This window comes from Elephas maximus, chromosome 5, assembly GCF_024166365.1.
Source record: "Elephas maximus indicus isolate mEleMax1 chromosome 5, mEleMax1 primary haplotype, whole genome shotgun sequence".
NCBI lineage: Eukaryota > Metazoa > Chordata > Mammalia > Proboscidea > Elephantidae > Elephas > Elephas maximus.
Window position 1 is genome coordinate 91,814,167 of NC_064823.1, and position 122,023 is coordinate 91,936,189.

At 36.9% G+C, this 122,023-nt stretch overlaps 1 protein-coding gene across 1 annotated transcript; it reads left to right on the forward strand.

Moving 5' to 3' along the window:
- The first annotated feature begins 8,366 nt into the window (after positions 1-8,366).
- UBA6 (ubiquitin like modifier activating enzyme 6) lies at positions 8,367-110,028 on the forward strand. The gene is made up of 33 exons (XM_049886098.1): positions 8,367-8,492; positions 18,483-18,539; positions 39,661-39,755; positions 40,276-40,304; positions 45,081-45,175; positions 45,691-45,802; positions 49,386-49,466; positions 59,688-59,810; positions 61,575-61,698; positions 64,031-64,134; positions 65,759-65,821; positions 66,579-66,655; positions 67,114-67,180; positions 74,083-74,226; positions 76,490-76,557; positions 77,242-77,320; positions 79,073-79,153; positions 81,683-81,760; positions 83,312-83,493; positions 84,977-85,082; positions 86,808-86,897; positions 87,009-87,089; positions 88,919-89,047; positions 91,718-91,769; positions 91,865-91,928; positions 92,892-92,961; positions 94,775-94,846; positions 98,796-98,913; positions 100,267-100,460; positions 101,583-101,710; positions 102,630-102,717; positions 102,916-103,010; positions 109,015-110,028. Exons 1-33 carry the CDS (start codon positions 8,422-8,424, stop codon positions 109,148-109,150), a joined length of 3,153 nt encoding a protein of 1,050 aa, XP_049742055.1. The 5' UTR covers positions 8,367-8,421; the 3' UTR covers positions 109,151-110,028.
- The last annotated feature ends 11,995 nt before the right edge of the window (positions 110,029-122,023 follow it).

Here is a 122,023-nt window from a genome sequence, read left to right on the forward strand (position 1 = left end):
CCATTGTCTCTTTCCACAAATGTATTGATTTGATTTCTGTGTATTCCATCTGGCAAGGTCCACATGTATAATTTCTGTTTATGTTGTTGAAAAAAGGTATTTGCAATGAAGAAGTCATTGGTCTTGCAAAATTGTATCATGAAATGTAAGTCATTTCTATCAACAAACCCATATTTTCCAACTACCAATCCTTCTTGGTTTCTAACTTTCACATTCCAGTTGCCAGTAATTATCAATGTGTCCTGATTGCATTGAACTTCATCTTTGGACTTAGCAGTAGATACATAAATTTGAGTAACGGTTGTATTAATCGGTCTTCCTTGTAGGCATGTGGATATTATCCTGTCGCTGACAACACTGTACTTCAGGATAGATCTTGAAATGTTCTTTTTGATGACAAATTCAAGGCCATTTCTCTTTAATTTGTCATTTCTGGCATAGTAGACAATATGACTGTCCAATGCGAAATGGCCATTACCAATCCATTTCAGCTCACTAATGCTTAGGATATTGATCTTTATGCATTCCACTTCATTTTTTATATTTTCAATTTTCCTAGATTCATACTTTGTATGTTTCATGTTCTGATGTTTGCAGCTGTTTCTTCTCATTTTGAGTGATGCCACATCACCAAATCAAGGTCCCAAAAGCTTGTCTCCATCCAAATCATTAAGGTCGACTCTACCTTGAGGAGCCAACTCTTGCCCTGTCGTTTTTGAGTGCCTTCCAGTCTGAGGGGCTCATCTTCTGGCACTATATCACACAATGTTCTTCTGCTATTCACTGACCAATTTTTTTCAGAAGTAGACTGCCAGGTCCTTCTTCCTAGTCTGTCTTAGTCTGGAAGCTCCAGTGAAACATGTCCACCAAGTGTAACCCTGCTAGTATTTGAAATACCAGAGTCAAAGTTTCCAGTATCACAGCAACACGCAAGCCACCACAGTACAACAAACTGACTCCTGACTAGAAGATCAAGATCTAAGGTCTAAGCTAAGTACAGAGCTTCAGAAAATGGGTGTCTACACATATTTCACATCTATTTTAACTTTGTATATTCCAAAAAAACTGCATCCTGGGTCTATTTTTCAGTACATACCTAATGTAAACCCTTTTACACACAGCCTTGCTTCCTTTTGAGTCTATCAAAATATTACTTCCTTTTAATTTCTCCTAAATTCCACCCTTCCCAAATTCCTATGATAAATCTTTTCCTCTGGTGAGATACTCCATGGTTATTCTGAAGTTTGGACTCTCTCTTTGCCAAGAGCCAAGTAACCTGACTTTTTTGGAATACAGGTTTGTCCTGATGGACATAGGCTGACTGGAATATGAGACCACCCTCATAATAAAATTTCAAGAATGCTAATTTTACATAAATATGAGCAATAGACAAGTATCAAGATAAAATCCCACACAAAGTTATTATATAAAAAAAAATAGAATGAGGAGCAGAATAACATTACAGATGACAAAAGCATGCCTTAAGACACTCGCACAAAATAGAACAAAACTGTAACTTTTTTTTTTTCAAAACTAGCTAAAAGACATTAAGAAAACTGTATAAGATATAAAAGAACAACATAATTCTGAATCTTAAAACCTCAGAAATGAGGTGATAGAACTCAGAATTAGAACCGAATAAAATATGAACTAGACAGAACACAAATTTTCTGTTAAAGAACCTGAGGATCACAATTTTCTGTTGAAGAATCTGAGCCATACTCACCACCAGTTCTTATGCCAATGTCTCTGTCTTAGTTATCCAGCCCTCCATAACAGAAATACCACAAGTGGATGGCTTTAACAAACAGAAATTTATTTTCTCAGAGTGTAGTAGGTCACAAGTCCAAATTCAGGGCGTTGGCTCCAAGGGAAGGTGTTCTCTCCCTATTGGGTCTGGAGGAAGATCCTTGTCCTCAAGCTTCCCATAGTCAAGGAGCTTCTCAGGCAGAGGGACCCCGTGTCCAAGGCTGTGCCCTGCTCCTGGTGCTGCTTTCTTGGTGGTATGAGGTCCCCAACTCTCTGCTTGCTTCCCTTTCCTTTTATCTCTTGAGAGATAAAAGGTGGTGCAGGCCACACCCCAGGAAAACTCCCTTTACCTTGGATCAGAGAGGTGACCTGAGTAAGGGTGGTGTTACAATCCCACCCTAATCCTCTCAACATAAAATTATAATCGCAAAATGGAGGACAACCACACACTACTGGGAATCATGGCCTAACCAAGTTGATACACACATTTTGGGGGGAACATAATTCAATGCATGATATTCCACCCTTTGGCATGACAGTCTCTCTGGTTGTTTTGAATATCTGAATCTTGTTGTCTTATAATTCTTCAAGAAGAGCTCATAAAAACAATGTTCTCTGAGTTCTTACAGGTTGGTAACAGTTTATTTGTACTCTTTGTACAGGCGAATCAATTTGCTGAATCTAAAATCTTTGGTTCATCCTTTTCTTTTTTCTTGAATATCCTAAATATATTATTCCACTTTAAGCATACAACATCACTGTCAAAAAGTGTGGTGATAATCTAATTTTCTTTCCCATTTTGCAAATGTGACAAAACATGAAAATCTGTTCAATCTGGGTGTCAATTATATTGTTGTTATACTTTTCTGTATGTTTGAAATAATTTATACCATATTTCATCAAATATAAGATGCCCTCAATTTTCAGAGGCACTATTATTTTCTGTACTGATAAGAAAGGAAAAAAATCCTGATATCAGGAATGTTAAAATGTGTAGAAATGTGGGTTTTAGATGAAATACAGTGTGTTATAGATTGAATTGTGTCCCCCCCAAAATATATGTTGTAAATCCTAGCCCCATGCCTATGGTTATAATCCCATTTGGGAATGGATTTTCTTTGTTATGTTAAATGATACAGTATTAGTGTAGGGTATATTTTACAACAATCTCTTTTGAGATATAAAGAGCAAAATAAGCAAGCAAGCAAGCCAGCCAGCATACCACATGACTGCCAAGGAACCTAGGAATAAAAGCTAAAAGAGACAAGGACCTTCCACCAGAGCAGACAGAGAAAAAGCTCCCCCTAGAGCCAGCACCCTAATGGACTTCTAGCCTCCTAAACTGTGAGAAAATAAATGTCTGTTCATTAAAGCCACCCACTTATGGTATTTCTATTGCTGTATAACAAATTACCATACACTTAAAAAAAAATTATCCTTGAGTCAATTCCAACTCACAGCCGACCCTATAAAACAGAGTAGACCTGCCCCCTAGGGTTTCCAAGGGTACAGATCTTTATAGAAGCAGACTGCCACATCTTTCTCACATATAGCAGCTAGTAGGTTCAAACTGTCAACCTTTCAGTTAGCAGCTGAGCACTTTAATGACTGTGCCACCACGGCTCCTTCATCATAAACTTAGAAGCCTAAAACACAAATATATTAGCTCACAATTCCATAGATGAGAAGTCTGGACATGGCATAGCTAGGTTCTATGTCCAGGATCTCACAAGGCTGAAATCAAGTATCAACTGACTACATTCTGATCAGGAGCTTGTCGTTCTCTTCCAAGCTCATTAGGTTGACCAAACTTAGTTCCACTCAGTTGTACACTAAGGTCTCCATGTCCTTGTTGGCTGTCAGCTGGAGGCTGCTCTTAGTGCCTATAAGCTGTTGCAATTCCTCGTTACATGGTTTTCCCCATCCTCAGAGCCAGGAACAAAGACTCTCACACGAATCCTCTTCACACTGCAAATATTTTTCTCCAGGATGATCCAAATCCCTTTTAAAGGCTCACTGATTAGGTGAGGTCCCCCCAGCATAATCTGCCTGTAATAAATCCCTCAGGACCTTTCTTACCCTTCACAACAGCACCTTGATTAGTGATTTACTGAATAATTTAAAAAAGGTGTGTGTATACCAGGAGGCAGGAATCTTGGGGACCATTTTAGAATTCTGCTTACCACACTATTCTTTCATTGACTTTTTTGCTGTTCCTAGAATATATCAAAATCATTCCCACCTCAGATGCTTTACTCTTTACTCACTCACTCACTCACTTGAATATTTATTGAATACTTACTATACACCAGATATTGGGGATATAGTAGTGAAGGAAACAAAGGCTCTATCCTCCTGGAGTTTACATTTTAGTGGGAAGGAAAGCAATATACAAATAAATATGTACTGTTGTTGTTGTTAGCTGCCATCTGGTTAACCCCAAATCATGACGACCTTATGTAAAACAGAACAAAATGCTACCCGGTCCTTCTTCATCTTCACAATCGTCAACATATTCAAGTCCATCATTGTGGTTATTGTGCCAATCCATCTCACCAAGAGTCTCTCACACATTCATTGGCCCTCTACTTCACCAAACATGATAGTGATTGATTCTTCTTGATGACATGTTCAAAACAAGCAAGTGGGACAATGTTCTGTTGTGATCCACTTCTCATTGGCTAATTTTCAAAAGTAGATATCCAGGTCTTTCTTCCTATTCTTTCCTAGGCTGGAAGTATTGCTGAAACCTATCCACCATGGGTGTCCCTGCTGGTACTTGAAATACCAGTGGCATAGCTTCCAGCATCAGAGAAATACACAAGGCATCACAGTAAAACAAACCGATAGATTGATGGTGGAAATATATACTAAAAAAATCTATCATCTTATCATTATCTAATCATTGCTGTAATGTTTAATAGGCATTCAATAAATATTTAGGAAGGAAAGGAATGGAAGAGATTAGAAGGGGGAACAAAGCAATTGGCATTATCTGTAGGATTACATATATTAACTTTAGAATGAGAAAGATGAGACAAGCCTAGTTCTAGAGCAGAACCTTCAAAGAGTAGGACATAGACCAAGTTCATATAATGATTATGTAGTAAACATCCACAGCTGGGTTGAGACACACGGATGATGCCACAGGTGAGCAACATAAGTCTTCCAGATATTTGGAGATATGAAATTTTGAAGAAAAGAATGGAGGTGCAGCCTGCTATTGGTTCAGTGATAAGACATACAGATCAGTGGAATAGAATAGAGAGCCCAGAAATAAATCCATCCAGTTATGGACAACTAATTTTCGACAACAGGTTAAACTCCATTCAATGGGGAAGAAAGAGTCTCTTTAATAAATGGTGCTGGCAAAACTGAATATCCACTGCAAAAAAATGAAACAAGACCCATACCTCACACCACGCACAAAAACTAACTCAAAATAGATCAAAGACCTAAATGCTGATCCTAAAACTATAAAGTTCCTGGAAGAAAACTACAGGACCTGATTTTTTTTTTTTTAAATAACCTAAAAAATATAACTACAAATGCACGGACAGCAGAAGACAAATTAGATAATTGGGACCTCATAAAAATTAAACACTTATGCTCATCAAAAGATTTTATCAAAAGAGTAAAAAGACAACCTACAACTAGGAAATAATCTTCAGAAATGACATATCTGATAAGGGTCTAATCCCTAAAATGTATGGAAAATTTCAAGGACTCAATAACAAAAAGACAATTAAAAAATGGGCAAAGGATATGAGCAGACATTTCACCAAAAAGGACATCTGTCATGCATTGAATTTTGTCCCCCAAAAATATCTGTCAACTTGGCTAGGTCATGATTCCCAGTATTGTATGACTGTCCACCATTTGTCATCTGATGCGATTTCCCCGTGTTGTAAATCCTATCTCTATAATGTTGATGAGATGGGATTAGCAGCAGTTATGTAAACTCCATCTACAAAATTAATCTACAATTTAAGACAATCTTTTTTGACATATAAATGAGAGAAGTGAGTAGAGAGACAGGGAGACCTTATCCTACCAAGAAAGAAGCACCTGTAGCAGAGTGCTTCCTTTTGCCCAGGGTCCCTGCACCTGAGAAGCTCCTAGACCCAGGGGAAGATTGATGACAAGGACATTCCCCCAGAGCCGAGAGAGAGAAAAAGCCTTCCCCTGGAGCTGTACCCTGAATTTGGACTTCAAGCCTTCTAGACCATGAAAGAATAAACTTCTGTTTGTTAAAGTCATCCATTTGTGACATTTCTGTTATAGCAGCACTTGATGACTAAGACAACATTGAAGTGGCCAACAAACACATGAAAAGATGTGTGAGTTCATTAGCCATTAGAAATGCAAATCTTAACTAAAATGAGATACCATCTCACCCCACCGAAAATGGCCCTGATTTAAAAAAAAAGAAGCAAACAACAAATGTTGGCAGGGATGAAGGGAGATTAGAACCCTTATCCATTGCTAGTGGGACTGTAAAATGGTACATCCAGTATGGAAAACGGTATGGCGCTTCCTCAAAAAACTAGAAATAGAACCTTATGATCCAGCAATCCCACTCCTATAAAAAATACCCTAGAGCCTCTAATAAAAGTGACACAAACAGACATAGGCACATCTATGTTCATTACAGCATTATGCACAATAGCAAACAAATGGAAATAGCCTAAGGGCCCTTCAAGGATGAATAGATAAGGGTACATGAATACGATAGAATACTAAAAAAAAAAAATACTACACAACCGTAAAGAACAATGACGAGTCCACGAAACATACTACAACAAGGATGGATCTGCAGGACATAATGCAAAGTGAAATAAGTCAGTCACGTAAGAACAAATATTACACAATCCCATTTTTATAAAAATACAAATATATTATGGGGTGTTGCGCCTGCGCAGTCTCTTGCTCCCTGGGTTCGATTCCCCAGCTGGGTCTGCAGCCCCTCACTGCCCCTGGTAGAAGGTCACACTGAGGTCACAGGTGGATGTTCTGTGCATGTCCCTGGGCCTTTTCTCCAGCTGCTTCCGGAAGGCAACTTTAAAGAAGTTTGCAGGCTATTTTTAGATCTCCTGCCCCATTGTTCTGGGGAATGGCTCTGTTTCTGCACGTGGCCCATTCCTTGCTACTTTGCAGATTTGGGGGCCCCTCTGTTGTCTGTCTTACTAAGTCTCTAGGTTCCATACTCAACCCCCTATTACCTCCCTGATAGTAGTCTATTTCTCTTTTGTTTGCTTCTCCTCTAACCACACCAGTCCCTTCACTATTTCTCAGTCACCCTCCGATCTCACGGCCTTTACTCCCTGTCTTAGAACTACCAGAATGCAATTAAACAGAATGTTGACACAAGGCAAAAAATGTAACTAATGTCATCGAACAATTTGTGTAGAAATTGTTGAATGCAAACGAAATATGCTATGTAAACTTTCACCGGAAACACTATTTTTTAAAAAAGCAGAAGAATGGAGGGGCACAAAGGACAATACACAGACACAGATTCGCCTGTGCTCTGCACTACCATCTCTACACTAGAGGAAAAGATCCGAATTAAGTTTAAAAAAAGAATCACATTATTTAAAAACGCATTACCCAAAATCAAAGCATATGCCAATTTTTTTTAATCCTACAGACATTTCTTCAAATATACACTGTTACTTAGAACAAAAGAAAAATTCTAATGTTATTGTGTTCAGTTAATTCTCGTTTTCTAAGCAAGGTGAAATAGGGGAGTCAACGGAGATAATTAGATGTTAGGCCTTATACATGTGTTCTGGTATTTCACCTGAGTGTAAGTAGTTCTATGACCTTGACCTAGTCACATACGCTGGCGACAAGCTCCTTTGTCTCACCAGTAAAATGAGGGATCAAAAAGATAACCTAGCTCTAAAAATCACATCACTATGAAATTTGTGAGCGCTCTCACTAGATTTTCAGCTCTTTTTTTTTTAATTCACCAACGTGTGTTTGGTGTGGGCACTGTGCCTGACCCGTAGATGCCCCAAAACCACTTGTTATATGGTTAACTTTTAAAAACGGAATCCCAGACTGGAAATCTGGACGTTTCTACTAGTCTTCCGGTTTTTCATTTACAAAATGAAGGGATTGCCTCATCTTACTACAAAACTCTGAGAAATTTTCCTACGCAAGCTCATCATTTTGCTAGTATTACCCTGTGTTTGGCCATAGAGCCACAAGCGACGTGGAACTTGAGCATTTTTCTTCCACTTATGTCTGCAGGGGAAACCCTGGCGGTGTAGCGGGTAAGAGTTCGGCTGCTAACCAAAAGGTCGGCAGTTCGAACCCATCAGGAGCTCCTTGGAAACCCTATGGGGCAGTTCTACCCTGTCCTATACAGTCGCTATAAGTCGAAATCAACTCCACCGCAACGAGGTTGGCTTTTTTGGAGTCTGTCTGCTGCATTCCGGCCTCAACAGAGGACTTACTAAAGCCACCTGCAGCAAAACACGCCCTGTGGCCTCACCCGACGCGGAAACGAGGATTCCACCGAGATTGACGTGAAACGCGGCCAGTTCGGCGCTCCCCGGAACCGCCCCCTCCGGTGACGTCACCGTCCGCCCCCTGACCCTCGCGGTCCCGCCCCTTTCCCTACCTTCCCAGTAGCCGGCGGCGGCGTCTGAGTCTGAGGTGGCGATGGAGAATTTCGAGCCTGTACCCGTGCCTGAGGGGGAAACGGCGTCCTGCTCTTCCTGGGCGGCCAGCAGGTAAGAGGCTGGGTGTGGGCGTGAGGAAGCGAGGGGTATCAGGTAGAACCTAGCCTTCTCTTCTCCCCCTCAAGCGGACAGGGACGGCGCGAGAGGCCGCGGGGCCGAACGGAACGGGCCCTGGGAGGCGAGGGGAGCGTGCGGGGTGGGTGTGGCGCGTGGGCTCGGGCCCCTACAGCTGGTTTACCCGAGCAGAAAGTCCACTTCCCGCCTCTTTCGGCGCTTTCTCAGTTCCGGTCGGGGTCTGACCGTCTCCTTCCTCCCAGTCACCGGCCATGGGGGGCTCCGGCCGAGAGTTTTGGCCCCGGTCGCTGGGTGTGAGCTTCCCAACTCTGGGGCCAAGCACCTTTCCACCTCCTCCCCTGTTTAAATGAAAGCTAAGAGCTCTACTTGTGCGTGTTCCTGTTCTGAGATCTTCCTTTGAAAGCTGTTACCAGAGGGAATTTGGTAATAATAAATCAGTGGCAGTCTGGACACCCTGAAGCCTCTGTTGCACCTAGTAAAGAAAAAAAAAAAGGAAAAAAAAACATACGAGTTACCCATTCTTGTTTCCCAGTTGTTGAGGTTATCCTTCACTTCCTTCTGCCCCTACAAAATTGGAGGGGAGGGGATGTTCATGCTAGGATCTTCTTGGTTAGTAGTTGCTGTTCCATACAATACAAGCTGTAATTTTCATTCTGCTGGTAATGAATAAAGCGGTTAGTTATATCCTGCGCACTACGAGAAAATACTATATCAAAGGTAGAAGTAATGGTTATGTTTTTTTCAGCTAAAGTGGGACTACCTGTAAACCTGTTGCTTTTCCAAAAACCGAAACCAAACCTGTTGTTGTTGAGTGGGTTCCAATGCATGGTGACCGTATGTGTTACAGAGTAGAATTGAGGTTCACAGTGTTTTTGTGGCTGTAATCTCTAGGAAAGCAGATCCTCAGGCCTTTCTTCCAGGATGCTGCTGGTTGAACCATCAACTTTTGGGTTAGTAGCCAAGCACAAACCCTTGTGCCACCCAGAGACCTGTTGTTAGGTGCTGTCAAGTAAGTGGGTTCTGACTTACAGTGGGCCAGTGTGCAACAGGATGAATCACTGCCCAGTCCTGCACCATCCTGGCAATCCTTGCTATGTTTGAGCCGATTGTTGCAGCCACTGTGTCAGTCTATCTGATGAGGGTCTTCCTCTTTTTCCCCGATCCTCTGCCAAACATGACGTCCTCCAGGGACTCATCCCTCCTGGTAACATGTCCAAAGTACATGAAATGAAGTCTCATTCCCCTCGCCTCTAAGGAGCCTTCTGGCTGTACTTCTTCCAGGGACCTAGGGACACTTTTAGTACCATGGTATTGTCTGCTGTTGCCAACTCTGTTAAATTTACTTGAGGGTTATTATGTATTACAAACAACGTTCCCTTTAGTTATTTAGAACATTATTTATTGCCTAGTAGATCTTATTGGGAGTCCCAGGAGAGCGCTCAGTTACTAACCAAAAGGCTGGTGCTTCAAATCCACCCACAGGTGCCTTGGAAGAAAGGCCTGGTGACCTACTTCCAAAAGGTCACAGCCATTAAAAACCCTATGGAGTGCAGTTTTACTCTAGAACACATGGGGTTGCCATGAGTCTGAATCAATTTGGTGGTAACTCGTTGCTTAGTTATAGATCTTATTATGGAAATAATTCTTGGAGGACTTAAGTGAGGCAGAACTTTCTGAAAAGTATATGCCAGTCATACCATTCAGAGGCAGCACTTGTTAAATATGGAGCTCTTCTCATTTTTATTGAAGAGTTTTACCCACTAAAACTGCTGCCCTCCCCCCTCCCACCTCTTACAGGGAAGACAGCAAGTAAAAGTGTACTAGGGATAAGATAATAGGAAACTGCATAATAAGACATTTGTTTTATTTCCATATTTTGTTTCAGTGCCAAAACAAGGTATATGTGTGTCAGCTAAGTGATCTTTTAGAATACATCAGTTGTATGGTTTGCTTTTATAATGACAGTCAGGAGTTTTTGTAATAGTTATCCATTTAGTTCATTAGAAACTGATATCATTTGATGATACCAACCAGTGTTTGGTAAGGTAAATGATAACATTTTAATCATATGTGTTTGGCTTATGTGTGAATGCCAAGCCTAGAAAACTGGATACTAAAACTGAATTATGTGTCTGTCATATTTTTTTTTGTTGCCGTTGTTAGGTGCTGTCAAGTCAGTTCCGACTCATAGTAACCCTGTAGGACAATAGAACTGCCCCATAGGGTTTCCAAGGAGCAGCTGGTGTATTTGAACTGCCACACTTTTGGTTAGCAGCCATAGCTTTTAACCACTGTGCTGTCAGGGCTCCCGCATTGTTTTTAGAGTCCTGTAATTGATAATTAGAGTTTTCCAGAGCCCAGAATGGATTACACATTTGCCAAGATGATATTGATCTCAGTTCTCAGAGTGGCTCAGGTTCAAATGCCCCAGGTTGGTTCCCTCTGGTAGTGAATCACTTCTGTTCCCCAGTGTTGCCTACAAATATTGTTTTCCTTTAATGGTGTGGTGAAAAATTTGAAACACACTGCTGTAAATGATGTATCACTAAAATAAGTATGTTGTTATTTTGTGCTGTCAAGTCTATTTCTACTCATAGCGACCTTATATAGGATGGAGTAGAACTGCTGCATAGGATTTCCTAGGCTGAAATCTGTACAGGAGCAGATTGCCAGATCATTGCTCCCACTGAGTGGTTGGTAGGTTTGAATGCTGATCTTTCAGTTAGCAGCCAAATGCTTAATCATTGTGCCACCAGGGCTCCTTAAAATAAGTATACTTTGTCAAACCAGTATTTTTAAGTTGTAGCATTTCCTTTCCCACCCCCTTCCTTTTCTAAAATTCATTTATTTTACAGGTATTTCTTTAGTTCTTCCTTTATGCCTACTATGAGAGGCAGTAGGCGGTATAGCACAGTGGTCTAAAGCTGGACTGCCTGGGTTCAGATCCTACTCTGGCAAGTTATTTAAGTTAATGGCTCTCAACCTCAGTTTATTTTCCTCTGTTAAATGGAAATAGCAATAGTACCTATCTCGTTAGGTTGTTGTGAGTTTTAACCAAGTTGGTATATCTAAAACACTTAAAACAATGTGTGGCGTAGTGTTAGCTATTATTATTATTAAATGCCAGGTATTATTTTAGGTATTTGGAATTGTTGTCGTTAGGTGCCATCGAGTCAGTTCTGACTCATAGCAACCCTACGCACAACGGAATGAAATGCTGCCTGGTTCTGTGCCATCCTTAGAACCGTTGTTATGCTTGAGCTCATTGTTGCAGCCAGTGTGGCAATGTACCTCGTTGAGGATCTTCCTCGTTTCTGCTGACCCTGTCCTTGGCCAAGCATGATGTCCTTCTCCAGGGACTGATCCCTCCTGACAACATGTCCAAAGTATGTAAGATGCAGTCTCGCTATCCTTGCTTCTAAGGAGCATTCTGGTTGTACTTCTTCCAAGACAGATTTGTTCGTTCTTTTGACAGTCCATGGTATGTTCGATATTCTTCGCCAACACCACAATTCAAAGGTGTCAGTTCTTCTTCGGTCTTCCATATTCATTGTCCAGCTTTCACCTGCATATGATACAATTGAAAATACCATGGCTTGGGTCAGGTGCATCTTAGTCATCAAGGTGACATCTTTGCTTTTCAACATTTTAAAGAGGTCCTTTGCAGCAGATTTACCTAATGCAGTGTGTCGTTTGATTTCTTGACTGCTGCTTCCAAGGCTGATGATTGTGGATCCAGGTAAGATGAAATCTTTGATGTCAGTCTTTTCTCCATTCATCATGGTGTTGCTCATTGGTCTAGTTGTGAGGATTTTTGTTTTCTTTTTGTTGAGGTGCAATCCATAGCGAAGGCCGTGGTCTTTGATCTTCATTAGTAAGTGCTTCACGTCCTCTTCACTTTCATCAAGCAAGGTTGTGTCATCTGCATAATGCAGGTTGTTAATGAGTCTTCCTCCAATCCTGATGCCCCGTTCTTCTTCGTATAGTCCAGCTTCTCAGATTATTTGCTCAGCGTACAGATTGAGTAGGTATGGTGAAAGGCTACAACCCTGATGCACACCTTTCCTGACTTTAAATCAATCAGTATCCCCTTACTCTGTCCGAACAACTGCCTCTTGATCTATGTAAAGGTTCCTCATGAGCACAATTAAATGTTTTGGAATTCCCATTCTTCATGATGTTATCCATAATTTGTTGTAATCCACACAGTCAAATGCCTTTCCATAGTCAGTAAGACACAGGTAAACATCCTTCTGGTATTCTGTGCTCTGAGCCAGGATCCACCCGACATAAGCAATGATACCCCTGCTTCCATGTCCTCCTATGAAGCCAGCCGGAATTTCTGGCAGTTTCCTGTCGATATACTGCTGCAGCCGATTTTGAATGCCCTTCACCAGAATTTTGCTTGCATGTGATGTTAGAGATATTGTTCTATAATTTCCACATTCAGTTGGATCACCTTTCTTGGGAATAGGCATAAATATGGATCTCTTCCAGTCAGTTCGCCGGGAAGCTGTCTTCCATATTTCTTGGCATAGACGAGTGAGCACCTCCAGCGCTGCATCCATTTGTTGAAACATCTCAATTGATACTCCATCAGTTCCTGGAGCCTTGTTTTTCTCCAGTGCCTTCAGAACAGCTTGGACGTCTTCCTTCAGTACCGTCAGTTCCTGATCATATGCTACCTCTTGAAATGGTTGAACATCAACTAATTCTTTTTGGTATAATGGCTCTGTATTCCATCTTCTTTTGATGCTTCCTATGTCTTTTAATATTTTCCCCACAGAATCCTTCAGTACTGCAACTCAAGGCTTGAATTTTTTCTTCAGTTCTTTTAGCTTGAAAAACACTGAGCATGTTCTCCCCTTTTGGTTTTCTATCTCCAGCTCTTTGCACATATCATTATAATACTTTGTCTTCTCAAGCTGCCCTTTGAAATCCTCTGTTCAGTTCTTTGACTTCATCATTTCTTCCCTTTGCTTTAGCTGCTTGATGTTAGCAAGGAAGTTTCAGAGTCTCCTCTGACACCCATCTTTGTCTTTTCTTTCTTTCCTGTCTTTTCAGTGACATCTTGGTTTCTTCATCTGTGATGTTTTTGATGTCATTCCAAAACTTGTCTGGTCTTCGGTCACTAGTGTTCAGTGCGTCAAATCTATTCTTGAGGTGGTCTCTAAATTCAGGTGGGACTTGCTCTCGTGTACTTGCTCTGATTTTCTTCAGTTTCAGCTTGAACTTGGATATGAGCAATTGATGTTCTGTTCCACAATTGGCCCCTGGCCTTGTTCTTACTGATGATATTGAGCTTTTCCATCATCTCTTTCCATGGATGTAGTCAGTTTGATTCCTGTGTATACCATCTGGCGAGGTCCATGTATATAGTCGCCCTTTATATTGGTGAAAGAAGGTATTTGCAATGAAGAAGTAGTTGGTCTTGCAAAATTCTATCATTCAGTCTCTGGCGTTGTTTCTGTCACCAAGGCCATATTGTCCAACTTCCGATCCTCCTTTGTTTCCAACTTTCACATTCCAATTACGAGTAATTTTCAATGCATCCTGATTGCATGTTCGATCAATTTCAGACTGCAGCAGCTGATAAAAATCTGTTTCTTCACCTTTGGCCTTAGTGGTTGGTCCATAAATTTGAATAATAGTAGTGTTAACTGGTCTTCCTTGTAGGCATATGTATATTATCCTATCACTGACAGCCTTGTACTTCAGGATAGATCTTGAAATTTTCTTTTTGACGATGAATACAACACCATTCCTCTTCAAGTTGTCATTCCCAGCATAGTGGACTGTATGATTGTCTGATTCAAAATGACCAATACCAGTCCATTTCAGTCCAAATTCACTACTGTAACTGTAATACAGTAGTGAATTTGTAGTGAATCATACATTCTAAGGGAAGCAGCAGACAGTAGGCAAGTAGTCAAATCTATACTATTATTTCAGTTAATGATTTGCAGAAAATACAGCAGTTTAATGAGTTAGGGAGTAACCTAAGGAGAAGGGGAGCCATTTTATTAATAGGGTGATAGAAATGATCTCTATAATAAGTCAATACTTTTAACAGAGGCTTGAATTATAAGGAGTCACCTATGGATAGATGTGAAGGAAGAACATTCTGGGCAGAGGGAATGGCAAGAGTGAAAACTGAAGTGAGAGCAGGCTTGACTTTTTGAAGAATAGCAAGTAGACTAGTGAGGCTAAAGATAGTGAGCAAAGGGGAGAGTGGTCAGATTGAGACTGGAGAGATAAGCTGGCAGACAGAACACACATAGACCTTTTGAGAATGGTAAAGTGTTTGATCCATACACCTACAAGGAAGACCAGTTAATAATATGCCTATTATTCAAATTTACGCACCAACTGCTGATGCCAAAGATGAAGAAACTGAAGATTGTTACCAACTTATGCATTTGATAAATTAATCAAATGTGCAGTCGAGATGCATTGATAATTATTGGTGATTGGAATGTGACAGTTGGAAACAAAGAAGAAGTATTGGTAGTGTGAAAATATGGCCTTGGTGATAGAAACGACTTGGAAGGTTGCTTGGTAGTATTTTGCAAGACCGACTTGTTACTCATTGCAAAAACTTGTTATTCATTGCAAGTACCTTTTCTTGACAACATAAGTGGAAACTGTAAATGGATGTAATAACAGGAATCAAATTGGCTACATCTGTGGAGACAATGAACAAGCACAATATCATCAGTCAGAACAAGACCAGGGGCCGACAGTGGAACAGGCCATCAGTTACTCATATGCAAGTTCAAGTTGAAGAAAACTAAAAGAAGTCCATGAGAGCCAAAGTATAACCTTGAGTATATCCCACCTGATCTTAGAGACCATCTCAAGAATAGACTTGAAGCATTGAACACTCATGACTGAAGACCAGACAAGGTGTGGGATGACATCAAGGACATCATTCATTAAGAAAGCAAAAGGTTATTAAAAAGACAGGAAGGAAAGGAAAGACCAAAATGGATGTCGGACGAGACTTTGAAACTTAAACACTTGAATGTAGAGTAGCTAAAGTGGAAGGAAGAACTGATGAAGTAAAAGCTGAATAGAGATTTCAAAGAGTGGCTCAAGAAGGCAAAGTGTTAAAGTGAAATGTGCAGATCCCTGGGGTTAGAAAACCAAAAGGGAAGAACACAATCAGCATTTCTCAAGCTGAAAGAACTACAGAAAAAATTCAAGCCTTGAGTTGGAATATTGAAGGATTCTATGGGCAAGATATTGAATGATGCTGGAAGCATCAGAAGAAGATGGAAAGAATACACAGAATCACTGTACCAAGAAGAATTGTTTGATATTCAGCCATTTCAGGAGGTAGCATATGATCAAGAACCAGTGGTACTGAAAGAAGAAGTCCAGCTTGCTCTGAAGACCGGAGAAAAACAAGGAATTGATGGATGCAATGCTAGAAACACTTATCCATGCCAAGATATTTGAAAGACAGCTACCTGGCCTACCAACTGAAAGAGATCCCTATTCGTGCCCATTCTAAAGATAGGTGATCTAACGGAATACAAAAATAATTGAACATTATCATATGTCATACAAATAAAATTATGCTGAAGAAATTTTAAACAGTTGCAAAAGTACATCAATAGGGAACTGCTGAAAATTCAAGCTGAATTCAGAAGAGGACTGGAATGAGGGGTATCATTGCTAATGTCAGATGGATCTTGACCGAAAGCAGAAAATACCAGAAAGATGTTTACCTGTGTCTTATTGACTCTGCAAAGGCATTTGACTGTGTGGATCATAACGAATTATGGATAACATCGTGGAGGATGGGAATTCCGGAAGACGTAATTGTGCTCATGCAGTTTTTAGAACCTGTATATTGACCAAGAAACAGTCATCACAACAGAACAAGGGGATTACTGCATGGTTTAAAATCATGAAAGGTATATGTCAGGGTTGTATCCTTTCACCATATTTATTCAGTTTATATGCTGATCAAATAATCTGAGAAGCTGAACTATATGAATAAGAGTACAGCATTAGAATTGGAGGAAGACTCATTAACAACCTGCAGTACGCAGATGACTTAGCCTTGCTTACTGAAAGTGAAGAAGACTTGAAGCATTTACTGATGAAGATCTAAGACTACAGCCTTCACTATGGATTACATCTTAACATAAAACAAAAATCCTCACAGCTCGACCTATAGGCAACATTGTGAGAAATGGAGAAAATACTGAAGTTGTCAAGGATTTCATTTTACTTGGATCCACAGTCAATACCCATGAAATCAATAGTCAAGAAATGAAGCAATCTATTGCACTGGGTAAATCTGTTGCAAAAAGCCTCTAAAGTGTTAAACAGCAAAGATGGCACCTTGAAGACAAAGGTGCACCTGACCCAAGCTGTGGTATTTTGAATTGCATCATATGCATCTGAAAGCCAGGCGATGAATAAGGAAGGTCGAAGAAGAATTGATAGCTTCGAATTATGGTGTTGGCAAAGAATATTGAATATACCATAGACTTCCAGAAGAATGGACAAATCTGTCTTGGAAGTATAGCCAGAATCCTCCTTAAAAGCAAGGATGGTGAGACTTAGTCTCATGTACTTTAGACAAGTTATTAGAAGGAGTTAATCCCTGGAGAAAAACATCATGCTCGGTAAAGTAGAAGGTCTGGGAAAAAGAGGGAGACCCTCAACGAGATGGATTGGCACGGTGGCTGCAACATTGGGCTCAAACATAGTAACAATTGTGAGGATGGCATGGGACCAGGCAGTACTTCATTCTGTTGTACATGGGGTCACTATGAGTCAGAACTGATTCAACAGCACCTAACACAACAACAACAGAATTTTTGAATTTTATTCTAAGATTAAAGGAAATCCACTGAAGAGTAGTTCTTAGGAGGGCAGTGACTGTGTTTTAAAATGACATTTTAAAAGATGCAGGCTGTTGTTTTATCTAGAATAAACTGAAGGGGAAGGGCAATAGTGAAAATAAGTAGACAAGTTAGGAGGCCTTTGAAGTGGTTGAGGTGAAATATGATGGTTTAACCTGAGATTGTGCTTGTTTAAATAGTGAAAAGTGATCAGATTTGAGATACCTCTTGAGATGTCTTGAGAAATCAACTCAGCTGCACACAGCAAACAACGTTTGTAATGTTTGTGATACCAGTTAGGCATCAGAGTACAGATACTGTTTCGGCAGGTGTATAATATCTGAAAGTCAGAGGAGGAATGAAACAGGGAAAAATAAATTTAGTTATCAGCATAAGGATGGTATTAAATTCCCTGAGGCTGAATGAGATTATATCTAGGGAGACCATGTAGATAGAGAACAGAAGAAAGCTAAGACCTGGTTCATGAGGCACTCCCAACAAAATTACTAAAATATTGATCCATCAGAATGTATGCACCAATGATGAAACAACACCTGAGAATAAAACAGTTAACCTTGAATTCTCACCTTCCATGTAGGAGGTTCAATTCCTGGCCAAAATACCTCTTGCGCAGCCACCACCTGTCAATGGAGATTTGTGTGTTGCGTGATGCCAGATAGATTTCGGTGAAGCTTCCAGACTGAGACAGACTAGGAAGAAAGGCCTGGTGATCTTCCAAAAGTCAGCCAATGAAAATCCTAAGATTCATAAAGGTTGGAACCTCAACCAGTCATGGGATTCCACAGGACCAGGCAGTGTTTTGTTCCATTTTGCATGGGATCACAATGAGTTGGGGTGGACTGAATGGCAGCCTGCAACAATAAGGACTATAATCTTATTACGTGCAGTACAGGGCAAGCTATCAGTGAATGTACTTTGAACACTTTTTTAAAATCTAAGTAAAGTGATGGACAATAAAATATCTTTGGTTTGTAAAACTTTTAGTAATGTGATTCTGATCCCGTGTACAATCAAATGTTACGATATAGAATATGAATGTTTAATAACCATACCTGTTCTTATGAGTTTGTTTTTTTGTTTTCAGCACAAATTTACCCATCATGTCAACAGAATCTATGGAAATCGATGATGCATTATACAGGTAAGAGCTTCATGGAAACAGAAACGTATTTTCCCCATTCTTTGTTCTCAAGTAATGCAGTATTCTATTTGAAGATACCATTAGGCCTATGCAGAATTTTGCAAATATATCTAAGAGTGTCTTCTCAAATGAAAATTAAGGTTGTTGCTTTTTCGCCTTTTTTTTTTTACTTTACTGTGGTGTGAAAGCTTTAATATTTAAGTTTCAGTGTCTTTAGTTTTAAGTGATATGACTAGAAATGACTTGCTACCCGCTAAAAATGTAAGTTTTGGACATGAGTACGTAAGTTATGTTCTTGATTGTGTAGCAGTCTCATGGAAAACAATGCATATCACTTTATTTTGTTGTGTAGTAGTTTCAAGAGAATAAGATTACTTCGGGGTAAGCTCATTAACAGCTTTGTATGTTTGTAGTGTCTAGACAGTGGAGAAGTATTGTGTGATAAAGAGCTGTGATTTGAATGAAATTTGGTGGGACCTTTTTATTAACCATATATTTTTTTAAAAAGGTATTGAAATGAAAGTACTGTTTTTAGAATTAGGGAAAAATGAAAAGCACATACATTGCTATCACTTCTAAGAATTTTTTTTTAGTAATTGGAGTTGTTTGTATGGAAGATAGCAGAGTCCCAGTTTAAAAGTCAGATTTTCTCTCTGTATAATCATGAAAATAGATTTTACGTAGGTATAATTTGAAAGAATAGGCTCATTATGTATATTGAATTCCTCTTTATACTTTTTTATGTGGAATTCAGAATTAATGATGAGCACTTCCGTAGTAGCTAATATATACTACTGGGTATGTTGATTCCAAATCCTGATTTATGCTATACATTTAGAAAAAGAGATGGAAAACCAACACTTAATTTTGCTTATGTGAAAATCGTTTTACCGTATGGTTTCCTGATTATAAAATATACTTCAGAAGTATAAACTATTAATTTGTAATTATTATTAAAGTCATTTTGGTCATGTTCTTCATGGAATAAGAAATGGCCTCTCCTTGGAAGAACAGGGCATTGGCTACTTTTATGCATTATTTAGTTATAACCCTTGTGAAAAAAAAATTTGATGGCCTCTCAGCCCTATAATGCTGATTTAATAAACATAATTTTTAGTATACCCAGTCAGAGACTAAATTTTCCATTTACACTGCTATGTACATTGGCTGCAATTTGCTTGACTGAAAGTTTCAGAATATAGCAGGTCAGCTCTTACGATTAGAAGTGAGCCATTTTCTTTTACCTGGTAGAGAATATCTTTTGGTGTAGGTGATTGCTCTTTGAATGCATGACTGCTTGCATTTTTGTTTGTTTACCAGTGTACTTATTTAAATTTCAATCTTTCCTAAGAATTTATCATAGAGTAGGAATCAATAAAAAATAATAAAGGACAAAGTCAACAGTTAGTGTGAGTAGCAGTAGTGAATGCTAAAACAATTGTTGTTAGTTGCCGTTGAGTCAGTTCCAACTCCTGGCAACCACATGCATGCAGAATAGAACTGCTCCAGTAGGGTTTTCAAGGCTGTAACCTTTTAGGAGCAGATCTTCAGACCTGTCTTCCAAGGTGCACTGGGTGGGTTCAAACTGCCAACCTTTCAGCCGGTAGACTACTTATAAATTTTTTTAGTAGAAATGCAAAGAAATATGTTCATTACAAAAGTCAAAATTAAATTTTCGCCAAAAAGAACAGCTTTCCTAGATTTTAAAAATTTATTTATTATAAGTTACTGAATCTAAAGATTTACGAGTTTTGTTTTTAATTTTAAGTAAATGTCTACTGCTTAGTGTGCACTTATGTTAGATTCAGAGCAGTGATTTATCTTAGGGACAAAGCATAAAGTGAGGGCACATAACCCCTGATCGGCTTAGAGAAGAGTTTAGTTAGGGAAGTAGATTACAGAATAAACTGAATGAAGGTGGGGTAGGATGAAGATAGATTTCAGAAGTTCTGTTTTCTCTCCATTCTCTTTGACACAGCCATAGACTTCACCATTTTGTCTCTTGCTACAAGTCCAGATGCATTAGTATGGCTTAAAGAGTCATATAGAACATGGCCCCAACTTACTTTTTCCTGTGACTACACTGAGCATAGGAGACGAGTCTTACTTTATCAAGCATAGCTCATACTTTTACATTTCAGTTGCCACTTCATAGAGTGCCCTTTTGTGCTTTAAAAGCACCTTCTACTTATTCTTTAAAACTCACTCAAATGTCTATTCTGTTATATTTTACCTGAGTTATTTTAATCTTTTCCAAAACACCTCATTTTTGTTGCTATTAAAGCACTCTTCACATTGTCCCGTAGTGTTTGTTTACATGTTTATAAACTATCAGACAACGAGCTTCTCAAAGTCAAGGACCATGGCACAGTGTCTAACCCTTACAAGATTCTCATTAAATGATTATTGAGTGACTAGAACAAGACAGGCGGTTCAGATTGACTTGTCGGTAACCCAGGACTAGATACACAAAGGTGAAAGATGGGTTGGTGGTTCAGTAGCTAGACAAGAACCAAAACTACAAGAATCAAAGGATATGACAGAAAAGACTGAAAAAAAGTATGCTTTTTTTAAAGTACTAACAGTAGATACTGATACTAAGAAGGTACCTATGCATTTCATACTTAGACAAAAACCAAATCAGGGCAAGGTATAACATTCCCGTCTGCTGGATTCTGACATGAGGGAGCTATAGTAAGACAATCTTTTATATCTGTAAAATTCTGAGAGCTAGGATAGGAAAACAGAAAAGTGTCTCTCTTCTCTGGAATGAAGGCATTTTGAGCCAGTAAGTATTACTTTAACAGACCAGATATACGAAATTTATTTTTACCAAAACGTTAAAGAAGTGTAACTTTTCCGCATCTTATATGTTGAGATTTGTAAGGTCCATAAATGTTGTGTGTTTCTTCCTAGATACTTAATTGAAATTTAGTTAATATCTACTTTTTTTTAGGTGCAGAGGTTTTTCCCAGACACGAATAACTTGAGTGTCAGACTATAATTACTTGTAAACAATTAGGCATTTCTTCAAAACTATGCCAAACCAAAACCATATCAATTGTTGTTGAGTCGATTCCGACTTAGAGCAGCCCTAAAGGACAGAGTAGAACTGCCCCATAGGATTTCCAAGGCTTTAGGAAAGCAGATGGCCACATCTTTCTCCTGAGGAGCAGCTGGCATGTTCGAACCGCCAACTTTTCAGCGAGCAGCCAAGTGCTTAACCACTGCACTGCCAAAACTGTAATGCTTTAAAATCTACAAATTTTTACTACTAATAATAAGCTTTTAATATTTGTATATATGCATGAGCAGGAGATATTTTAGAGCAATGTCAATACCCAGTTGAACAAAGTGCCTTTCTGAATAAATTTCTTTTTTATCTTATTGCTCACCCTTAAGCTTCATCATAGTTATTAGTCAACTGAATATGAACTTTTTCACACAATCTTAAATAGTTTTGTTTTTTTTTTTTTAACTGCCTCCTATGGCATTCTGAGCCAGGTCTCTCTTTACTGGTTATGTCTTTACAGCCTGCAAATTGTTGGGTGAGTTAGCCTCAGGCCTACTCTACAGATCTGGCCATTTTTTTTCTTTACCTCTGAAACTGTGCCTGAGCCTGCTATACCTGAAATTTATCTGAAAAAATATAATGGGCCCCGATTTAGGGCTCTAGCCGTGGTTTTCTAACTCTACTTTTACCAAATCACCCTCCCTTGGAGGTAATTAGGGCTAATTTAGCTAATAGTAAAATGGTGCTCTGGTGTCTCTTTTTCTGTTACTTCTCACATATAGCTACCTGCATAGAGATCACTGGATCATTGTATGAAAGAGGGGTAAATATCAAAGCAGAATCGGGGCATGCCTGGGTCTACAGGTGTAATACCATCATAATGGTAGCAAAACCTGTGTTTATTCCAGTGGTTGTCAACTCTGGCTGCATGTTAGCTTTTTAAAAATACCGATGCCTGTTTCCTATGTGTTTGTTTCCTATGGCTGCTATGACATGTTACCACAAATTTGCTGACTTAAAACAACACACAGAGTTATTCTCTTTCAGTTCTAGAGGCCAGAAGCCCAAAATTAGTTCCACTGGGTTGAACTCAAGGTCGACCAGAGTCTTTCTAGGGGGAAATCCGTTCCCATGCCTTTTTTATCTTCTAGTGGTTAAAGCACTCGGCTGCTAACTGAGGGGTTGGCGGTTCGAACCTACCACCTGCTCCCTGTGAGAAAGATGTGGCAGTCCGCTTTCATAAAGATTATAGCCTTGGAAACCCTGTGAGGCAGTTCTGTCCTATACGGTCACTGTAAGTTGGAGTGGACTCAATGGCAGTGGGTTTGGTTTTGGTTTTTAGAGCAGCATTCCTTACAGTTCTTGGTATGTGGCCTTTTCCTCCGTCTTTAAAGCCTGCAGAGTAACATCTTGCTTCAGTCCTCACATTGCCATCTTCTCTGTAGTTGGATTTCCCTCTGCTCTCCTCTTAAAAGAACACTTGTGATTACATTAAGAGCCCACCTGGATAATCCAGGATAATCTCCCCATCTCAAAATCCTCAATCACGTTGGCAAAAATCCCTTTTGCAATATAAGATGACATTTACAGGATCCAGGGGTTAAGACTTGACTATCTTTGGGGGCCTTTATTTAGCCTGCAACACCTGAGTACCATCCCTTAGAGTTTTAATGGTCTGGGTCATGATCATTGGGTTTGGTTGCAGTTGACTAGACTAATAAATGTACTCACTCTTTCTTTTTTGAGCTTCTAAGATACTTCCCTGCTCCAACTGCAGTTCCTGTGATAGAGATGATATTTCCTCTATGGCCTCTGCTTTTAACTGCAGCCATCAACCCCTAGGTTTCTGGCTGATCTCCACCTTTGGTAGTTCACTTTATCTCTCCAACAAGCCAGAAAGTTATTTCAAAATATTTCAGAAATAACTCCAGAATGGCTTTTCTCAACTTGCCCACTTGTAATTCATGGAAACACTCAGACATCCAAGCTCTACAGCTCTTTTCCTTTATTTCTGTTCTGCTGTCTGTTGTGGATTGAATTATGTCCCCAGTGGTTCCCAATATTGTGTGATTGTCCACCATTTTGTCATCTGATGTGATCTTCCTGTGTGTGGTAAATCCTACCTCTGTGATGTTAATGAGGTGGTGTTAGTGGCAGTTATGTTAATGAGGTAGGACTCAATCCACAAGATTAAGTTTGTTTTAAGACCAACTATCTTGAGGTATAAAAAAGAAAAGCCAGCAGAGAGACAGGGGGACCTCATACCACAAAGAAAGAAACACCACTGGGAGCTAGCATGTCCTTTTGACCTGGGGTCCCTGCACTGAGAAGCTCCTAGGCCAGGGGAAGATTGATAACAAGGACTTCCTCTGGAGCTGATGCCCTGAATTTGGGCTTCTAGCCTTCTAGACTGTGAGAGAATAAACTTCTATTTGTTAAAGCCATCCACTTGTGGTATTTCTGTTATAGCAGCACTAGATGACTAAGACACCATCTCAGGTTGATTTAGCTACAGCTTCTCATTCTGGTCCTTATGCTACTCCCCTTTGAAACTCTCTCATTTGTCTTGAAGTGAGGAGGAAGTAATCCACTTCCACCCATTTTTGTCTTTTAGGGGAGGGAACTCCACATCACTCTCAACAACTTACTCCAGGAAATCCTCTTTCTGCATTTTTACTTATTACCCTTTTTACAGGCTAGAACAGTTTCACAGTTACCACCTGTCATGGTCATCTAGTGCTGCCATAAAGTGGATGGCTTTAACAAAGAGGAATTTATTTTTTCACAGTCAAGTAGTTACAAGTCCAAATTCAGGGTGTCAGCTTCAGGCGAAGGCTTTCTCTATCGGCTCTGGAGGAAGGCCCTTGACCTCAGTCTTCCCATGGTCAAGGAGTTTCTCAGGTGCAGGGACGCGCTCCGCTCCCGGTGCTGCTTTCTTGGTGGTATGAAATCCCCAATTCTCTGCTTGCTTCCCTTTCCTTTATCTCTTGAGAGGTAAAAGGTGGTGCAGGCCACATCCCAGGGAAACTCCCTTTACCTTGGATCCGGGAACTGACCTGAGTGAGGGTGGTGTTACAATCCCACCCCAATCCTCTCAACATAAAATTACAATCACAAAATGGAGGACAACCATACAATACTGGGAATCATGGCCTAACCAAGTTGATACACACATTTTTGGGGGGGTGTAATTCAATCCATGATACCACCAAAACCAAACCCACTGCCCTCAAGTCAATTCCAACTCATAGTGACTCTATAGGACAGAGTAGAACCGCCCCATAGAGTTTCCAAGGAGCGCCTGGTGGATTTGAACTGCCAGCCCTTTGGTTAGCAGCCGTAGCACTTAACCACTATGCCTTATGACCTTCTAATTGCCAAATTTGATTGTTGCTTTTCTTATTGTGGCCTTTTATCAATGTGTAACTGAATTGACTCTTCCCTTCTTGAAATTCTTCTGACTCCTGGAGTACCAATGTGTTTGGATTTGCCTATGCTCCTATGATTTTCCTTCTCAGACTTTTTCTTGGGCTCCTTTTGCTTTACCAGCACAATATATGCCAGGTTCTTTAGGATTTTTCTTTTAGTTCATATCCATTCTCATTTTAGCTATCTTTGTACACTAGTGATGTTTAGTTTCTTTCCAAGCTCCAGACCTACATTTTTATATGTTTAGGGGTAACTTAGATGTAAAACATGTAGATGTTCACCAATTATCTACTACTTAGAAAAACATTTTTTTGTATGTTAAAATGAACATGGTCTTTGGAGACAAACACATATAGTCACATTCACTATTGGTATTTATGTGAACTGAAACTTGTTATTTAAACTTTATGCTTGTTTGTTTTCTCATGTATAAATGGGAATAATAGTGTTTTTTATATTTTCAGAAAAATGTCTTATTCTTAAAAATGTTATGTAAAAACTGTTACCATAAAATACTTTTCAGCATAAAGTAGTGCTCAGTAATGTTGTTAGTTGCTTTTAAGTGAATTCCAACTCAGGATGACCCTATGTGTGCAGAGAACTGCTCCATAGAGTTTTCAAGGATGTGACCTTTTGTAAGCGTATCTCCAGGGCTGTCTTCCAAGGCGTCTCTGGGTGGGTTCATACCACCAACCTTTCAGCTAGTAGTCAAGTGCTTAATCTTTTGCACCATCCAGGGACTCCTACAGATACTGTTGAATCCCTTTCCCTTCTTCCCTCCTCCCATATTTTAAGCTAATTGTTACCACACCCATTCAGTAACCTAAGCTAGAAACTTTGATGTCATCTGAGATTTCTTCCTGTTTCTAGTTCTCCAAAATGAGTTAAACCTTTGAATCTTTTCAGTTCTTCTGTCTAAACATCTCTTAATTTCAACTCTTTTGTTCTCTTCCCTGCTGCATTTAGCACTATTGCACTATTATAATATTCTGTTACCTCATTTCTTTAAAGCTACTCTTATCTCTACATTTGTTCGTTAAACAAATATTTAATGAAAATAAAAAACCCATTGCCGTTGAGTTGATTCCGACTCACAGCGACCCTATAGGACAGAGTAAAACTGCTCTATAGGGTTTCCGGGGAGCAGCTGGTAGATTCAAACTGCCATCCTTTTGGTTAGCAGTTAAGTTCCTAATCACTGTGCCAGTGGGGCTCCTTAATGAGAATAATGTGTACAAATTATAAATGAAAAGAATAGTACCTGACATATAGTAAGAGCTCAGTAGTTTGTTAAATAAATAGTTATTATTTACCATGAGTCGTGGCCATGTCTTTCTAACTCCTAATGCCATGTCACTCGTTACCATTTTACCCTCTAACATCCTATTCTTTAGCCTTGTCAAACCTTATGTATATATATAGTCAGAACCTGGGATTTGATTTTACCCTATATACAAGCTAAAAGTTAGCCTGTTACTGCTTCATGGATACTGACAGAAGACATGAAATTCCTGGGTCAGAGACAAAGGACTTTATTACTCATGCATTGGCATGTATGTTGGTTCCACTAGCCCGTAAGTCCTATGGGAATAATAAGACTACAATGAAAATTCATATACAAGTCTTAGGGTACACATAAGCTTTCATTTTCTCTTGAATAAATATGTAGAAATGGAACACCTGAGTCATTATAGGTGCATTTTGTATTTTTTAAGAAACTGTCAAAATGTTTTTCAAAGTGGTTCTACAATGTTACGTTCCCACCAGTAGTAAGTGAGAGTTTAAGTTGCCCCCACGTGTTCACCAGCATCTAGTATAAAAACAACCAAACCAAACTCGTTGCCATCGAGTCAACTACGACTCATAGCGACCCTATAGGACAGAGTAGAACTGCCCCATATGGTTTCCAAGGAGCGCCTGGTGGATTCGAACTGCCAACTTTTGGTTAACAGCCATGACTCTTAACCACTATGCTACTGGGGTTTCCACACCTAGTGTAGTGAGTCTTTAATTTTAGGCATTCAGTGGGTGTATATGAGTCAGAATCAACTTGACAGCATTGGGTTTGGTTTTGATTTTTTTGGTGGGTGTGTAGTGATATTTCATTATGCTTATAATTTGGGTTTTCCTATGGTTAATGACCTTGAGTATCTTTTTGTAAGCCTCTTTCCCATCCATGTATCTCCTTTGGTGAAACGTCTCTATAAATCTTTTCCTCCCCTTTCCCCCGCCGCCCCCGCCTTTTTTGGTAAAGTTGTGTCACTAGTTTTAAGAGTTCTTACCTAGATTTAAGTCCTTTGTTGAATATATGGTTGCAGATATTTTCTTCTAGTTTGTGGCCTGTCTTTTAATTTTTATAACAGGTTTTTTGTTTGTTTTTTTTTTTTTTGCAGAACAAACCTTTTAATTCTGATGTGCAATTTTTTATATAATTCATGCTTTTTGTGTCCTATTTTAAATATGTTTATGCTTCTCAGAGATGCTAAGATTTTTCTCCAATGTTATCTTTTTGAAGTTTTATAGTATTAGCTTGTGAATTTAGGTCTGTGATCCATTTCAAGTTAATTTTTATATATGGTGTGATTAAGGGTCAAAGGTTTTTTTTGTTTTTTTTTTTTTTTTGGCATGTATCTCTCCTATCGTTCCAGCATCATTTGTTGAAGATTATCCATTCTGCATTGAATTGCTTGGGTACCTTTGGCAAAATTCAATTGACTGTATATCTGTGGCTTAATTTCTAGAGTCTTCTATCTCATTGATTTTTATGTCTGTCTTTATGCCAGTACTCCATGCTCGGTTTGCTTTCCACGGTTTCAGTTACTCAAGGTCATCTGTGATCCAAAAATGTTTAATATGTAGCATGATGAAATCTCACGCCTTCCTGCTCCATCCACCTGGGGACCACATTCACATAACTTTTATTACAGTATATTATTATAATTGTTCTATTTTATTAATGTTAATGTCTTATTGGGCCTAATTTATAAATTAAAATTTATCATAGGTATGTATGTGTAGGTCAAAACATACAATACCTGAAACTAAAGACAGTTTTACTTCCTTCTTTCCAGTCTAGATGACTTTTGTTTCTTTTTTCTCTTGCCTTATTCCACTTCTTAGAATGTCCAGTACAGTGCTGAATGGAAATGGCAAGGGTAGACAGCTTCACCTTCTTCCTGATGTTTGATAGAAAGCGTTCATTCTTTCACCATGGAATATGGTGTTAGCTGTGGGTTTTTCACAGATGCCCTTTATTGGGTTGAAGAAGTTCCCTTCTCTTACTAATTTGCTTAGAATTTTTTTTTTTTAAGTCATGAATGGATGTTGGGTTTTGTCAGATACTTTTTCTGCATCTGTTGAGGTGATCATAATTTTTTTTTAAGTTTCTTCATACAGTGAATTACAAGTGATTGGTTTTAAATTATTATACCAGTCTTACAGATTGCATTTCTAGGATAAATTCCATCTGGTCATTATGTATTTTTATGTATATATGTCAAAATTTTGTCGATTTTTTAATCTATGTATGTGAGGAATATTTGGCCTATGAATGTTTTGTCTAGTTTTGGTTCAGGATAATGCTGACCTCATAAAATGATCTGGGATGTAGTTCTTCAAACTCTACAAAAGTTTTATAGAATTGATATTATTGCTTCCTTAAAATTTTGATAGAATTCACCAGTGAAGCTATCTGTTCTTTGAGTTTTTTTGGTTTGTTTTTCTGGGGGGGGGAGGGGGTGGGCATTTGTAACTACAAATTCAGCATTTTAAATAGATAAAGGGCTATTCACATTATGTTTCCTCTTGAGTGAGCCTTGATATTTTGTGTCTTTCAACAATTATATCCATTTATTAGACACATTGAAAACTAATGACCAAAGACCAGACCAGTTGTGGAGTAACATCATGGACTTCATACATGAAGAAAGCGAAAGGTCATTGAAAAGAAAGAAAAGACCAAAATGGGTGTCAGAAGAGACTGTGAAACTTGCCCTTCAACGCAGAGTAGCTGAAGTGAGTAGAAGAAATGATGAAGTAAAAGACCTGAACAGAAGATTTCAAAGGACAGCTCAAGAAGACAAAGTAAAGTATTATAATGAAATGTGCAGAGACCTGGAGTTAGAAAACCAAAAGGGAAGAACGCAGTCAGCATTTCTCAAGCTGAAAGAACTGAAGAAGAAATTCAAGCCTCGCATTACGATTTTGAAGAGTTCTATTGGAAACCCTGGTGGCCTAGTGGTTAAGTGCTACAGTTGCTAACCAAAGGGTCAGCAGTTCGAAACCACCAGGTGCTCCTTGGAAACTCTGTGGGTCAGTTCTACTCTGTCCTATAGGGTTGCTATGAGTCGGAATTGACTCAACGGCACTGGGTTTGGTTTTTATGAGCAGAATATTGAATGATGCAGGAAGCATCAGAAGATGGAACGAATACACAGATTTACTGTACTAAAAAGAATTGGTCAATGTTCAGCCATTTCAAGAGGTAGCATATGATCGAGAACCAATAGTATTGAAGAAAGAAATCCAAGCTGCACTGGAGGCATTGGCAAAACAACAAGGGTCTAGGAACTGACGGGATACCAATTGAGATGTTTCAACAAATAGATGCAGTGCTGGAGATGCTCACTCGTCTGTGCCCAAGAAATTTGGAAGGCAGCTACCTGACCAGCCGACGGGAAGAGATCTATATTTGTGCCCATTCCAAAGAAAGGTGATCCAACAGAATGTGGAAATTATTAAACAATATCATTAATATCACATGCCAGGAAAATTTTCCTGAAGATAATTCGAAAACAGTTGCAGCAGTGCCCTGACGGCGAACTGCCAGAAATTCAAGCTGCTTTCAGAAGAGTACATGGAACAAAAGATATAATTGCTGATGTGAGATGGATTTTGGCTGAAAGGAGAGAAAACCAGGAAGACGTTTACCTGTATGGATCATAACGAATTATGAATAACATTGCAAAGAATAGGAATTCCAAAACAATTGTGCACATGCAGAAGCTGTACATAGACCAAGAGACAGTCTTGCGAACAGAACAAGGATATACTGCGTGGTATAAAATCAGGAAAGGTGTGTGTCAGGGTTGTATTCTTTCACCATACTTATTCAGTTTGTATGCTGAGCAAATAATCCAGAAGCTGGACTATATGAAGAAGGATGAGACATCAGGATTGGAGGAAGACTCATTAACAACCCATGATACACAGAGGACGCACCTTTCTTGCTGAAAGTGAAGAGGGCTTGAAGCACTTACTGTTGAAGATCAAACACTACATCCTTCAGTATGGATTACACCTCAACGTAAGGAAACAAAAATCCTCACAATTGGACCAATAAGCAACCAAATGAAGAAAAGATTCACGTTTTCAAGGATTTCATTTTCCTTGGATCCACAATCAACGCCCTTGGAAGCAGCAGTCAAGAAAGCAAATGATGCATTGCATCTGGCACATCTGCCGCGAAAGACCTCTTTAAAGTGTTGAAAAGCAAAGATGTCACCTTAAGGATTAAGGCACTTGTCATGGATTGAATTGTGTCCCCCAAAAAATACGTATCAACTTGGTTAGGCCATGATTCCTGGTATTCTGTGGTTGTCCTCCGTGTTGTGATTGTAATTTTATGTTAAAGAGGATTAGGGTGGGATTGTAATACCACCCTTACCCAGGTCACCTCCCTGATCCAAGGTAAAGGGAGTTTCCCTGGGGTGTGGCCTGTACCACCTTTTATCTCTCAAAAGATAAAAGGAAAAGGAAGCAAGCAGAGAGTTGTGGACCTCATACCACCAAGAAAGCAGCACTGGGAACAGAACAAGTCCTTCAGACCTGGGGTCCCTGTGCCTGAGGAGCTCCTTGACCAGGGGAAGATTGAGGACAAGGACTTTGCTCCAGAGCCGACAGAGAGAGAAAGCCTTCCCCTGGAGCTGACACTCTGAATTTGGGCTTGTAACCTACTAGACTGTGAGAGAATAAATTTCTCTTTATTAAAGGCATCCACTCGTGGTATTTCTGTTTCAGCAGTACTAGATAACTAAGACAGCACGCCTGACCCAAGCTGTGGTATTTTCAGCCACCTCATATGCATGTGGAAACTGGACAATGGATAAGGAAGACCGAAGAAGAACTGATGCCTTTGAATTATGGTGTTCATGAAGAATATTGACTATACCATGGACTACCAGAAGAACAACAATCTGACTTGGAAGTATAGCCAAAATGCTCTTTGGAAGTACGGATGGTGAGACTTTGTCTCACATACTTTGATCACGTTACATGAGGTAGAAGATCAGCGAAAAAGGGGAAGACCATCAACAAGGTGGACTGACACAGTGACTGCAACAATGGGATCAACCTCAGCAATGTGAAGATGGCACAGGACAGGGCAATATTTCATTTGTTGTATATGGTGTCACTGTGACTCCCAACAGCAACATCCATTTATCTTAGTTGTTGAATTAAATAGCATAAAGCTGTTGGTAAGATTATTTGAATATCCTTTGTCTGTTGAATCTGAAGTGATGACCACTTTCTCATTCTTGATATTGGTAATTTTTTTCTTCTCTTTTTCTTGATCAGTCTGACTAGAGATTTATCAACTTTGTCTTCAAAAGAACCAGCTTTCAGTTTCATTGTTTTTCTATACTGTTTTTTTGTTTTGTATTTCATTGATTTCTGTTCTTTTTGTTTTGTTCTGTTTCCTTTTGAGACAGATAGGCTTAACTGTGCAGCTGAACAAAAGAGGTGTTAAAAGATTACCATTTAGAAGTTGGGTAAACAGGACCCCCCCCCCCCCCCGTCAACATGAGAGAATATTGAAACAACCCATGAATTACTACCTCCTTCTTAGTGTTTTTATAGTCCCCTACTCCTTTACAGGCTCCTGGCTGCACAGAAGAACAAAGTGTGATCACTGTTTAACCTTCCTTAGCCCTTAAGATGGTGGTGTAGTGCCGAAGATCAAGTGTGCTTATGCTATATCCCATAATAAGTGATGCCAAGGGCTGCAGAGAGGACTCCATCTTGAATATCAGCGGGTTCCATCTTAGATTTCAGATGCGTGCACAACCTAATTAACATACACCACCATTCTGGGAAGTACCCACCCCTTGAAAGAAGCCCACTAAATATTCATTACTCTTTTGTCTCCATCAAACCCATGTAAGCCCTACTTGGAGAGGCTTAGATTCAGATTCCTGCTGACTCCTTTTTCTTGACTTAAGCAAAATAAAGCTTGCTGAAGATAAAGTTTGTCTTTCACGTGTATTCTTACTCGGGAAAAGATAAGGACCCTTTGTGTCAGATTAGCAATTGGTAACACTTTGAGTTTAATTTGTGTTTCTTTTTCTAATTTTTAAGGTGAAAATTCAAACTATTGATATTTGAGAACTTTCTTCTTAACTAATACATCCATTTCATGTTAAGGATTTCCCCCTAAACACTGCTTTATATGCATCCCACAGATACGCTAGATTCTGGTTTTCATCCTGTACCATAGATTTTATAGTTTTTGTTTTGATTTTTTTGACCCATTGTTACCAGTTGCCAATCTGACACATAGCATCCTTGTAAGGGTCTTTGTCTTTTCCCTAATGAGAATACACAGAAAAGACAAACTTTATCTTCAGTAAGCTTTATTTTGCTTGATTCAAACAAAAGGAGTCAGGAGGATCTAAGTTCTCTAAAAGACTGGAAGAGGGAAGCAAGGCTAGGGCTTATATGGGTTTGGTGGAGACAACAGAGTACTGAATATTTAGTGGGCTTCTTTCAAGGGGCTGGTACTTCTCAGAATGGTGGTGTATGCTAATTAGGTTGCCTGTGTGCATCTGGGATCTAAGATGGAACCCCCTGATATTCAAGATGGGGTCCTCTCGAAGCCCTTGGTATCACTTATTATGCGATATAGTGCAAGCACCCTTGATCTCCTGCACTACATCGCCATCTTCTGAGGGCTAAGGAAGGTTAAACAGCAGTCACACTTTGTTCTGCACATGTGGAACCTGTAAAGGAGTAGAGGACTAGAAAAACACTAAGAAGGAGATAGTAATTCAAGGGTTGTTTCAATCTTATCTCTTGTTGATAGGGTGGGTTCCTGTGTATCCAGCTTCTAGATGGTAATCTTTTAACAGCTCTTTTGTTCAGCCACAGGCACAGTTAACCCTATCTGTCTCACCATGGGTTATTTAGAAATGTGTTACTCAGGTTCCAAATACTGAGGGACTTTGTAGATGTCTTTCAGTTTCGGGCTTCTAATTTCATTCCATCGTGGTCAGTGAACCTGCTTTGTATGACTCGCATTTTTTTTTCTTTTAAATTTATTTATTGATACTGGTTTTATGGCGCAGAATATGGTCTATTGTTCCATGTTCTGTGTGCATGTAAAAAGAATGTGCATTCTTCTGTTTTTATTGGACTGTTCTGTCATTGTCATTTAGGTCAAATTGATTGATAGTGTTCAGGTGTTCTGTAGCTTTACTGATCTTCTCTACTCTTTGTACCAGTTATTCAAAGAGAGGTGTTTGTTATTAGTACATAAACATTTAAAATTATGTTTTCTTAATGTACTTGACCCTTTTATCATTATGAAATAGCCCTGTTTATTCTGATATTATTTTCTCTGAAATCTATTTGTCTAATAAAGCCACACTGCTTAGCTTGGATTAGTGGTAGTATGGTATATCTTTTTCCATCCTTTTACTTTAACCTATTTATGTATTATGTTTAAAAGTAGATTCCTTGGAGATAGCATATAGTTGGACTGTCTTAATTGGGGTATCTGGACTATTTACATTTAATGTGAAACATTGATACTATCTTACTAATTGTTTTCTCATGTGTTCTTTGTTACTTTTTTCTTTTTTTGAAAAATCGAGCCTTTTTTATTTTTACATTTTACTCCATTGTTGGCATATCACTAGCTCTCTTTCCTCTCTCTTTTTTTTTAATGAACACTTTAGGATCTGTAATATATATCTTTATCACAGTATATGGAGTCCCTTATGCCTTGCTGTATAAAAACCTTACAATGGTGTACTTCTGTTTCTCCTCTCCCAAGATTTGTCTTCCATTTACTTCTGTGCATGTTATAAACTCACAATGTAGTGTTACTATTTTTGTTTTAAACAGTCATTTATATTTTAAAGAGATTTGTAACATCAGATATAAGGTCTTTATACTTACCCATGTATTTATCGTTTCCAGTATCCTCCATTCCTTTGTGTAGATTCATATTTCCATGTGGTATCATTTTTCTTCTGTTTGTATGACTTGCTTTAATATTTCTCGTAGTGAAAGTCTGCTGGCAGTAAATTTTTTCTGCTTTTGTATGTCTAAAAAAAGTGTTTATTTCACCTTTTTTGAAACATTTTTTGTACCAGGTATAGAATTCTAGGTTGCAGGTTTTTTGTTTGGTTTTTTTGCGTGCAGTATTTGAAAGGTATTCCTCCATTGCCCTCAGACTTGCATTGCTTCTTGGGAGAAAGTCAACTGTCATTCTTATCTTTGTTCCTCTATACTTAATGTGCCCTGTTTTCTGTTGTTGCTTTGAATATTTTCTCTTCATCCCTGGTTTTAAACAATTGCAATATGCCATGGTGTAGTTTTCTTCATATTTCTTGGCTTTGTCCACATCTTGGTTCTGTGAATTTATAGTATTTCTGGAAAAATTTTGACCATTAATTCCCCTCTTTTCCCTCCCCACCCCCCTGCTTTTCATTTCCTTCAGGACGGCCAATGTTGCATATATGTTTGGGCACTTGAAGTTGTCCCACAGCTGTTAATTTTTTTTTTTTCCAGTTTATTTGTGTTTCATTTTGTAAAGTTTCTATTGCTGTGTCTTCAAGTTCAGTTCTGCAGCCTCTAATCTGCTGTTTGATTCTATCCAGTGTAATTTTCATCTTGGATTTTGTGGCTTTAACCTCTAGATATGCTACTTAGATATTTTTTATATCTTCCATGTCTCTCCTTAATATGTTTATGCTTTCTTCTACCTTCTTGAATGTATGGATTATATTTATAATAACTGTTTTAATGTCTTGGTGGACTAATTCTTTTATCTATGTCTTTTCTGAGCCTGCATCTATTCGTTGATATTTTTATTCATTATGGGTTGTGTTTTACTGTTTTTGCATACCTAGTAATTTTTAAATGCATGCCAGACATTGTGAATTTTATCTGTTTCGGATGCTGAGTAACTTTGTATTCCTTTCAATATTCCTGAGCTTTGTTCAGGGACACAGTTACTTGCAAGTATTTTGATTGATTTAAGGCTTGCTTTTAAGCTTTGTTAGGCAGGGCCAGGGGAGACTTTAGTGTGGGGTAATTTTTCCCCACTACTGATATATAATACCTTTCTGGGTATTCTCTCTGATGCCCTGTGTATTTAAGAAGTTTTCCACTGCTGGGGAGGAACACAAACTATTTTATTTTAGCCCCTATGTAAACAACAGGGGTTTTTCCGTCTACCTTTTTCAGGTGGTTCTTTACCCAGCTTCAGGTTGCCTCCTCATATGCATGTTCTAATCTGTACTTGCCACTCAAGGAAGGCCCTCTACAGATCTCTCTATGTAGCTGTCTGGTATTGTGCAAATTCTCGCTTCCTTTAATTCACACCTCTGCCTCATGAACTCAAGGAGACTGCCAGATTCAGGCTCTGTCTGTGTCCCCCCATCTGCACTGTAGCCGGAAGCTCTCCAGGTAGTAGCTCAGGCAGTCAATTATAGGGCTCACCTCATTTGTTTTCCTTCTTTCACAGACTACTTTCCTGAGTATCTCTTGTCCAGTGCCTGAAATTGGTTCTTTCATTTATTTTTTCTAATTTTTTAGTTGTTTAAGGTAGGAGGGTAAATCTGGTTCGTGTTACTTCATCACTGCCAGAAGTGGAAGTCTTATACGTATATTATGTATCTCTTATGTGCCTTTCTTTTTCCCAGGCCTAGAATAATTTTTCTTGACTGATTAATTTTCAGACTCCGTTTACTTCTTCAGAATTCAACTTGGATGGACCTCACTTACAAGCTTCCATGACCTCCAGTGAAAGAGATAATTACTTTCTCTTCCCTATCCCATGTTCCCATAGTTTTGGTATTTGTGTGTATTATACTAAATAATAGTACAGAATTATTTATCTTTCTTAGTAACACTTCACAAACTTTCTAAGTATTTTATGTTTTATTTAATTTTATCTTCAAAATACCCCTATGAGGTTGTTGCTACTATTATGATCTCTACACAGTGAACCCCAAGCCAGGTACCTGGCTTGAAAATAGGTACTTAGTAAATATATGAATGCATGATGAAGATAATTGAAGTTAATACAGAAGAAAGTGATTAGGGTCTTGAGGGGGACTCAAAATGATGTAATGTTTGGAATTGTTTAAGGAACTGGAGAAGGAGAACTCTGGAACCAGAATACCATCTTCAAATGTTTAGAGGGATTAGATGAGTTCCTTATGGCTCCAAGGAGGTAAAATTCGGACTAGTGGGTAAAACCTATAGGGAGATATTAAACCTTTATAAAAGGGAGAATTTTTAATAGATAGAGCTCTCTAAAACTAGAGTGGACTGCCTTGGTAATTTCTTTTTGCTGAATACATTCTCTAATATACTGCTTCTCCACTTGATAGTCAGCTGTAATGTAACAGTGCTGAACTTGAAGTTATACTCTCAGCTCTTTATTGTTTACTAACAATATGACCTTCACAGGATTTAAGCGTCACTCAATTCAAAGTGTCTGATACATTGCATGGCACAAAGTAGGCACTTCATTAGCACTTTTCCCCTTGGTGGCCAAACATTAGAAAAGTGATTTAGATGACTGCTGAGAATCTGTCTGAGATTATATGATTCTCTGGAAAACCTTGGTTCATATTTCTTAATTTTTTTGTTTCCTTGTATTTTCTTCTTGCTATTTGTAACCATGTTTATGTCATAGTTATTTATTATTTGCTTAAATAATCTTGAAAATAATTCATTAGAAGGACAAGACTGAGATGAAAAACTTACTTTTAACATAGGTCTCATGGCTGTGAATAGAGAAAAATGAATTCACGTCACCTGCTTGAATAGCATAAAAATGTTTTTTTGTGTACCAGTCTGATCCTTTCATTAATTCAGCAAATTGTTATTATATGCTTATGATGTGCCAGGCTCTGTTAGTCACTTGAGATACAGTGGTAAATAAGGCAAAGGCCCTGCCTCAAGGAATCTATAATCTAGAAAAGGTAGACAAATAGTGAAAATATGCTGTGGTAAGTTTTACAGTAGATTGAATGTAGAGTATCATGGATGTACATAAAAATTGATACAGCACTATCTTGAGAAAGGATGGGGATGAGTAGAAGCATCATGGGGTAAAGTGCCATATAAGCTGAGACCTGAAGGATGAGTAGGAGTTATTGAGGCGTAAAAGGTAGGAGAGAGGAATACTTCAGACTAAGGTCTAAAGGCCAAAGAGCATACCACATTTGGGCAGTTGAAAACATTTAGTCTTTTAGTATACTTGGAGCATAGAGTTTGATAGAGGAGTAGCAAAAGATGAGACTGGAGAGGTAAGCAGGGGCTAGATTATGAACCCTCTTATGACTCATACTAAGGAGTTTAGACTTTATATTAAATATAAAGAAAAATGGGAAACCACTGAGGTTTTTAAAGTAACAGTAATAATTTGACCAGATTTTTACTTCAGAAAGAAGCACGAATGATGACTGTCATTCTTAGTAGGAAGTTAAATAGGTAATATATAAAGCTGAAAAATCAAGAAATAGAAGTATAGACTTTGTTATTTAGACATAAAGGGGAAAATATTAGAAGAAATAGAAAAGAATTGAGAGTGGTTGTCCTTGGGTAGCGGAAATCAGGATACAGAAGAGTTAGGGCAGGGGACTAATTTTTTCTCTTTATAAACCTTGTAGAATGTTTTAACTTTCTTTATCTACATGCAGTGTAGCGTAGTTGTTCAGAATATGGGGGCTAAGGCCAGGCTGCCTGGATGAAATCTTGCCTCTACTGCATATAAGTTACTTAATTTCTCTGTGCATGAGTTTCCCTGTCTTTAAAAATAGGAATAATAGTACTAATAGAACTTCTGAAGGTTTCGTGAGCATTGAATTAATACATGTACAGTGCTTAAGACAGTGTGTGATACATAATAAACAGAAAAAGTGTTATTATATTATTATTACAAACCAGGAACTGTTAGGTACTGGAAATACAAGGGAAAATAGACACATTTATAGTCATGGGGGAGTTTTCTGTGATCAAGAGAATAAGCAAAGAATCAGAGAAGATTTAATCAAAATGATTATTAAAATTAGTCTAGTGGACATATGAAGAACATTGTACACAACAACTGTAGAGTACACATTCTTTTCAGGAACACATGGAACATTTGTAAAATTGACTAAAGAAATTCACAAATCATACAGATCGTGATGTGTGTTCACAAGTCATTTAAGCCAGAAATCAATACAAAAGATAACTAAAATATCCCCTATATAATTAGAAATGTAAAAAATTTACTTCAGATTTAACCCAATATTAAAGAATTAATTGTAATTGAAATTAGACAGTAATAATGAAAGTGCTACATATCAAAACTTGGAATGCTGTAAAGGAACAGTTAAAGTTTTACTTCTGTATTTTAGAAAAGAAATACAGTAAAACTATATAACTCACTGATCCATAACATGCCATAATAGATTTTCAGAAAATATTTGATGAATAAATCAATTTTTTTACTTTTCTGAAACAGAAGTATGAAGTACTAATTTAAAAAGAAAAGTCTAGGTTTTATTTTGTAGGGAATAAGGAAGGAAATAAAAATAGGTTATGTTTATATAGTTTCTTTTGACTAGATGAAAAACCCCCTTCTAGACTTTCATATTGAATATGAAAAGCTAAAGTAGAAATTAAACAAATTTTTATGTGTTAAACAAGTGTGTGTGCATGTGCACGTGAGAGAAGAGAGAGAATTCCAAGAGGAAATACTTTCAACCCAAGGGTTCTGGAATATATGTTATTTATGCTGAATTTATCTTTCAAATGATTTTCATAAGAATCCATTGGAATGTTCATTATCTTTAAGGACTGGTATAACATCAACTTTTCCACTATTCTTTCAGATAACTTTTAAAATTGCTTTTAAAAATTGGTTTTTTTTTTGGAATTCCATTCTAATACTGCCTTGTGGTATTAAAATGAATAACTTAACAGGATCTTGTATGTACTTTATCAACTTTTACATTTAAAACAACATTCAAAACTGCGTCTAAGCCATCTGAATTCTGAGAGAACGAATCATTTCCTTAAGAAATTCTGTTTATACTGAAAGTTTTCAAGTAGAGATGACAAATTCAGATGCTTATAGGGACCACTGAGGAATAAGTGAGAGGAGCAGGATGGGAGCTGTGCTAAACTTTTGAGTGCTTACTCTGCCTTATTTAAACAGAGCAGCTCTTACTCAGCTCTGGCTGGTCCATAAGAGAACATGGGCCATGGTACCAAATCTTCAAGTTTTGCAAAATATGTCATATGTTTGGCAATTAATTCTGAACACTATGTGAGTTATCTAAAATGAGTCTGTGAGCAGGATCCATCCCAAGCTATTAGTTTGCAAACAACTTTAATGGGATATATAATTTTAATGAAATCTTTTTTTTTTCCTTCATTGCGTTTTACATACAGTCGACAGAGGTATGTTCTTGGAGACACAGCAATGCAGAAGATGGCCAAGTCTCATGTTTTCTTAAGTGGTATGGGTGGTCTTGGTTTGGAAATTGGTAAGTATTTTTATATATAATTTGATGTAATACTTTTGAGGAACAAAGTAATTTATAGAATTTAACTTATTCCTCTTGTGTTTCCCATAAAAGGAAATTAGATCCAGAAGTTTGATTACATTCAATTTTGATTCTTTTGGCAAGACAATATCATGATACTGTTATGGGAAATCAATAATGCTTACTGCTTCTCTTTTTGTGATGTTAATAGCCATTAATGATCATTGCCTATATGCATTAACTCGTTGTGGTAACACTCATACATATATTCATAGAAACAAGCCTGGATGAATGCATTGAATTTTCAACAGTGATTATCTCAAGATGGCGTGATTGTGGAAATTTTTGTTTTTCTTTTTGTTTATCTTCGTTATTTTCTAACTTCTTACAAGGAACTTGTGTTTCTTCAATAGTAAAGAAGTTAAAATTATCCTTTCAAAGATTTGGCCAGATCTCCACGAAGACATATCTCATATACATCCCTAATATTAAGCTATTCATTTTTCTTTTTCCTTTATAGCAAAGAATATAGTTCTTGCTGGGATTAAGGTAAGGGAGTAAATATCCTTGGTAAGAACCATTTGTTATGAACTTTAAAAATTTTTGCTCATTAACAGTAATATTGTTTACTCTGTGGCTTAATTATTGTTTCTTCATTTAGTATCAAAATTGTTTTAATGCTCTGCTTTCCTCCTGTTAGAAATTTTTTATTTTGAAAAATTTCAAAAATGTACGAAAATAGAAAGATTAGTTTAACGAAGTTCCATGTACTCATCACGTAGCAGCAGTTATCAACCCATGATCAAATTTATTTCATATAATCTCCTTCCCGTTCTCTGTGTCCCTCACCATATTATTTTGATGTAAATTATAGGCATCATACCATATTCTTAAATATTTTAGTATGTATCTGTAAAACATACGGGTGCCTTTTAAAAACATAACCACGAATGACGAAGAGAAACCAGATAACTGGGAGCTCCTAAAAATCAAACACCTATGTTCAGCTAAAGACTTCACCAAAAGAGTAAAAAGACCACCTACAGACTGGGAAAGAATTTTCAGCTATGACATCTCCGACCAGCGCCTGATCTCTAAAATCTATATGATTCTGTCAAAACTCAACCACAAAAAGACAAACAACCCAATCAAGAAGTGAGCAAAGGATATGAACACACACTTCACTAAAGAAGATATTCAGGCAGCCAACAGATACATGAGAAAATGCTCCCGATCATTAGCCATTAGATAAATGCAAATTAAAACTACGATGAGATTCCATCTCACTCCAACAAGGCTGGCATTAATCCAAAAAACACAAAATAATAAATGTTGGAGAGGCTGTGGAGAGATTGGAACTCTTATACACTGCTGGTGGGAATGTCAAATGGTACAACCGCTTTGGAAATCTATCTGGCGTTATCTTAAAAAGTTAGAAATAGAACTACCATACAACCCAGAAATCCCACTCCTCGGAATGTACTCTAGAGAAATAAGAGCCTTCACACAAACAGATATATGCACACCCATGTTTATGGCAGCTCTGTTTACAATAGCAAAAAGCTGGAAGCAACCAAGGTGTCCATCAGCGGATGAATGGTTAAATAAATTGTGGTATATTCACACAATGGAATACTACGCATGGATAAAGAACAGTGAAGAATCTGTGAAACATTTCGTAACATGGAGGAACCTGGAAGGCATTATGCTGAGCGAAATTAGAGGCAAAAGGACAAATATTGTATAAGACCACTATTATCAGATCTTGAGAAATAGTATAAACTGAGAAGCACACATACTTTTGTGGTTATGGGTGGGGAGGGAGAGAGGGTGGGAGAGGGTTTTTTATTGATTACTTAGTAGATAAGAACTGCTTTAGGTGAAGGGAAGGACAATACTCAAAACATGGAAGGTCAGCTCAACTGGACTGGACCAAAAGCAAAGAAGTTTCCAGGATAAACTGAATGCTTCAAAGGTCAGCAGAGCAAGGGCAGGGGTTTGGGGACCATGGTTTGAGGGGACTTCTAAGTCAATTGGCAAAATAATTCTATTATGAAAACATTCTGCATCCCACTTTGAAATGTGGCATCTGGGGTCTTAAATGCTCACAAGCAGCCATCTAAGGTGCATCAATTGGTCTCAACCCACCTGAATCAAAGGAAAATGAAGAATACCAAGGTCACACGATAACTAAGAGCCCAAGAGACAGAAAGGGCCACATGAACCAGAGACCTACATCATCCTGAGACCAGAAGAACTAGTTGGTGCCCGGCCACAACCGATGACTGCCCTGACAGGGAGCACAACAGAGAACCCCTGAGGGAGCAGGAGATCAGTGGGATGCAGACCCCAAATTCTCACAGAAAGACCATACTTAATGGTCTGACTGAGACTCGAGGAATCCCAGTAGTCATGGTCCCCAAACCTTCTGTTGGCCCAGGACAGGAACCATTCCCGAAGACAACTCATCAGACATGGAAGGGACTGGACAGTGGGTAGGAGAGAGATACTGATGAAGAGTGAGCTACTTTTATCAGGTAGGCACTTGAGACTGTGTTGGCATCTCCTGTCTGGAGGGGGGTGGGAGGATAGAGAGAGTTGGAAGCTGGCAAAATTGTCACGAAAGGAGAGACTAGAAGGGCTGACTCATTAGGGGGAGAGCAAGTGGGAGTATGGAGTAAGGTGTATATAAACTTATATGTGACAGTTTGACTTGATTTGTAAACGTTCACTTGAAGCTCAATAAAAGTTAATTAAAAAAAAAACAACCACGATACAACTTTTCACACCTAAAAATGTAACAGCTCCTTAATATCATAAAATATCATATTGGCTCTCTATTGCTGCAAAAGTTAGTGGCTTGAACAGCATTTATCACCTGTCTCACAGTTTCTTTGGATCAGGAATTACACGCAAATTAGCTGGGTCCTCTGTTTTACGGTCTCACAAAGCTGCAGTCAAGCAGAGATAATGCTTCCCGAGCTTGCTTATGTGTTAGTTGATAGGGTTCAGTTCTTCATGGGTTGTTGGGCTGAGGATCTGTGTTACTCACTGGCTGTTTTCTAGAGGTCACCCTCATTTCCTTGTCACATGGCTTCTCCATAGACAGTTCCCACACAGAAGTTTACTTCATCAGATTAAGCTAGCAGGATGAGTCATAATCTTTTTGTAACCTAATCTCAAAAGTAACATCCCATCACGTTTGCTGTATTCCGTTCATTTTAAGCAAGTCACTTTGTCCAGCCCACTCTCAAGGGGAGGGAATTACATAAAGGCCTGAATACCAGAAAGTGGGAAAATACCTAGTAAGAGTTCAAATTTTCCTGATTGTCTTATGAAATATTTTTTAAAGTTTGCTCTAATCAGGATCCAAGTAAAGTTTATACACCCTCCCCTGAATTATTGACATGGTTATGTTTCAAAGAGTAGGTTGTTATGGGAAATCAGTGTTACATGAAAATGGAGGATGACCACATCAGATCACAAAATGGAGGGTGACTATATCATTACATAACTTCCAAACCACTGAGAATCATGGCCCAGCCAAGTTGACAGATAACCTTAGCCATCAAAGCAAAGCCATTGTTACTCTTGCCACGCACCTAGGCATTCATTACTGCCAGACATACATTGTTAATGCTCAAAATAGTCAGATAGCAGATTTTTTACTGTTGTTGTAAATATGAAATGTCTGATAATGAGATAGTCGATAAGTGAGGAGGTGTATATTGAACTTGCTTTCTTTTAATCTATAGGTTTCTCTTCCCTGATTTTTTTTTTTTCCTTGAAATTTATTTGTTAAAGAAACCAGATCATTTGTCACATGTACCTCCGCCCCTGTGGTTCCTGTAAACTTTGTTGTGTGCTGGGTAGTTAAGTTCAGAGAATCACATTTGGATTTGATTGTTTTAACAAGGCCATTTTATAGATGATGTGTTTGTTCTCCCATCCTGAGACAGTGAAATTCTGTTGTCCCTCTTTTTGTGATTATTATTAACTATTTTTTTTATTATTATTATTAATGATCATTGCTTAGATTTGTTATTTCATTGAGGACAGCAGTGATATTCTGTCATTCCTTCTTCATTTATTAACTGGAATAATTTTAGAAAAAAAACTTTGTACTCATCACTTATTTGGTTTTGCTAAAGTGTAGTTTGCACATGTTTGAAAGGCAGGATAAATATTTGTCTTTTTCTCCTTTACCAGTTTTCAAAATAAGTAGTTTCCTGTCATCCTCCAACAGTGACCAGTGAGCATGCATGCATATATGTTTGTGTGTGTATAATTATAAACTCAGGTTTAAATACATTTAGTACATTTGATCTGTTGTAGTTGCTATTCTCATTGATGCTCAGATCATTTCATCTTTGACTGGTGGGATTCTATTCAACCATTTGATAAAACCACTGTAGTCTTTGATTCACTATTTGTGAATCTTTTTGATGAACAGAGCTAGAACATTCATCATGAGTGAACACTGAAATTTCTGAGTTTCAAGTTTAGGATTGTAAGGTACTACTAAAATTTGTGATTCACATTTAGGATTATAATAATGGTGGACATTTTGATTGTTTTCAGTCTTTTACTAGTACAAGTAGTACTGCAGTGAATACCCTTGTCCATAACATCTTTTGTATTTTTCCCAGTGTCTTCAGGATGGAGCCCTAGAAATGGTGTTGCTGTGTCAAAGTACAAATACACATGTCATTTTGCTATAAGTTGCCAAATTCTTTTCTTTTGGTGCTGGGCCTTTTCGTATATTCCCACCAGTAATGTGTAGCAGGGCTTGAATTACCTCACCCTCACCAGTAGTATATATTGTCAAACTTTGGGATTTTCGCCAGTCTGACAAGTGAGAAAAAAGGTATTTTAGGTCTATCATGGGTGAGGTTGAACACCTTTACATATTTTCAAGGGCCATATGCATTTCTTTTCTTTATAATTCATGTTCACATTATCTTTGCCTTTTTCTTTGAGGTTTACAGCATGTGATACAAATTTAAAGTATTTTCTTCCAATTAGTGAGTTTTGTCCTTCAAACGTAGAGTATTTTGAAATGTGTATTAGAGTTTTGTTGGTTTTTATAATATACAGTTTTCCTAAATTTAAACTCTCTTAAAGCTTGAAGTAGTTTTTCTACATATTCTTTCAGATTTTTCAGATACATGTAGCCATATTATCTGCATCCTTTCTGATTCTATGCCTTTAATTAATTTCTGTTGCCTAATTACAGAGGATAATAACTTCAATATAATGTATTGGAGGTAGTGAGCATCCTTGTCTTATTTCTGACTTTAACAGATACTTTCCTCTTTTTTGAAGGCACTTACAATTCATGATACAGGAAATTGCCACCCGTGGGATCTAGGAACCAACTTCTTTCTGTGTGAAGATGATGTTGTTAATAAGAGAAACAGGTGAAGATGAGACAGTTTGGTGAATTATAAGATTTTCTTTTTTTACTCTCACACTTGTAGAATATTTTCTGTATTCAGAACATCAGTCATAGTTGTTTAATTCATCATTCATTCTCCATAAATTCTCAGTAGTATAGATAAATATTGGCATATACTTATTTAATCATCTGTCTCTGTTGAATTTTTGATACACTTTGTTATCTAGGAATGAATTTCTTTAATATGGTGAACAAAGGTCTTTGAATCATTAAAAGACTTAAGGAACTTGAAGCTGGGAACTGTAAGGGTATACTTTGAGATTGTGTGGCTTACTATGGAATATTACAGTGTGCTACATCACAAGATTGTAGTTATCTATAAAAATAAATAAGTTTTGGCTTCTTCCTTCTTCTACAGTTTATTGAATTAAATTTCCACTGAAATTTTGTACCATGTCATGTTCGTCTGATGCCATTAAAGTTTGAAGGATTATATAAAACAAAAGAATAGTAAGGGTCGTTTATTTTATTTTTTAGAGCTGAAGCTGTACTTCAACATATTGCAGAACTAAATCCATATGTTCATGTCACATCATCTTCTCTTCCTTTAAATGAAACCACAGATCTCTCTTTCTTAGAGGAATACCAGGTTGGTACTCCATTTTATATTTAACGTTATTAACAGATTCCCAGATAAATCATTAAGTGTTAATATGGTATAACTAACTTAACCTGGTATGTTGAGGATCAGAATAAAAAATTTTAAGTTACAAGACTTCCATTATGATAATACCTTTCAACTGTTGCATTTTTAAAAAAGGTCTAAGAACTACTAAAAAAGTAATTATATCAGTCAGCTATTTTCATAGCATTATGCATAACAAATTACCCAAAACTTAGTGATTTATAGCAACATTCACTTACTTATTCCTCATGCATCTGCAGGTCCATTGGAGTTCATCTGTTTTAGGATGTACTGTCACCTTGGCTTGAACCCCAGGCTGTGTGTTCTGCTCCCTAGGTCTCTCTTTGGGGACCAGAAAGCTACCTAGGACATGTTCCCATGACAGTAGCAGAAAAGCAAAAGGACAAGTCCAATCACCCACGCACATTTTAAGCCTCTGTTTAAACCTCTCTCCATGTTACTTCTACTAATAATCCATTGACCAAAGCCTGTCACTTGGTCAAGCCCAGAGTCAAGGAGCAGGAACGTATATTCTGCTCTTTGTAAGGCCAGGGGCAAAGGGTGATGTATAATACAATTACTGGGAAGTAAAAAATTTGTATCAATTCAATCTACTGTAGGTAACAGTTTCTTAAATAACAAAAGCAAAACAATTCTTAGTACTTTGGGTGTTCTGGAAGTGACTTAGTTAACCCTGATTTTCCCTGGTATTAAATTATATTGTTACCCATTTAAAAATCAATAGAAATTTCCATTCTGGGCTGGAGAACTTAAAATCTGTCCTCTATAAAGCACCTAGAAACGCTTAACAGATCTCCTTTTAAAGGACTACTTAAGCTCAAAATAATGTAAAAGAAATGCTCATTGGCCAAAAATGAAGATATCTAAAAGATGACCAGTGATCAGTCTTAGGGACAGGAGTTGCCTGTCCCAGTAACTAAGGTTCTTGGGAATTAATGGTCATACAGAAACAGGAGTTAAAGACTTGGGTCTGGATGAGGTAGAAAAATGGAATTGAGATCTTTTCTTTCCGTATAAAGCTGAACCTCAGAGAGGTACATCGTCAGTGAAAAGGTAGACTTGAAAAATCTCTGCCCATCAAAACGAGAAGCTTGTCTGTTTTCTCTTGGGCTCTGGGTAAAAAATTAGGATCTTCTCTGGGAATTCTTGACCATAGTCCTGTCCTCCCACAGGTTTGGAGATCAACTCTAATTTTTAGTGGTCTAGAAATTCCCAAGCTGAGAAAATAAAAAGTAGTACTAAGCTGGTGACACCCTATAGTGCCTGACAGAAACAAAACTAACTGATTGAGTATACTCTCAGCTGGCCACAGTGTATTCATATATGTGTAAAGCCCCTTTGAAGATGAGTTCATATTCCAAAATAACAAGACAGGAAAAAGCAATTCAGTATAATCAAGAGTTAGTGAACATAACAAACAATAGAATTAAACCTCTAAGAATTTTAAATAGTAGAGATTGGATGATGTTGTTGTTGTTAGGTGCCACTGAGTCAGTTCTGACTCATAGTTACCCTAGGTATAACAGAACAAAACATTGCCTGATTCTGCGCCACCCTCACAATTGCTACTATGCCTGATCCCATTGTTGCAGCCACTATGTCAGTCCATCTCGTTGCGGGTCTTTCTCTTTTTCACTGACCCTCTACTTTACCAAGCATGATGTCCTTTTTCAAAGATTGATCTCTCCTGATAACATATCCAAAGTAAGCAAGATGAAGGCTTGCAATCCTCACTTCTAAGGAGCATTCTAGCTTCTTCCAAGACAGATGTGTTCACTTTTCTGGCAGTCCATGGTATATTCAGTATTCTTTGCCAGCACCATAATTCAAATGCATCAATTCTTTTTCAGTTTTCCTTATCCATTGTCCAGCTTTCACATGCATATGAGGTGATTGAAAATACCATGGCTTGGGTCAGGTACACCTTAGTCCTCGCAGTGACATCTTCACTTTTTAAACACTTTAAAGAGGTCTTTTGCACCACATTTGCCCAATACATCATTTGATTTCTTGACTGCTGCTGCCATGGACATTGATTGTGGATCCAAGTAAGATGAAATCCATGACAACTTAAGTATTTTCTCAGTTTATCATGATGTTGCTTATTGGTCCAGCTGTGGGGATTTTTGTTTACTTTATGTTGAGGTGTTATCCATACTGAAGGCAGTAGTCTTTGATTGTCATCAGTAAGAGCTTCAGGTTCTGTTCACTTTCAGCAAGCAGGGTTGCGGCATCTGCATATTTCACTTTGTTAATGAGTCTTCCTCTAATCCTGATGCTGTGTAGAACTTATATGTGTTCCAACTAACTGAATCTTAAAAGAAAGGATTAAATATACAATAGGAAAGTAAGACACTATTGGAAAAGACCAGGCAGATGTGGTAAACAATCAAATAGAACTTTTAGAAATGAAAATTATAGTCTTAAAAGTTAAAACTCAGTGGATGGATACAACTGGAATAAGAATTAATGAACTGAAAGTTGGATCTGTGGAAATTACTGAGACTACAGAGAAATGAGAAGATATGAAAAAAAAGTTTATAAAATTGGGTTTCCGGGAGAGCATTAGGAAAAGACAGATTATGGCTGAAAAATTCCCAGCGTTGATGAAACACAAATACTCAGATTCTGTACGTGTTGGGTCTAGAATTTGATTTTACTCTTTTTACAAACTACTGAATTCATAAGGCTGTTACCGTTTCATGGATACTGGCAGATAACAGAGACAAGGACTGTATTATTCAGCACAGTAAGAAGTATGAGAATCATATTTGCATCATTTCCTTTGGCTCCACAAGTACAATGCAGAAGGGCTCAGATGGATGCCTTCATGTGTAGTGGGCTGTGTTAGTGGAAAGGAACACACTAAATTGGGGAATTCACAAGCCCTCTCTTTGTCGCAGAGGGAGATATGTGCCATGCAAATACGACCCTGAGAAATGACACAAGTAAAGAGTAATCAGAGCTTTGAACTCACGTTATACCCAGTTTCTCAGGTAGGAGCACAAGAGACCCATGAAGGAGTGTCTCCACACAAGAACCACAGTATTCTGAGCTAGATAAATAAAACTAAATCCACATCTGGACACATCGTAATGAAACTAAGTTAAATTAGTTTATGGAAACCAGCAGCAGAGGAAAGCTCTGGAGTGAGTCTTTTGCTACTTGATAAATGAATGACCTTAAGGAAGTTTGACCTCTGTGAACCTAAGCTACTTATGATAAAATCTGATTAATAACACTGTCTCTACTTATCTTCATAAAAAATAAAGCATTGGAAATCATAATTTACTGTCTTTTCTTAAGTAACAGAACTTAGTGGTTTCACTAATGACATTGTTAAGCAAAAGTTTACTATATTCTGAATTTATTGAATCTCAGAAGTAAAAAAAAGGTAAACTAATGTATCTTTTAAAAAATAATTACTACTCCTTTAAAATTAGCGTGAAAATAATCTGGGGGCTAAGTTAGTTGGAAATTTTATATTACCTAAGTAAGTCTGGGTTTCTTACATTCTTCTCAACAGTGTATAGTATTGACTGAGATCAGACTTCCATTGCAGAAGAGGATTAACGACTTTTGCCGTTCTCGGTGCCCTCCAATTAAGGTAAAAGTATCATTTAATAATGACGTGTAGTTAAGCAAAGGAACAAGGACAGTTTCACTGTCCGAATCTGAGTTCTTCAGTGGATTGCATAAGAAGCTCTTTCTACATGAAGACAAATCATTTTAATTTTGGTATCATATTTATTTCCTGTTTTTTAAAAAGGGATCTCAATTTGGTTTATCGGCAAATTAAGAACACTAAGGAAGAATTAGGAATGAAAAGAATGATAAACACTAAATTTATCATCTAACTTTAAACCTGGCGTGATGGTGATTTTCAAGAGGTTCATTGGTTTATTTAACAAATATTCGTGAGCATCTACTATGTAGCAGACACTAAGAATGCATTAGTGAACAGAACAGATATTCCCATCCCCATGAAAATTACCTTCTCATAACAAAGATGTACAGTAAATAAGCAAATAAATACATGATATTTTCAAATAGTTTCAAGTCATATGAAGGGAAAAAGGACTGATTAAAAATAGAGCATTGTGTCTGGATGATGTTGGAAGGGGAGCCAGCACTCGCTGTCTTAGATTGGAAGGCCAGGGAAGTCCTGAAATCCATGACATTTGAATAGAGCTCTGAATAATGAGAAAGAGCCAATCATGTAAACATCTATGGAAGAGCATTTAAAGCAGAACAGCAAGTGTAAAAATGAGCTTGGTAATGACCTACATATACAGTATAACTCCTGTTAAAATTCCAGCCACCCTTTTTGCCGAAATGTAAAAGCTGATCTTCAAATTCGTATGAAACAGCCAAATCAATCTTGGGAAGAAAAGAACAAAGTAGGAAGACTCATGCTTCCTGATTTCAAAATGTATTACAAAGCTACAGTAATCTAAACAGTGCAGTGCTGGTATAAGGATAGATATATACACCAGTGGAATAGATTGGACATCCAGAAATAAGCCCTTATATCTACCTCCACTTGATTCTCAGTAAGGGTATCAGCTACATTCAGTGGGGAAAGAATAGTCCCTTTGCCGAGACAGAGTCCGAGGTTGCCAAGGAAGACACATAGGCATTGGATGGAATAATGCTTTACTCACATAGAGAAGAGACAGAGCAAGGTCAGCTTCAGTAGTGTGTGCTGGTCCCCCGTGGCCAGTGTCTTACTGCCTGCAGCTAACATAGCATTGCTGCAGTCGAGAGACTCCATTCTCTCCCCACTGAGAGTAGTGCGGTTGTCCAGGTACCATATTATGCACATGCATAAATAGAACAGGAAGGAGTTCCCGTGATAAGGAAGAAGAAACTAGGACAGAGGGAGGCACATTTCCTAGCCTCCAGTATCATGGAATATTCCAGGCCCAAGGCTCCTGATTAGGTGGTCAGATGGAGGTCATAGGGGCCATGGCAGACTGTGCCCCATCCTCCCAACAGTCTACCCCTCAGTTCTCACTAGGATGCCAGATGAAAAAGAAGCAAAGTGGTCACAAGTCCTGGTATGCCCATTGTTCATTCCAGATGTTGAGCATCATGTCCCTGGCAATGGTGCACAACTCTGACAGATGGTATATCTGCACACCATTTCCTTCATATCTTTGGGCAGTATTTAATGAGGGTCCCTAGTAGGACTCTTCCCAGCAGGGTGATCAGGCCTGCTTGGAAGAGAGATCACAAGCAGCTATCCTAGTGATTGCTTCTCCCAAGCCAACTGAATAGGTCAGAGGGTTTTGTTCTCCCAATCTTGTGGAGAATTTGAACTGCCTTTTTTTTTTAATGTCATCTGTGCTATTCATAACATGTCCTGTTCGATTTATGTAAAAACAGCCTTTTTCTCCCGGCATGGCACATGCATCCCCAGATTGTGCAATCAGAATGTCCAGCATTCTGTAGTACTGGAGGACAATAGCCACTGTCCAGTTGTTTGGCATAGCCCACCATGTTGACAGATCAGTTGGAATGAAATGGAGAGATGCATTGTCATCTCAGTTCAGATGCTGACACAGCCAACAGTTGGTCTGGTTGGTAACTCTAGCAAAATACTGTATCATTGGGGTCCATGGGTGAGGGGCTTGTCCATTGCTGTAAGGTAGCCTGGAGGGAGAAAGAGATAACATTATCAATCCCTTTGCATGTGCATACACAAAGGCTGTGCTCTAAATCTCAGTCAATCGTGAGACTGCTAGAAGGACCTCATCCACCCCTGCCATTCGCTCTATGGGTCAGCTTGCCCACCACCATTGCCCTGATTGCCACTGGCTGCAGACCTCACAGCTTCCTCCACTTACGCCGTTGTAGTTTTCCCTGTGGGCTGGGCCTCTCTAGGCCTCCCACCACCAGTTTTGCTGCTGCTGCTCTTAGTCTTCAGTGTTATCAGCTCAGTGTTAAAGCCCTTTCACTCAGGTCTAGGGGTTTTCAGCACAGGGACCCCAGGTCTAAAGGATACGCTCCTCTCTAGGCTTTTATCCATCATGAGACCTTCCCCCCGCCCCCCAAAAAAAACCACCTGTGAGATTGGCCACTTATATAGGAAGACTCTTTGTCGATTTCAAATCAGGACTTTCCTAGCAGGGTTGCCCACTGACCAATCACTGAGGAGATCACAAGCCAGCCAATCATTTTGGCAGATTACAACCTGACAAGTCATTTTAGGAGAACTGCAGACCCAGAGCCAAAAAGCCCACATAAGAGAAATCCATTTTACCACAACCCTCTTTCCCTTACCTTCTGTGGTGGGAATGTTCTGCTCTCTGACTTAAGTCGATGGTTCCTAGGTATAGTCACCCAGGCTGTCTGTCCAAGTCCCAAAGCAACAGCTTCCATGGGAATCCATTGCTCCTGTTGCTTGACCCAGACGTTTCAGCCCCAGTCATTCAACCCGGAAACAAGTCATATCCTGAACAAATATTACATAGCCTCTGATGTCACCCACCTATACCAAAGGATTAAGGGTCCAGGTGCATCCAGAGCAACCCTTAGCATTCTGTCACCTCCTCCCCCTTTCCCATGGGGTGTGACAGGAAAGAGGAAGGATCCTAAGGGTAGCATCACCTCCAAGTTTCAATCAGGAGGCCCCATTGCTGGTACCACTACAGCCAGACCATAAATCACCCTTAGGGAATGTTTTCCAGTGAGGAAAAAGAAAAAGAACAGTTGAGTATACTGAGTTTGGGATTTCTCAGGCATAGCCTCATGAGGCAACTACCTAGTCCTCCACCCTCCAAGCTCAGTATTGCCCAGCATACATTGCAGTACCATGTTTCCCTTTTGTTGGATTGAGGTGTTTCATGTCCAGATGGCCTTTGTGAGGCAGGGGTACCATCCAGTGAGTTATCCTTTTTGTTAGCCTTTGCATTATTGTTGCTTGAGTTGTTCATTTCAACATTTTATTGCCCTATTTGCCTGAGACTAATAGGGGGCATGGAAGGTCCATCTTATGCCACAGGAGTGTGTCCATTGCTGGGTTGCCTGTGCTGTAAATGAAGTACTTTGGTCTGATTGGAGTCTTCTTCAATATTCATATGTATGGCAGAAATGTTTTTCCAAGGCTGCAGTGGTGTCTCAACATCCACATGATGCACAGAGGTTGCTGTTCCACAGCCGGAGTATGTGCTTACAGTAGTGACCCAAATTCCATTGCCATCAAGTCATTTCCGACTCAGTGACCCTGTAGGACACAGTAGAGCTTCCCCATAGGATTTCCAAGGCTGAAATCTTTACTTCTGGAAGTAGACTGCCACGTCTCTCTCCCATGGAGTGGTTAGTAGATTCAAACTACCGATTTTCCAATTAGCAGCCAAGCGTTTAACCACTGCACCACCAGAGCTCCTTCTCACAGTGGTGAAGCTCCACCAAATACATGACTAGGAACTAGAGTCCAGTGTGGTCGGTCTGCCATACTCATGCAGGTCCAGTTTCTCGGCTGATGTGACCCAGTCCTCCATGTTAACACATCTGGGCTTGCTGACAGTCACTAGACTGTATGGTGTCTCTAGCTTCCATCTCTTCTAGAGCAAGTCCTTGTGAATTGGCCCATTCTTGCATCTGGGTTGGGCTTCCATGTTTTGTCTGGGGATAGACCCAACAGGCAGTCGTGGCAGCTTGCTGAGCACAAGCTTAGTCAGCATGGAAATTGTATTCATATTCTGTTTCAAATGGTCCTTTGCCATGGATGTCAACATGAGTGACGAAAATGTCTCACAAGCTCCTACCACAGACCTTGCCCTCACAGGGGATCCCTTGATAGTTCAGTCATTAGTCTATCAGTCACTAGACCATATGGCCAGATCGTTTGCAACAGCCCATGAGTCAGTAAAGATGTAAGAGGAAGTTGTTGTTGGAGTGACCTACACAGCAGTCATCACTATGCCCATTGGCATAGTTCAGCTCATTGGGCAGAATGTCCCTGTCCAGTCTCAATCAAAAGGTGCCCATCCTCAGGACAGATGGTTGCAGCAGCCCAATGGACTCTGTGAGCTTTGAGTTCTTGCAAATCTTTCTGTAAACCAATCTGTGCCATCAGCTGGAACCTCTTAGAATCGGGGCCCCCGCTTAGGCACTTTGTCCTCTGCAGGTCATCAGCCCCCTATGATGAGGTGGTTACTTGTTCATGGACCCAGCTGACTCCCTGGTGTCCCAGCTGGACTCAGCTCTGAATGTACATTTCCATTTGATAACGGAGCTCTGTTGAGTTTGTGCTATTTTATTAGCACAATTACTGAGTATCCACCTGAGGATGGTCAGCTCTGGTCTTAAAGTCACATATGGCACTTAAGTGGTCAAACACTCAGTTTCCATTAAGGCCCAATAGCAGAGTGAAAGCTTTCATTTGAAGTCAGTATACCTAGTTGCTGCTTCAGATGGTATGACTGTCCAAAACCCAAAAGGCTGACACACCCCAGTGACAGTCACTTGTTGCTACAGAGTTCAGTGCCATGGTGTATTACATGGCCTCCACAGCCTGCTGTTGATAGGGGCCCCACTCAGAGATGGCCTTGACTAAAACCAAAATGATGATTCCAACTCATGGCTGCAATCTTTATGGAAGCGGATCACCAGGCCTTTCCCCTGTGACACCACTGAATGGGTTTAGACTCCCAGCATTTATGTTATAGTCCAGCACAAACTGTTTGCATCCACTCAGGGACCACAGTCAAAACAATGTCCACATGTAGCATATGTTGTCTCCAGTAATCAAACAGGACCACCAATTGTTGTACCTCTTTTTTACCACTGAGAGTTACAAATGATACCAATTTTCGTTTGACCTCAGGGGTAATACTTCTCTGACTACTGGCCCAGACAACTCCCTGAAATTACATTTGTCAAGCAGATTCCTACAGAATATACCTGGCTAGCAGACATTCATATTGGTAATTAAGTCTAATATATGTAATAAGTTTGAGAAATAAACTTTTGATTTTATGAAGGCAAAGTAGAATTGTTATTACAGAGGAGGAAGAATGACAGAAAATAATATAGTCCCCTGAGATGAGACTCAAAAGGGACCCCACAGATAACTAAGTCCAAATTCCTTATATGATAGATGAGGAAGCTGAGGTTCAAAGAGCTGCTATAGCTTGTTAGAATATGTCTTGACTAGATGCCAAATTTGAATTTTTTTTTTTAGTTTTTATTGTGCTCTAAGTGAAAGTTTACAAATCAAGTCAGCCTCTCATACAAAAATTTATATACACCTTGCTGTATACCCCTAATTGCTCTCCCCCTGATGTGACAGCACACTCCTTCCCTCCACTCTCTCTTCATGTCCATTCCACCAGCTTCTGACCCCTTCTGCCCTATTATCTCCCCTCCAGATAGGAGATGCCAACATGGTCTCATGTGTCTACTTGATCCAAAAAGGTCATTCTTCGCCAGCATCATTTTCTGTCCCATTGTCCAGTCCAATCTCTGTCTGAAGAGTTGGTTTCGGGAATGGTTCCTGTCTTGGGCTAACAGAAGGTCTGGGGACCATAAACCACTGGGATCCTTCTGGTCTCAGTCAGACCATTAAGTCTGGTCTTTTTACGAGAATTTGGGGTCTGCATCCCACTGCTCTCCTTTTGCCTCAGGGGTTCTCTGTTGTGTTCCCTGTGTGGGCAGTCATTGGTGGTAGGTGGCAGCATCTGGTTCCTCTGGTCTCAAGCTGATGGAGTCTCTGGCTTATGTGGCCCTTTCTGTTTCTTGGGCCCACATTTCTGTTGTGTCTTTGGTGTTTTTCATTCTCCTTTGCTCCAGGTGGATTAAGACCAGTTGATGCATCTTAGATGGCCACTTGCTAGCTTTTAAGACCCCAGACAGCACTCACTGAAGTGGGATGCAGAACTTTTTCTTAATATGCTTTGTTATGCTGGTTGACGTAGATGTCCCCGGAATCCATGGTCCCCAGACGCCCGCCCCTGCTACTCTGTCCTTCAGAGTGTTTGGTTGTATCCTAGAAACTTACTAGCTTTTGGTTTAGTCGAGTTGTGCTGACTTCCCCTGTATTGTATGTTGTCCTTCCCTTCACCTAAAATAATTCTTGTCTAGTATCTATTTAGTAAATGCTCCTCTCTTCCCTCCCCACACTCCTAACCATCGAAGAATGTTTTCTTCTGTGTTTAAACCTTTTCTTGAGTTCTTGTAATAGTGGTCTCGTACGGTATCTGTCCTTTTGCAGCAAATTTCACTCAGCATAATACCTTCCAGGTTCCTCCATGTTATGAGATGTTTCACAGATTTATCATTGTTCTTTATCATCGTGTAATATTCATCATGTGAATATACCATAATTTGTTCATCCATTCATCCGTTGCCATCAACCTTGATTGTTTCCATCTTTTTGCTATTGTAAACACTGCTGCAGTGAACATGGGTGTGCAGATATCTATTTGTGTGAAGGCTCATTTCTCTAGGTTGTATTCCAAGGAGTGGGATTGCTAGTTCATATGGTAGTTCTATTTCTAGTTTTTTAAGGAAGTGACAAATCGGTTTCCAAAGTGATTGTACCATTTTGCATTCCCACCAGCAGTGTTTTTAAGTGTTCCAGTCTCTCCACAACCTCTCCAACATTTATTATTTTGTGTTTTCTGGATTAATGGCAGCCTTTTTGGGGTGAGATGGTATCTCATGGTAGTTTTGATTTGCATTTCTCTAATGGCTAATGATTGTGAGCATTTCCTCATGTATCTGTTAGTCGCCTAAATGTCTTGGTTTGGTTTTTTTATAAAAAGATTGACAACTCATGGATGGATAGATTTGAGTTGTGAAGGAAAGAGTGCTCAAGAGTGACTCCTAGATATTTGTTCAGTGTAATTATGTGACTGGTGGTGACATTGATTGAGATGGGAGGCCTGGGAGAGGTTTAGACAGGAGTAATTAAATTCTTCTCCTGCAATTGTGTATATTTTACTAACTGCACATCCTGCTATTTGTTCCATTGAGATAAGACACTAAGCCAAAACATACTGTATAATATAGGCATGCCAAAAATTTTTGGATTGTGGTATTTATACAGAATGTTTACATTCTGTAAAACATTTGTGCTGTGGCTTGCAATTTAAACAGGTGAATAAGACAGAATAGTCAGTAAATTTATAATGGACAACAGAAGTTTAGAAATAGTGGTAGAAACAAAAGATGAAAGTCTAGCTTTTGGAGGCCTTCTTTAGAGACTTAAGTAAATATAAAAGAAAAAAGCTAGGTAAAGTACTTTTAATTAAAGAGTAAGATTTGCCAGAGATAATTAAAAGAATATGTCATAAATTAAAATATTAATTTACATCATTGTTGCATATATCAGTACACTATAGACTTGTCTTTTAATATGGAAAGAGAGAAATTGTTCCTGGAGTTAGCAGCTTTTAAACTTTAAAAAAAAAAAAAAACTTCTGAAATCCTGCTCAGTTTTTTTTCTGATAAAAAATGTCAAACGTACCTGTTTTGATCAGTAAAGACAATACGTGATAAAGTGGGAGGTAGTCTTCTGTTACCCATCCCCACTACTTTGTATAATGTTGTTGTTAAGTGCCATCATTTCCAACTCGTAGTGACCCTATGTACGGCAGAACGAAACTCAGCCCAGTCCTATGCCATCCTCGTAATTGTTGCAATGCTTGAATCCATCGTTGCAGCCACTGAGTCAGTCCATCTCGTTGGGGGTCTTCCTCTCTTCCACTGACCCTCTAGCAAGCATGATGTCCTTCTCCAGGGACTGGTCCCTTCTAATAGCATGTCCAGAGTACATGAGATGAAGTTTCGCCATCCTCAGTTCTAAGGAAGATTCTGTCTTCCAAGACAGATTTGTTCATTCTCTTGGCAGTCCATGGTATATTCAGTATTCTTCACCAGGACCATAAATCAAAGGCATCAAATCTTTGGTTTCCTTAGTCATTGCCCAGCTTTCGCATACAAATGAGGCGATTGAAAATACCATGGCTTGGGTCAGGTGCACGTTAGTCCTCAAAGTGACGTCATTGCTTTTTAACACTTGAAATAGGTCTTTTGCAGCAGATTTGTCCAGTGCAGCAGATGGTATAAATTATTGTAATGGGATATATTCCTATACCCAAATACAATAGACTTTAATTTTTGATAGAAACTAGATACCACTTTATCCAGAATTATATCCGTTACACAATAAAAGTTTCTCTTTGTTATCTAATAGCTCTGAAATAACTTTCATCACAAAAACAGCTTCTTTTCCAATTCTTAGAATGGAGACAGTGAATGTGTTTAATAATTACTTCTAGTAAAACATCTATGATTGTGTTTCAGAATCTAGGTTTTGCCTTTTATGGCTTTGATTTGCACTGTTGGTTCTTCAGCCGTTTGTTGTTTTTACTTAACTCAGCTTTTGACTGTGTTCTGTTTTCCATTTACTACACTGGTTTTGGTGAATGAACACCTCATCCTTCTTTACTAAAATAGCAAGTAAGGATTAACTGCTAGACCATTAAACCAAGATACCTATTTCTTATGTATTCTACTTGATTTTTAATGGTGAGGCAGGAGTTTTTGTTATTAAAAATCATAGAATGGTTAGCAGGTGCAGGAGGGAGGGGGAGAGGGAGGGTTACACAGCCAATTATTGTAGTTGCTGTCAGTTAGTTGTACACCTGTAAAAAGTTGAAATGGCAAAAGTTGTATGAAAGATATATTTATAACAATGACAAAAAAAAGGAGTAGTTGCTGAGGCTGCTTATGTACAATCAAAAACGTTATGGGATTTGGTTCCTTGGTTTGGAGATTTAGAGTCATGGTTTCATGGGATATCCCAGTTAATTGGCCTAACGTGTTTAGTGCTTTTTTTGTACTTCCTTGCTCATTGTGTAGTGCCTCCTGGAATCTTAAAAGCTTGCAAGCAGCCATCCAAGGCACAACAGTTGAGGAACAGAGGAATTGAGAAAATACGAGCAACAGAGGAAGGAAAGTCAGGAATACGAGGAGGGTATGAAATGTGTGGCTAATCGCCAACATGAACAAATCCCTTCTTGGCCATGAGACCAGAAGAGCTGGATGGTGCCCAGCTACCATTACTGAACATTTTGGTCAAAGAGTCTATAGGAGAATCCTGAGCAAAAAGGGGAAAATGCAGAGCAGAATTTCAAATTCTCATGTACTCCAGCCTTTGTAGGGCCATGGAGGATGGATGAATCACTCAAACTGTTACCCTGCAATAATCATTAACAAACTTTAAACCAAAAATATCACCTGAAGTCTTCTTAAAACCAAACAGTAGTTTAGCTTAACTAGTAAAAAATGTCTGCTTTGAGCATTAAGCTCTTTTAAGAGCTATCTATATGGGATCAAAGTGACAACAAAAACTTAAAATATTAGATAGGAACCTTAGGGGGAAATGAGTTTATGTTAATGACAGAGGAACAACTCAGAAAAGGAGAGTGAAAAAGAATGTAATCAGTGTCAATGAATTGCACATGTAGAAGTGGTTGAAATGATGTATATGCTTTGCTATGTATATTCTCAATGAGAACAATTTTTTAAAAAATCATAGAATGTATAGTTATGATATGCTGATGTTGCTTATTCCTGAAGATCTAATTTTGTTACACTGGATATCCAGTCACCAAGTACCAAAATCCTTGATTCCCTAAACCAGTCATAGACAAATAATTTATCTTATTTGAGATGACTGTATATCCCAAAAGATACAACTAATTACAAAAGAAATTGTCCCAAAAGGGCCTAATATATTTGAGTTTTTGTTTTTTTTCCCCCCTTTATGTAAATAAATAAGCTTGAACTTTTTTATTTTGTGGTTATTTCACAGTTCATCAGTGCAGATGTACATGGAATTTGGTCACGGTTATTTTGTGATTTTGGTGATGAATTTGAAGTTTTAGATACAACAGGAGAAGAACCAAAAGAAATTTTTATTTCAAGCATAACGCAAGTATGGTGGTGTTGATGAACATGATTTTATAAAAACATTATTTTTATAAAAGTATTGTTTTTTTAAAAATTGATGTGACTGCTATTTTCTTGAAGATGGTTTTAGCGAAATATTTTAATATAGATGCAATATTTTTTTTTGCAGTGTTTTAACATAATTGATAAAGGAATATTTTGTTATATTTCCTGGTTACATTGTATTAAAACTAAATTGAAGTTAGAATATTAATCATTAAGAGTATCTTGGATTCCCTCTAACATTTAATACTTGACAGATAAACACGTGCATTTTGCATAGATTTTAATTTTTTTCTACTTCATGTTCCTGTGGAGCATGATTTGTGGCTCAGAGTTTACTGAACTGTTTACCATGTCAGAACATGGATGCATTAAGCATGTCAAAGGTCACCTGGCCCAACCCTCTAACTCCAGGAAGAGATACCTAAATCATCTTAGACAAGAGCTTTTTAAATGTGTTATATTTCTAAAATTATTTGGAAGGGGAAAAGAGTTTAAGAGTTAACCTTCAAATCAGAAAAGTCTGAATTTTCTAACCAGATTCTTCTTGATACCATTTTATTCTCTAAAGGAATTAGAAAATGCACGTGATCCCTTTTTTACTGCCCTCTTTTTAACTTATATGATTTGTTTGTACTCTTTGTAATCACATTACATTAAAGCCCAAAAGAAACCAGATAAACTTTGACTTATTAGTATTTGTGCTTCTTTATTTATGCCTTTTTTTTTTTTTTAACCCAGTATGCCTTTCTTATCCCCTTTTAAGGAAAATTCATTGAAAAATCATTCTGTGTGTTCTTCTCACAGAATGGTTTATTATTCCACATAAGTTATTCTTTTAGGTATATTAATGGCTAGTCAACCCTTTATCTTCTCTGGTTGTTTTTAGTTTGTTCCCAAAAAATCACACTTTTAGAATAAGCTCCAAGAAATACGGGTTCTTGTATTACATTGATATTTTCCTTTATTGACTAGTACAGGATATAAGGAGGTTATCCATGATGAATTAGAATATATTATTAATGTTCCCATTTATCAGTAAATTATTTCTCCTTATTAAAAGTCTTATGACTTTATGAATTCTTATTTCTTGAGATACTAGCAAACCCACTTTGTTATTTTTAATCTATGTATTTGTGATATTATTTTTATTCATATTAAGCAGCAAAATAATATTTAGAACCTACAAAATTGCAAGAGGGAGGAAGAATGTTAATTTCTTTAGATTTTATGTAGATTAAATTATTATCACTTTACTATGATGGTAATTTATCCTACAGTATGTAGGATTTTATGTAATTAGGAAATTCCTCTTCTTTGACCCATCCTGTCTATTCTCTTTGGCAATATAAGCCAGTTCCTTTCTTTTTAGCCTGATAAGCTAGGCTATGAAGTGTTTCTTTATAGCATTGGGCAAGGTGTAAGCTGTCAGTTTCCTTGCTTTGTATCTCCATCATTTGTCCTTATATTTCTTTGATCTTCTAACTTAGAAATATTTTTAATTTCTATGTGCAGTCCCTAAACAGTCCACCCCAAATATAGAAATTATGATGTTTATGTTGATAATTTAAAACAAGTTGGTTATATTTTGTGACAGTGCCTTAAAGGCTTCCTTTTATTAAGGACAAAAATGATTTGGAATTGTGGTTGTTTTGGAAATTTTATGGTAACATATGGTCCTTTTTGTGTGAGATAGGAATTTGTAGTATATAGGAATACACAAATAGATTGCTTTTTTTATTTTTAGGCTAATCCTGGCATTGTCACTTGCCTTGAAAATCGTCCTCACAAATTTGAGACAGGACAATTTGTCACATTTCGAGAAATTAATGGAATGGCAGGGTTAAATGGATCTATACAGCAAATAACTGGTAAGTTGATATATTTCCTTAATTCCTTTATACTTATTCATTATTTATCACATTTATAATTCAGGCACTATACTCAAAGTTTGGAGCACAACATCAGCTTCGACAGACACAATCTATAGCTGTTTGCTTCAAAACTCTCAGTGAGGAGATGTTACCATTAAACAGGAATGATATCAGAGAAGTTCAGAGCATTCTTGGAACTCCAATCCTAGCAAGAAAACCTACCCAGTTTTGAGACAGCACTGGGGACGGGGTGTCTTTTTTTGCTTTTGGACCAGAATCTGCCACAGTTTTACCAAGTAAGGATTTTCACTCAAAGTAGACAAAATAACGGTACACAGTAACCCCAAACCTGTAGGATAGCAAATTAATATATATATTTTTTCTCTTAGTTGAAGCCTGTCCAACTCAGTAACATCATTTCTGCATGCAGCATAAAGTTACTATTGTACATTTTGAAAGGATTGGTCCAGTTGTGTTTTCTCTAATTTCAGTTCCTCTTCTACATTTACAGTATTAGCAACATCATTATGTGGCTTTTCTAGAATGTCTTAATTTAATGCATTTGACTCCTCTTTTTGATCTTCAGTTGTCTTAACCTGTCCACCTGTCTGTGCCGTCGGTATGTGGACAGGGTGTCTTAGTTAAAACCTGACACCAAAATTAAAATTGTATTGGCTTAGGAAGGTGGAGAAAAAGAGTATTCCAGGCAGAAACAAACAGTAACAGATATTTAAAACATAGGTTCAGATCATTGATATTAGAAAATTCGTATCTGTTTTTGCAAAACCTGACTCAATTAATCGTTTAGGATTATACTTGTTAAAATGCAACTATGAATTTTGGTGATGGATCAGAATTTTGGGGCTACTTGTAAAAGGAGGCACCACTGGATACTAAAGAATGAGGATGAAGAAAACCCACATTTGGTACCAAAATATTCTTTGGGGGAAGAAGGAGAATATTTAAATAAAAGAGCTGTTTATGAAGGTTTTATTAATTGGTATTTATTGCTCAAAGGTAGTTTTGTTACTTAAAAAACTATTTTTAAGCAGCAAAAATATATACACTTATTGTAAATATATATGTACTTACGTTTAAATGCGATTAAAAATGAGTCCTAGTTCAGGCCTACTCCCCTCTCCAGTGGTAATAGCAATAAAGTTCAGTGTGTATTCTGCTGACCTTTCCCTCTGCTTAATACATAAGGCTTAGACTGGGGGTGGGGAATGGGGCCTTAATGAGTTTTTTGTTTTTCCAATTAATTTTTTGAATCACTTAAATGGTTCAAAAACCAGAACAAGTAAAAATTTACATTGAGAAGTTTTCTGCCTATCCTTGACTTGCACCTCCTGAGTTCTTACCCATCTACCACAGGTCACCACTATTTTTACTTTCTTCTGTATCCTTCCAGGGTTTTTTGGTATGCTTTTTTACACAGAAGGTAGCAAGTATATTATACTCAGTGCTGCCTTTTGCCTTTTCATTTATGAAGTATCTTGATCTTTTCACAACAGTAATTGAAGAGCACCTTTTTTTCCCTAATTTTAGATTTTCTTTTACATCTGCATAATATTTCATTGTATAGCTGAAAAAATGTAACACAGTATAATATACTTTGTAAAAATTTTTGTATGGATTTTTTAGTCTTGTCTTTTATGGCTTCTGAATTTTGAGCCATAGTTAGAAAAGCCTCCCTCACTCCAGGGTTCTAAGGGAGTTATTCCCCCATCCTTTTATCTAGAAATTTTCTGAACTTTTTTCACATTTAAAACTTTGATCCATTTGGAATATTTTTCCAGATATCTCCCCCCCCCAAAGATTTATTGGATAATGTAGCTTTTTCTCACTGGTGTGAGGTGCAACCTTTATTGTACGTTAACTTCCCTTATGCACTTGTGTTTATTTTTTAATTCTCTAGTCCATTTGCCTATCTATTCATAAGTCAGTACCATACTATATTAATTATTGAAGATTTATAGTATATTTTAATATCTAATAATGAGCGTCTCTCATTGCTCCCTCCTTCCCCAAATTTTCTTTACTATTTTTGTTTAAGTTTGCAGGACCAGGCAACATTTTGTTCTTTTATACATAGGTCGCTAGGAGTCAGAGCCAGTTTGATGGCAGCTAACAACAAAGTTCATATTAGAAAAAATTGTCTGTCTAGCTGTCCACATTTGGCTTTCCCCTCATAAAAACTATTTATATTGGAATCTTCTGAATCTTCTTACTCTTCTATATTCGGGACAGTTAACTTCTTTATGATGATGAATTTTCAAATTTAAATACTTGCATCACTATATAATTGTTCCTCTTTTTTTTTTTTTAGTGGTATCACCATTTTCTTTTAGTGTTGGTGATACTACAGAACTGGAACCATATTTACATGGAGGCATAGCTGTCCAAGTTAAGACTCCTAAAATATTTTACTTTGTAAGTATTTTTTTTTTTTTTCTGCTGTAAAAAACTATTTCTTTACAGGAGAAGAATGGCAGAAGAGAAAAAAATAATAAATACAGTTAACCAAGCAAGTAATTGATTTAAAGGCTGAACAGAATTTTTTTTTTTTTAATTTGCACTCACTTTGAGGAAAATCGAAGTACCTAGGTGGTGCAAATGGTTAAATGCACTTACTACTAACCAAGAAGTTAGTGGTTTGAGTCTACTCAGAGGTGCCTTGGAAGAAAGGCCTGGTGATTTACTTTAGAAAAATTAACCATTGAAACCCAATGGAGCACAGTTCTACTCTGATACACATAGGGTTGCCATGAGCCGGAGTCAACTCAGAGGCAGCTGATTTGGTTTTGGTTGAAGAAAATGAGATGAGTTTAAGGAAATAAATTGATACTGACAAAAAAACTTTCAAATCTTCTGTTGCTAGGGCACCATGTGCATATAATTGAGGTATATGAGAATACCTCACAGGAACTGCACCTTCCTGAATCGTTAAAGAATTGATGATACTTCTTATAATGTACTCTAAAACGGAACATGAAAACTGACGTATTTTAGTAAGATTTAGCAAGGATGTAGACAGTGTTTTTTTTTTTTTTTTTTAATTTTATTCAGGTATTTAAATTGAATAAAATCTTCTGAGTGATTATAAAGTTATGGAGTAACCAGTATATACCTGTCAAGTTTTACTTCTTTGAAGTAAAAGAAATATTACTTTTATCATATTTGTTAATCCAGAGTTTAAATTTAGTTTTTAATTTCAGAAACAGTATGCATGTTAATGTGTAAAATAATTCTATAAATTTCTGGCATCAAAAGGAAAATGTAAATAGCCAAATAGAATGTAAAGGCTACTAGTTTGAGGGAACTAAGTGGTCTGCTGCTGCTTTAATCCTTAGATCACTTCTCAATATAAGCTGTTTGTCTAGCATATCTGTTTTTTTCTTCCAAATTCTCAAGGTTTTAACTTGCTTGCCTTTTCTTTTCCAGAACCATAAACAGATAAAATACTCCACAAGGCTTTCTCCAAGCTAGTCACATCTGCCTCTGCGTGCTTTCTCTTGCCATCATCTCCAATTTCTTAGTTGAATAGTTTATGCCTCAAATAAATTTCAGATAGGATGTGGGTTTTGCTTTTGGGATTTTGGGGTTTTTTGTTTGTTCATGTTATTTGCCTTTGTCTCACACAGAAATAAATAACTTTGAGTATTTATTCAAAGCTTGTCAAGCATAACAAGTCCTATTAACTTGAGATCAGGAAAATATAACTTTTAGATTAGAAACAGATTTTTTTTCAAATATATAAATATTTTCACCAATTCTTCCCAAATTGACTATGTGGAACAAGTTGTCTTACGGTGTTTAGCATAAATGTGTGTGTGTGAGAGATAACAAGACGAGAGAATGACGGCTATTTTGAATGACGGCTATTTTGAATGACGGCTATTTCATATTTCAGTTAAAGCATACTGGCCTGGCCCCTATTTATTTCACACCTTTCGAGATGATCTGTTGCTTTTTAGTGCTCTGACATACAACAGCGTATCTTGTCAGACTGCATAATCATCTGCTTACTCTGAAGTTATAATTTTTTTTCTATTAGGAATCACTGGAGAGGCAGATAAAACATGCAAAGTGCCTTATTGCGGATTTTAGCAAACCTGAGGTAAATAAACACTTCGCAGCGCTGAAAGAGACAGCACAGTTGGGGAATGGGGATTGGTGATTGTCAAATTAAGATGGAGTAACCATGTATATGCCTTTCTGTAAGGTTTACTTAATGAATATTGTACCCACATATCTCAAGTTATCACCTGAGAATTAAAAGTGGAAATTTGTATCATGAAAACATGTTAGAAAATGGAAAAAGGTTTTATTTTTTAATGATTTGGCAGCATTGATAGTTAAAAGGTAATTACAATAATTTGTGCAAAGAATTGTTAAAGGTTTTTCTGGACCGTGTAGTGTATATACCTATTTCTTCCCTTCCCCCAACCAAAAAAAGCTTTGGAAACATATATTCTGTTTTTTCTAAATCACTGGATACGATTTTATAGTAGTAAATGTATTTGTGATAAGGAAAGCAATTAACAATTTGTAAATTGATAAGCAAAAAGAATTAGATGATCTTGTACAAGTTTTTGTTGCTGTTATTTAGCTGATATTACTTGTAAGTTTCATATGATGTGACCTGGTAAAAACTAATCAGACTACCTGGGGTTCAAACTTAAATAATACCTTTATGACAAATACTTCTCTAAGCCTCAGTTTCCTCAGCTGTTAAATACAGATAATAATAATACTAAACTAGTACATATGTTGTAAGGATTAAATTAAATAATATTTTTAAAGCATTCAGCACAGAACCTGGCACAGAATAAGTACTCCGTCAAAGTTGGCTAATTTTTTAATGTTCTAAATAGGCACCATTACAGATTCACACAGCCATGCTTGCCCTGGACCAGTTTCGGGAGAACTACAGTCGCAAGCCAAATATTGGGTAAAGTTAGTTGTTTAAAAATAAGTTTTTTCTTTATTATAAAAGCATTATCTTAGACATTTACCTTTGTTGTTGAAGGATTTGAGTTTTTTTTTTTTTAAGCTGTAGCTATTTGAAACCAAAAAATTTGAAAATGATTGAATTATTAACCCACTGTGTGTTTTTTCCATCTGGCCTCTTAATATTAAATCATAAGTACTGTTGCAAAAGTTTTTGCCTTGTATATTTAAAACCAACTCTTACTTAACATGCTATCCTTAGGTGAGCTAATCATAGCATGATTTTGAAGCAATATATTTAGTTCATAAGCCAGTCACATTTAAGTCCATGAAGCACTTTGTGCTGTTGGCATAATTCCACATCCTTTTTCATATTTCTTAAATTGTAGTTTTAACTATGATCAACTCTTTATGGCAATTGAGAAAATAGACATCTGGATGCTTTGTGTTGAATCCTAGATGCCGACAAGATTCAGAAGAACTGTTGAAACTAGCAACATCTATAAGCAAAACCTTGGAAGAGAAGGTGACTATTCAAAATTATGGCCATCAGAATTTGTGTTCCTAACACATAAATGTCTTATCCTTCAAATCTTGTCTTTGTTAACTTACTAACCCAATGACACTAGGCAAGTTACTTGACTTAGGTATTTTTTAGTTTATAAATCTATAAAATGTGCTATAAACAATAGTATCTACCTCAGGGTTGTGTTGAACATTAAATGATTTAATTTTGTAAAGTACTTACAACTATACATGACATACAGTAAATGTTTGCTGCTTCTGTTATGTTATTTGTATTGGTATTATTCTTTATCATTCTGTTCCAATTTACTTGATTTATTAACCCACTAAAACTTGCTATGTAAAGTCTGCCACTTTCCTATAACTCAGCCATTTCATACATGTATATATTCACATCCCTTCATTGTATTTCATAGATGAGATATGGACTTCAACATGTTACCTAGAAAAATTTTTTTTTCACATTGTGATGCCAATTCCTGCCAGTCAGCAGTTTCATTTTAGCAGCTATCAAGGTAGCAGTGTTTGTGTGTTGTTAGGCGCCATCGAGCCAGTTCCAACTCATAGCAACCCTATGCACCACAGAACAAAACACTGCCTGGTCCTGTGCCGTCCTTACAGTCATTGTTACGCTTGAGCTCATTGTTGCAGCCACTGTGTCAGTCCACCTTGTCGAGGGTCTTCCTCTTTTCCACTGACCCTGTACTTTGCCAAGCATGATGTCCTTCTACAGGAACTGATCCCTCCTAACAACATGTCCAAAGTATTTAAGACGCAGTCTTGCCATCCTTCTAAGGAACTTGCTGGTTGCACTTCTTCCAAGACAGATTTGTTCGTTCTTTTGGCAGTCCATAGTATATTCAATATTCTTCACCAATACCATAATTTAAAGGCATCAATTCAAAGGTGTCAGTTCTTCGGCCTTCCTTATTCATTGTCCAGCTTTTACGTGCATATGATGCGATTGAAAATACCATGGCTCTGGTCAGACGTGCCTTAGTCTTCAAGGTGACATCTTTGCTTTTCAACACTTTAAAGAGGTCCTTTGCAGCAGATTTACCCACTGCAGTGCCTCGTTTGATTTCTTGACTGCTGCTTCTGTGGCTGTTGATTATGGATCGAAGTAAAATGAAATCCTTGACAACTTGAGTCTTTTCTCCGTTTATCATGATGTTGCTTATTCGTCCAGTTGTGAGAACTTTTGTGTTCTTCATGTTGAGGTGCAATCCATACTGAAGGCAGTGGTCTTTGATCTTCATTAGTAAGTGCCTCTAGTCCTCTTTACTTTTAACAAACAAGGTTGTGGCATCTGCATAATGCAGGTTGTTAGTGAGCCTTCCTCCAATCCTGATGTCCCATTCTTCCTATAGTCCAGCTTCTTGGATTATTTGTTTAGCATACAGATTGAATAGGTATGGTGAAAGATTACAACCCTGACGCACAGTTTTCCTGACTTTAAACCATTCAATCCCCTTGTTCTGTCAGAACAACTGCCTCTTGATCTATGTAAAGGTTCCTCATGAGCACAATTAAGTGTTCTGGAATTCCCGTTCTTTGCAACGTTATCCATAATTTGTTATGATCCACACAGTCAAATGCCTTAGCATAGTCAGTAAAACACAGGTAAACATCGTTCTGGTGTTCTCTGCTTTCAGCCAGCATCTATTCGACATCAGCAATGATATGCCTGGTTCCACATCCTCTTCTGAAACTAGCCTGAATTTCTGGCAGTTCCCTGTTGATATACCGCCGCAGCTGTTTTTGAATGATCTTTAGCAAAATTTTGCTTGCGTATGACATGAATGATATCGTTCTATAATTTCCTCATTCTGTTGGATCACCTTTCTTGGGAATAGGCATAAATATGGATCTCTTCCAGTCAGTTGCCCAGGAAACTGTCTTCCATATTTCTTGGCATAGACGAGTGAGCACCTCCAGCACTGCATCCGTTTGTGTGATTATTTGAAAATATTACTGTTTTTTTGTTCTTAGACTATATAAAAAAAAGAATGGAAGTTCTAACATTAATGATAACAAGCTGTGCTCTTATACTTTATGTAATTAAAACAAAGAAGGTAATAATAAATTTGTACTGAAAGCAGTGAACCACTAGTCATAAAAGAAGGACCTTTGCGTATTTAGTGGTTAGGGAAAATAAAAATAATGTATGAAAAGCTAGAAATAGGTTAATTGAAAATTATGGTTAAAATAATTTAATTAGATATTTACCAGGTTTATTGAGGTGTATTTCACATAAATTTTACCCTTTTTAGGTATAGTTAGGTATACAAAATTTTGTACACAATGAAGTATACAGTCATGTATCCACTATTACAACCAAAATATACATTATTTCCGTAATGCCAAAGAATTCCTTCATTCCTCTTTGTAATCCTGTCCGACCCCAAACCTCCATTAAATCCTGGCAACCACTGTAGTTTTGCTTTTCCTAGAATGTTATTTAACGGGAGTCATATGGTATGTAGCCTTTAGAGTCTGGCTTCTTTCATTAAGCATAATGAATTTGAGTTTTATACATATTATTGTGTGTTCATTCCTTTCTATTGCTGAGTAGTATTCCATTGTATAGGTGTTCCACAGTTTGTCCCTGCATGAGTTAACATATGGTTTGTTTCCTGTTTTGGCCATTATGAATAAAGCTGCTACAAACATTTTCGTACATATTTTGGTGTGAACATGTTTTTATTTCTCTTGAGTGTACACCTAGGAATGTAATTCACAGTCATATGGTAGATGTATGTTTAATTTTGTAAGAAACTGCTAAACTCTTGCAAAATATCTGCTATTTTCCATTTCCACCAAAAATACTTGTTTCAGTTGCTTCACATTCTCACCAGCACTTGTATTATATTTGTTTGACTTTAGCCATTTTAATGTGTGTGTATGGAACATATATGTAGTGTTTTTTTTTTTTTTTTAATGTAATCTAGATAAAAATAAAAAAAGAATTTTTTTTTTTTTTATCACATACGTTTTACAAATATTCTCCTCCAGTCTGTGGTTATCTTTTTCTTTTATTACAGTGTCTCTTGATGAACGGGTTTTTAATTTTGATGTTCACCTTACCAATTTTTCTTTTTGTGGTTTGCATTTTTTGTCCTATCTAAGAAATCTTTCCTTAACCCAAGGCCACAAAGCTTTTCTGTGTTTTCTTCCAAAAGTCTTGAGGTTTTGTCATTTCAGTGCATTGTGAGTTCTATTGGTATAACATGCAAAGTATCATTCAAGGTTAATTTTTTTGTATGTGAATATCAGTAATTCTAGCCCATTTGCCGAAAAGACTTATCCTTTCTTTAATCAGTTGTCTTAGCATTTTTGTCAACAATTTATTGGCCATACATGTGTAGGTCTATTTCTGAACTGTTATCCTCCATTGTATCCTTTTGCCAGTCCCATGCTGTCTTGATTACCGTAGCTTTATATAGTAAGTCTTGAAATAAAGTTCTACCAAACCAAACCCCTTGCTGTTGGGTCAGTTCCAACTCATAGCAACCCTATAGGACAAAGTAAAACTACCCCATAGAGTTTCCAAGGCTGTAATCTTTACAAAAGCACGCTGCCACATCTTTGTCTCACAGAGCACCTGGTGGGCTCCAGCTGCCAACCTTTTGGTTAGCAGCTGAGTGCTTAACCACTCTACAACTAGAGCTCCTTGAAATCAGGTTGGGTATCTAAGAATTTTCTCAAAGAGCTCAGAATTATGGCATTACCTGAGTTTTTATATGTTAGAATTTTTTTCTGTAGCTTTCTTAAATGAAAGACAGTTAAATTGGATATAAAATTCTAGGTTCTCACTTTATTCATTGATATCTTGCTGTTGAGAAATATGATGCTAGCCTAATTTTCTTACTCTTAATAAGTTATCGTATCTTTTTGCCTTGAGGCTCTGTATATTTTTTTCTTATCTGTAAAGCCTGATAGTTTTATCAGGTTATACTTGGGTTGATCAATACGTCAATTTTGCCAGGTACACAGTGAGCCCGTTCTAATAATGTATTCAGATTTTATTTAATGTTATTTATATCTTACCTTTTTGAGGGGGAGTGGAGTAGATGGTTTGTGTTGTCAAGTTTTTTAATTTCTGATTCAAGGTGGAGTCCCCCCCCCGCCCACATATCTCCAAGTGCTTGTTAAGCCAAAAACCAACCCATTAGCCTTCAAATCAATTCCAACACATAGTGACCCTATGGGATAGAGTAGATTTGCCCCATAGGGTTTTCAAGGAGTGGCTGGGGGATTTGAACTGCTGACCTTTTGGTTAGCAGCCAAGCTCTTAACCACTCTGTTAACAGCTCAAAGTGCTTGTTAAGGATAGATATGTAATTCACTCGGTGGTATTTCCACTGTCCTGTGGTTAGTTTTGGGGGAAGATTTTCATTAGCTGAAATGTTTTGATTCTAATCTCAGTTTTACATGGTAGGTGCTTTTTATGCTTATTTTGTGGACAGGATTTGGGTTTTCGGTGCTTTTTTTAGATTTCTAGTTCCAAAACACCCTCTTCGCTCAGGATACTTAGGAGGAGTTACTTTAATGGATGACTTTTTCTGGTGAAGAGGTGTTGTTATATCTTGTGAATCTCTTTCATTTTTACTAAATCCTTAAATTTCCTCTCGTACGTCCATCTTTAGCCTTCTCTAGCAAAGGATGTCTTCCCCTCTCTGTTTACATCATTCTCTCCCAAAGAAATCCCTTTAGCTATTGCCAGTGTTGAGATCTGCCAGATTTCAGACCTTTGTTCTGTATGTTTATACCTAGTGTGGGACTTTTTTTTTTTCCCCAGGAATGATTTTGACTGCTTTGTCACCTTTAGGACTTTCCGCTCTTTTTCTATGCAGTCTCTTCAGACTGTTCCTGCTCTTTGTGCAGGCTTGTGGCAGTGTAAAATCCAGGGATAGCTTTATCGCAGTTTGGTATTTATATCTCTACGTACAGGTATTTTGAAGTTCATAATCTCTGTTTTCTAGTAATGTTGAAGTCCTGTGTTGGTTTATTTCTCTTGTAGGTATGTATGGGTTCTTTTGTTTTCATTTTTGGAGATTGTGTAGGAACATTCAGATTTAGACAGCTATAATTATCCTAGAGCATCCAAAAATTTTCCAGATTTGTGGTGTGTGTTTACAGAAAAATTATAGAATTCCTGGGAGATAGTATAACCTAATGGTACGAATAAAGCTGTGTAGTTGGACTTTTTGGCTTTATATCTTGGTTTTACCACTTACTAGCTGTAAAATCTTAAGAAATATGTTTAATGTTTCAACATTTCGGTTCTCTCGTTTGTAGAAATTATATTTAGTAGAATTGAGGATTATATGAGAACTTAATATACAGCTCGGTACAGTAGGCGATCAGTCAAATTAACTGCTTATATTATCGTTCTTGTTGCTGTTTTTAATATCACCACCACCAATATCTCAGTATTCAAAATGGCTCAAATTAAATCTAAATCCCAGTCCATCTGAGTCGAGGTTAATGCTAAATAGGAAGAAGGGAGGGCAAGTAGTTGAAATATAGAACGTTGAAATGGAGTGAGTGGAATAGTGAGCAGATATTTATCTTTAATTGTATCACATATCTCTTGAAAATATAATAGAAGCCCTCTCCCCTCCTAAATGCACAAGACTATTATTTTACATAGAATTTTAGAAGATTAATTGAAGATTAAGGTTAAGATTAAAGTTACTGATGTTAAAAGAATAGAAACAGAACCAGCGCTCATGAAGAGATCTTTGTCACAAAAATTGTGCTAAAATAATAGTTCCAAATCACTTCTCCAACATTTTCTTAAAAATACTAATGAAGTTTATTTTGAGAAACATCAGAACCTTTTTCTGTTTTTAAATATACTAATTAGGAACTTTGTGATAATGGGCTCTTAGATTTAATATGTTGCAACATTAGTCCCATACTATCTTAATTTTTTGTAAACACCTTTTAACTTATCTTTTAACAATATATTGCTTCATTATTCACCCCAGTTTTAGTTTTTATTACCACTTACAGCGCTGAAAGCTTCTTATGGATTTTTTTTTTTTTAATTCTTGTTTTATCTAGTTTCAGTGAAAACTACTCATTATTTTCATTCAGAAAAAATTTTTTAATTGTTTATTTGTAAATACTGACTTCCTTTACAACACCCTTCTTTAACAAAAATATTAAATGATAAATACTCCAGTTAATTCTAAATGATGCAGTAATGTAACATGTAGAGTCAAAAGCAAAAATGGCCAGGCAGATACTGGTAAAGGGGAACACTGCTTAAGGTAACATGCAAATGCAGCTTTTACCAGAGGTTGAGATATTAAAAGCTATGTAGTAGGGAATTGAGTTACACCTTTACCTCACTTATCAACTGTCTCGTTATCCAACATTTCACATTTACAACAACTGTAAAAAAAAATCTACCATCAACTATTGTGCACATTAACAATGTACATCTGGCAGTGACAAACGCCAAGGTGCAAAGCAAGAGTAATGCTGGCTTTGACAGTTAAGGTTATGTGTCAAATTGGCTGGGCCATAATTTTCAGTGGTTTGGCAGTTGTGTAATGATATAGTCATCTCCCATTTTCGCATAATGACCTGGTCTTTGGAACTTAACCATGTCAATAAGTGAGGAGAGGGTGTGCTTTTTTAGAAGTTAAGATGATGATTCTCACATTAAGTCATTGAAATTTTAAGTACTATTTGAATACTGGAAACCCTGGTGCCATAGTGGTTAAGGTCAAAACCAAAAGGTCAGCAGTTCGAATTCAGCAGGCACTCCTTGGAAACTCTGTGGGGCAGTTCTACTCTGTCCTATAGGGTCGCTATGAGTCAGAATCGATGGCAGCAGGTTTATTTGAATACTATTAGCATTATCATCTTTTATGGCTTGTATTTCAGCCTGAAGTAAATGTCGACATTGTGAACTGGCTCTCTTGGACTGCTCAAGGCTTTTTACCCCCACTTGCTGCAGCAGTAGGAGGTGTTGCCAGCCAAGAAGTATTGAAAGCTGTAACAGGAAAGTTTTCTCCTTTGTGCCAGTGGGTTAGTTCTGTATTTTTATATTTCTGTATATTTAAGGTCGAATTCCCCAATGATACAATTAATGTGTGTTGCGTATTGTTATGTATTTTTAATACATACTAAAGGCAATCTTAGCATATATTTCGGGAGCATGAGAGAGATGAGAGTAATATGCCAGCAAAAGTTAATTCTGTAATTGAAACTAACAAGATCGTATGTTGGAACTATTGGAATATTACCCAGAGTTGCATTCTAAGGGGTATTTCCTGCAATAGTGAGAGTAAGGGAATGAATTTTCCATTCTTAAATCTTTCGATTGGTCTCCAGTACTTTTAGCTTAGGTTTTTTTTCTCCCAGCATTCTTGTACTGGTTTCCTGGAATATTTTGACATCGTAAATCTTCCCTTTCTAGTTATAAATGTCTGAAAAACATAGGAATTGTGCCTGTTGGAGAGAAACTGCAGGGTCTAAGGGTACAGTCCCCAAGACTGCCTTCACTTTTGAAACCAGCTGTAAGGAGGGTGGTCCCATAAGCACTCTCAGGTTCAATAATTCCCTGGAAGGACTCAGAACTCACTACAAGCTATACTCACAATCACAATTTATTATAGGGAAGGATGCAAATTAGATCCAGCCAAAGGCAGACACACGTAGGGCAGAGTCTAGAAGAGCTCCAAATTTGAAGCTTCTGTTCTCAGGATATCCCCTTCTCTCAATTGATGTGCGGCCCAGGAAATTTAATGAAGCTTTGGTGTCCAGAGTTTGTATTGGAACTTCATTACTTAAGCATGATTGGTTGAACTCAGTCTGCAGGACTGCCCCTCTCCCCACAGAGATCGGGCTGATTTCACTCCAGAGGGCCCACCATGAGCCACATCATTAGCATAAACTATCAGATGTGGTCCCAAAAGCCCACCATGAGTAACAAAGACACTCCTGTCACTTGGGAAATTCCAAGGGTTTAGAGGCTGCCTCCTCAGGAGCCAGGACAAAGGCCAGACCTCTCTTTGGATGAGGCCAAATTTTTTACAACGCAAAAACTGTATATAGGGTAAAACATCACAAGGTGATATAAAAACTATCCGTTCTGTTACCAGAAGGAATATTAGGCAGAGAGTATCAATGGACACTCTCTTCCTGCCCTTTCTTTTTTTGAAACATGTCAAACATTTTGAATATTACATTCATCATTTTTTTGTGTTTAAAAAGGTATCCACATAATGCTATTTTGCTGCTGAATTATTTGATGTAGCAGAGTACAGATTCAGTCTTGTTTAGCTGCAGCTGTTCATGAGAAATATGTTAGCTATGTTATTAATATAGGTTCTATGTTGTCATAATTAAATAAGTTCAAGTTTAGCCAAATAAATCGCTTAAATGAAAATGAGAGTAAGACTAAGTTCTTTTTTTTAATTAACGTGTTGGTTGGTGTATAAACAAATGCTGGAATTGTAGCTTCCTAAATCATTTGTTCTATAGTATATATAATTATATGTGGTACATGATATATCCAAACTGGAAAATAAATACAGACGAGATACCTTTTCTCAAAAAGTAGTCAGATTACTTATTTTAGCTAAGATTGAATGGGGCTTCCAAAGCTTTTATGTTGTTACAGAAAATGGATTTGAAGCTAATATTTCCTGTTGTTTGTTAAGATTAGAATATACAGTAGCCCCTGCTTATTCGTGGGGAATATGTTCACACCCCCGCCCTCAGCATGGTTGCCTGAAACCATGAATAGTGCAAAAGCCTAAATATGCTATGTTTTGTCCTATACATAAGGTACCTATGATAAAGTTTAATTTATAAATTAAGCACAGTAAAAGATTTAACATAATAACTAATAGTAAAATAGAATAGTTATAACAATATAGTGTAATAAGAGTTATGTGAATGACAGAGGGAGATGACACCAAATTTCATCGCGCTAGGTACTCATTTAATGTTTTTAGATTGCAATTGACTGAAGGTAACTGATACCACAAAAAACGAAACTGCAGAAAGTGAAACCACGGATAAGGAGGGACTACTTAGGATGGCTAAGAGGTGTTAATCAAATTGTATCTTTTAACAGCTCTTCTAAGTTTTGCCATTTTAATCAGAATATAACAATTTAAATTGTATAAAAAGTAATTATATTTTATAATCTTAGTTTTGCTCTGAATTAGCATTTTTATCTTTTTTAAAATTATTATTAAATAATGGCAAAAGAGGAAGCTTCCTTTTCTAGTAATTTAACTTTTATAAATAATGAATTGTGTTTTTTATCTTCTACTTTAAGTTATATATCGAAGCAGCAGATATTGTCGAATCACTAGGCAAACCTGAACGTGAAGAATTTCTCCCACGGTAATACCGATGTTTCTGTTGTTTTTTCCTAGTTGTATGTTTGTAAAAGACCACTAGATTAAAAGAGTTTTTGTCTAAACATATTTTTGTTTGAGATGTCCTTTTTCTGAAGTCGTTTCTTTCCATAGTCATTTCTTCTCTACTTTAAGAGGTTACTTTGTGTTGTGACACCACCATATCTTTTAACCGGTTTATGAACAATAAAGTTTTAAGTTATATATCATGACAATAGTTCAGCATTCAAACTTCCATAGTGATATTAGGTGGAAAAACTGCTATCTTCATTTTTATTTATATTAGCCATTAAATCTGTAGTCATTCTCCCCAAAATACACATAACCCAAGTTCTGCCTTCAATTTAAATGGGTTAACAACTCCAAAGCCCATCTGCAGACTTCTCTAAGAACCTTTATTAAAAATTCCTGCCCTAGAGAATTATTTGTTCTATATAAACTGAAGTCCCCTTCACTTAAGTCATTTGGACTTAGAATAACAAGTCAGAAAAGGAGAAACTAATTTCTTCATGGGGCTTTTTCTCTTTCAAATATGAGAGCTTATATGATAAGGGGAAACTTAAAAAGTATTCTATTTTGAAGTACGTGGTTAAATTGATATTAACGATCATGAAACTAATCTTAATAATACTGTTTATGCCTTTCTGTTTTCTTCGTATGTGTTATTCAGAGGAGATAGATATGATGCCTTACGAGCCTGCATTGGAGACTCTTTATGTAAGAAGCTACAAAATTTGAATATCTTTTTAGTAAGTATAAATAATGATGGGACTAAGTGTTATATTTGTACTGCTATTGTGTATCATCAAGTTAATTTATTAAAGCAGATTTGGGTCTAACCAAGTTCAATTTCTAACAGAATAAACATCCATTAAATGTTTCAAGCAGGAGTTGGCAGACTATAGCCCTTGGGCCAATTCCATCCTGCTGCCTGATTTGGTAAATAAACTTTTATTTAAATACAGCCAAGCCCGTTCATTTATGTGTTATCTGTGTCTTCTTTCATGCTACCGTAGTGGCATCGAGGAGTTGTGACAGAGACCTAAATAGCCTGCAAATTTGAAAGTACTGTCTGTCCCTGTACAGAAAAAGTTTGCTGATCCCTAGTCTAAAGAAATAGTCAATATAAAATTAAAATAAGAATGAGTAGTTTGGAACATTAAATGATTTTCCAGATATACCTAAATAATTGACTGGGCTTTTTTTTTCATCAGTAAATAAAGAGAGATATATATATGTGTGTAAAAAATTCCATCTTAAGTGTCTTGGTGCATTGCATTGGAAGGGAAGCTCTAACTTTTCCTGCCATTTATGTTTTTTTCTGATCATAATTGGTTCCAAATTACTGCTGATTTTTAGTAATAATCTTTTAAATAATCTTTTGAAAATTAGCGGCCATTGATGAACTTTTAAGTGCTGTCTTAGTCAGGGATTTTTTGAGAAACAACCACTGAGATATACAGAGAGATTTATTTAGAGGAATTGGCTCATGTGATTATGGGGGCTGACAAGTCCAAAATCTGTAGGTCAGATGTGTCCCAGAGGTGATACGTGATAGGAAATTTTGACGTATTTGTGTCCCAGAGGTGATAGGGAAGAGAAGGATTCTGGCAAGATGTGTGTTTATAGTCTGGAGGCAAAATACTCCCTAGGGAAAAAACTTTTTTGCTCTTAAGGCCTTCGAGTGATTGGATGGCACCCACTCATATTATGGAAGATAATCTACAGTATGCAATGCCAACTGAATTAATCACGTAACTACTTCATAGGAGCCTCAGTGGTTCAGTGGCTCAGTGGTTAAGAGCTCGGCTGCTAACCAAAAGGTCAGCAGTTCAAATCCACCAGCCACTCCTTGGAAACCCTGTGGGGTAGTTCTGCTCTGTCCTGTAGGGTCGCTATGAGTCGAAATCAACAGCAACAGTTTTGGTTTGGTTTGATAACTGTTTCATAACAACATCTAGACTAGTGTTTGACCAAACAAGTGGGGGCACCATGGCCAGCCAAGTTGACACATAAAATAAGCAATCCCAAGTACACATGGAATTTACTATTATCAGTTTTTATTTAAAACTGATAATAGGAAAGTCTTAGAATAGTTCTATCAATCGAATTTTGAGAAATGCCTAAAACCAAGGAATCTTTTTCATTAAAATGTTGCAATAATGTTTGGTGCTCTTTGTTTCTATCTTATATTAAAAATGAGCTCAATGTTTGGCTCTTGTTTAGAATTTAAAAATACCTTCTGTTTAAAGAAATTATATATATTAGCCTTTTCCTTATTTGGTGTATTTTTTTTTTTAACTGATACTTATAATGGCATCATAAATCTCTTTATGCCAAATATGTTAAAGTAAAATGAGTCACAACTGTTGAAGTCATTTAAAAATGTTAGGTGTTAACATAACTTGGCTTTTGAAGAAAATTAAGATGAAATTGCTATTTACTAAATAGATGTTCTTGGTTTTTTTTAATCTGTTTAATTTCATTTTTCTTTTCCATAGGTAGGATGCGGAGCCATAGGCTGTGAAATGCTAAAAAATTTTGCTTTGCTTGGTGTTGGCACAGGCAAAGAGAAGGGAATGGTAAGAAAGAAATCCTTCAGAGTTCAAAGTTTATATTTCTGTTGCTGCCCATTTTGAACTGTATTTGCACAAATCTAAAGTATTGATTTTTGAGGCTAGAGCATTAAACTAGAAATTGGAAGATCCTGATAATACTATGACCACTTCTCAAAAGTGGAAATTGTTGCAAATTAAAGTCTCTGCTCCTCAGTTTCCTTCTGTAATACTGTTAAACCAGTATCTGCACTACCTACCTCATAATGTTTTTATGAAGGTAAATATACAAGGGCTTTGTTGTTTATTTTTCTTGTTGTTTCTGTTAGACACTTCTTATTAATTGGTAAATTTTGAAGAAGAGAGAAGCTAACATTAGAAGGGTGCAGAGTACTCAGATACAGTTTCAGTTGCCAATTATCCAAGAAAGTTGAAATGATATAAACTTTTGTATACAATTTAAATCCTTAAGACTCTATAAATGTGAGTTAATTGCAAAACCATGTTACTTATTTAAATAAAAATATATTTCACTGGTGTTCTTTTTCCTTTACAGTAAAAACTAGCTTCCCTGACTGGTGATTTCATTGCTTTATTATTAACAAAGTGACTAATTTAATGGCTGAAATTTACATAATAGCTCACATTTCATAGTTTATTGAATATTGACTTTATTCTACTTGAAAAGTGTAGTGATTACTACCATAGTTATAAACTAATGCCCTACATTTATATTATCCGTGGTCAGTATTTTCTAAATGTATTCCATAAACTACTACTAATTCTGATGGTTTTAAAAGGTATTTCTAAAAAATTGAATCCTCTTTGGACCTTAGACTTTCTGGGGCTGTGGAGGCTGGATGAACCCCTGAAACTATTGCCCTGAAAAAACCAGAGGATCCTTAAACCAGAAATACCCCCTGTAGTCATCTTAAAACCATATAGTAGTTTAGCTTAACAGTAAAAAATGTCTGCCTTGAGCATTATGCCATTTTAAGAACTATCCATAAGGAATAAAAGTGACAACAGCAGCTCGAAAGATTAGATAAGAACCTTAAGGGGCAGTGAGTTTATGTTAATGGAGGAAGAAGAACTCAGAAAAGGAAGGTGAGAATGGTTGCACAACTTCAAGAATGTAATTATTGTCACTGAAATGTACATGTAGAAACTGTTGAATTGGTGTGTATTTTGCTGTGTATATTCTCAACAACAATTTTTAAAAAAAAAAATCATTTGGTTATATAAGCTCGAGAATCGCCTGAATACTTTGACACCTTAGACATTCATAGTGCATATCTGCATATAAAGGTCAGGAAAAGAACTGTAACTCACTGACTTCAGGTAGCAAAACAAGGTAAGTTAATGGGGATAGGCCTCTATTCTACTGCAAACACATAGGCATGCTATACAAATTTTCAGGAAAAAAAAAAAGTGTTACTGTAGGTAGCCGTCCTGGAAAGAAAGAAAGAAAGAAATCCCCAAGTGCCAGGAGCTAAGAGAGAAATTAAATCCTGCGCTTAAAGCTGTGGTAACTCACATGTGTTTCTCTTGAATATCTGTCCAAAAATCTTCAATAGAAAGGGAAAGCCCACTCATGACAAATTGAAAGCATGCACCACACTGTTGTATAGGATCCAAAATTACATGGTACAAAAATCCCAAACAGGGGAATGACTACAGGCTCAGGACCATTGACAGGGGAATGACTACAGGCTCAGGACCATTGAGGCTTCTAGATCCCTGATAAAGCAGATGTGAAACTGCATTATGGTGATACTTACACACCCATAGGAATGGAACTATGCAGATAAATCACGATCCATTCAAAACAGTTCACAGTGAAAAATTACAATCTACTAGAAAGAAGGAACCACCACAAATCAGCAGAGACAAATAGAAGAATAGACCCTCTAAGAACTATAGATAATGAGAAGTGCTACAGATAATGGAGAAGTCAAATAATAAAACAACTTTAAAGTTAAAAATGGTTAATGACATTGAATACCCAAAAAACCCCAAACCCATTGCTGTCCAGTCGACTCCAATTCAGAGTGACCCTATAGGACAGAGTAGAACTGCCCCATAGGGTTTCCAAAGAGCGCATGATGTTGAAAGAGGAATAGAAAACATAGAAGGAGGGAAGAAAAAAGGACTGAAATTTTTGTATAATCAGAGGACCTTAAAACTTAGATATAATGGAAGTGAGAATTAACAAATAGAAGATAAACGTATGTACGTAAAATGTAGAATCCTTCAGTGTGGCTTGTCTAGGTTAAAAATATTTCTAAACTGGTTACCAATACTACTTTTACTTTTATTTGATTGTAATTAATGCTTAGCTTATTTAACATATTAATATAGTAGTATCGCAGAGTAGCACTCATTTGTTATCAGAACCATTGTTTGTGCCTTGAATTTTTAATATAATAAGATTTCTGGGGGTTGGTTCTTAACTACAGGTTGTACATAAGTCAGACTTAGGGGGACTGCCTGCACTAAGAAAAGCAAAATAGATCACAAACTTACCTGTTACATATTTTTCCTTCTTGATACTAGGTTACAGTTACAGATCCTGACTTGATAGAAAAATCCAACTTGAATAGACAGTTCCTATTTCGTCCCCATCACATACAGGTATGTTGCTGTTCTGTTTAAAATTTAAATCATGTGTTGTACTATGTGAAAAAGAAGAGAATTTCTTTCTTTATAAATAGAAAATGGTACTTGGACAAGCATAATATGTTCTTTATTAATAGAACCTCTTAAATTATCAAATAATGGGCATGATAAAAGGAAAAAAATATATAATTACTATTTACTGTAAAAATTGGTTTTCCCACTAATTTTGGATATTCAAAGTCTGAATTTTGAAGCACAGGCAGTATTTTTATTTTCACTTTGTAATCAGTAAGGTATGTTTACATATTTAGTTTTAAAAGCTAAGGATATGGAAGTTTGAATAGATCACAAGTTTGGTACTTTGTTTTTTCTTTAGTCATTGCTTTAAAAAAGGTAAAATTTAGCTCTTAGAATTCTTACACTCTTGATCTTACTTGACTATTCAGTCCTTTTTTATTGTAAAATCATTCTTATTCTCATTTTCTTCCTTGCCCACAGAGATAAAAATATTTAAGTCAGAAAGGAAAGCAGTTGAGTCTGTCAGTCGTTTGATTTTGCTTTGGAAATGGTTTTTCCCTTTACTGTTCAGCAGCTCATTAGCTATCATAGTAAACAAAGCTTAGTAATGTCGTGAACAGAGAAGTAACTAAAGCAGGTGGCATAAGATGTTAATGTAATTGCCTCACCTGTCTAAATATAAAAAACTAATTAGCAGGGTTTCTTATGAGGTAAAATACATGTCACAAAATCTATTTGCTTAACTTTGTACACTTATAGAGGAACTATAAAGGTCTATTTATTCTTATTTTCCTGAGTTCCAACAAAGTTTTGGATTCATACACTTAGAGCACTGAGAAGGGAAACATATTAGACTAACAATGTAGAAGAAACAAATATTAAAACTAGATGCAAGAATTCAAACAGAATAATCTATGCATATTTATTGTCAAAGCCAGTAGTCATAGATGAACATTGATAATACCTGAAACTGATTCCAGTTAGTTTAGTAATGATCAGTAAATTTCAGGAAAAGAAAGAATGAATTATATTTGGGGAACCTTTTTTTTTTATAAGGCTAAAACGTGATAACGTTTGAAAATATTTTCATCCACAAATAGCAACAATTAAAGATTTCAGTACTCAAAGTAGTAAACTGCCGTATCTATAAGAAGTCATTTTCGAGTTTCTGGACTTCTAGTATTTCACTATATGAGTTCTGATTTTTTTCTGGGCATTTACACAGTTCAAACATCATTATTTGGAAAAAATATACTTTTAATCAGACTTTTAACTAATATTTTTATAATTCTAAAATACTCAGCTGTGAAATATAGGTTGTTTAGATTTTTGTTAACGATGTATAAATTATTCAGACTAAGAAGGTGCATTATTAAATATAGTGTACCTACAATGAATATAATTTCCACAAACCAAAACTGAAAATGCTCTCATTACTTTTTTCAGATGTATATATTCCAGAATAAGAGTGTGCAGGTTCATTCATAGCCTGTCTTTTTTCTTTAACATTCATTCCTTCCATTTCTTAGAGAATTTGTTTTTGTTTAGAAACCTAAAAGCTATACTGCTGCTGGTGCAACCTTGAAAATAAATCCTCAATTAAAGATAGATGCACACCTGAATAAAGTATGTCCAGCCACTGAGACCATTTACAATGATGAGTTCTATACTAAACAAGATATAATTATTACAGCATTAGATAACGTGGAAGCCAGAAGATACGTAGACAGGTATGTTTTTGAAATTGTGGTTCATAAAAAATTATCTTTCATTTTCATTTGTTTCCAATACCTACTTATTAAAAATTTACTGAAATTTCTGATTATATTTTATGTTACTATTGTATTACTCCTCAAAAAACTCTTTTGATAATTTCCCATTACGCTTAAGATAAAATCCAGAATCTGTAACATAGCTAAAAAAAATTTAGAGTGCCCACCCTGGCCACAAATCTACGTACTACTCTTAACCTAGTTTAGTGTTTTCCCCTCATTCTCCCAGTTCCAACCTAAATGCCTTTCTTCAGACTTTAATCCCCAAATCTAAATTAATTACTCTTAGGATAATCTTTAACAACTCTCTACTTTTCCTTTCATAGCACTTGTCTTTATTGACATATATTTTACTTTAATGTTTGTCTCCTCACGAGACGATTTATGCAAGGGCCATTTATCTTCCCATTACTGTATACTCAGTCCCCCCAACTGATGCTAAATGAGTATAAGAATGAATGGCTGTAATATCTACTCCTGATATAACCTTTCTTAGGTCTTTATATGACTCCTTAACATTAGGGCACTAGAACAGCTATATCAATAAAGGAAAATTTACCAGTTAAGAAGTACAGTGGAAAATTTGGAATTGAATGTTTGGCAGAAGAGGGAAAAAAAAGGAAAGAAAACTTAAAGAAATTTAAGTGTGTAAAATATAAGTATTGTGAGTATTGAGAAAAAGGGTTAATATTGTTTAGGCTAAAGGGAACATTGAGAAAAATTGTAGTCAGAAAATAAAAACTAGAAAGCAAGAGATGAAAGAGTAATACAGTTAAGAGTTAAGGTGGAGAAAAAGTTAACAAACCCCTGAATTTTTTGTTGTTGTTGCTGCTGTTGTTTTTGTAGCAGTAGTAATAGTAGTGGAGCCCTGGTGGCACAGTGGTTAAGAGCTGAACTGCTAATCAAAAGGTCAGCAGTTTGAATCCACCAGCCCCTCCATGGAAATGCTGGGCAGTTCTCTGTGCTATAGCATCGCTATGAGTCGGAATCGACTCCATAGCAACGTTTTTTTGTTTGTTTGTTTTTCCTTTAGTAATAGTAGTAGTAATAATGGAGCCCTGGTGGCACAGTGGTTAAGATCTATGCCTGCTAACCAAAGTCAGCAGTTTGAATCTACCAACCGCTCTTTGGAAACCATAGGGGGCAGTTCTACTCTGTCTTGTGGCATTGCTATGAGTTGGAATTGACTCCATGGGAACAGGTTTGGTTTTTTGGTTAGTGGCAATACTAGTGAGAGACCAAAATTTTAGTAGGTTGAACAACAGAATTTATGGGTGGTGGGGGAAGCTAACGAATGTGCTATTTGTTACTAACATATCTGTTTCCTGAAGTAGTACCATCAAGAAGTTTCTGCGAAATGGTCAATATAAAGTGACAGGAAGTTCTCTACTTCCTTTTGTTATTGCTCACTTCTTTGTTACCTGTTTTTCTTTTCAAATAGCCGTTGTTTAGCAAATCTGCGACCTCTATTAGACTCTGGAACAATGGGCACTAAGGGACACACGGAAGTTATTGTACCTCATTTGACTGAATCCTATAACAGTCATGTAAGTAAATAGTGTTTGGAAATAAATGTCTCCTTCTTTTTCTTTACATCTTGTATTTCATTTGTGTTTTTCAATCAACAAATTTTATTTAGCTTTCCTAATCCTTCCTTTTTAGTGTGTCAGTGATACCCATACATAAGTGCACAAGCATCTTTGAAAATATAGGTGAAGTTATTATTTTCTTTGAGTTAACAAAATTTGTTTCTGGTGTTTCAGGAGTGTTTTGCTTCCATTTACTGTATATTCCTTAGAGCTGCTTGGTTTAGTTTTCCAACAACCTTTCAGTTTAAAGAGGTAGCGTGATACGATTGCTTCTTAAGACTATTAGATTAAGAATAGAAGCGTCAGCAAAAACAGAGTTTATATTAATTTACTGATCTGATTTTATTGCGTTAGATATGAGCTGACATACAAAAAATAAAGAAAGTCAGTCTAGTCATCATACACTGATGTCTAATGTTTTTTATTTAAATTAGTAATTTTCACCCCAAGCATGCATGTCAGAAATACCTGTGAGACACTGTAAAAGTACAGGCACTGTTGACCACCCAAAAATCTTGTACTGAAGAATTGGTGTTTTCCAGAAGTGTGACCAGAATGTCTATTTACATGTATTTTATATAAGTAGGTGTAGCTTTTTTTTTCAAACCCCAGGTGATTTTAGATACTGCCAAAGTTGAAAACCAATGATCTAGGTGTTAGGATTTTTCAAAAAATCAAATCAAGTTGCAAAATTGGAAAAGAACACCTTTTAGAAGCATTAGCATCCATTTATTTAATGGATATGTTTGATCTAGTAAAAATTTTAAATTTTTATAAAATTGATTTTCTTATTTATTCTAATGTAATCAGAAGTTATGTATCTAATGAAAACATTGTAATAAACTAAATTGACAAGTTTTGTTTGAAGGCGATTAAAGAAGAAAATCATATCTAATATGAGGTGTCATATTAGATTTTCAAAGTAGGAAATGTTATAAAATTCTAAATGCTGCCTTGATATTCATTCTACATCTTTCTTAAACCTCCTATTTCCTGACTTCATACTCATAAAAACTAGAATTTAATGCTTTTCTGACTTCCCTCTTTTGTCTTTTAAAATATTTAGTGCAATTTAATAGAAAAAGAAACTAAAACATAAATCTCTAAGTAATAAAGAGACAAAATGGATCATTTTAGAGACTAGGCAAAAAGTACACTACAGTAGAATATAGGTTTCTTCAGTAGTAGTTCTTCCAAGTGAGACAGCATAGGCATTTGCCATTTATTTAATAACACACGTTTTGCAAGAACCTGTAGCAAACATTGAGGACATATGATCCTTGCTCCCCAGTTTTTCTCTCCACATTGTATGGGGGGGATTCTTGAATTATTTTTCAAAGTAGAAAGTATTGTGAATTTTAAATGTTCCCTTGATTCTGGGGGAAAAAAATAAAAATTAGATATATAATGACTGCCAAATGAGTGTACAGTAATAAATTAAAATAGAGTGATCCTTATTGTTACGTTGCCATTAAACAGTTTAGGCGTCAAAGGAATTAACTTTTTCTCTTCTTTTTTATTGGCTAGGAAAAAGAAAATGCACAAATCCATGTCTGGATTTTATTTTTTAAGAGCCTTAAAACACTCAAAAGTAAACAACAAAAAAAAAGGAAAATAGAGCAATAATAAATTTTCATTTTCATTGCTTCTCTCAACTGTCTTTTATCATGTTTCCTAAATTAGCGGGATCCCCCAGAAGAGGAAATACCATTTTGTACTCTAAAGTCCTTTCCAGCTGCTATCGAACATACTATACAGTGGGCAAGAGATAAGGTGAAGGTTTTTTATTTTCAAGAATTTTTTTTTTTTTAAAGTAGGAAAGAAAATATTTCTAGCTTTTAAGCAGATTATTTTTAACTCCTCTCTCCCACCTCTCTCTTACAGTTTGAAAGTTCCTTTTCCCACAAGCCTTCGTTGTTCAACAAATTTTGGCAAACCTATCATTCTGCGGAAGAAGTCTTACAGGTAAACATCAGTACGTTTTAATACAGGCTAACACTTGGTGTCAGTGTAATCTTCTTTTCAAGTTGCCTGTTGTTGTGTTGTTGTTAGCTGTCATCAAATCAGCCCCGACTCAAGTGTTACAAAATAAAACTTCTTCATAGGGTTTTCTTGGCTTAATCTTTACAGAAACAGTTCTCCAGGTCTTTCTTCTGCTGAGCCACTGGATGGAATTTGAACTGTCAACCTTTAGGTTACCAGCCGATCACAAATCACTTGCACTACCCAGGCTTCTATTTTAAGTTTCCTACAAATGGTTTATTTTACCTCCTTAAGGAGATAGTATAACAATATTGTACATAATAAATGAAACGATTGATACGTCAGGCTGCTGGGGCTGCTTATGTACAACCAAAAACCTCATAGGATTTGGTTCCTTGGTTTGGAAGTTTAAGAGTCATGGTTTTGTGGTATATCCCAGTTAATTGGCCTAATAATGAGTTTAGTGCTTCTGTTCTACATCCGAGTTTGTTGCATAGTGCCTGGAGTCTTAAAAGCTTGCAAGCAGCTATCCAGGATACAACAATTAGTCACTATTCATCGGGAACAACAGAGGAAGTAGGACAGTAAGGAATAGGAGGATATAGAATGTGTGGCTGATTGCCTCCGTGAACAGCTGCTTCTTTGCCATGAAACCAGAAGAACTAGATGGTGCCTGGCTGCCATTACTGAACATTTTGATCAAAGATTCCGTAGAAGAATCCTGATCAAAAGGAGGAATATGCAGAATGGAATTTCAGATTCTCATAGACTCCAGACTTTGTGGATCCGTGGAGCCTGGAGGAACCCCTGAAACTGTTGCTCTCAGATAATCTTTAAAATTTAAAACAAAAATATCCCCTGAAGTCTTAAAACCAAACAATAGATTAGCTTAACTAGGAAAAAATGCCCGCCTTAAGCATTATGCTCTTTTAAGAACTATCTGTATGGGATCAAAGTGGCAACAACAGCTCGAAAGATTAGATAGGAATCTTAGGGGGCAGTGAGTTTATGTTAATGAGGGAGCAACAACTCAGAAAAGAAGGGTGAAAATGGTTCTGCAACCCAAAGAATGAAATCAGTGTCACTGAATTGTACATGTAGAGACAGCTGAATTGATGTATGTTTTGTTGTGTATTTTCTCAACAACAAAATTATTTTTTTTTAAAAAAGAAATGATACATTAAAAACCTTGACATTAGCAGGTCATAAGTGACTTCTTTTTCTTAATTGGCTTGAGCTGTATGAAATTGCCAGTATTTGACCATGTGTGATCCACAAAACAGCAGTTAATATGTTTAAACCTAATGAGAACATGATAATGATAGGAGAGCTACAAATTTTAAAAAATGCCTTGTTAAGCTCTTTGGGAAAAAAAAAGGAAGAGTTCGAGTGAAAATTTCATGAGTGGACCATCTCTCACTCCTTACTCTCAAAATGAGGTTACATCAAAAGATGTTTCCTTACTTTTCTTTAATCCTGAGTCTTTAAGGCACCTTTTTAGTATAAAATATTATTTATAGTACTTGTTATAGTAAGTACATATATAGAACTAATAACTTATAGCTAGGAAGACATAGGATAACTTGTGAGATACAGAACTTCAGAATTAAAATTTCATGTGCTGTCTTCCACTCACTCCCTCTCCTCTGAAAAGAAGGGGAGAGGAAAGTGGTAGAGAAAAGGTACGTGAAGAGAAAAAAAGGTTTTTAAATCATAAAATGCATGAGCTAGCACTTCAAACTGAGGCTAATACTTTTTGTGTGTGTGTGTGTGAGTTTAAATGAATATGTATTTTTTCTTTCCCATTGTAGAAGATACAAACTGGACACAGTTTAGAAGGCTGTTTTCAAGTTATTAAGTTACTTAGCAGAAGACCTAGAAATTGGTCCCAGTGTGTAGAGTTAGCAAGATTAAAGTTTGAAAAATATTTTAACCATAAGGTAAGTATGCATTATGGGACATTAAGGTCTGATCTGACCTTGGCTCATTTAGCTATTACTGAATTAATTTCATTGGTTCGAAATGTCTACCCTTTTGGGAGGATTTTCAGAAATTAGTAAATTAAATGTGAACAAGTGTGGGGCACACAACTCTTTTCTCTTTGAATGTTATTGATTAAAGAATTCATTTAAACCCCACCCATTGGTTTGTCAGTTAATGTTTAACTGGTCCTTGTCCTTCTATGTGCACCACTGGGCCTTAGGTAGATATTCCTGCTAGAATGTAAGTAATATGTTTCACCTGTAATCTAAAAGAAGTTTGTTGTTTAGAGAAGAAACAAGAGCCTAAGAGAAGGTAAAGATACGTCGTTAGGAATCCGGTTGGACTTTTGCTCTGATAATCATTTTGTGTCCATTTCCTCATCTGTAAAATTAGGATAATAAATTGGTACCAACTTTTTAGGGTAGTGGTAAGGATCAAATGAGTTTAATACATGTAAAACATTTAGAACAGAGTCTGGCACATAAGTTATTCTCAACCTCTAATTTTTTACATCTGCGAGTGTATCCTGCCCTCTCCCGCTTTAATTTTTTCCTCTTTGGGCTGTTACCTACCAGAATATAAAGGAAGTTCATCTTTTAAAAATGGTTTTGATTGTACTGTCTTTTTACTTTTGACGCTACTTCTTAGAAAAGTAGTCTGTGCTTGCTGTCTCCACTTCTTCATTTCCCATTTGTTCCTCAATCCAATAAATATGGTTTCCTTCCGCATTACTGTTTGTATTGTTCCTACCATGTGCACCAAAAAAGGGGAAGGTGAGCAGATCCCACCTTTATTGTTAACTACATGGTAAGGATCAGCAGGAAACCTGGAAAATGGATTCAGTCTTCACTTTTCCACATCTCCATTATTTGCCAGCCACCCATGTGGCACTTTATCTCTCTGACCCTAACCCCTCGGAGTTAGGTTAAACCTTACAAGTTAAAAGGACACCATCTTTCAAATTGACGACCTGCATATCCATTCTCTGAATTAGCCAACCCGAGCTAAGTCAGAACACGCAATTTAGAAGGACTTTGTCCTTCCAACTGCCAAATAGGCAGACACCAGTGCCTTACAGCCCTAATTGCCACTGCGGGTTTGTTAATTATCCAGAACGGCTCACAAAATTCACAAACTATGTCTATACTTAACAGTTATCCATTTAGTGTAACTAGAAAGGATACAAAGAGACACACCAGGAGAGGTCTTGAGGGGGGTCCCAGCATGAGGCTTGCACTGTCTCCAGGGACCCATCCTCCCGAGAGCACCTCCTATCGCCAATCCCTGAAGCCCTCTGTCTCAGTTATCTAGTGGTGCTATAACAGAAATACCACAAGTGAATGGCTTTCACAAACAAATTTATTTTCTCCCAGTTTAGGAGGCTAGAAGTTTGAATTCAGAGCACTGGCTCTAGGGAAAGGCTTTCTGTCTGTTGGCTCTGGAGGAAGGAAGGTGGTCCTTGTCTTCTCTGAGTTGCTGCTCCTGAGCAGTCTTCATGTGGCTTGGTATCTCTCTGCCCTCATCACTGCTGCTTTCATTTGCTTGTTTAATCTCTTTTATATCTCAAAAGAGATTGATTTTAAGAATACTAATCCTGCCTTGTTAACAGAGACAATCCATTCCCAAATAAGATTACAACTATAGGCATGGAGTTTAAGATTTATAACACATAGTTGGGGGTGATACAATTCAATCCATAACACCCTCCAACTTCCATGTTCAAATCCTTTTATCAGCTTCATTGCATAGCCGTGATTGGGGCCACAGTGTGTAGTCATGATTGATTGAACATTGACTATACATGATTGAATTGTGCCTCCCTTCCCTTCCAGGGGTTAGTTGCAAGATGTAGTCTGTATGGCCCCCACTCATTTGCACACTTCAGGTGTTGTCTAGCTGTTTTAAGAAGACAAAGACGCGTAAATTGCTGGAGAATACCAAGTGCTATCTTTCAGGAAACAAATGAGTTCTTTGTCTAATACCATCTTACCAATAACATTCTTGTTTCAAGGTCTATCTTAACATGGTTTTTTTTTTGTTTTTAATATGGGAAAATTCAGCTATAGATATAAAATGGTGTGTATTCTTTCTGTTTTCATTTTATGTTTTAAGAATTAGCTCTGGAAAGTACAGAATAATATGTAAAATATGCCACTGTTTGTGTTAGAAAGGGATTAAATATTAGGCATAAAGAGAAATGAAGTTCCGATACATGCCATGATACGTGGATGAAACTTGAAAAGATGCTAAGTGAAATAAGTCAGATACAATAAGTCAAATCATAAGTGTATGATCCCCCTTATATGAGATACTGAGAATAGGCAAATGCATAGAGACAAAGGGTTATTAGTGGTTACCAGGGGCTGGAGGGAGAGGAGAATAATAACTAAAAGTATTGAAAAAAATAATAGAGATTACTCCAGGAATAGAGTCAGTGACAGGAAAATGGACACATGGAGTATAAGGTGGCTGGGTGACTTTACTGTATATCTTTTTATGCATTTTGACTGTTGAATCATGTGCATATATTAACTACAAAAATATTTAAAAAAGCAAATTTATTTTTAACAATGTTTACCTAAGGTAATATTAGTAGTGATTTTTTTTTTAACTCTTTTTTTCTCTAGGCTCTACAGTTGCTTCACTGTTTCCCTCTGGACACACGATTAAAAGACGGCAGTAAGTATAACCAAGTTATTGGGAAGAAATTTTAATGTAGTTAATGTACATACTGGCTAATTTCATTGAAAATAATGTTTGTATCTTTTTGTTAGGTTTGTTTTGGCAATCACCAAAGAGGCCCCCCTCGCCAATAAAATTTGAGTTAAATGAACCTTTGTAAGTGTTTATATCCAGTTTTATATGCATCCTCCATTGTAAATTTTTTAACCGCATTTAGGGTAAAATCCTCAGGCTCTTTAATGTTAAGTGATTGCATCCCTGTTAATCTCTTATCTAGCAGTCTGGCCAACAAAGCCAGCCACATTCCTTCCCCCATACAAATGTGAATCCATTTATTTAAATGGTAAATAACCTCTTTTATAATAAAGATCTACTCTGGTAAAACCAAACTCCCTTCTTTGACTTTATCCATGAAAAAGTAAAATGGCAGTAAATGTTCATATATTTAATGAAGCCCGCATGTAAAAAAATTTTATTTGTATGAAAAAAAATTACTACTAAACAGCTTCCTAAATAATTTCGAATTAGTTTTCAAAGGAGTTGGGCTTTGCATGAATACATATATCTAATATTTTTGTTAGATTCATACTTACGTGTATATATTTGATTAAACAAACTTAGCTTGCTGTTACTTTTAGCAGATAACTCTGTACTTAATTTTCTCATTTCGTGCTTATTTTAGGCTTCTAGTCACCTTATCTTGAATTACTTCTACAAAACTTAATTTTTGTTTTTGCTTTTAAACTCATTTGCCTAGTTTGAATCTGAAACACACTCTTTAGACCAAATGTATAATATTTTATTCTGAATTAAAATGAATTATCTTTCACTAGTCCGGTTTTTCTACTTGTGGCTACAACCTCCTCAAAATAGTCATAATCATTACCTGAATATCATTGTTCTGTGAGGATAGACATTTGATGTTTTCTCTTTTATTACTTCACAGTATTTTGGTACAGATCAGAATTTCATAACTTCTTAAAAAATAATTCTGTAACAAAAATTCTGTGATTATTTTTCCTCATACAACTTTTTCAAGGCTATAATTCCTAATTAATTAAACGTAATTGTATTTTTTTTTAATTGTATATTCAAACTTTTGTTTTTTAATTTCATTAGGCACTTCAGTTTCATTCAGAATGCTGCAAAACTATATGCTATGGTATATTGCATTCCATTTACAGAAAAGGTAAGATATTCTTTGGGCCCTAGCAAATGATAAAAAACCAATTTTTGATAGAAAAATTGCATCATAATGTGTTCATATGTTGTAAGAATTATTCTTTGACATACATATTTCATTGTTGCTCATTCTAACATAGGAAAGTTTAAACATTAGTTGCAGTATTATTAAATAGAAGTAGAAACTTTCTAAATTTTAGTGGAACAACAAAATTGGTACAAGCAGCAACACATTATTTTTAAAGCATTTATAACCTGTTTATCAGCTCTAGTTATCCTAATTATTCTGAAAAGCCAAAGTGAATAATTTCATAGCAATTTAAAAATATTCCTTATTCTCTTTGTTAACATTTGTTTGAGTTAATATGTGATAGTAACCTACATGCTTCTCAGGAAATTTTAAAATGCTACACCATATGACATTTCTGTTATCTTCATTGACTAACATCCAAAGGACCTAATAGAGTTCTATTTGAGAGCAGATGTGTTTTAGTGGTTTTTTTTTTTTTCCTCACGAATGTATATTAGAGCTAAATGGTATGCTTTTGAGTACACTAAATGAGGAAATGGAAGCAACATTTTGTCTTTAATGTGATATAATGGAGCCAGATTTATAGTTAACACTGGCTGTTTGGGCTCCAGATAAAAATGCTGCCCCCCCCTTTTTTTTTTTTTTGAGTTTCTGCACATTAAAATGCACCGTAGATGTTTGGTAGAAATACTGTCATTCACTCTTTTTATGAAGGGCACGTAGGAGTGGTAGTTGATCTCAAAAGCAGTATATCTCAGTTTTCCCTAAACTGCTTCTTAATAAATCTGGATTTGATAGCCTTAAATTCATCTGATTTCATCTTGATCTTTTAAAATATTTTTCTACTTCTCAAAATATTAATTCCATTTACTCATTTATTTATTGAGTCAGTATTTATTGAGTACGGGCAGTCCCCAGGTTAAGAACATCAGACTTAGTTGGCTTTTTAATGTTATATAAATTTGCTCTCACTTTGAATCAGCCCTTACTTGCAACACATTCTTTACCACAATCCTTTCACTTGCTGCACTGACAGCTTTGAAATCATTTAAAAGGCTTCAAGCCTTTTCGTAGACTAAAACCGAAGCCAAACCTGTTGCTGTGGAGTTGATTCCAACTCATAACCGTATGCACCTGTTCCAACTTACCTACAAATTCAGCGTAAAGACACAGGAACACATCTTGTTCATCACCTGGGGCCTACGTATATAACTTTGTGCAGGGAACTTTGTAAAACATTAAAGATAAAAGAAATGAAGGAGTCCCTAGGTGGTGCCAGTGGTTGACATGCTCAGCTGTTAACCAAAATGTTAGAGGTTTGATGTCACCCAGAGGCACTTTGGAAGAAAGCCCTGGCAATGTATTTCTGAAAAAATCAGCCATTGAAAACCCTATTATTTAGCACAGTTGCCCTCTGACACACCTGACACACGTGGGGTTGCCATGAGTCTCAATGGCAAATGGAACTGGAAAAGAAATGAAAAAGTCCCTGATCTCAAGAGACTCAATTAGATAGTCACAACCAGTCCTAAAACTACCTTTTTAGAAATTTGCAATAAGAACTAATATTTCAGGTTTGTTGACTAATAAGTAGTTTTTCACCCTTCCCATAGCCTTTATGGACAGTATTTCTATAGAAATAAAGTTAAATGTCTCAAAATGGTTATGGTCTAAATAATCAGATGATAAATTATTGAAATATCTTAATATGATAAAGGATGCCTTTATCTTTAGAATCCCAGAATGAGAAGAATATATTTGTTGATAAAATTATTTTTAAAAAAAACAGGACTTGTCAGCAGATGCCCTCTTGGATATTCTTTCTGATGTCAAGATTCAGGAATTCAAACCTTCCAACAAGGTATGTTTAGAAATTCATTCATTCAGCAAATAGTAATTGAGTTCCACATACAGCAAATAGCTACTAAACTTCTACTTCTGTCAGATCACATTCTTAAGCCTGAGAATCTAGCAGTGAACAAAACAAAGTTCTTGTTTTCATGGAGATTATATTCTAATGGTCAGAGACAAACAAATGCTAATTGTATAATTGCAACATGGAGATAAGTGTTAAGGAAAAAAAAAAAGGAATGGAAGTAATGATGACCTAGTGTCATTTTATATGGATGGAAGAGAAAGGCCTCTCTAATGAAGAACACTTGAACAGAAACCTTAAGGAAGTAAAGAGTGTGAGCCTTGCTGATAATGTGAAAAGGCAGTGCTGGCTGCAAAAACAAGTGCGCAGAAAGGCCTTGTAAGATCTTAAGACCAGAAGTTGTTATGGAGGAAAAGTAAGCAAGGTGGGAAGAGTGGTAGAAGATATTAGCGAGGTTATTGTTACGTCTGCAGAGTTGATTCCAACTCATAGCAACGTTATGTGTAACAGAACAAGGCATTGCCTGGTTTTGTGTTCCCCTAATAATCGTTGCTATGTTTGAGCCCATTCTTGTAGCCAGTGTGTCAATCCATCTCGTTGAGGGTCCTCGTCTTTTTCACCGACCCGCTACTTTACCAGGCGTGCCTTCTCCAGGGATTGATCCTACCTGATCACATGTCCAAAGTAGATGGACTTTGGGAGATCAAGGGAGATGAAGCCTTGCCATCCTTGCTTCTAAGAAGCAGTCTGTCTATACTTCTTCCAGAACAGATTTGTTCAGCCTTTGGTATATTCAGTATTCATTGTCAGCACTGTAATCCAGATACATCAGTTCTTCCATCTTCCTTATTCATTGCCCATGCAAATGAGGCAATTGAAAATTAGTGAGGTAGTTAGGTACTATGAGATGAGAAGCTAGTAGAGCTTTTTGAGCAGAGGACTGACTTGATCTGACTTACATTTAAAAACATTACTGTGGTTATTGTGTTAAAAATTGACTGTATGGGGCTCAAAAGGGGAAGCAGGAAAAGTTATTACGATAGTACAGTAACATAAGAGGTTGTGATGGTTTGGATGAAGGTAGAAGGTAGCAGGGAAATTGTGATTAGAGGTTGAATCCCGTAGGACATATTTTACAGTAGCCCTGACAGGATTTGTAATAGATTGGAAATGAAGTGAGAGAGAAAAGATTGTTTTTTTCTTAGTTGACACCAGAAGCAAGCTTAACTGCTGAGGAGGAGATAAAGGAAGTTTGAACAGAGGAAAAAAAAAGTGAAGTGATTGCCCAGGGAAGTGGGAAAAATCATGTAATTAGAAAATGTAGTAGAACTGCTAGACAGCACTGAGGAGCCACTTAATGTATTCCACTAAATATAGAGAAAAGAGGATTTCTTTTCTGTAGTCATATTTAACAGCTTTGATTCAACCACAGAATACGGTTGGGGTGACTTGGGATGGGGTTCCGTTCCAACAGCTCTGTCAGTTCTGACGTAAATAGAATGACCTCTTTGTTTGTTTTCATTTTTATTGCCTTTTATTATTGGAATCTTTATAAATTCAATCTCTGAACATCTGAGAATGATAACATCAGCAAATCATGCGCTGCAACACTGTATGTAGTACATATTACTAACGATAAGATAAACCAAAAAAAACAGATGATCCTAAGTGCAGTTGGTAATAATTCAACTGTGTCGTAAGTTGTGGACTACCTGTATATGGAAAATTGGGTTGATTTTGCCAGGTAAATAATGTTGGGAAGAAAAAGATTTATAGAGGGTGTTAATAAAAATGGGACATAAAATTTAGGCGGGGTAAATAGGAAGGTTTAAAATATTTAGTATGCTTTTTTGCATGTATATGGTATAGATTTTTTTTTTTTTTTGCAAGTGCTCTAAAAAAATCCACAAAACAACTGTCTGTTCCACTTACCCCTTTAGCTAAGCCCTACAAAGTTCAAAAAAGATGTGGTGTTTACACTCTTCCACTCTGTGATTTATTTTAGGGAAGAGAAAGTTAGAGGCATTGATTTTGTACAAGTAGATGAGTTTGCTGAATGAAACGTCCATGACTTGTAGCATATAAAGGATAAAAGTACCGCAGGAATAAACATGGAGCCCATATTACTCACAGGCAGATCTCCTAGATACAGTCAAGGAAAGATGCTTCAATAACTTTGTCGGCCTTTATTTAATGCTTTTGCTTCAATACATTTTCTGACTTGCATTTCTCTCTGTATCAAAGTTTTGGGGTAATAAATTATCCTGAGCGATTTAGCTACAGTTTTAACATAAATTATGATCTTTTTTACAACTCCCTGAAGCAGCTTACACTGAGGCTTCAGGGCCCAGCACTTCTAGTTACAGATGCCACAGCCAAAAATCTTAACTTGGCATTCTGGCAAACAAATGTTTCTATTCCCTGACTCCTTAATATTTCTTGAATGCTTATAATAATGTTTAATCTGTAAAAACTTGAGTTGGATGTATTTTTTTAAGTAAGAAATAGTATTATACTTAGTAGAGCCTTGGTGGTGCAGTGGTTAAGCATTTGGCTGCTAACCCAAAAGGTCTGCAGTTCAGATCCCCCAGCCACCCTTTGAAAACCCAAGGGGGCAATTCTATTCTGTTGTATAGGGTCACTGTTAGTCAGAATCGACTTGACAGCAATGCTTTTGGTTTTACTGTAATTAGTGATAATGTAGCTTATTTCTTGGTTTGAGAATATTAACTTCATTATCCTCATAAATGGTATCTTTGTTATCTACTGCTGTTGTAACAGGAATACCACAAGTGGCTGGCTTTAGCAAAGGGAGATTTATTCTCTCTCAGTTTAGGAGGCTAGTGGTCCAAATTCAGGGTACCAGCTCTAAGGGAAGGCTTTTCCCTCTGTTAGTTCTGGGGGAAGGTCCTTGTGATCAATCTTCCCCAGGTCTAGGAGCTTGTCAGCACAGGAACCCTGGATCCAAAGGACACACTCCACTTCTGGCACTTCTTTCTTGGTGGCATGAGGTCCCTGTCTCTCTGCTGGCTTTTCTTTCCTTTTATCTTTTGTAAGATAAAAGGGTGATGCAGGCCACACCCTGGGGAAACTCCCCTTACATTGGTTCAGGATGTGACCTGAGTAAGGGTGTTGCATCCCACCCTAATCCTCTTTAATATTACCTGATCTTGAACATAACCTGCCTCATTAACCACAGGCAGAGATTAGGATTTACAACACATAGAAAAATTACATCAAAAGACAAATGGAAGACAATAACACAATGCTAGGAATCATAGCCTAGCCAAGGTGACACGTATTTATGGGGGACACAGTTCAATCTATGACATTCCATCCTTTGGCCCCCCAAAATTCATGTCCTTGACACATGTAAAATACATTCACCCCATCAAATGACTGATAAGTAATTTCTTAAAAATAAATTATTTGTGGTATGTGCTGCCCTAAACATGGTAAACTTTCTATATGAAAGAAGGCATTCTCTTCTTTAGAAAACAACTTCTTAAACAACTAATTGTTTATTAATGTTAACTTTATTTTAGTATGGAATTTTAAGAGGTCTGTATGGACTCAAATCTTACAGAGTATTCGGTAGATATTTTCGACACCTACTGTGAGCAACTTTGTTTAGATACATTGGAGTTCTCTCACTGGACAAGATAGGTGAAGATTCCTGTTCTCATAGAATTTACATGTGAGGAGTGTGAGGAAATAGGTAATAAACAAGTCAACAAATACATAAATAATGTAATCTTAGTTACTAATGAAAGATATGAAGTACTATAATGATTAATAATCTGATTAAAATAGATGGAGAGGATACAATATAGGTCCCTTTCTCTTTATGTAATTTATTTGATAAGATGGATAAATGGTAAACATGAGGTAAAGGATGTGGTAACATTAACAAATACATAACATATATTTAAAGGTTGTTCAAACAGATGAAACTGCAAGGAAACCAGACCATGTTCCCATTAGCAATGAAGATGAGAGGAATGCTGCTTTCCAACTAGAAAAGGCTATTTCATCTAATGAAGCTACCGAAAGTAAGGGGAAGTCTTTACAATAGGTTTTGAACTGGGTAACTTCTTATTTTCACTAAACTCTATACCAAAATCTTGTGGGATTAAATAACAAAGCAATACAATAGCAATAGTATTAATTGATTTTATGATCACGTGAAAGTCTCTGTTCATCTTTAACTGACTAAATTCACCATTTTCCCAACACTAACCCTGGTGGCGCTGTGGTTAAGCATTCGGCTGCCAACCAAAAGGTCAGTGCTTAGAACCCACCAGCCGCTCCATGGGAGAAAGATGTAACAGTCAGCTTCCATAAAGATTACAGCCTTGGAAACCCTGTGGTACAGTTCTGCTCTGTCCTATAGGGTCACCATGAGTTGGAATAGACTATAGCAATGGGTATGGTTTGGCTGGCATCCCCATGCTCAGAGGTTGAAATCTAATTCTCCAAATCGCATTGACTGATGTGTTGTTGCTTTTCTGATTGTTTTAGTTCTTGCTTCTGTTTTGTAATTCCTGTTTAACTTATGGTTAGCCTAATTAACTAAAAATGGGGTCTTTGTGGAGACTAACCCTTAGATTAAAAAAAAAACCCTTAGATAGACCCAGTTAAATCACTTTAGGGAAAAGAAACATAGGCAGGTCTCTTAGATTCTTAGTCTCTGTAATTACTGATTAGGACTCTTTGAGTTGACCAACATACATCCTTGCATAAATGGTCTTAAATATCAAGGCATTTAAGTCCTCAGTTTTTAAGCCGTCTGTATTAAAACAGAGCTGTTTACTAATGTTCTTAGGCTTGTTCACCATCGTTTCGTTATATGAATCAACAGTTCCCAAACTTTGGTGATTTTATGCACAAGCCAATAAAATTTCAGGAAAAAAAATGACCTAGAATAGCCAACTATTTAATTTACAAATAAAAGAGTTATTTTAATTTAATGATTTTAGTTCTAGAAAAAACTGAGTACCTTTTCTTATTTTCTTATCACAGATCAGGTTATCCCTGTTTACAGAATGACCTGGAAAGATTTCAGAAAGACCTATTGACCAACTCACCCTATTCTTAGTTATCAGAGGGTAAATGTTTCAGAATAGTATTTACGGGATCAGTTTTTTGAACAATGCACAACATTGACTTATTTTTATTGTAAATCACTTGGTAGCAGATGTTGTACGTGACTTTATCTTTTATCTTTTTATCACCACTGAACAAGGAGCAATGCTTTTTATATAGAAACTTTTCTTTTTAGTAGTATTAAATCCATCATTTAAAAATACAAACAAAAGAATCTTTAATGAACCCACATTCCTTTTTACCAAGTTAAACCTTTTCTATTTGCTAGACAACTTTGTTTTTCTGCCTGTTATGATCAGGTGACCTTCAGATGGCAGTACTTTCATTTGAAAAAGATGATGATCATAATGGGCACATAGATTTCATCACCGCTGCATCCAATCTTCGTGCGAAGATGTATAGTATTGAACCAGCTAACCGTTTCAAAACAAAACGTATAGCTGGTAAAATCATACCTGCTATAGCAACATCCACTGCTGCAGTGTCTGGCTTGGTGAGTTTATTATTCTTTGAAGTAAAGAGCTTCTTTTGCATTGCCTTTTCTTTGTCTTGGACCCACCATACCACCCCCAGCCATCCCCGGTCAGATATTTTAGAGAGCAGATAAATATTGATCTTATTATTTAAAATTTTAAACACTTCTGAAAATGCAATAATCCATGTTTTGAGATCTTAAAAATATATAAACATTTTAATATAAAAAATAAGCTCAAAATAAATAGATTATAATTTTTCTTGCAGGTAATAATCCTATCAGTTACCTTTGTACCCTACATACAAACCAGGAGCCCTGTTTTTCTTGAATAAAATGAACTGCCCTAATCTTTGCTCTTTGATTATATTGGATTTTAGTTCTTTGCTTTAAAAAAAAAAATGTAATTTATGTCTGATTTGGATTTTCTTCAATTTAATGTTTTCTTTATTTTTTCTTTTAATAAAGTATTTCTATACGTATCGTTCAGTGATATTGGCTGCATTCTTCACATTGTATCAACATTATTTCTATTCTAGTTATTCCATTCCCATTGTAATTTTTTTCTTGGTGATGCAGGATCTTTAGTATGGTCCTCAGTTATTATACTGCACTATTTTGTACTGTATTGTTAGTCTTAGCAGTTTTATAGGGCTATCTGTACCTAAATTAGTGGTGAAGTGGGTAAGAGCTTGGCTGTTAGCCAAGAATCAGCAGTTCGAATCCACTAGCCTCACCTCAAAAACTGTATGGGACAGTTCTGCCCTGTCCTATAGGGTCGTTATGAGTCAGAATCAACTCGATGGCAGCGGGTTTGCTTTGGTTTTTTTGGTACCTTTGTTAAATGACTTTAGACTTGTATTTTTTAAGTCCTAGTATCTGCTTTCTAAGGAAATTACATAATCAGGTTAATGTATTTTTCTGAATAACTTTGTTCATCCTGTATAGAACTGTTTGAAAGTATAAAATATACTTAAAGTGGAGAGACTTAAAAAGAAGTTGTTTACATTACTGTGGTCAGATAGCTGCTGTTTCTCTTTAAAGAGAAATGCTTGAGAAGAATTTAGGAAAATTGAATAGATGAAGTTACAGTCATGAATAGTTTTAGGCTTTTACATAATCAGATCACTTTTTTAAATCTAGGTTGCATTGGAGATGCTCAAAGTAGCTGGTGGCTATCCATTTGAAGCTTATAAAAATTGTTTCCTGAACTTAGCCATTCCAATTATAGTGTTTACAGAGACATCTGAAGTAAGAAAAACTGAAATCAGGTATGCATGAAGGTCTATTTCTCTTATATAATGAAAGTGAACTAAAATATTTTACTTTTTAAGAGAGAGATATTGGCTTCACCTCTTCTTTTCTTCTATATATATTTATAAATCCTAACAATCACTAGAAGACCAAATCAAATCCCATCTTCATGAAGCATTTCTTGACTAAACCAGCCAAAGAACTCCAACAGCACTTAACCTGCCACACTGGATAGCATTGTGCTTTCTTTATTGTTTTGTATTGTCTTCTTAAGCCAGATGAACTAGAAGGCACTCTGGTGTCTGTGGATCCTGAATTTAGGATCTAGTTCCACAAGCCGTGTGACAGTTCAAAACCATTTCTCTGATATTTTTCAGATTGGCACCAACCAAAAGTTTGAAAACACCTACCTTGGCAAGGCTGTGAGAAAACAAGAACTCTCACACATTGCTGATGAGAGTGCAAAATAATATAGCTGATAATTAAGGAAATAGGGTACCATATTTCAAACCTGCAAATACATTTGCACACATCTAAAATGTATGTATATAGGATATTTATCCTGGCATTGCTCATGATAGCCAGAGATTAGAGACAACCCAAGTGTCCAGCAATGAGGAACTAGAACACCTAGAAAATGAAACTTATGCAACTGTTTAAAGAGAGAGAGACGGAAGAGCACACACATGTTAGAGAGCACTCTTACTAAGATATTTTGATTTATAATGAGACAGTGGAAGGATCAACAAGATACTGATAAAAATGGTTACCTGTTTAGTGTGATGGACAAAAAAGATTCTGAAATATTTAAGATGTGGTATTTTTCCTCCATGTTCATTTCTAGCCAAATCACAAATAATGGACTGCTGAGGTTTTATTTTTAATTAAAGGGAAGAAAATTAAATGTGTCCGTTCTGAACATTTTTTTTACAACAGAAATGGAATATCATTTACGATCTGGGACAGATGGATTATACATGGAAAAGAAGATTTTACTCTCTTGGATTTCATAAATGCAGTCAAAGTGAGGCACTTTTGTTTACTTGGTTCATTAGTAGCTTGGGGTCTGGTGTTTTATCCATAACTTCATTGGAAGTCACCAGTACTACTTAACAAGAGTTTATTTGCTCTCTTTTTACTGGTTGCAAATCAGCATTGTCACTCAGAATTTTATATTTGGATGGGGTGTTGATTTTTTTCTCTTTTGGGTGTTAACTTTTAGGAAAAGTATGGAATTGAGCCAACGATGGTGGTACAGGGAGTCAAGATGCTTTATGTTCCTGTAGTGCCTGGTCATGCTAAAAGGTTGAAGTTAACGTAAGTATCAGTATATATGAAAGGGTCACAAGAATTGAAACATAAGCTGAATCCACACCAGAAAATTATATATAAAGGTTATTGAAGTTCAGATAAAGATGTGATTTACTCTTATCTAATTAATGGTATCCGTAAAGATTTTTTTTTTTTTTATAAAGATAGTAAATATGCCAAGTGTACACCAACAGGCTACCTTTCAAGAAAAATTCATAGGAATACAATACTTTTGTGAATTTATTATTGTCCAGAGTCAGTTCTTCAGCCAGTAGTCCTAAAAACTTGATTTACTCAACACAGTGAGTAAAAGTAAATCCATCTCTTTTGTGGAGACACATAATGACCAGGCTTATGAGACTGGGATATAAAACAAGAATGCCAAATAATTTTATTCATTTATTTAATACTGTTTTGTTAAAGAGTACCAATTATATGTCTGGCGCTATTCTGAGCTTTAGGGATATAGCACTGAGCAAAGCAAAGTAGTTACCTCTACTTCAGGATCTTGCATAACAACTACACAAGTATGTCAAATGGTGATAACTATTATGGAGAAAATAAAGGGAAAAGAGAATGTGGAAAGTGGGAGTGTTGAGTTGCTATAATAGCATTCTATGAGTGGAGCAGAGAAAGCCAACCTGATACGGAGCATTTGAGCAGAGACCTAAAGGAAGAGAGAGAGCAAAAATGTGGACGTTGGGAAGAAGAGTTGTCAAGGTCAAGGGAATAACAGAGGCAAAGGCTCTGAGATAAAGCATTCTTAACTTTGTTCAGAAGGTCTATAAAACACTGTTAACTTAAGTAGTAAGGAAGTTGAAGTGTGGTTGGTGCGAGGGATAGTGGTATGAGATGAGGAAGTTGGGAGCAAGGGAGCTAGGCAGGCAAGATACAGATTATGTTAGCCAAAAGACATAGCCTGTTATTTTAAAAGAATCGCTGTAATCATATATTGAGAATAAATAGGAAGAAAAGATAAAAGCAGTTAAACCAGTTAGGAGGCTCTTGTGATAATCCATATGTGTTAGTCATCTAGTGCTGCCATAACAGAAATACCACAAGTGGATGGCTTTAACAAAGAAATTTATTCTGTCACAGTCCAGTAGGCTAAAAGTCCAAATTCAGGGTGCCAGCTCCAGGGGAAGGCTTTCTGTCTCTGTTGGCTCTGGAGGGAACATCCTTGTCATCAGTCTTCACTTGGTCAAGGAGTATCTCAGTGCAGGAACCTCAGGTCCAAAGGATGTGCTCTGCTCCCGTTCTTGGTGTTTCAAGGTCCCTCTGTCATTCTGCTCGCTTTTCTGTTTTATATCTCAGAGAGATTGGCTTAAAACACTATCTAATCTTGTATATCTCATCAGTGTAACTGCCACTAATCCATCTCATTTAATCATACTGGAAGGATTTACAATACACAGGGAAGTCACATAAAATGATTGACAATCACACAATACTGAGACTCATGACCCAGCTAAGTTGACATATTATTAGGGGACACAATTCAGTCCATGGCACCATATAAGAGATGATGGCAGCTTGGACCAAGGTGGTAGCAGTTGATGTAGAACTGATCTGGATATATTTTGAAGGTAGAGTCTGTTAACATTTACTGATAGATTGGAAGCGAAATGTAAGAGAAAGAGAGTTGAGAAAGATCTAACTCATGTCTCCATAATTCTTTGCATAAAAGGCTTTCTCTAACCTGGATGTTATGTGAATAGGCCTTGTCAGCGTTAGGCCCCCCATCACTTACACTTTCCCTTTTTTGCATTTGTGCATCATTCTAATTAGTACCCTGTTTCCTAAAATAATACAATCTGTTAGATTAGTTACATTCTGTAGAATTAAAAGCCATTCATTCTTTTTGTAAAGAAATTGTATATTTCTGCTTTGATCTTTTAAGTGTATCCTGAGTTTTCAAGATTTAACTATCAGGGGACACTCTGTCCTTTTCTTGTGCTTGGAGGTTGCCTGATAACACTTGAATACTGACAGTAGATAATCCCAGTAGAATTTAGACAGAAAGAGCTTCAAGGAATTTTCTTCAAATGACAACCAACATCCTTTTCTCTCTCTCAAACAAGACGACTCAGTATACATCTGCCTTGCCTACCTATATAAAGCTGCCCAGTGTTGCCAATGCAATTCCTCAAAAGGCATTTTCCAGTGTATAGATGTGTACTAGAGCTCATTCTGTCTTACCCACTGAAGGGCATGTACTTCAGCAATTCTCATTTTTTTCACCTACATCAGCTTTTTACTTTGTTGGCTCATAGCCATTGTTATTTCCTGTCTTCAAAAATCTTGTCTTGACCTACTTCCCTCATTTTCCATCAGCTTCTACCTTATTTCTTTGCCCCCTTTGGCACAAAACTCTTTAAAGAATTACCTTTGCCTACTGTTTCCAATGCTTCCTTCCCTTTCTTTCTTAAACCCGTTCTGCTTCAGTTTTTGTCCCTGCTCTCTACTGAAACTGTTCTTTTCAAGATCATCAGTGACCTCATGTTGCTAAATACAATAGTGGCATTTCTGAATCCTCAACTTAATTGGTCCGTCACGAGTATTTGACTCTTCCCTCTTTCATATAGTTTTTGTCACTTGGTTTTCTTTGCTATTTCCTCTTTTCCCAACCTCTTAATATTGTGATGTTTCCTCTCTGTCTGTACCCAGTCCTTTGAAAACCTCATCTAGCCCCATAGCTTTAAATTAAAAAATATCTACATGTTATTTAGTATTCTAAATCTAGGAGCCTCACAAGCTCCAGACTAATATATCCAACTACCTTCTATGTATCTCCACTTAAATGGTGTCTTAGTTATCTAGTGCTGCTGTAACAGAAATACCACAAGTGGATGACTTTAACATACAAATTTATTTTCTCACAATTTAGGAGACTAGAAGTTCTAATTCAGAGTGCCAGTTCTAGGGAAAGGCTTTCTCTCTGGAGGAACGTGCTTGCCTCTTCTGAGCTTCTGCTCCACAGCAATTTTCATGTGGCTTTGTATCTGTCTTCCCCCATCTCTGTTTGCTCACTTGTTTCTTTAATCTCTTTTAATATCTCAAGAGAGATTGACTCAAGACAACCTTACATTAATCCTTCATTAACATAACAAAGACAACCCATTCCCAAGTGAAATTATAACCACAGGCATAAAGAAAACTAAACCCATTGCTTTCAAGTCAATTCCAATTCTTAGCGGCCCTATAGGACAGAGTAGAACTGCCCCATAGGGTTTCCAAGGAGCAGCTGGTGGATTCAAACCACCGACCTTTTGGTTAACAGTGAGCTCTTAACCACTGCACCACCAGTGTTACACCACAGGCATAGAGGTTACGGTTTACAATGTGTATTTTGGGGAGACATAGTTCATAACACATGGTGTATCAGCCAGGGACCAGTCAGGAGATAGTAGAAATCATACCAGTTATTTGAACAGGTAAGATTTAATATAAAGAATCACTGATAAAGGGCATTTTAGCGGGTAGAAGAGGACTGTGAGGGTCCAGAAGTAACAGGTACCCAAAAAAGGCAGCTACTGTGCTTTATTGTGAGAGGATCTGTTCTGTGCGTTATAGGATGTTTAGCAGCATCCCGGACCTCTACACGGTAGATGCCAGTAACACACACACACCCCCCTCCAGTTGTTACTTCCAAAAATGTCTTCAGAAAGAATATGGCTGCCACAAGAGCATGTAGCTGGCCACTGGGAAATAAACTTGCCAGAAGGTTTGCTGCAGAGCTGATTTGTAGAAGCTGCCCAGTGTTGCCAGAGAATATGGGAAGGCCAGGTTTGTAAACCCTGGTGGCGTAGCAGTTCAGAGCTACACCTGCTAACCAGAAGGTTGAAAATTCAAATCCACCAGTTCTACTCTGACCTGTAGGGTCACTATGTGTTGTAATCAACTGTACAGCAATCGGGAAGGGTATCACTAGAGTTGCCATGGAGTCCACTGGAAGAGACCCCTGGGTAGGGAGAGTGGCCTGAGGGCACAACAGAGGTTGGTCCGCAGGGGTCCTCAGTTTCTGCACTGAATTAAAATGGATTACCAGAACCAAGAAGGGAAATGTCTTCCTGCCGCCATCATCTTACAATATCACTTCAGTGTCCTTTGTTGATAAAGCCTTATGTTGTGCCAGCTGGCAGAGGAGAAAGATGTACAGGGTCCAACTTCAGAACACAAAGCAGAGCAAAGAAAGTTAATTTTCCAGCAGAGAAACAGTACATTGATAACTGGCATAAATAAGTAATAAATAACTCAAACTCAGTAAGTCCAAAATTTAATGCATGATCTTCTTTAAGTCTTACTCTACTGGCGCTGTTTTCCATCTTAGTTAATAGCAGCACCATATTTGCACTTGCTCAGGCCAGAAATTTTGACATCACTTTTGACTTCTCTCCTTCTTTTACATGCCACCTTCAGTCCATTAGCACCAGAATCGGACCAGTCCTCGTCACTTAACTACAACTACCCTGGTCTAAACTGCCATCATATCTTGCCTGTATCATTTCTTGCCTATATTACTGCAGTAGACTCTTCACAGGTCTTCCTGTTCTGCCCTTAGCCCTTACAGTCATTTCCTCAACACAGTAACCAGAGTGATTATTTTTAAGCATTAGTTACATCATGCCCCTGTTCTCAAAATCTTGCAGTGGCTCCCCATATCACTCAGAGTAAAGCCAGAGCCCTTATAATGATCTGCAGTATGCCTAATAATCCGGTTTCCAGTTTACCCTTCTAAGTTTTTTCCCCACTTCTTTCTCAGTCTGTCATATTGTATGATGCATAATCTCTTTGGAAAATAAACTATTTTGGAATGGCTTAAGGATGTAGTAAGAATGGATGGTAGAAAGAATGAAAAGGAATATATGGGACAAAATATCTTTGTAAAATATGAGAGATGTTATTGAGGATTAAATAAGATTATATAGTTCAGAGCCTGGCATGAGGTAGGTATACAATATCTGATAGTAACATTACATACAATATATAATTGATTATTAGGCAGCTGAATAATATGAAATTTACATTTTAAAAAGAATCCTGGTGGCTTTATAGGTTGGAAATAGAGAAATTGGAAAGAGACAGCTGGCTAATATCTAGTGCAATAATCTAAGGGATATATGGTAGTGGCTTGATTTATGACACCAGTGACAGAAGCAAGGAGGAAGTGGTTTTTCAGTTAATAGACAGGATAAGTGTAGAACATAAGGGAAAGGTAAAACTTACCCTTGTGGTATTTGTAGTTTGCATAATGATGCCTCCAAACTTTATAGGGAGTTAAAGAGGATTCATTTCTTTAAAGTATTGCTCATTTTTTGTTTGTCTCCTAATAAATGGTCTGTATTCTTTATCATTACCAGCGGTTGTCCAAATTGATTCAGACAAAAACCAAACCCCTTGCTGAGTTGACTCCAACTTATAGCAACCCTACAAGACAAAGTAGATTTGCCCCCTGCATAGGGTTTCCAAGACTCCAATCTTTACAGAAGCAGACTGCCACATCTTTCTCCCCTAGAGTGGCTCATGGGTTCAAACCACTGACCTTTCAGCAGTTGAGCGCTTAGTCACTGCAGCACCAGGGCTCCTTACATATGTATATAGTCAAAAGAGACTTCAGAGCAGTAGTTAAAGCTCTTGGCTGCTAACTGAAAGCTCAGCGGTTTGAACCCACCAGCTGCTCCTGCAGAGGGAAAATGTGCTTCCATAAAAATTACAGCCTTGGAAACCCTGGGGGTCAGTTCTACTCTGCCCTATAAGGTTGCTTTGAGTCAGAATCAACTGGATGGCACAAGACAACAACAAATTGATTCACATTTAGGTAAATGAGTGTCTTAAGTTTAGAACTTTTCATAAGGAAAAATGAATATGTGAAAGCAAATGGGTTATTAGATTTAAAAACAAATTTAGAATCTAGATACAAGTCTAGATTATCTTGGTAATATTAGTCAGCAATTCACTCTTTCATTTTATAGAATTCACCAAATTATTTTTTCTTGCTTATTTTTCTTAGAATGCATAAACTTGTGAAACCTTCTACTGAAAAGAAGTATGTGGATCTTACTGTGTCATTTGCCCCAGACACTGATGGAGATGAAGATTTGCCTGGACCTCCAGTAAGATACTACTTCAGTCATGACGCTGATTAACAGAAGTTTTCTAAAGTTACTTCAGTACTACTTGCTTTTTGGAAGGAGTGCACTTAATTCGGAATCTAAAAATACTAGCTCATAATATTATGGATTTCTCCTTGAAGAAGCCTTAATTTAAAGGAAACACCAGTAGGAAACTACATCGAAGAATTGTAAAACAGTTTGGAGTATAGTGTACACTTGTCTAGTGCTTCATACATGGATGTGATCTCAAGCAAGTTTGAACTGGAATGCTCTTTTGTAGTGCTTGCAACAAATGTGTGTATTAACCTCTTTCCATGATTGGAAAAGATAAGGATCAAGAAATTGAAAGTAACAAATGTAGCTATCCAAACAGTTTAATCCTATTTTATGAGTTCTTTTCATTTATTATTTGAAACCCGTTTTTCTATAAAAATAGTGTTTGGCACCCCGTACTCCTGATAACTAAGTTTGAGAATTTAACACCAGTGCAGGGGGAGATGGTGGCAGTGGATAAAAAGTGGATATTTTAAATTGTGCAGTTAAAATATATTCTCCTATTACCTGTTAGTTTAGCCAGAATTTGTTGTATCACTGTCACCCAAAAATCGGGCTTTTTATTGATAGTATCAGTGTTGTAAGCCATGAGCAGTAGGTCAGATGACACATGTTAACTTTTGACTAAGTGTAAACAGTATTTTATGGACTCTGACAACTTTCGTAAAGAATCCATGAATGTGAACAGGTAAATGTGGCTAATCATTTGATTCTTCACTATGCCTTCTAATATGGCTACTTTATTTATTTGAAACTCTAAACCTGATTGCCACAGTATGTAAAACTAAAAGATTTTGTAAACAGAGTGTTGTTAGAAATAGATGAAAGTGAGAAATTAAAAAATTTTCACTAGTTGAGTCTTGATTTTTTTTCTTCCAGTGGTCAAATGGACAGAAAAAAATTAATATTCATTTTTATTTTAAAGAAAAGCTCATTCTTTTATTCTCCATTTCCAGAAAGGAAGGTGATGTTGACTAAAATAGAAATTTATTTTTTAAAGCCTTTATTGATAGAAACTTTCTGTTTTCTGATATGAAATATTGAGGAAGTGCTTTCATTAAAATGACAAAAAGTGCATTTACCACTGTAAACTCAGTGAGAACAGTAAGTGATTCTTTTTATTTCTGAGGCTATTGTGCATTCTAAAGCAACTGGCATTTTATAACTACAGGGAGTCATTTTCCTCTCGCTGCTTTTCTTGATTCAGGCCATTAATAGGTACTATGATAAAAACTAGATTGACATCAGTATTATTACTCCAATTCCATCTCTTTTTACACTCTGTATTTACTTTCCTCTTATTCCAAGTACAAATAGTTTACTTTGTCAGCCAGCTAGATTGTTTCATTATTCTGTAAAAGAATCATTAAAACTTCCACTTGGGAAAATATATTAGGGGGTGATGGGTGAATTTGTATGATTGAAGGATAATGTGTATATCGGTGAGTGGGGAGAAGTAGACATGAGTTTAAAGGAAGTGGCTACCTTGAAATAAGCCATTTTTGTTCACCATGTCTTACCCTTCCCCATCATACATATCACAACTGTAATGTTTAAAATTAATGTTACTTAAAATTGAAGCCAGGAAAATCAAGACTTTGTTACTTGGAACTTGATTGGCTAGGAACAACAAAAGAACTTTTGTATAAGAAGTCTTTTTCCCCTCTTCCACTTTGTTTTCTCTGTGGCAGTAACTCGTATTTTCCAGGAAGCCATTCATCAGTCCTTAGAGGTGATCTGATAGCTTGCTTATATTTGATCTAAGTCTCCAGATTTCTTCAGAGGTAAATTTAGAACCATGCCATCAGTTCACATTTATAGACATTAGTGCTTTAGCGGATAAACAACATCAATAAGCATTAGGTTCATTTTGTGATTAAAACCACCAGCCATTTTTGTCATTGCCCTTTTTTTTTTTTTTTCCTGTGTAGATAATGGGTATTCCCATCATTTCTTCTATTTAGTGCTACTAATCCAGAAAGCCAGGGTAAAGTTAATGACAGTTTTTCTCACTGTTTTATTTCTGTACTGTGAAATCACTGTTTGTGATTGAAATACCAGATGCAAAAATTAATGATTCTATACAGTACCACTGAGTAATTTTTTACTTATTAAAAATAAATTAGGAAAATTGGCAATATCTTTGTAATTGATGTTCCATAGTTGACTAGGGATTCTGATTCTGCTATTCATTTTGTGAGTAATGTTGTTTTGGTGTTCCCTAATTTTCAATTTTTGCAGTTGAGGAGATAGAGCAGTCACTATATGTGGAGAGACATTACTTCACAGTACTTTTGGCCTCCTAGAAACTGTCTTAAAACAGATGGAAGGAAATGGTGGTGACCACATAAAACTTAAAGAGCTGATAAAACCCAGACTGTGGGTTGGGGGCTTTTAAAGTCCACTCCTTTATACAGTTCAAAGCAATGATGTTACCTGTCTGTAAGTTCTTCATATATTGTCCCAAAGGTAGAACTTGGAAGTAGATGTGTATCTTTGTTTTTGTTCTTTTATCTCTTATGGCACTACCTGGTGGTAACAGTGACAAGGCATAAGAAAAAGAATCAGCTAAGTTTACAGTTCACAATTTTATAATTAATACAAATAAAGATCAAAAAAATTATTCCCTTGAAATCTTGGAGAAGAATCTCTTGACCTAGTGTTTTTTTTCCAGCTATTACAAATATCATAAACTCATCACGGTTGCAGAAAAACCCTAGGTATGGGTTTAACTATTTTACTTTGCACAGATTTAAAAACAAAAAAACAGGAAGTTGAGATCTTGAGGTTCAGAGTAATCTGGTAATTTCTCTGTGTTCATTTTCCTTTTGTCATGTCATAGCTTCTCTTTTTGTAATTGAGAAATACACATTCAAAGAGTACATAAAACATAAAATATGCAGTTTAACAAATATTTTAAAGTCACTTCTATAACCATCATTCAAGTCAAGAAATAGAACGTTAATAGCCTCCCTCTAGTTCCCCAGGTGTCCCTTCCCAATCACAATCAGCTTCCTAACGCACATTATTTTGTCCTGCCTTTTGATAACTGTGTGCTTGTTTTTATTTATGATTTCACCACCTATGCATGTAAACTAAGCGGTACAGTTTACTTTTGCCTGTTTTTGAAGTTTATGTAAATGGAATCATACTGTATGGGTTCTTGAATGACTTTCTTCTTTCAGTATTAAGTGAATCATCCATGTTTTTGCTTATAGCTGTACTTCATTCATTGCCATTGGTGTATAAGTTACCCTTGCAGTACCCTTGCATCAATATACCACAATTTGTTCATTCTATTAACTGGGCAATTGGGATGTTTTCAGTTTGAGGCAATTGCAGTTCCACAGTGAACATTATTGTGTGTATTTCCTAGTGTGAATCTATAAGGGTTTCTATAGGTATGTATTTAGGAGTGGAATTGCTAGGTCATAGAGAATTCACATCTTAAATTTTACTAGATAATAAAATTTTTTCCTAAGCAGTAGAAACTTCCTGTTTCTATACATCTTGGTCAACATTGCTATTATCAGATTTTTTTTTATTTTACCAGTCTAATGGACGTATGTTTGAAGGTTTTACTTTGCATTTCCTCAGTTAACAGAAGTAGACCTTTTCGTAAGTTTATTGATCATATGGACTGTCTTTTTTGTAAAGTGTCTTGTCAGATCTTTTATCCTTTTTTCTGTTGAGTCGGCCATCATTTTCCTTATTGATTTATAAAAAATCTTTATGTATCCTGTCTTTTGTTGGCTATATAGCTGCAAATACCTTCTCCCACTCTGTGGCTTGATTTTCCTCTCATGATATTGTTTGGTAAAAAGAATTTGTTAATGTTTCTGTAGTGAAAATTACCAGTCTTTTGTTTTAAGTTTAGAATTTTTTGTGACTTGTTTAAAAAATCTTTTCCTCCCCTAAGTCATAAAGATATTCTCCTGTATTATTTTCTAAAAGCTTTAGTTTTGCCTTTTACATTTAGGTTTTCAATTCACAAGGAATTTAGTGTATGGTGGGAAAAGTCATCATTTATTGAAAAGTCTATTCTTCACTTTTCCGCAGTGCCATCACAGTCGTATATCATACAAGTCTCTTTCTAATTTTTTTCTTCTATTCTATCCCTGTGCCAGTACTGTACTGTCTTTATCAGTGTACCAGATGTCATGGATTGAATTGTGTCCTCCAAAAATATGTGTCAACTTGGTTAGGCCATGATTCCCAGTATTGTATGATTATCCACCATTTTGTCATTTGATAAGATTTTCCAATGTGTTGTAATGTAAATCCTATCACTATATTAGCGGCAGTTATATCGATGAGATCTACAAGATAAGATAATGTCTTAAGCCAGTCTCTTTTGAGATATAAAAGAGAAGCAAGCAGAGAGACATGGGGACCTCATACCACCAAGAAGGCAGTACCAGGAGCAGAGCACATCCTTTGGATGTGGGGTCCCTGCACCTGATAAGCCCCTTGACCAAGGGAAAATTGATGACAAAGACCTTCCTCCAGAGCCCACAGAGAGAGAAAGCCTTCTCCTGGAGCTGATGCCCTGAATTTAGACTTCCAGCCTACTAGACTGTGAGAAAATAAATTTTTTTTTGTTAAAGCCATCCACTTTTGGTATTTCTGTTACAGCAGCCCTAGCTGACTAAGACAGCAGATATATTGTTCTTGATATTTGACAGAGCAAGTTGTCCAAACTTATTGTTTTGTAAGAGTGTTTTTGTTATTCTTAGCCCTTTTTTATTTTCAGTTCTCAAATTTCTAATTGTAAATATGTAAATCTACAAATTTGTCACTTTTGCAGTTTCTAGTTCTCTTGCCAGAATTTTCAATCTTTTATCTACTCGAACATAGAAAATGTAATTATTTTATAGTCTGTCTAATAACGTTTGGGTCTGTTTTTATTTTTCTTTTGTTTCTATTAGTCCTTTTCTTAGGGTTAGGTCTCCTTGTGTGCCTGGTTACTTTTAATCGTAGGCCAGTATTGTATTTGAAAAATTGCTTGTAGAAATAATTTAATGCTAGGCATTCTCCACAGAGGTTTTTTTTTTTTTTTTTTTTGCTTCTCCTAGGCACTAGGGCACTTAGTAATTCAGAATCATTTTAATCCAGTTTCATAGAGTGAGATTTTCTGGGCCATCCATGTGACTCAAAGCTGACCTTATATTGTGATAATGATCTTATGTCCTGTTCACCCTGACTCCTAGGTGCATCCCTAACTGAAAATACATGTATATGATTTCCATATATTGCTTTTGTTTCAGGAAACTACTAAACTCTCTAGTGATTCTTGTAATTTACTTGCAGATTCTTTTGGATTGTCCACATAACCTTAACTTCAAATAACGACAGTTTTTTTTTTTTAATTGCACTTTAGGTGAAAGTTCACAGCCCAAGTTAGTTTTTCATACAAAGATTTATACACATATTGTTATGTGACCCTAGTTGCAATCCCTGTGATGTGATAGTACACTCCCCCTTTCCACCCCAGGCTTCCCGTGTCCGTTCAGCCAGCTCCTATCCATTGCTGCCCTCTCATCCTGCATCTGAACAGTAGTGCCCATTTAGTCTCATGTATCTACTTGAACTTATTTTATGTTTTATAGTCCAGTCTATGAAGAGTTGGCTTCACGAATGGTTTTAGTTCTAGGTTAACAGTATGGAAGCTGTGTCTTCTGCTATTCCTCCAGTCTCAGTCAAACCATTAAGTTTAGTATTTTTACGTGAATTTGATTTCTGCAGCACACTTTTCTCCTGCTCCATCAGAGACTCTTTGTTGTGTTCCTTGTCAGGGCAGTCATTGGTCGTACGTAGCCAGGCACCACCTCATTTTTCTGGTCTCAGGCTGATAGAGTCTCTGGTTTATATGGCCCTTTTGTCTCTTGGGCTAATATCTTCTTTGTTGGTGTTCTTCATTCTCCTTTGCTTCAGGTGGGTTGGGACCAACTGATGCATCTTAGGTGGCCGCTCGTAAGCCTTTAAGACCTTAGATGCCACTCACCAAAGTGGGATGCAGAACGTTTTCTTAAGAAACATTGTTTTGCCAGTTGGCCTAGATGCCCCTTGGGTCCATGGTCCCCAGACCCCCGCCCCTGCTACTCTGTCCATCAAAGTGTTTGGTTGTATTCAGGAAACTTCTTAGCTTTTGCTTTAGTCCAGTCGTGCTGACTGCCCCTTTATTGTGTGTGGTCCTTCCCTTCACCTAAGATAGTTTTTGTCTACTATCTAGTTAGTGAATTCCCCTCTCCCTCCCTCTCAAACCTCATAACCATCAAAGAATGTTTTCTTCTGTGTTTAAACCTTTTCTTGAGTTCTTGTAATAGTGGACCCATATAATATTTGTCCAAATAAAAAAAGTTTAAATGATCTTTTCTATGATCCAAATTTTAGTTCTGTTGATCTATCCAAATCACCAACATCTTCTCCATCTCACGGATTGGCCCTGGCCTCTTTTGTTAAAATTGTTAATTTTTTGTCAGTCGCTCCTTTAACTGGCTCCAAAATCCTGTTCTTCAACCCTTAATGACTATCAAAATGGTCAGTGAGAGACAGTTCTTCCTCACGCTGACTTTTTTTCCATTATCATAGGTCCTAAAATGATCTTCATCTTTACATCCATGTCTAGAGCCTTACTCACCTTCTTTAGATTAGAACTTTTCAGTGGCATGACTTCTTTTGCTAGACACATTGTTGGGGGTATAAGCAGTGAAGGCGTTACAGGTAGAGACACTTGAACAACTCTGCTTTGAATTAATAACTAATGCTTCTCATGGTATGAAATGCTGGATAAGGTCACACTGTAGGCATGGTCTACATTGAAGTTGGGGTCGAAACGGCTGTCAGGCGTGTGCGGCGTGTGCACAGTTCATTTGTCATATGTCATGAGAGTTGACATTGTTCAACTTAACTGTTACGACTCCTGACACCAACACCAACTTCACTGTAGACTAGGCCATAGCCTGCTATACTGCAGTGTTTTGAACAGTAAATTATAAAATTGAACATCCATGAGTGAACATCTCAGAATGATAACATCAGCAAATTACACACTGCAACATTATACAGAGTACATGTTACTAACTGTACAAAAAAAGGGTAAGTGCAGTTCATCATAACTATAATACATTGTAAGTCAGGGACTACCTATAAAAAAAAAACCTATACAGGGTAAGAAAACCCTAAAAAAAATTTTTTTCTCAAATGATACGGTTTCTGTTTTCCTGAGCTCTACACAACTTTTTTTTTTTTTAATTTAGTGGTTTCCGTCTTTTAATGATTACTTACGGAATTGACTTGATGGCAACAGGTTTGGCTTTTTTTTTTTTACAAAATACATATTTGGATTTTGTATGACTAAAGTTGGTCATTACCTTTGTGGCAGATGGTATTTTCCAAAAATGGCCACAGCAGTATTTCTTTTCCCACATGCGCTTCTGGAAACTTGGCACCTCCCGTCATGAGACAGAATCTCTTTCCACTCCCCTTGAACCTAAGTGGGACTTTTTGGCTACCTCGGCTAATAGACTAGGATGCAGCACATTTAATCCTGCATGACTTCCAAGGTTAGGTTGTAAAATACTGTATGGCTTCCACTTGGTGCTTGCTCACTCCCGTTTGCTCGCTCTCTTTTGGAACGCTCATCCTTGGAACCTAGACACTACTGTGAGGAAGCCCAAACTAGCCCACACAGAGGGACACTGAGACCATAAGCCTACAGCTGGCATCAGATCTCAGACGTGAGTAAACAAGTTTTTCAGATGAGCCTAGGCTCCAGACTTCATGAAGCGGACAAAAATTGAGCCTGTTGTGTCCTGCCAAATTCCTGACCCACAGAATCTGTAAGCAAAAAGGTTGTTTTATGTAACTAAGTTTTGAAGTTATTATGCAGCCATAGTAACTAAAATAACTGTCTAATCCCTGACCTTCATACTATTATCGTCATATTTTTTTGTTTCTGTTAACATGTATGTTAATTCTGTTGTCCTGTACTGTATTTTAACTCCATAACACTTTATTATTTTGTTTTTTTCCAGTCAGTGTATATACATATATAAACCCTGGTGATGTAATGGTTAAGTGCTATGGCTGCTAACCAAAAGGTCAGCAGTTCGAATCTGCCAGGTGCAATTCTGGTCTGTCCTGTAGGGTTGCTGTGAGTCAATTGACTCGACGGCAGTGGGTTTGGTTTGGTCGGTATGTGTATATATGGAAACCCTGGTGGCATAGTGGTTAAGTGCTATGGCTGCTAACCAAAGGGTCGGCAGTTCAAATCTGCCAGGCACTTCTTGGAAACTCTATGGGGCAGTTCTACTCTGTCCTATAGGGTCGCTATGAGTCAGAATTGACGGCACCGGGTAGCAGGTTACACACACATATATATATATGTATATATATAATTTTCTTTGCTTTTCACCCCATTTTGTATCTCAGGCTTACCATTTAAGGTAAGATTTCTTTCTATCTGAAATACATCCACTAGAATTATGTTTTGTGAGGGACTGCTAGTGGCATAATTGTTCGTTATTTGTTCATGTGAAAATAACCTAGTTTTGCCCTCATTCTATAAAGATATTTTGCTGAATATAGCATTCTAGCTTGGCCTTTATTTTCCATCAGCACGTTAGAGGTGTTTTCCTACTTATGACTTCCACTATTGCTGTTGAATCTTCTGTCAGGTTAAATGTTGTTCTTTTCAAGGAAATCTTTCTCTTTGATTTTATGCTGTTTAATTATTATGTATCTGGTATGAAATTTTTTTCTTACATTTTTGAATCTGGGTTTGTATCTTTTATCAGTTCCAAGAGATTCTCAAATGTTACTCCTTCACATATTGCCTCTCTCCATTCTCTTCTGTGAAGATTCTCATTAAACATGGCAGATCTTACTCTGTCTTCTATGTCTCTCACCCTCTTTTCTGTGTTTTCCTTTTGTTTATATCTTGTCTTGCTTTATTCTGTATAATTTCTTCTGATCCATATTCCAATGCCAATCTACTGTTAAACGCATTTATTGAGTTTTTAATTTGGATTGTATTTTTCTGCCCTAGAATTCTATTTGATTTTCTTTTTTTAAAACTTCTAGATCACTTTTTATAGTTTCTTATTCCCTGCAAGTATTTTTTAGTATGTGTATTATTTCTTTAAACTATTAGGATGGTTTTATGGTCTATGTCAGCAATTTTAACTTCTTAAATTTTGGTGGGTCTGTTTCTGTTGTCTTTCCCAACTGAATATGTTAGTCCTGTTAGACTCTGCACCTTGTTGAAGCCCTGCGCTTTGATTTTTCTCTCTCTTGTCCATTCGTTTTTACATATTGCAGTCAATCAAATTGCCTCACACCATATTCAGAAGTAATTTTTTTAAGCTTTCTATATTAAGCAATGTATTTTCTTATATAAAGCAAGAATTCATTTTGCATTTTGACGCGTTAAGAGGTCTTTGTTTCTTACCTATATTTGGATCAACTCATTTGTAAGGCTCTTGAGATAGTGGTGCAAACTGTTAAACTACATGACTGCTAACCAAAAGAGTAGAGTTTTACATCCACCCAGAGGCACCTCAAAAGAAAAGCCTGGTGATCTACTTCCAAAAACTCAGCCGCTGAAAACCCTGTGGAGCACAGTTTTACTCTGACACACATGGAGTTCCCATGAGTTGGAATCGACTCAGCAGCAACTGGTTATATATGTTGTGCTTCATTTGTAATCTTTGCATCAGTTAACACAATGACGGGCACATAAGTATTCAATAAATATTAATGCTCAGACCTCATGTCCCAACTCGCATTATAGCTGAGATTCCTCATTGACACTGCCTCTCCATTTAAAAGAATGCTTGATTTTGCACATATTGCTACACAGAACATTCATTTTGACAATAACACCAGACCCATAGGTGGTTTTCTATCTATATTGTGTGTAACGGTTACCTGTGTTGTATACTAAAAAGACAGATTTCTGAACTCAACCCCCAGAAATTCCAATTTATTAAATCTGAGGGAGGCTTAGGACCTTACAAATTCTTAGGCACCCAGGTAACTTGTGTCGTAGGTTTTTGAATGACACTTTAAGAAACACTGTTAAAGAATTGGAGAACTCAAGGAAGAAAATTTGATGTCTCTGTTCACACGGCTGTGTTGTCCACTACAAGGAGCAGTTTTTTTTTTTAATCTCTACATCTCCCACCTCTAATATTTGAATTTCTTATCTGGCAACTTAAGGAATACTGGGTAGATTAAGTGAATTCATTTGGACAAGTACTTTGCACATATGGGCCTCAGTTTTTTATAAAATAATAGAATGTTGGAGCTAAGAGAACCTCAGGAATCCATTCTTATCCCATATTTTTACACATGAGGAAACCAAAAAAATCAAACATCTAAGTAATTAAAACCAGGAATAGAATATAAGCCATATCATTTAATCTTCAGCTGGTTGAGTGATTCCTGAATTGGATGAAAATATATATATATGCACACACACATACATATATATATAGTTCCATTAACTATATATATATGAAGGAGCCTGGTAGTGCAATGGTTGAACACTCAACTGCTACCTGAAAGGTCAGCAATTTGAACCAATCAGTAGCTCCATGGGAGAAAAGACCTGGAGATCTGCTCCCATAAAGAATACAGCGTAGGAAACCCTATGGGGGCAGATCTATGCTATCATACAGGGTCAGTGTGAGAATCAACTCAATGGCACAAAACAACTTTATACATCCGTCAGGTTGTCATTCTATGGTAGGGAGCTTGTGTGTTGCTGTGATACTGGAAGCTATGCCACTGATATTTCAAATACCAGCAGGGTCACCTGTGGTGGACCAATTTCGGCAGAGCTTCCAGACTAAGACAAGGAAGAAGGACCTGGCAATCTACTTCCAAAAAAAACTGACCAGTGAAAACCATATGAATAGCAGCGAAACATTTTGTGATATAGTGCCAGAAGATGATCCCTTCAGGTTGGAAGGCACTCAAAATATGACTAGGAAAGATGTACTTCCTCAAAGTAGAGTAGACCTTAATGACATGTATGGAGTCAAGCTTTCAGGATCTTCATTTGCTGATATGGTACAACTGAAAATGAGAAGAAACAATTGCAGACATCCATTAATAATCAGGTAGAATGTATGAAGTAGGAATCTAGGAAATTTGGAAATCATCAAAATGAAATGGAACACATCAAGATCAATATACTAGACAATAGTAAGCTGAAATGGATTGGTATTGGACATTTTGAATCAGACAATCATGATCTGCTGTGTGGGAATGAAAAATTGAAGAGAAATGGAGTCACACTCACTGTCCAAAAGAACATCTCAAGATCTTTACTAGAGTACAGTGTTGTCAGTGATAGAATAATACCCATATGCTTAAAAGGAAAACCAGTTAATATGACCAAATTTACACACCAACCACCAGTGCCAAAGATGAGGAAATTGAATATTTCTACCAACTTTTACAGTATGAAATTAGTCAAACATGCAATCAAGATGCATTGACAGGCAGGAAGGGACAGAAAACTGGTAATGAGGAACCCAAGGTCGAGAAGAGAGTGTTCACATGTCATGGGGGTGGCAACCAATGTCACAAAACAATATGTATACTAATTGTTTAATGAGAAACTAGTTTGCTCTGTAAACCATCTAACCTACAATAAAAAGTAAAAAAAAGAAAATGCATTGTTAATTACTGGTGATTAGAATGCCAAAGTTGGAAAGGAAAGAAGGATCTATAGTTGGAAAATACAGGCTTGGTAATAGAAATAACACAGATCACATGATAGAATTTTGCAAGACCAACAACTTACTCATTGCAAATAACCTTTTTAAACAACATAAGTGGCGACTATACACATGGACCTCACCAGATGGAAAACACAGGAATCAAATCAACTACATCTGTGGAAAGATACGATGGAAAAGCTCAATATCAGTCAGAACAAGGCCAAGGGTCGACTGTGGAACAGACAATCAATTGCTAATATGCAAGTTCAAGTTGAAGCTGAAGAAAATTAAAACAAGTCCAGGAGAACTAAAATACAACCTGAATTTGGAGATCATCTCAAGAATAGATTTGGCACCTTGAACACTAATGACTGACAACCAGAAAAGTTGTAAAATGACATCAAGGACAGCATACATGAAGAAGCAAAAAGTCGTTAAAAAGGAAAGAAAGAAAAGGCCAAAATGGATGTCAGAAAAGACTCTGAAAGTTGCCCTTGAACCTAGAGTAGCTAAAGTAAATGGAAGAAATGATGAAGTAAAAGAGCTGAACAGAAGATTTTAAAGGGCAGCTCAAGAAGACAAAGTATTATAACAAAATGTGCAAAGACCCGAAAGTTAGAAACCCAAAAGGGTAAAACATGCTCAGCATTTCTCAAGCTGAAAGAACTGCGGTGAAAAATTCAAGCCTCAAGTCGCAATATTGAAGAATTTTATGCGCAAAATATTGAGCGATGCAGGAAGCATCAAAAGAAGTTGGAAGGAATACACAGAGCCACTGTACCAAAAAGAATTGGTCGAAGTACAACCATTTCAAGAGATAACATGTGATAGGAACCAATGGTATTGAAGGAAGAAATCCAAGATACACGGAAGACACTGGTAAAAAACAAGACTCCAGGAATTGACAGAATACCGACTGAGATATTTCAACAAACCGATGCAGGGCTTGAGGTGCTCACCAAGAAATTTGGAAGATAGCTACCTGACCAACCTACTGGTATAAGTCTATATTTGTGCCCATTCCATATAAGGATAATACAACAGAATGCAGAAATTACTGAACAGTATCATTAATATCACACACAGCTAAAATTTTGCTGAAAAGAATTAAAAAATGGCT

Bases quoted from the DNA above. Each gene is read 5' to 3' on its own strand.
- UBA6 (XM_049886098.1), top strand. From the start codon at position 8,422: ATGGAGAATTTCGAGCCTGTACCCGTGCCTGAGGGGGAAACGGCGTCC. The intron at 65,822-66,578 runs GTAAATAAACAC...TGTTCTAAATAG, and splicing joins CGGATTTTAGCAAACCTGAG to GCACCATTACAGATTCACAC. The intron at 103,011-109,014 runs GTAAGTATCAGT...TATTTTTCTTAG, and splicing joins GCTAAAAGGTTGAAGTTAAC to AATGCATAAACTTGTGAAAC.